Below are 144,179 nucleotides of genomic sequence, written 5' to 3'. Positions count from 1 at the left end.
TATCTTACTTTCTAAAGTTGAAGGCACTCGATTGAAACTGAGACATGGATCATAGACATGGTTAAACACCTCTTGTGTAGAATAAGTACATCAGTAGAGTGCTTTTTCTCTGTGCACACATTTCCACCACATGGGCAGATGGCACGTAAGAGCCCAAAGTGGGGAGGGTAATCCATAAGGGAAACAATTGCCAGTAGGATTCACTTGCCTCTCTGAGTTTTTCGCTCAGGTTTATGGAGCAGTAATGAACATAAATCGTGGAAATCCTTTTCAAAAGGAAGTGGTATTGGATTCATGGCCAGACTTCAAAGCTGTCATCACCCGGCGTCAGAGAGAGGTACAGTTTGAAAGGCAAAATAATAATACTAATAATGAAGAGTTGACATCAGCTGGTGAAATAAGGGTAGCTCTATTATGCTGCCTATGTCACATTTCTACCTGGAATACCTTTGGAGCCCCGGACAGAAGGAAAACTCGAGAGCTGAAACAGTTTCAACCAAGTGTGTTTCACAAAGTGCTAGAGGCATGAAGTAGCGCGCATGTCTGACTTTCAAGGACGATTTCATTTGGTACCCTGGTCATGCGGGGAAGAAGAATAGAGCCAGCATCCACCTTGTTCTGCTGCTGAGAGCAAAGAGAGGCTCCAGGGAGCAGAGCTGTGTTCTCTTGGCTACAAAAGGGTAGCTCTAAGGATTTCTCCTAAGGGATTCCAAATAACTGGGTTCATTGAGTCCAAATATTTTTTAAATTTTCTAAATGTACGAATTCTAGACAGAGTAGTCAACACCAGCAAATGACAGAAAAAAGCTCACCAGTCCTCCCTAGTGTAAGTCAGCACTGAGACTCTGCCAGTCATGGCGGGTGAGAAAGGTGAGGCTCTCTGTCCCAGGAGGATTGGCAGCCTTGAATGCCCACATGGCCAGCTGCACTCTGCCCTCTAGTGCCACTGTGATTTGGAATCAACCCAGTGGCAGTAAGTTTGGTTTTGATGTTCTTCCCAGAAGGATGAATACGTCCAAAGTCCCGATTATTTTCTTCCTCATTGCAGTACGCTAGTCACATACTCACTTAGGGGACTATCTGGATAGGTGAGGGCCACCCCGGAGGCATACTCCAAGTTCTCTATTATGTCCTCTGTCCTAGGCTGAGGCAGATGACTTGGACCATTATACGAATGCCTATGCTGTGTTCTACAAGGACGCCCAGGCTTACAGACAGCTATTGGAAGAACGTGATGTTATCAACTGGGACCAGATTTTTCAAATACAAGGTAAGGTCAATTGCAAGTTACTGATTCTCTGTGGAGTTGTTTTTTCCTCCTTTCTCTCCTCTATATCTGACAAATAAATAGATTATACACACACACACATGCACAAACACCTAAAACTGCTTCAAAATATTCATAGACAAAATGAATGAAAGACTAATGCATAATTTCCACCAGTTTTTGAAACTGCCTTGAATATGCAGGAAACACTACAAGACTTTTCAGAGGGGTAAGGCAACAGACTGAGGACTCCTGAGTGTTGCCCGAAAAGCAATAAGGATGATATTCTACTGGGCCAGGAGAATCTGTAGCTTGAAGGGTGAAATGCTTATCATTTATGTCACCTAGCATTGGTTCAGGAATAGTAAGTCCACCAGAATAAACAGAAATACATGAGGCACGAGTCAGAACAAACTCAGCATGAGTCAAAGGAGCTTCAATCCCATGGATTCGTGGGAAGGAGGAAAGGAAAATTGTTTAAAAAAAGGCTCTGGCTCGGAGGGCCCAATGTACAGAGAGGACCATATAGCCAGCCCTACAGCGAGATGCGACATCCTGCACTGACCCATATCCCTACACGGACAGCACTGGAGACACAGTGGGGTATATGTGACTGAGGTGACCCCACCACACTGAGGCAAAACACTGGGGGCGTGCAATGGAGCGGCGGGGGAAGCAGAGCAAGGAGATACGAGGGAATATAAAGGATGGACTTTGGGGCCAGGACGTGGCACCCCATCAGATTCGTCTGGAAAACACTCCTAAATGTCAACAAACAGACTTTGAACTACTAACAGGCTTTTTTTTTTTTTTGCTGTCTTTTTGGCTTTTTTGGTTTTTTTCCGTCTTCTTTTAAATTTTGTATGTCAGTGGCTTTTTTGTTTCTAAGTTTGTCAGTGTTGCTGCCATTGATGCCATGTTCTTATGTGCCACTTTGGTGCTGTCAAAGCCATCTGCAATTTTATGCACATATTACTATATCTGCAGGTCCACCTAGATAAGATAGACTGGACAAACAGTGTGAGAAGAAACTAACGGGACCAACGGTCCCAGAGGGACATGAGAGTGTGAGAGGTAGGGGAAAGGAGGAGGTGTTGGCCAACTCAGGGACAAGGGAACAACGAGTGGTTCAAAACCAGTGGAGGGACGGGAAGGGGGGACTGGTAGGGAGTGACCAAGGGCAAGGCAACTGAGAGGAATTACTGAAACCAGAATGAAAGCTGAACATGGTAGTGGGACAGGAGGAAAACGTAAGGAAATAGAGGAAAGGAGTAGGAGACAAAGGGCATACATATAAGCCTAAATACAGACAGGTCCATATGTAAATATATTTATGATTATGGGGGAAATAGACCTATGTGCATATATTTATAGGTTTAATAGTAGGGTAGCAGGTGGAAATTGGGCCTCCTCACGTGCATTCCCTCAATACAAGAGCACCTTGCTCAGCTAAACAGTCATTTCATGATACCCGCCTTCCCGACATGATTGCTGAAGATAGACGCGTGCATAAGAAAATGTGGTGAAGAAGGCTGATGGTGCCCGGCTATCAAGAGATAGAGCATCTGGGGACTTAAAGGCTTGAACGTAAATAAGAAACCATCTAGTACAGAAGAAACAAAGCCCACATGGAAGCAGCACACCAACATGTGTGATCATGAAGGGCCGAGGGGACCAGGTTTCAAGCACCAAAGGCAAGGGGAAAAAATATCATATCATTGTGAATGATGGGAGGCACGTTGTATGAGCTCATTAAAGCGTTTTAAAGCAAGGGTGTCCCTTTGAGGTGTGCCTGACCCAAGCCAAGGTATCTTTCAATCCCCTCATAGCCAGGTGAAAGTTGGACACTGAATAAGGAAGACTCAAGCAAAATCAATGCGTTTGAATGATGGCGCTGGCAGAGAATGTTGGAAGTACCACAGAGTGACAGAAGAACAGACAAATTTGTCTTGGAAGAAGCCCAACCAGAATGCTCTTGGAAGCAAGGGTGTCAACACCTGTCTCACCTACTTTGGGCATGTACCAGGAGACACCGGTCCGTGGGAAAGGCGTATCATTCTAGGTAAAGCAGAAGAGCAAAAGCGAGGAAGACTCTGGGTAAGAGGGATTAGCCCAGTGGCTGAAACATGGACTCAGATGTAGCAACAGTTGTGAAGAGCACAGACACAGGCTCGAACTTTCATTCTTTTGGGCATAGGGTCTCCATGTGTCAGAACCAATGGACTGGCCCTTGACAGCACAGTAACAACGTGTTACATTTTACTATGAAAAGGCTTTGAAGGGAACTGTAAGCTGGCTTTTGGGGGTGGGGAGGTGGGGGGGTGGGAAAGGGCACCACTCTAGTTAAAAGGAAAGAAATTCTGCTTGCCCTGTCTTCCATCCTTTGGGTTGGAGTTGTCGTTTTTCCTCACAGGTGGTGGTTGTTAGATGCCATCAAGTCAGTCTCCCTCATAGTAGCCTGGCGTGCAACAGAGGGAAACACTTGCCAGGCCTGCGCCAGTCTTCCGTTTGAGCCCATTAGATGCAATTCAAGGTCATACTAAGGAATTCTAGCCACACCAATCATTTTAATATAATTAAATTTGTATCAATTGAATCATCAATACTTGTTGAAGCCCTGCTCACCTTTTCTAAGGCTTAATTCCTAGAAGCAGGCGCCAAGGCTCATGGATCAGACCGTGTTCAACATGCTTCCCGTTCATGTATATCTCATTAGACTTAATTTTATTGGAGGAATGGGCTTACCAGAAGGGAAGAAGCAGGACAATGGATGTGAAGGAAGTGGGAAATTCAGGGTCTAAGGACGTCCTTCCTCAGAGCACAAACTAGAAAGGATGGAGCTTGTGACATTTTGGAAGGGCAGAGCAAGGGTGATCACTTACATCACTTTAAATTCTACTTACAACAAAAGCCATGCCATGCTTTTGTTCTCTTGTGAAGCACATGCCCAGCACAGTGCTGTACACAAAATAGGTAATGTATAAAAATGAGTAATATGTTACCGAATGCAAAATTCCCACTGCTGCACAGTAACCATGTAGAGCAGATCAGAACGGCCCCAAGGAGTTTCCAAGGCTACCAAGCTCTATGGGAACAGACTGCCACCTTTCCCACAGAGATGCTGGTGGGCCTGAGCCACTGACCTTTTGGTGAGCAGCTGGCATGTTAACCAACCAGAATGCTTTAATAGATTATAGCTATAATATAGAACATAGCTAAAATAATATAATATAAAAGTGAGTTTAAATTCAAAAGCAATCTCACCAACATAGATGTTCATTCTTTTATTTTCTCTGAAGCAAGTGAGGTTGCCACAGGTTAATATTTGGATGGGATAGACTTTATTTATCTAATGGCTATTTGACAATTGGATGAAAGAGTCTTTAAACTTGGAGTGCCGCCCTGTCAAACAAATCTTACACCTTTGATACGTCTCGTGGTACAGTGTATCATAGACTTTTAGAGCTAGGAAACACCATCCCATGTTCTAAGGAACTTACAATCAACCTGAGGGTCAAATAAATCAAAATCCCTACAGGAAAGCCCTGATCCCCATGGGATCATTTCACCAGAAATTTCCATAGAAGATCACACTACATAATCCCAATGAGCAGCACAGTAGGAAATTGAAAATCTTACACAAAACTTGAAAACCATGCTCAAAGTAACCGATGGCTATAAATGGTTAAGCACGCAGCTGCTACCCCAAAGTTTGGTTGATTGAGTCCACCTAGCAGCTCCAAAGACGAAAGATCTAATAATCTGCTTCCATAAAAATCCATTGAGGAACCCCGATGGCGCGATTCTACTGCCACACGCAGCTGCCGCGAGTCAGAGTGGACTCAACGGCGCCCAGCAGCATCTGGCAACACATTTGTATGTGTAGGTTGGTGGTTACAATGGTTAGGACGCAACCAGGGGGCCCAGTGGCAAGTGGGTGGTGGTGATGATACTAAGTATAAAAATAGTGCAGCAGTCCCCCCCACCTTCCTAGTTAAAATGTTCACATATTTGTTTGTTTGTTTCTAAATGCAGGGCTACAGAGTGACTTATATGATGTTTCCAAAGCTGTTGCAGACTCGAAGTTTTTGGACATAAAACTAATGTCCTTCCGGGCAGTTCATTTTTCTCCTGTTTCAACTCTGCCAGACATCAGTTCCTTGTAAGTAAATCAATTTTCTGAGTTTGGGGCAGGTGTTATTATGATAGACGTATAGTATCTGAAATTCTTAGTATCACTGAGGAATATGTAAGCACCTTGGGGATAGGCCATCATGGCTAGATTATATGTGTGTGTGTTTATTATCTTTCCACTCCTATGTGGCTGACTACTCATAACTTCTTCCATAGTCACAAATGAAGTTGGGAATCCCATAATTTCATACGCCACTACTAAACAAAGATCAGAAAAAGCTGATAATAGAATTGATGAAAGCTTATTTCATGTAGAAATCAGGTAAAATTTTGATTAGTAAGCCAAAAATGTTCTAGAAAGAACAGGAGGAACTGTATTAAAGGGTCACGGCATTAGAAAGATTGAGAACCACTGCTCTAAAGGATACTTAAAATAAGAGTAATAATAACAATAACTTAAATAACAAATTAGTGTTCACATTTCCCTAATTGTCACAGTGTTTAAAAGATAGTTTGTTTTGAACCAGCATCTAAATAAGGCCCATGCCTGGCAGTTGGTGACAGCCTCTAGGTGTCCATTGGTCCTGTCTCATTCACTCACTCACTCACTCACTCTTGGGTCCATTCCAACCCATAGTGATACTGTAGGACATGTTCTAACTGCCCCTCTGGGTTTCTGAGAGTGTACATTTTTATGGAATCAGTAGTCTCTTCTTTCTCTGAGGAGGAGCTGGTGGTTTTGAACTGCTGAACTTGTGGTTAGAAACCCAAATTGCAACCACTAGCCATTGGGTTTATGTAATACTTTTTTTTTTCCTTAATGAAACTGGAGATTTTTGTTTCCTGGAGTTTCCCACAGTCTGGTTACCCCTCATATCTCTGACCTGTCATTTAAAAATTTCCTCTGTCCCCAGCCAGACCTTTTGAAAATCAGGTTTTGACTTGATGATCTTGTTGGCATAAGAAGATAGGTAATTTGTCTTCAATCAACACTTAGGTCATTACCCAAACTTGTGGACTCTTTCAGTGTCCAACACTTGCCCTTCAACAGAAGGTTAGAACCTGGAATGTACCTGCTCCTGAAACACTTTCGCGGTGCCATTTCTGCCTGAGGCTTATTTGCCTTGGCTTTAAAGTTCAATTTCAAAAGTCAAACCAAGAATCCTCTTAAGCCAATAATTACATTTATTTTCTGACTCTGACTTAGTGGTTAGCTAGCTCGGTGACCTTGCTATGGGCAGAGTGCACAGCATGCCTGAAATGTGAACGAGAACCGCAGAATCACTAATAAAACAAACACAGACTCACGCGCTAAGAGCACAGCAAGACTCAGAATACCAGTCTCTTTAAGTCACAGGGTGTTGGCTAGCATGATTTCTTGGGAGATTTCTCTGGTGGGATCTGTGAAAAGGAAGGAGCTGCTTGCAGTGCACCACTCCTAGCTCATCGTGCTTCCCCTGTGGTCTTCGCTTCTAGGCTGGGGTCTTCTCCACGACTGACCTCCCTGAGCGTTTTTGATGCTGACTTACTCAACCGGACTTGGTCGCGGGGCGGCAACGTTCAATGTCTCCGGTACATCGCTAACCTCATCTCCTGCTTCCCCAGTGTGTGTGTCCGTGATGAGAGGGGGAGCCCCGTCTCCTGGTCGATCACGGACCAGTTTGCCACCATGTGCCATGGCTATACCCTGCCAGAACACCGCAGGAAAGGGTACAGCCGCCTGGTGGCCCTCACGCTGGCCAGGAAGCTGCAAAGCCGGGGATTCCCCTCACAGGGCAATGTCCTCGATGGTAACACCGCTTCCATAGGTCTCCTGGAGAGCCTCCATGCTGATTTCTTGCCTTGTCGCTTCCATAGACTGATCCTCACCCCTGCAGCTTTCTCTGCCCAGGCTCGCCTCTAGCCCAGAGAACCTCCTGGAACCTGTGTACTTTCCCTGAACACATATCCACATCTTAGCTGGCAGTGGGGGGAGAAGTACAAAGTGGCTCTGGCGAATGGAAGGGCGTTGGGAAGGGGCTGGAGGAAACATCAAGATGAGCTCGGAGAAGTCTTCAACACTCGGGTGTGGGTGCTAAGTCACTATAAGGGTCAGGAGTCACTGGCTGAGAATAGAAGGTGGTTCTCACTTTGGGATCCACTCCAGGAAAAAAAAATAGAAGGATTTTAAAGCCAGCTTTTCACAGCACAGTGGCAGGCATGCTGCAGGAGAGCAAATGATTTGAATGGGAGCATTTGGCCACAGCTCTCTTATTGCTGCTTGATCTCATTATAGACCAGCTCCCCACTGCCATGATCCTCCGGCTCCGTAGTACTGTATTTCTCCAATCTCCATTCTTAACTCTGGTGACCCAATTTCTCTACAGAATGCCGTGTCTCCCCTTTACTGCCTCTCTGTTGTGTCTACAGCTCTAGCCTGTACTTCTTTCACAGTAATGAAGGCTTCAGAACCATGATTCTCCTGTTCTAGTGTTCACCGCCGCCCTTGGTGGAGAGGGAGCACCACAGATAGATGGCTGACACCCACTCCCAGAGTTCTCATGCTGCAGGACTAGGACCGAGCCTGAAGATTTGCGTGGTTAGCAAATCCCCAGACATGCTGATACCGGTGTCTGGTAACCACGAGTTGAGGGCAACTGCTCTATTAGCACAGACTAAGAGAAACTGTAGAACGAGAGGATGGCAGCATAGGGCATCCAAGTAGGCCTCACCTCTTACAACTCAGTCCCTCGTGTAAAATCCAGTTTAGGAGAAACAAAGCTATCCATGTAGTTACAAGCACACTTGTGAATATATACATACATACATACAAATGTTCCTTTCCTATTTTTGCCAAGGACATGTATATACTCACAGATATATCAAAACTTTAATCCTCATTAGATATGAACAATTGAGACCCAGGGAAAATAAGTCACTTATTCAAGATCATCTAAATAGTCAGTTTCAGAGGCTGAACCATAACTTTGTGATTTTTGGTTACTTCTCGGTGACTCTTTTCATTAAACATGCTGTTTGGGGGTTCCTTTGTGGTAAAATAAAATTAAATGCTAGAATAATCAAATTAAAATTTCGTTCTATTATTTTGTCATTCTTTGCTTTTGTTTCATTAGGTTCCAATCATCTGTGCATGTCTGTCCATCAAGGATAGTAAAGGAAGAGATGGACATCAGAAGTTATGTTGATCCGTGTCCTGTAAAAGCAGGCCCGGGTACAGTGGCTGGCTTTGTCTAGTCCAGGTCAAGCTGATTTAAGTCATAGAGAAACCACTCATTTCTTAGCTCAAAGATGTGAATACAATTCTGGCCTCAAATATGAGGGTAAAATCCAAGTGACGAGTGTTTATTGTAAGAAAGGGAAACTGCTTGAAAGAGCATACCGTCTTATGAAAACTTAAGAAGCCTTGGGAGGGAATTTATGCTGAGGCCATCCTGTGGTTACCTGGAAACTAATCCGTGGTACTAGAGGGAGCACCCAGTCACCGGAGTCCATAAACCTCTGGGGAGAACGTGGTCTCGTTTCTGTCCCAGGGATGCTCATTATCGTGAGCATTGGTTAAGCATGGTTTATTCCTGCCTGATGCATAGCACATTACTGTTAGGGCCTCATTTCTTCTCAGTAATGATCATACACCTCTTATTTAAAGCTTAATGATAGGATTCACGTATGCCAAATACTGCATGTACATAACTTAATCCTGGTGAAGGCTAAGGTAGAGATTGTCTTAATATGGAAATTAGGGCTCAGGGGTATTATGATACACTGGAAGTTAAACAGGGTTTAAGGGGCTGAGTCATGCTCAGAACTTGATTTGTCTGATTCCAAAGCAGAAACTGTTAGTCATTATGCTAATTAGCCTCTTGGCTCGCTTGGAGTTGCTGTTGGTAGTCCTTTATCTCTGTGCTGCCTGAATTTTCGATACTCATCTCCCAGTTCTATACCCAAAGCCCAATAGGCACTTCATTCTATACTCAAAGTCCCATAGTGCACATATAGATACACATTCCACCAACGTAACCTCTAGCCTGATGTTCTTGTTTTTATCATCCAAGTGATGCTGCTGAATATACCAGCTCAAATATCAACCCGATTTCTGACCCTTTTGAGGAAGATCTGGGAGAAACGCCTTGAGTACGGCAGAAGTGAAGACCAGAAAGAGGTTCAATAAAAGGAGAGAGTGAGATTAGTATAGGGCCTTATACACTAACAGAAGAATTCTTTAAACGTACTTAATAAGCTATTGACATTTCTAAGCAGAATGCTAATTGGCTTAAGAAATCAATGGAGATCAATGATACTCATCTAAGCAAGAGAAGGATGAGGCTTTGGTTCCATAGTGGTTCAACTTTGGGCCATGATCTGCAAAGTTTGCAGTTCAGAACCACCAACCCCTCCACAGGAGAAAGACGGTTATAGTCTTGGAAACTCACAGGGAATGTTATACCCCATCCCATAGGGTTGCTGTGAGCCAGTATCTACTCAATAGCAGGCAGGTGTTTTGTTTTGTTTCCCTGCTCCTGTAAAGTGTCACAGTGTCCGAAACCCACAGGGACAGGTATACCCTGTCCTATAGGATTATTCTCTGTTGACTCAATGACAGTTTATTATGGGTTTTTGTTTGTTGGTTTTTATGGTTTGTGTATGCCGGGGATGATTGTTGTTTGGATTTGAAGGTGAAGATGCTCTGGTGATGTTGCCAGATGTATATACATTGGGATGCTAAGTGTAAGGTCGGTGGTTCAACCAACCCACCAGCTGCTCCAAGGGGAGAGGTGGAGACTGTCAGTTCCCACGAAGATTCTACTGTGTACAGGTTCACTCTGAGTCAGAATCGACTTGGTGACAGTGGGTTTCATTTTTTAATAAGGAAAATGAGTAATAGATCATTCTGAGCTACCTAGAAGTAAGAGCTGTCCGGACATAATAACTTAGTGGCTGCAGGGTATTGTGAATGAGAAATGCCAATCATGATTCTTAGGTATCTCTGTTGAGGGAGGAAATTTGAGATTCACAATTGGGAATTCAATCTGTTTAAACCTTTGATAAGATAAGGTTGTGTAACTTAGGGAAAACACAGATCTGGAAATGGATCTCATCTCATAAGCACACATTCAGATTCACTCAATTTTGCTTTTTTCTTTTAATCTCTAATTTTAGTTTGGTGACTTGAGTTTTGAGAAAATACATGGCACAACTGTGAATGAAACACCTACATTGTCCATGATAATACCTACATTTCTGTATCCATTATCTCCAACTTCGGGAACCCTGGGGTAGATGAGGGAAAAAAACCCAAAACACAGCAGATAGAATAATGTAGGGACATGAGCAGGGACGATTTCTTCCTCCTTGCCTGGGACGGTTGCATTCAAACGATTCCAGTGGGGAAGAAATGAAACCAGTAACATCCATGAAAGGAGGCAGCTGTGTGCGGCAGAAACTTGTCTCAAAATGAAAAAAGCGCAAATATTTTCCACTGAAAGGAGTCCCTGGAAAGTGGTAACACTGCATCCTGTCAAAGGCAGAAAACTAGTGAGATGTGGAAAAACAAAGGGACTACGTGGAGACCCAGCTTTTGCAGGTTTCACTGTAGGAAAGGCAAGACATACATGTGGAGTGTATTATTCTATATCACGGCAATGAGAATTAACAGAGTAGCTCCCAGGATTCTCAATCGCTGGTTGTTACCCTTGCTCTGTGCCCAATTCCAAGAGTCCTGTGCTCCATCTGTTCTTGACCTGTTCAGAACGGCGGGATACAAGAGCCATCCGTCCCAACTGCTCCTCTTCTCCTTACCCCTCTTCCCGGTGCCACACGTGTCTCCTGCACCGTTCCAACTGTGCCCACTTTTTGAGCGATCCTCCCTGTGATTGGTCCGCTCTGGGATTCAAAAACAAGAAGGAAACTAGTTAAGCTCTGGTTATTCCTCTTAGTAACCGATGTGTGGCTTTCTTTTCTGCTACTCAATCGATGGCTTCCCAAGACAAAGTCTGCTTTACATTTACAATACGATCAAAAGACATAGCTCCTAATTTAATAATATGGTAGGATTACCAGATACTCAAGTTTCCTGGGTATCTTGTTTCCAGCTCAACTTTCAAATTGGTGTTTGAAGAGTAGCTGCTACTTAGCAGTGCAAACCTTTCTAAGTCTTTCTACGGGATAAAGTAACCTAGCGATCTTCAACGATGTGCTCTGAAGTGAAATGAAAATAGAAAAAAATTGTTATGACGAAAATAGCACTTAGGGGAGATCAAAGAAATACCATACACACAATTCCCTCGTTAGCCCTTTAACTACTGAAGTGCCTTTCCCAGGGGGCTGTGGACGTGTATAAATGTGCTGACTCAGTTCTGGCGACGTTTGGAAGCGATGTGTCTGCTACTCTCAGTGTCACATCATGTAAACAGGTCCCAATAGTGAAAAGGTGGAAAAGAGTACTCTGGATGTGCTGTTATGAGTCCCACCTAGCGACAACGCTAGTTAACATATAAAGTGGGAAGCCATTGCAATTGTGCATCATGTTTGTCAGCTGTCCAACTTTTTGTGTTTTTTATTACTTTGATATATTTTCCAGTCACAACACAAGAGGTAAGTGAAAACTAGTAGGAGGAAAGCACTGGCAAGTTTTGGGTAAAAAAATAATTTTAGGTTTATAAACACATTAAGTAAAATAAATGTTTAAATAAAAGCAATTACATAGTGTTTTAATTATCCTATCCATATTCCTGAAACCTCACTTCAAAGTGTATATTTAACAAAATTTGTAAATGTGCTGTGACCCACATGAATCTTGCCTGTTACACCGAATGGCCCTGCGTTTTCATTGAGTTCGACAGCCCTGCTCTAAAGTAATGCAACAGGAACCAAATATTCCATTAACGCTGTGCAGTTTACTGTAGTGAACACTAGAGGTCAGTATTTAGTATTGCTTAAATCCCCAAACCACACTGCCATAGAGCCAATTTGGATTTACAGTGACCCTTATAGGCACCAAATTCAACTCAAAACTTTGGGTTTCCAAGGCTAAATCTTTAAAGAAACAGGCAGACTCTTCTTTCTCCTTGGAGCAGTTGGTGGGTTTAATCCTGGTTAGCGTCCAAGAAAAGCAATACTTCCCTAACTCCTAGTTGTTTCACTGGAATTTTTTTTAAGAGTTTTGGACTATTTTAGTAGATTCCCACGAACTTAAATACCACATCAAAATATATCAGCATTTTTAGTATTTAAATCTTTTTTCCAATTGTAAATGATGTGGGGTTTTCATTTCAGATCATCGACTTGGTGTTTCACACTACAAATCACTAGTCGGATCCTCTAGTTCCCGCCACTCTCCACTGCCCAGCCCTCCTTCCCCAGTCTCTCTGGTCAACCACCTTCCATTCCATGCTAGTCCACATTCCAGCACTTTGCCCCTGCCTCCTCCCCTCCCCAACCTCTCCTCTGGTTCCTGCAACCGTCAACGTGTGCTCCCTTTGGCACGAGAGTATTTTTTTCTCCTGATGTCACTGGTCTCATATAATATCTGTCCTTTGGTGACAGGTGAGTTTCACTCAGAATAATATTCTCCAGACCCACCCATGTCATGAGGTGCTTTTTGGTTTCATGATTGTGATTTATGGATGCATAGTCTTCCTTGGTGTGTTTGTCTCAGTGTTTACCCATTCTTCTACTGATGGACATTTAAGTTGTTTCCACCTTCTTGCTGTTGTGAACAGTGCTGCAGTGAACATGTCTGTGCATATGTCTGTTCATGAGATGACCCTTAATCCTTTAGAACATGCATTTCTGATCATAGGCACATTGTCAGATATATTGAAGGAAGCACACGCAGTGGATGGCAAAACAAATGACTGGGACCTACTAAAAATAAGACACTTAAGTGTATCTAAAGACTTCATCAAGTGTAAAAAGAAAAAAATATTGTAAAAAGAGAACCCACAGAGTAGGAAAATATTTTTTTGACAATGACATAATAGGTAAGTGACTATTCTCTAAAATCTATTAAAAACACTGCAATACCTTAATAAGAAAAAATATGAATAACCCAATAAAAAAGTGGGCAAAGGACATGAAGAAATAATTCACCAAGGTTGATAGCCAACAAACATACAAATAAATGGTCAAGATCACTAGCCATTTGGGAGATGCAAATTTAAATGATGTGATACCATCTTACACTAGCATTGACAGCAAAGTTCTCATAAACAGAAACTATAAAATGCTGGAGAGGCTGCAGAGAGATTGGAACCCACAGCTACTACTAGTGGGGTATAAATATGAACAACCTCCAAAGTGATACAGAGCTATCTCAAACACCTGAAAATTGAAATTTCACATGATCTAACATGTGAGCATTTTAAAGCTTTTCATATATAATCTAGACCACGTGTCTCAAATGATTGTGCATTTGCAACTTCATCCCATTTAAACTCATTTTCCTAGAGTTGTAGTTTTGTTATGCATTGTAAGAAATAAAAAACAGAAAACATTTTCCTAATTTAGTTGGAGGAGTGACGTACAGGACTGATCTCTCCTCCAAACAAGTTTGAAGTATGTGAGATGATGTCTTACCACCTTTGCTTCCAAGGAGCACTCTGGCTGTACTTTGTCCATGATAGATTTGTTTGTTCTTCCAGTACTTCATGGCATTTCAATATCCTTTTCCAGAATTATAATTCAAATTCATCAATTCTTCTTCAGTCTTCCTTATTCAATGTCCAACTTCCATATACATATGAGACAACTGAAAATACCATGGCTTGAATCATGCACATCTCAGTCCTCAAAGTGATATTTTTGCTCTTTAATACTGTAAGACAAAGAGAGAGAAGTTTATATCAAGAAAATCACTCATATGATAGTAGAGGCAGATCAACTCCAGATGCCAGGCAGGAGGCTTCTTCTGATTTCTGTAGCTGCAGAGGCTGATGGACCAAAGACCAACAGGCCAGACAGCAGGCTTCCTACTGCAGAGGTAAATGAATCAACGTTACACAGATAAAATGGTAAGTTGCTGCTGCAAGATTAGTGAGCAAAGTGGAAAATTGTTGGCTGAAATCTGAAGAATCATGTCAGATGACAAACCAGATGCAGGATCCAGACCCAGTAAAACAAGAAAGCTCTTTTCCAGCATTTGCTCACATTCAAAGTAGGCCACAGTGGAAGTTGTTCCCTCTGAGGAAATTTCCTTTTAATTGATTGGCTGCTCATAGTACATCTCATCATAGAAGTGATTGCATTTTGTTACATCTCTTTATGGCAGATCACTATTCCTTAATTGCCAAACCACTGAGAATCAGAGTCCAGAGAGTTAGCAGGAAGGCTTAACTGTCCCAATCCACTCCTGGTTAATTTGGTCCCTGTATTGCTGTGGTTGTTAGGTGGTGTCAGGTTGGTTCTGACTCATAGCAACCCAAGGCATAACAGAACCAAACACTGCATGGTCCTGCGCCACCTTTACAATTGTTCCTGTGCCTGATCCCGTGGCTGCAGCCACTGTGTCAGTCCATCTCATTGAGGGACCTTGCCTTTTCCCCTGCCCTTCTACTTTACCGAGCATGATGCCCTTCTCCAGGGGCTGGTCTCTCCTGATAACATGCCCGACACATGTAAGATGAAGTCTTGCCATCCTTGCCTTCCATTTCAATCGAATTATCATTGTGTCTCTAGGTGGGAGTACTCAAGTGGATCACTAGGAATAATAGTGATTGGTGCTACTCTCATTTCGACCTCTTGGTTCTTAGACTTCGTGAATGGTGGCTATTAGAGAAGCAGCACCATGAATTGGGCTTTCTGTGATAGTTTGGAGCATATTCAGCTTTCTGGAGAATTGACTTGATGGCAGTGGGTTCTGAGTTTGGTTGGAGTGTTGATATACTCGAGGTAGGATGACGATGTGCATTTTTGGCCTTGACAGTTAAAGGCAATTAACTTCTGGTGTTTCTTCAAAACCAGAAAATTTTAATGGTAAAAGGTGTGTCTTCCTGGCACTCCATGTTTGGGTCTATGGGTCTAGGCTGATAAATCTACTCTGTGAAAGGATATAAAAGTGTAGGGGTGGAGTATAACCTGCCAATCATACTAATCCAACTCTATGTTTCTTTAACGTATCACATACCCTTAACAAATAGCCATTTCCACACATAATCTCCAAGTTTCTGTTTGTTCATATTATCAAAAGCAAGCTGTTCCTTTGCAGTGTAGTAAGTCACAATTTTTGCTTCACCTTTTAGGATTGCTGGGGTTTCACTCAAGTTATCAGTTTAGAAGCAATAATGGGTGGTAAGGATGGATTCAGGGAACATTCAGCCATGTCTTTTAACATTCAGTATGTCTTGTAAAGCATACACCTCAGGCAATCACTCACACTGTTTCTCAGGCACCGCTCCAGGTGACATCTCAGACAATGACTCATTAGGCACACCTAAATTAATATCATCACATGTGTGTCAAAGAGCTAGCTCTGTTGGCATGGGTGATTCAGTGGAAATTATGGGCTCAATAATTTCCTAATTATTTGACCATATGTCCCTACTCCAAGATTCAGGACCCCATATCTTCCCAGTCAATGTCCTCACTTTAACATCAGACTATCCTAGGTTGGGAATTCAGATGGGTAGTAATTTGGCACTTATAATAAGACTTTGGGTTTAGAGTTTGGCAATGTATTATACTTGAATCATATATTTATTAAAAAATGTCCAGGCCCTAGAGGCAAATGAATTCAAGGTATATAGTTAAGCTGATGAGCTAATGGTGACTCCCAAGACCCGCAGACAATGTAGTAGGTCATTGGCTCAAGTTCAACGAACTAGAAGTTAGATGACGACCCACTTGTAGGATCCAGAAAGAGAAAAAGCATGCAAGCTGTTTCATAAAATCCACTTCTTGTGGAAGCAGCTTCCATCCCTGAGGAAATTTCTTTTCAATGAACTGGCTACCCATGGTTGAGGTCATCATGAGAAAGTGATTATATTGTATCTCATCATGAAAAATTTCTATTCCTTAACTACCAAACCACTGAAAATCTTTTCCCAGCCAACTTGACACAAAGCCTAAACTATCACACTTCTAAAAATTTTACTAACCAAGATTTATAGATAGAAGAAATGAAGTTTTAAAATAAGGAATTATAAAGTATTAGCATATATGTGCATGAATGGATTTATTTTACTTGATCTTGTATATTTATTAAAAGGTGTCCAAACCCTGGAGGCAATAACAGAAAGAAGAATTCGGTGCGATGATAAGGCTGTAGAAGGTTGTAAGAGTTGGACTAGACTTAACAGCACCCAACAACAACAATGTGTGTGGTAATTTCTTAGTTGCGAAACAACAAAAGTAAGGTTGACCAACAGAAGAACATCTGCAATTTTTCTCCAAGAACTAATTTCATTAACATATTTTAAAGGCCCTAAAATTGAGGTAGTAGATGATATTTAAAACCTGATTAAAAAATAAACAGGAGACATGGTTAGCATCACAGAAACACATGATAAAAATAGTTATTAAAAGTGTGAAATGGTACTTAAAAGCATGAACGATAATAATAAAAAAGGATTTAAACTATAGCCAGATATAATTTCTCATCTATGATACTAGCAAAATATATATATATATATATATATATTAGGAACACAGGATAATACTCATATTCTGTTATGGCATGAATTGTGTCCCTCAAATATGTGTTGAAGACCTGACACTTAGCCTCAGTCAGCTGGGTATTGTTTGTGCTTGAGTACTTGAAGATGCTATCAAATGAATTCATTTAAAATCATACGGAAGTAGGATGAATCCTAATCAAATCTGGGAGATGTCTTTCTGAAAAGAAAAATCTACAAAGTGAAATTGATAGAACCACAGCCTTATAAAACTGTCTCTACCAACCAATCAATGCCAGACTTTCCCCCTTGGGAATTGGAGGGAGCAGGGCATGGCTTAAATGCTTATTTGTATGTCTAGCCGTCATCACTGTGAGACAGTATATTTTAGCTCCTCCTAAGCCGCCCAGTTGGTGGTATGCTATACACTCCTAGGAAATTTGTACATATTAGTAATGTTGAAATGTACCTGCATCTGTGACGGTGGCAGGCAGTGATGACCTAAAATCCTCTCACTGTAGCAAACTGTCTAGGGCAAATAACTCTCCTTCTTTCCATATGACTTGCATAAGACTCACACATGCCCATATTTTGCCTTACAAATAAGTAACTGAACTGCTTGTCCACACTGATCAATTAGAAACAAAATGCTTGTTAAGTAAAGGTTAGTTAAGTTTCTATCCTTCTGTGAACTTTAGCCCAATATGAGCCAGAACGAACATACCACACCTTTGACCTTAGAGTAATAAATAAGCTGTCCTTAGGGTGATAAATCATTCTGGTATGTTTTTTTAAATCATTTTATTGGGGGCACGTACAAAACTCTTAGCACAATCCATACATACATCTGTTGTGTCCAGCACATTTGCACATTATTTGCCCTCATCATTCTCAAAACATTTGTTTTCTACTTGAGCCCTTGGTATCAGCTCCTCATTTTCCCCCCTGCCTCCCCTACCCTTTCTCCATCATGAAGCATTGATAATTTATAAATTGTTTTTCATGTCTTCTCCTGACTAATGTTTCCTTCACCCACTTTTTTGTTCTGTCCCCCAGAGAGAGGGTTATATGTAGATCATTGTGATCAGTACCCCTTCCCCTTCCTGTTCCCCCCTCACCTTCCCCTTCCCCTCTTGGTATGGCTACTCTCATTATTGGTCCTGAGGAGTTTATCTGTCCTGGATTCACTGTGTTTCCAGCTCTTATCTGTCCAGTGTACATCCTCTGGTCTAGCCACATTTATAAGGTAGAATTGGGATCATGATAGTGTCTGGGGGGGAGGGGTGGTGGTGGTTCATTAAAGAACTAGGGGAAAGTTGTATTTTTCATCGTTGCTACACTGCACCCTGACTGACTCATCTCCTCCCCGAGACCCTTCTGTAAGGGGATATCCAGTTACCTACAGCTGGGTTTTGGGTCCTCACTCTGCACTTCCCCTCATACACAATGATAGGACTTTGTTCTTTGATGCCTGAGAACTGAGCCCTTCGGCACCTCATGATCACACAGGTTGGTGTGCTTCTTCCATGTAGGCTTTGTTGCTTCTCAGCTAGATAGCAGTTTGTTTACCTTCAAGCCTTTAAGACCCCAGACGCTATGTCTTTTGATAGCCAGGCACCATGAGCTTTCTTCACCACATTCGCGTATGCACCCATTTGTCTTCAGTGATCGTGTAGGGAAGATGAGCATCATGGAATGTCAATTTAATAGAACAAAGTGTTCTTGCATTGAGGGAGTATTGAGTGAAGGCTCAGTGTCCATCTGATACCTTAATACTGAACCTATAAATATACACACATAAATCTATTTCCACATCATCATATATAAATATATTTACATATGTACATGCCTGTATTTAGATCTCTACAAATGCTCTTTGCCTCCTGGTTCTTTCCTCTATGTCATTTTACTTTCATCTTGTTTCACTATGATGTTCAGCTTTCATTTGCATTTCAGTAATTCCTCTCAGTTACCTTGCCCTTGATCAAGCCTTACTAGGCCTCCTACAACCTCCTCACCATCAATTTTAGATGACTTGTTTTTCCCTTGTCCCTGGGTTTGTTAACACCCACTTCTTTTTCCCCACCTCCGCCTCTTCATGTCCACCAGGAACTGTAGTTCCCATTGTTTTATCCTCCAGATTGTTTATCCCACCTATCTTACTTAAATAGACCTGCAGAGATAATAATATGCACCAAAAAAACAAGACAGAAAAACAAAGCAACAAAAGAAAACAAAACACAACAACAAAGACAATTAAAAAAAAAGAAAAGCCTATAAATGGTTCAAGGTCTGTCGACCTTTAAGAGTGCTTTCCAGTTGAGTCTGATGGGGTGCCACACCCTGGCCCCAAAGTCTACTTTTGGTATTCCCTGGGGACTTCATTGCTCTGTTCCCCCTTGTTCTTCTGTTACATGCCCTTAGTGTTTCACCTAAGTGGAACACCACATTCAGTGAAGGACAGAACAACTAAAAAAATTCAATAAATGGTACAGGCAAAACTAGATATCTATCTGTAGAAAAATGAAACAGGGCCATACCTCACACTATACACAAAAACTAATACATAGATCAAAGGCCCAAATCCAATCAAACCTAAAACTACAAAGATCATAGAAGAAAAATAAGGACAGTGTTAGGAGTCCTAATATATAGCATAAACAGAATACCAAACATAACCAAAAACACACAAACAGCAGAGAAACTAGATAAATGGGACCTACTAAAAATTAAGTGCTTAAACTCATCAAAAGACTTCTCCAAACAAGTAAAAAGGAAGCCTGAGAAAAACCTTTTGGTGATGACATATCCAACAAAGGTCTATTCTCTGAAATTTTGAGAAAATGTCAACTCTTCACCAACAAAAAGACAACCCAATTTGAGAATAGGCGGAGCAGGAACTGGCACTCACCAGAGGAGGCATCCAAGAGGTCGGCAAACACACGAAGAAGTGCTCACAATCGTTAGCCATTGTCGTCGTTGTGGGTGCCATCAGGTCCGTTCCAGCTCGTAGTGACCCTGTGTGCACAGGGCATGCTGCCCAGTCCTGAGTCATCCTCGCCATTGTGGTGATGTGACGCCCAGCGTGGCAGCCATTCTGTCAGTGCATCTGGCTACGGCTCCTCCTTTGTTTTGCTTCCTTTCTACTCCACCAGGCGTGATGTCCTTTTCCGGGAACTGGTCTCTCCAGAAACTATGCCCAAAACACATGAGGCAAAGTCTCACCACCCTCACTTCGAAGGAACATTCTGGATGCACTTTTTCCAAGAGAGATTCGTTCGCTCTTCTAGAAGCCCGGGGGACTTTCAATATTCTTTGCAACACCATCATTCACATTCAGCAATTCTTCTATAATCTTCCTTATTCGCTGTCCAGCTTTCACATGGATATGAGATGAATGGAAATAACATGGCTCGGATCCAACACACCCTAAGTCCTCAAAGTGACACCCTCCTTCTTCAGCACTTTAAAATGATAGCAGATTTGCCCAGTGCAAATCTTGTTTGACTTCTTGATTGCTGCTTCCATGAGCATTGACTATGAATCAAGGCAAAATCAAATCCCTGAGAGTTTCCATCTTATTCCGGTTTATCATAAGATGATCCAGTTGTGAAGATTTGTGATTTCTTTTTATTTCGCTGGAATCCGCGCTGAGGGCTGCAGTCTTTGATCTTTATCAATGAGGGCATCAGGCCCCCTCATGTTCAGCAAGCAAGTTTGCATCAGCTGCATATCCCAGGCCGTTAAGGAGCTTCCCCAATCCTGGTGCTGCACACTGGTCTTCATACGGCCCAGCTGCTAGGATTACTTGCTCAACCAGTATGGTGAAAGGATACAACCCTGGGACGCGTCTTTCCTGATTCTAACTCATTCACCATTCCATTGCTCTTTTTGAATGACTGCCTCTTGATTCATGTACAGGCTCCATGTGAGCTCAAGGAAGTGTCCTGGAATTCCCATTCTTCGCAACATAACTTGGGATTTGTTACGGTTCTCACAATCTCTGTACAGTCCATAAGTAAACACCTCTCTGATATTTTCTGCGTTCAGTCAAAATTCATCTGACATCAGCAAAGATACCCTTCATTCTATGTCCTCTTCTGGATCTGGCTTGAGTTTCTAGTAGCTTCAAACTGATGTGCTGCAGCAACCATGAATGATCTCACATGAGATATCGATGATATTGTTCAGTGACTTCCACATTCTGTTGGGCAACTTTTCTTAGCGATGAGTACAAATATGGTTCTCTTGCATATTTGAGTTGGCCAGTTAGCTGTCTTCCAAATTTCCTGGCATAGACTTGTGATTGCTTCCAGTGCTACATGACTTTGTCGAAACATTTCAGCTGATAGTCTGTCAATTCGTCTGTCAATTCCTCCTGAATGGCCATGATCTCAACAGCCAGGTCCGCTGCCAGAGTACCTGCCCTAACACATCATTATGGGTCAGGTAGGCACAATTGTACAGCAATAATAAGTAAAGATTAGAGTAAAGTCATAGAGAGCATAAGAAGTAAAGGAGAGAGAGATTGAAATAATGGAGTCAGACACATTTCATAGTAGCATGCTCACCTCAGCCCGGCTTGGTGGTCCACATGGAGAGAGAGATATTAAATGCTAACCAAGGCTTTTATATTCCCTGGGGACATGCAAGCCCCCTAATCATAGATGAAGACATATGTCACAGGAAGGGGATGTGCTATAGGTAATACAGTAATGGGAGGGGGTGATCTAGGGGTATCCATGCAATAGGAAGAGGAGGGATTGGGGATATACATATGGCAAGATGGGCGGATTCTAGATATAGGATAGTATCCTAACATTGGATGTCACAGAGCCGGTTTGACCTGTTCCTGGCTCTATTGATAGAGATCATTATCAGTAGGGTGTGAACTCCATCTACAGGAACCAAATAGATGACTTGCAGGCCTGTCCATTGTCCCTTAACAGCAGGTGGGGGGGGGGGGGCTACAGTAGTCTGGTGACTGACTGTCTTCAGGGAGGATGTCTGCAAGCGGCTGACCTCCCCCAACAGTCCAGCACAGCTCAAGCCAAGAGGGCAGGGCAGAGATCAGGAGAGAGCAATCATTTTGAGTAATCATGTTATCTAGTGACTTCACCCTACATCCATTCCTCTACTTTGGGATTTATCTTGCTTGTCTACTTTTCATCCTCATAAAAGGAGGCATCTTTGTCCCTAATTCTTGAGATGTTTGTAGGATTGGCATGTTATCCTTATTGTACTCTCCTTCCCCCACAATTACCATATTCATTGCCCTTCTCTTTCTGAAGAAAGCTTCTCCATGTCAAAGTCTGGATTTGTTCTTATTTGCACAATGTTTGCACAGGGTTGTTCATTCAGATATTATTTGTAATAACTAACATTTGGGAACAACCTAAATTCCCATCTAATTCCCAAACAATGGCACATTATGCAATTGGGTTTTTATTTGAAGAAATAAAGAGAAGTCCACAAATAAAATAGTTGCAAAACTAAGTAAGAAAGAATGGGAAATTATCTAAATAGATTGTTTTTACTTGCTATTGAAGGGATTCTGACTCATGGAGACCCAATGTGTGCAGAGTAGAGTTAGTCCATAGTATTTTCAAGTGTCACTAGAATTGATATTACCCGGTGATGCCATTCCTATCCATGGGCTTCCTTCCTTATCAGGCCATACAAAATCCTTAGTAAGATTACTATCAATCGTCTTCAGCCATCATATCTGAGAGGTGAGCACACAATGACCTGATTTTTGTTCTTTGATGCCTGATAACTGATCCCTTCGGCACTTTGTGATCGCACAGGCTGGTGTGCTTCTTCCATGTGGCTGTTGTTGCTTCTGAGCTAGATGGCAGCTTGTTTACCTTCAAGTCTTTAAGACCCTAGATGCTATATCTTTTGATAGCAGGCCTCCATCAACTTTCTTCACCACATTTGCTTATGCACCTGCTTTGTCTTCAGCGATCATGTCAGGAAAGTGAGCATCATGGAATACCAGTTTAATAGAACAAAATATTCTTGCATTGAGGGAGTATTTGGGTGGAGACCCAATGTCCATCTGCTACCTTAATACTAAACCTATAAATATATGCACATAGATCTATATCCCCATCATATATAAATCTATTTACATATGTACATGCCTTTACTTAGACTTCTATAAATGCTTTTTGTCTCTTATCTATTTCCTTTGACTTTCCTCTTGCCCCACTATTATGCTCATCCTTCATTTGGGGTAACAGTAATTCCTCTCAGTTACATTACCCTTGATCCCGCCCTACCAGACCTTCTACACCCTCCTCACCACCGATTTGGATCACTTGTTTCTCCCTTGTCCTTGGGTTTGTTAACGCCACTTCCTTTCCCCTCATCTCCCCCTCTCCCATGTCTCCCCAGAACTGTCAGTCCTGTTGTTTTCTCCTCCAGATTGTTCATCCAGCCTATCTTATTTAGACAGACCTGCGGAGATAATAACATGCACAAAAACAAGACAAAGCAAAATCAAGCAACAAAAGAAAACAAAAAATCCCACAACATCACAAGCACCAAAAAGAAAAGCTTGTAGTTAGTTCAAGGACTCTTTGTTGGCCTTTAGGAGTGTTTTCCGGTGGAGTCTGATGGGGTGCCACACCCTGGCCCCAAAGTCTATTTTGCACACCCTTAGTGTTTTGCCTTGGTGTGGTGGGATCAAATCGGGTGCAATTCCCCCACTGTGTCTCCAGTGTTGTCCCCTGTAGGACTATGTTCAGTGAGGGATGCAATGTCTCACAGTGGGGCTGGCCTTATGGTTCTCTCTGTGGATTGGCTGCTCTGAGCAGGAATCTTATCGTCAAGGGTTGGTGAGCCAGGATGTGCTCCACTCTCTCTTTGTCCCCCTTCATTTGCTTTCCTGTGCTCTGATCAGATGTGTCCCTCTCCCTGGGCTTCAGCTTCAGTGCTGTCCTCTGAAATAAATTCTTCTGGGATGACGGGCAGCTGTCCATGTAGTTGGGATTGGGGCCGGCTGCTCAGACATGGGTGCATAAGCAAATGTGGTGAAGAGGGCTGATAGTGCCTGGCTATGAAAAGATGTAGCATCTAGGATCTTAAAGACTTGAAGGTAAACACATGGCCATTAACTCAGACACAACAAATCCCACATGGAAGAAGTAAACCAGCCTGTGTGACCACGAGGTGTTGAAGGGATGAGGTACCAGGCATCAAAGAACAAAAAAAAATCATACCATTGTGAATGAGGGGGAGGGCAGAGTGGGGATCCAAAGCCCATCTGTAAGCAACTGAACATCCCCTTATGGAAAGGTCACAGGGAGGAGATGAGCCAATCAGGGTACAGTATAGCAACCATGAAACATACAACTTTCCTCTAGTACCTAAATGCTTCCTCCCCACCGAATTTTCTTTTTTAATCATTTTATAAGGAGCTCATACAACTCTTATCACAATCCATACATACATCAATTGTGCAATGCACATCTGCACATTGATTGCCCTCATCATTCTCAAAACATTTGCTCTCCCCTTAAGCCCCTGGCATCGGGTCCTCATTTTTCCCCTCACTCCCCACTCCCCCTTCCCTTAGGAGCCCTTGAGAATTTATAAATTATTTTGTAATATCTTGCCCTGTCGACATCTCCCTTCACCCCTTTTCTGTTGTCCATCCCCCAGGGAGGAGGTCACATGTAGATCCTTGTAATCGGTTCCCTCTTTCCAACCCACTCTCACTCTACCCTCCCAGTATTACCACTCACATCGCTGGTCCTGAAGGTATCATCCGCCCTGGATTTCCTGTGTTTCCAGTTCCTATCTGTACCAGTGTACATCCTCTGATCTAGCCAGACTTGCAAGGTAGAATTCGGATCATGATAGTGGGGAGGGGGACAGGAAGCATTTAGGAACTAGAGGAAAGTTGCATTTTTCATCGGTGCTATATCGCATCAACTGCCTCATCTACTCCCCTAGCCCCCTCTGCAAGGGGGCCTTCAGTGGCTGACAATGGGCTTTGGGTCTCCACTCTGTACTCTCCCCAAATATTTTTTGTTCTGATGATGACTTATACTTGATCCCTTTGACACCTCATAATTGCACAGGCTGGTTTGCTTCTTCCATGTGAGCTTTGTTGCTTTTGAGCTACATGGCTGCTTGTTTATCTTCAAGCCTTTAAAACCCCAGATGCTATACCTTTTGATAGCCGGGCAACATCAGCTTTCTTTGCCACATTTACTTATGCACCCATTTGTCCTCAGCTCTCGTGTCATGGAGGTGTGCACCCAATGATATGATTTTTTGTTCTTTGAAGCACATCGCTGCATGAGAATAACTGGAGAAATCATGCTAAGTGAAGTAAGTCAGGGACAAAAGGACAAGTACAACAGGAGTCCGCTGAGATAAGCGCTTAAAAAATGCAAAAGGGGCATAGGGAAAAAGCTACTGTATGTAAACATTCTTGGGGTGAGGACCGTGTATTATGGCAGGGACCAGATCAAATGCAGGGATGCACATGGTAGACAACTGGGGAGGACGTGGGGAAAGGAAAAAATGATGAAAAAAGGGAAGAAATGGGTAGTGGGAGCGCAGGGCACTAACCCACCCAAGGGGAGATTATTGTTTACACCTCCACATGGAAAGAGGGACCAGACTTCAACCCAGTTCCCTAAGGTGTGAATGCAACATTCCAGCATGGAGTAGGGAACCAGGGGAGAGGTCTCAGGGGCTGGCCCCAGTCCTCAACACTAAGTGGATGCCTGTCCCTTCCCCCAGAAGAATTTATTTCAAAGGACAGCATTGAATCTGCAGATCCAGGAGAGGGACATATCTGATCGGAGCACATGGGAACAGATGAGGGGAGAGTAGGAGAGGGTGGAGCACATCCTGGCCCAGCAGGCCTTAGGGACGGTGACCCCAATTAGCAGCCAGTCCACAGAGAGGATCACATGGCCAGCCCCACTATGAGACATGACGCCCCTGACAGACCCACAGCCCTGCGGGGACAGCACTGGAGACATAGTGTGGGAATTGCACTAGACCTGATCCCACTACACTGAAGCGAAACACTGGGGGAATGAAGCGGCAAGGTCCCCAGGAAATGCTGAAGGTGGACTTTGGGGCCAGGGCGCCCCAACAGACTGGACTGGAAAACACTCCTAAAGGCCAACAAATGATTCTTGAACTATAAAAAAGAAGAAGAAGAAGAATGTACAAGATTTGTTCAGGACCCTTCGACCAAGATAATCAGGATGCGACCAAGATAGTCAGGATGTGACTCATGATCATGAGAGCCTCATATACCAAAAGTTCTGTCAAGGACACACCAGATGATTTCCTAAGGGATAGACCACCCCTCACAGGGCTGGCTAGGGGAATGCTAGCATTCCACTTTATAGGGCACTCTGCCTGAGGGCAAGGCTGTTCACACTGCCTGTTAATGGTGAGAAAGATTTTAATAGACACTTAATCCATGTGGATACTCAAAAATAGATTTTGGACTTTAACTGTTATCCATAGCCTTCTTCACACTTAGTGCACAGATTTTAAACTCTAATAATCCATTGTGACAATCTTAGTCAGTAGAAGCCTTTACATTTTTTCTCATTCTTTCTTTAATTACTATTTAATTTTCAAAAAGTTATTGATATAGATTTACAAATGCTAATTACCACATTATAACCAGAACACCAGGAAATAGAACAAAATCAGCAGCTATACAAAAAATAACAATAATCAATGAAACAATTGCATACTTACAGCATATGCAGGGAAACCATGTGATTTGAAGCATCACTGTATTCAGGTTATTGACAAATCTTACCAGAGCTCAATAAAAGGTTCAAAAAGTGGGTTAGCATAGACTTTTAGACTGGTAGAAACACTGATAGATGTAAGTTGGGTGTACACAAAAAATGTCATTCTTATAACTAAATATTTGCTGAAACTGTATAAAAATTTTATAGACAGTAATGTTGATGCCTACCCCTCTGACAGTGCCACCTGGTATGGTTCACGCCAACCCAAAGCTCCCTAGTGATGTCACTATTTATGGAAACAAATTGAGAGGTCTGCCTTCTGAGATGCCTCTGGATGCGTTTAAAACAGCCATCTTTCTGCGAATAGTTAAATGCTTAACCATGTTACCCAGGACCTCTCTCTCTGTCTCTCTCTCAACACACTACACACTACACACACACACACACACACACACACACACACACACACACACAAACACCAACAAAGGCCTTTCCCTATTTTTTCCCCAAAAGGCACACAGAAAAAAAAATCAGAACAGATCTCTGGTGGTGTAGTGGTTTACAGGTTGGACTAAAAACTACAAGGTCAGCCGTTCAAAGCCAACAGCCACTCCTCAGGAGAAAGATGAAGATTTCTGCTCCTGTATATACTTTCAGTCCCAGAAACCGACAGGGCTTATTCTATTCTGTCACATAGGACAGCTAGGAGTCAGAATGAATTCAGTGGCAGTGAGAAATCGATGCTGATGCTAGACCTGTGGCAGGGAAATAACATGGGCAACTTGTATCATTTGGGGCAAGAAAATGAAGAAATATCTAAAAATTTAATATAGTCATGACAAAAGGAAACAGAACTAGTGTAAAGGAAATCTTCCTTGCCAAATTTGGCCCATCTTGATGCACAACCTCATGAAGAGATCACTGAAGATATGGGTGCTATACCAAAGTGTATTGAAGACACTAGATGGTGCCCAACTATAGGAAAGAATTGTGTCTGGGGTCTTGAATGCTTGTTTTGAAACAAAAGTCCATCTAAGTGAGGATCAGCTAAGTTCAAATGGGAGAAGTACACCAGCCTGTGTGGGTCAAGGATTGTAAATAATGTAATCCAAATAAAAAGGAAGAAATGGCATCAGGGCTTAAAATGTGAATCTGGTTTGCAGGAGGCCATGGATGACAGCGCAGAGTCTACACAGGGATCACACCTCTAATGAATCCCATTTGATCATAATTGAGGGATATGAATAGTCCTATTATCAGATAGAGACCATCGTAAAGTTGATCATGGCAGACAGAGTTAGGTCAAAATGTATTATCGTTTGATCCACTTTAAAGCTGTTTCAGTTGTTGTTTTTTTTAAAGTGAAGGGAAAATACACATGGATTAAGCCCCTGGTGAATTCCCTCTAACCATGGAACTAGGATGTAAATAGCCTTGTTAGCATGCAGAATACACCGGAAAATGGATTTTTGCAGTTGCTGTTAAATAAAATTTAGCACCCTATCGTTTGATCTCTGTGATCCATTTACATTTGCCCTAATTTTTGATATTTTTTACTTTCCTTCAGATTGAGGCTTTATCTGTTAATTCTTGTTAGTTGATTTTTAAGTGTGTTTCTGGATATGGAATTCATAGGAGGTAAACCCATAGGGACAATAACTGAATCAATGGTTTCTTGAGGGTATGGGAGCACAGACTGGGGGAAAGGGGGAGCTAATATTGACAAGAACAAGAATGAAGAAAATGTTCTAGAACTGATTGTGGTGGTGATTGTATAATACTTCTTGATGGTGTTGAACTATGATATGTGAATTATATGCCAATAAAACTGTTGGGGAACAAACAAACAAACACCGGAGGAGGGGATTTGGAATAATTTGAACACCAAATCCACAATTCAGTGTTAGGTGTCTTTGCGTCAGCTCTGACTTAGGGCGGCTGTATGTCCAGCAGCACTAAACACGTGTAGGTCTTCCTCCGTTCTTTCCATTGTTTTTGCTCGCGCCCATTGTTGCAGACATTGTGTCACTCAAACTCCTTGGGGTTTTTCTTCTCAGCTGATGTTCTACTTTGCCATGCATGGTGTCCTCTTCCAGGGACCAGTCTTTCCTGATAACATGCCCAAATTATGTGAGATAAAGTCTCACCACTCGAACTTCCAAGGAGCACTCTGGTTGTGCGTCTCCCAAGGCAGATTTGTTTGTTCTTGTGGCACTCTGTAGTACTTTCAAATTTCTTCCCCAACATCACAATTCAAATCAAATAAATTTTTCTATGGCCTTCCTTATACATTGTCCAACTTTTAAATTCCTGAGGTGACTATAACCACTGAGGTTTGGGACAGGCCCACTTTAATCCTCAAAGCAGGATCCTTGTTCTTCAGCATTTTAGAGAAGCCTGTGCAGCAGATTTACCCAATGCAATACACCAATGAATGGCAACCACCATATCAATGAATTATAATACATGGATACTGAATTAAATAAAATTTCTCAAGTCTACAGTAATATGAATAAAGAGGAATAGGGTTGTGTTTGTTAAAAAATAGCACTTATTTACAGAAAAATACCAACTATGGGCTGTAATAAAATTAGATATTCATTTTGCCATTCCCAATTCAATCACTGCGTTTAGCAAGGATGAAGTGCTCCACAGGAAACCCTACCTTAGACCCACAACAGGCTTTAAGCTAGTAAATGCGTTCATACAATCCCTGTGTTTAAAGTAAACTGACTCCCATGCCTGTTAGCCCTAGTATTCTAGTTGTGACCATGCTTCCAAGGGCACTCCCATCTCCCAGCTTTGCCCCAGCCTTACCAAAACTGTCCACCTGTTTTGTTTCTTCCAGAAGTCGTCAGTCACCAATGACCCTAAGCCAGGATTACCACACCAGGATCACCAGCTCCTAGATCAGCCCAACCTCATCCACCATGGGTCCCTAAGTGGACAACCCCTCCCTACAGAGTAGGAAGGGTGTGGACCCAAAGCCCCACATTGTGTCCCTTTTGTCAGCAAGAAGCAGCCAGAGATGTCATCTCCCAGTACTTCCAAAGATTTGGGTGCACAGAATTAGGGACAAGGGGTTGTCCCTCCCATGCCTGCAAAGGAGGTTGGAAAGAAATCAGGCAACCATTAGACACCTATGGAGACCCCAAACAGAGCATGCTGGTACTCAAGACCCTGATCCAGGTGGGAGGCACACCTGGGTGGGCCAAAATAGGCCCAGGATCATGACATTACCCGGCTCGGCCTAACTCAGCCAATGGGATCAACCAATACCATCATCCACACCTTCCCCCAGGGCTAGAATAAAGGCAGGGAGCACACACTCTGGGACGCTCTCTTAACCTGCTCCTGGTCAGAGTCAGGCAGAGTCTGTGTAGATGCACATGCACCTGCTCTGGACCTATTCGGGATCCACAGCCTTTTGACCCACATGATCTCAGTCTCTAGGGTTCTAGGGCCTCTGGCCTCTCGGGATCGCCCCAAGATCCGCACGCATGGGTGCTCTTTTCCACGTGGTTTTTTGGGCCTAGTTCTGAACCCCGCTTCGAGACTGTAAAACTTGAAACTTGTCCTGTCCTTCATAAAAACCCACAGGGATTACAAAGGAAAAAAAGCCAATGAAGGAATGAATGGTGGGAAATAGGTCATGTATTAACAAGCCCCAATTTTCATCCAACAGATCACTTATTAATTGTAGAGAGCAAAACAACATTTCTAATAGTAATTTCTGATGCTCATCATCTTAATAGCTAAGTGATTGAATTTAGCATGAACAGCAGTATAACAATCTTACACTGTGTGTGCTTTCTGACAAAATGCAATATGATATTACCTAGGCAGAATTCTTGTTAGTAATATTTGGCCTCGCATGAATCATAAGGAAGCAATCAGAAAAATTAAGATTGTGCAATATTTGATCATGCAATTGACCTGACTCTTCAAAACACTTTTAAAAATTCAATGTGATAGAGGGAAAGAACCCAAAAGATCGGGAGCTCGCTACATCCTAAATTAAGGGACTTAAGAAAACTAACCAGCTGCAATGCACAAACTATGACTGAATCCTAGACTGAGGGAAAAAATATCAAATGCACATTGTGGTAACTAACGGAAAAAACTAAATATGAATTCTGCATTAAAGATCATTGACATAACATTAAAGTCAACGAACATTAATTTTCCTCTTTGTGTAGGATGGACTGACATTTCTTTCTTTTTTTTTTTAATGTGTCCTAGGCATGAAACAGCTCTGGCCATGATCTAGGCATCAAGCTGGCATGGCTGCCAGTCTGCTCTGCCCCTGACTGATATAAGAACACCACCACCAATCAGGTGTCTCTTTGCCCATAACCAGGGGTTGGACTGACATTTCCTAATTTGGCCTTTCTGCTGCTGTTGCTGTAACGCCCACTAGTTGATTGGGTGTGCCTAGGCAAACAGGACTGCATAACACTAACGGAGGGACTGCTCCATTTCTGTTGCCAGGCACTTGGCTGTAAGGTTGAGCCAACTTTGAGGCAGGAGCCGAGAAAGGAAATCTGAGACCATTGGAAGAAGAGCCCCAGGGCAGCCTCTCTGTCTGAAGTCACAGAAGCTGAGACCAGAGGGACTAGTGATCCCTGGGGCCAGGGTAAGAAGACGATAAAACAGAACAGAAGCACAGCACCAAGACTCAGGCTATAAGGCAGAACACCTAGCTGATTTCCTGGCCCACGGAGGCAGCAGCCAAGGGACCACTGTGGCTAAGAGCCTGAGGTTTAGAGAGACTACTGGCAGAGTAGAGGTGCTGATGTGGACCAATAACGGTGCCAGTAATGGTTTGTGATCAGGGCTTGTGAAAACTTGTTAACTCTCCTAGCAGGACCCCTTAATTGTGAATCTGACCTGTGAGTTCTGTGTGGCCATTGCCACACATTATTGAATGGAGAATAGAAGTCCCGTAGCGTGGGAGGAACAGGTGGTGTCTGAATAGGGTACAGAAAGGTAGAGAGTGAAGGCATGTCTGACCACTGCCTTTTGGCCACTGGGAAGCCAGAAGAGCCCAGACATGGCCACCCCCAACAACGTGTACTGCATTGTGGTAATAATAATGTAGTTACACAAAAATATATTCTTTTATGGTACATACAGAAGTATATAGTGGCAAGGTGTGATAAAACTCTCAAAGGCCAAACTTCAACTCACTGCCGTGGAATTGATGCTGACTCATAGCAACCCCGTAGGACAGAGTAGACCTACCCGTTTAGTTTTCTGCGGCTATGCATCTCTATAGGAGCAGAAAGTTTCATCCTCCACCTGTGGAGTACCTGTGGGTTCAAATGGCTCACTTTGCCATTAGCAGCTCAATTCATAACCCCACTATGCTACAAGACTCCTGTGAAAGCATAATAAGTGCAACATTATTTCAAATGGCTTCTGTTTCAGAGGCATGGTAGTGTCAAACCTCCTCCTGGTTCACAAAGGGGCAGAGAATTAAGATCAACCCAAGGCTGATTCCTGTCATACAAGGAGACATATAGCTTTGTCTCTCCAGCCTTCTAACCAGTTCTGATGCAATCATCCTTCCCATGAACTCTCCACTTCTCTGCTGGGCGGCCACACAGACTCACAGACAATAGTCATGATTATGGCATTGATAAGAGAAGTACTAAGGGCCACAGCAAGATCAGGCAGGACTCAGCACACATTTCTGTGGTCAAGAAGGTTTCTCCTTTGTGCCCACAGGCAGGCCTCCCTCATGGTCCCTTAGCTTTGGGCCCTTTGTCCCCCAGAGCCAGCGTCACCACTGCCCAATTTGAATAAGTGCCACAAACTCTTAAACTCTGTCAATAAGCTCCCAGAGGCACCCTAGTCAACCAGTAACTTTTGGCCCCAAATTGCTCAGCATTCTAGTTTCATGAGACAGTTAATTTAGCTCTGTTAGGTGCCCAGAGACACTTCACTCGACTTGCAAGCTTCCTGCCAATGGTGCTCAACATTTTGTTGTTGTTCCATGGGGCTGTGAAGCAAACTGTACCATTCCCTGGTTCTGCTGTCTCTGCTTTTACTGCCACTCATTGTCACAGCTTTTCACCATCTCTTGTTGTCTCAGGGATTATAGCTGTCCGTCTCCTGGGTCTAGAAGGCTTCCAGCTAAAGGATTCTGGGCCCAAAGGACAAGCCTCATTTCTCTCTTGATAGTAGGATACTTCAACAATTGTGAGAAGCACAGTTCTAAGTGGTGTGTGTGTGTCTATCAGTGATGGATACATAGTCCTAAACGCAAACACCCTCACGGTGCTCATATTTTAGTGAAAATAACCTGTTTTGTGTTCCAGGCAATTAACTCAATTCTCACAACAACCTTATGAAATAGGTATTATTCTTATCCCGTTTTTCAAATGCAGAAACTACTCCAGTGCACATGAGGCCATCTCCTGATGCTGGCCCCATGTGTAATGGAGGCAAAGAGAGAGTAAGTATTCTGCCCACCATCACACAACTAGCGTAGGACCAAGCCACACTCACCACCACCAAGTCTATCCCACGCATAGAGACCGTGTGGGGCAGCGCAGATCTGCTCCTTGGGTTTCTGAGGCTGTGACTGCTTCTGGGAGTAGAAAGCCCCTTTTTCTCCTTAGGAGCAGCTGGGAGTTTCAAACTGTCTCCCTTTTGAAACTCAGCCCAAATCAGAGCCACTACACCGCCAGTGTTCCTTAGTGTATGGCAGGCAGGAATTAAACCCAGGAATATTTGTCTCACCATTCCCACTCAAGTTCTATACAATAGTACAGCAGACAGTAAAGATGATAATGAAACAGAAAGATGAGGAGAAAGATAGGAGACCTTACAGGGAAAGTATATATATATATATATATATATATATATATATATATATATATATACACACACACACACACACACACACACACACACACACACAGAGCTTGGCCAGAAGAACGAATAATTATCAGGAGTATTAAACTGAGGGAGAGCTAAATTTCATACCTCTGTAAATAAAATTGATTTTAAAAAATAAAGAAAATTGCTTCAGATTGTCCTTAACATAAGGGTTGGAAAGTGAGGTGGAATGAGGTGGAGACAAAACAGTGAGACCACTAATGTCCAACAATGGGCTCAAGCATAGGAACAATTGTGAGGATGGTGCAAGACCAGGCGGTGTTTCATTCCATTGTGCAAAGGATTGCTCTGGGCAGATCTGATTTGATAGCATCTAAGAACAACAGCAAAGGCCAACTCAGTCTGATGTATCATTTCGCTTTCGGATTGCCCTTGGAGGGTAAATGATGAAGTATGAATAACAAATAAAAAAGGATTATTGCTAAAAGTCTCTGAGTTACTGGGTATTCTGGGTCAGCTTGTTTGAAGACTTGCTAAACGACAGATTCTGGATTGATGGTTTGTTGTTATATTTAACATTGATAAGTCTTTGCATGAGTCTGGATATTTTGGAAATGAAGATTCTGGATATAAAAATTTATTTATGATTCCTACAGCTCTTATAACCCTAACCCAATCACATATATATTGACTAATATAATAATTTAATGGACAGAGAAGTAGCCTTACTCCCCACCGCTAATTTTGTATTATAAAGTAACCAAGTTGAGTATTAAGATTTTTATTGCATTAGTCCTAGGGGAAATGCATGGCTTAGCTGTTAACCAAAAGGTCGGTGGTTGGAATCCCTGCAGAGACTTATTAGGAGAAAGGCCTGTAATCTGTCATAAAAACCCTATGGGGCAGTTCTGTTCCATCATAAGAGCTCACTCTAATCCAAGTCAACTCTAGGGTTCTTAACAGAGAAATAGTGGTTGTTCTATTTAAAATATTGAATACATTTTATTGCTAGTTTATTATTAGTTTGCTCTCCAAATACCATGGAACAAAAACAGTGCCAGGTCCTAAGCCACTCCCATAATTTGTTGCAGATGGGATCATTGAAATCCCTAAGTTAGAAGGTGATTTTCAAAGTAAGTTGTTAGACTCTTCTTCCTAATCCTTCTAAGTGCAAGCTCGACTGACAAATGGATAGTGGCTGTACATGAAGTGAACTGACTGGAATCGAACCAATCACCTGCGTGGAAGGCAGGGATTCTACCACTGAAACACTGAAATGCCTTTGCTTCTATTTCTATATTCGTTGCCTATATTATGCCAAAGATTAAATTCTTTGGAATAATACACGAGAGTGTTCAAGTACATTTTTGTTTATGACCAAGATGGTTATAGGATAAAGGACACTCATTCTTACTTTTTCACCATTGAATTGCTGACTCTATTATTCATGCTGCCATTTCCTGATTCTTACTCACACTCCATGAGCGAGCACTGTATTAAGTCTTGATCTCTGACTGGATGATGACGAATATGCTTTCAACCCTTGGATCATGCAGACAGCTGGCAATGAATTACAATTTTAAAACCATATTTAAGCAGTTTCTACCCTGGGTGCTACATGAGTCATCTCTTGCAGAAATAGTTACTGGAAAACCTAGTATTCTGTTTTTAAACCCAAATCTAAAATTGCCTCATGGCCATCATTTAGGGGCTGTTTTTTAAATGGAATGAAAGGCAAAATGCTTAATTGTTTTGCTTTTAATTGCTTATATACATACATAGTACTAAGGCCACATGCTAGCTTCTTTCATCCTTTCCCCAGATATCATATTGGCCATTCAAAATTTAAACCCCAAATCCCTTTTTGAAAAATTTGCCTTGGTTTTTATTTTATCACAAATCACTGGGCTAAGCTTATTGTCATTTATAAATGAAAATAGTGGCAGATTCCTACTCTTTCCTCCGCTCCTGGCTGAACTGATGGATACCAGCATTTTCCCTACCTCAAGCTTCTCATTTTCTACCTGGCTTTGTTCCTCCATTTTCTATCTGAAGTCCTAATTACACATGTAAACAAAAACAAAACATAAAAACATGATTTAAATTACGGAAGCACACTGCCACATCCTTCTTCTACTTGGGTTCGGTTAGGAGCCAAGCTCTGAACCATGGCCACAAAGGTGCCCTTTGGATTATCCTCCAATTGTGCAGTCTTGTTGGGCCAGTCTAGCTGTTTGCCCTTCCACAGGTCTGGAAGGCTTCTTCTCCTATAGCTTTCCTTTCTTTGTTCTGTAGGGTCGATTCATGTCAAACCTCGTTTGTTCTGGACATTGGTCATCTTCCTGAACGGATGAAAAGGTGGACTAGTAGTGCATTTGGAGTTCATTCCAGCAGGTCAGACTATTAATCACACTTTCTATTTAGCGGTTCTGAAAAGACAGTGTAACAGTGTGTGACTACAGAGGCCTGATTTGTGGCACACGGGGACTTGTTTTGCCACCAGACAATGAACCTGCTCACACAGCCATGGCAGTTTGTTTCCAGGCCACTGCAATACATTGATTGCCACAATCAAGTGAGTTGCACAGGTTCTTTCGTTACCCAATTTATATAAAACTTTATGTTTACATGTGCAAGCTTGATTACATTATTTAAAAGTTTGAAATTTTTAACAATGAAAAAAAAAGTTTGAAATATTGTGAGAATTACCAAGATGTGGGCCCAAAGGGAGCACATGCAATTGGGAAGATAGTGCCCATAGACTCGCTGAAAAGTGGGGTTGCCACAAACCTCTAAATTTTTTTAAAGCAAAAATTGAAACTTCTGTAAGGCAAATAAATTGAAGTGAAATTAAAGAAGTAGTAGTTGCATGCTCGACTGCGATCCTTATGGTAAGTAGTTTGAAACCACCGGCAGCATCTTGGGAGAAAGCCTGGACTTTCTACTCCCATAAACAGTTACAATCTCAGAAACTCAGAGTCCACATTGAATTGAGGGCAGCGAGATGCTTGCATAACAAAACAAAATGCTGCCTGGTCTTGTACCATCCGAATTAGCCCTTCTATACTTGAACCAAATGTTGCAGCCACCGTGTCCATCCATCTCACTGCAGGTCTTTTTTTCTGACCTTCTGTTTACCAAGTATGACGTCCTCCGGGGACTAGTCTCTCCTGACAACACCTCAAAACACTTGCTACAAAGTCTTGCCATCTTTGTTTCTAAGTAGTATCCTGGTTGTCCCTCCTCCAAGACGGGTTTGTTCAGCATAGCAGCCCAAGATGCCATCACTATTCTTCACCCACACCATCACTTTAAGACAAAAAGCCATCTTGTTTTTCTTTATTCATTGTTCATCTTTCTCACGTGAATAATACAACTGAAAATGCATGACTTGGGCCAGGTGTACCTAAGTTCTCAAAATGACGTCTTTGCTTTCTCACACCTTAAAGAGGTCTTTTAAAGCAGATTTGTCCACTGCAATATTCACTTGATCTCTTGCTGCACAAGCGTGGAATGTGGACCCAAGAAAAATGAGATCCTTTACCAATTCAAGGTTTTCTCCATTTATCCTGATGTTGCATATTAGTTCATTTGTGATATTTTGTTTGCTTTATGCTGCTGTGTTATTCATATGAAAACCTTGCAGTCTAGTCTGTAAATACTTCAAGTCCTCTTTGCCTTCAGCGAGCACAGTTACTCATCTGCATATTGCAGGTTGTCAGTGAATCTTCCTCTGATCCTGATGCTGTTCTTCTTTATAAAATCCAGTTTTTAACTTACTGGTTCAGGATACAGATTGAATAGGTATAGTGAAAGGATGCAACTCCGACACATCATGTTTTCTGATTTTAAATCAAGCAGTATCCCCATGTTCTGTTTGGGTAACTGCCTCTTGCTCTATGTCCAGGTTCTGCATGAGCACAATGAGGTGTTCTGAAATTACTATTCTTTGCAATGTTACCTATAATTTGTTGTGATCCATATAGCTGAACACCTTTACAGAGTCAACAAAACAAGGAAAACATCTTTCTGGCGCTCTCTGTGACAGCTTCAACAGTCTCCTTCATTCTATAATCTCTGCTGAATTCGACTTGAAGTTCTAACATTTCACTGCTGCCATTTTAAAACTGTCGAGCAAAATTGGCACAAAATACAAATGACAGCACTGACCACTCTCCAGGATGCAAGTTGCCTTTTCTCTGGGACATTTTCTTCTACAGAAAGACTGAAAGGTGGATTTACTTCGACATTTTCTCTTAATCTTCTTTCATGCAATAATACATCATTTCTGGGTATTTGGAAATTCAAATATTATGTCATGGGTGCGCCTGTCTTAGTACTCAGCAAATAGTTCTTCCCTTCCCCAACTAACACTTCTTTTTCCTTGCCAATGATTTTTTTTCTAAATTTTTCTAAACATAGTTTTGGTCTGTATGTGAACCCAGCAAATGGATTCTGCACTTTCACTGTCATCCATCACCTTCTGAAACCCAGGCATTCACAAGTTACGCTCTGATACCATTCCCTCTTTCCGATTTGGATTATATTATTTAAATCCTTGGATCACACATGTTGGTGTGCTTCTTCCATTCGGGCTTAGTATGACATCTCACTTAGATGACTGCTTGTTTGAAGGCATGCCTTTCTGGTAGCCAGGCACCATCTAGTTTCTTCATCACATTTATATTTAATTAAAACATCCAGGTGGTGATCTAAATCCATATGAAATTCAATTTTGCTGGAGTTGACTCTATGGAACCTGGTAGTAGGTGGACAGATTTGGTAAACAATTTATTGAGTATACAGACAACATAAGAGGCCAGAGTGGCTAGTTCACTTACATGTATCCGTCACCTACAATAGTGGTTGACATTTACCATGCACTCAATAATTACTGGTTAAGTAGATGAACAGAAAAAAAATACCATGAAGTCATAGACTAAATATAGGATGATTTGGTGTTCATTAACTAATTAGGTAGTTTAGTATTCATTTAGGAGCAAGTCATTAAACTCGAGTTCAAATCCTGGCTCCATTGCTACTAGGGTTTGGCCTTGGACAAGTATTTAATTGCTCTATTATTGAGGAAAGATACTCAAGGAGTATCTACACTCAAGGAGACTCTAGCAATAGTATTACTTCTTTGGTTTGTTGTAAAAGTGGACTTAAACATATCATGTGTTTAGAACAATTCTTAGCTAAAATATTAAAAAACATGGCAGTGGGTGGGTATAGTATAAACATTCTGACTTTCTTTCTTGGGTTTGGGGCCTCCAGACCGCAGTCTCCAAGGACATTAAGGCCAATTGTCATAACATAGTACACACACACACACACACACCAATATGTTCTAACTGGTTTATGAATTTTAGTGTTTTAAAAGCCTGCTAGCAGCTATCTGAAGCCCAAATATTGGTCTTTCCTCATCCAGGACATGCAGAGAAATAGCCCAAAGAACTAAAGAGCCATGTGATGCCCAGCCTCCTCAACTCTGACACTCACAGAACGGGACAAGTCTCAGCAAACACTATTAACAGTTCTGAACAATGTCACTGTAGAAGGTCTTGTTTAGGGTGGGAGAAAAATGTGGAACAAAGCTTAAAATCATAAAAAGACTGAGGCTGATGGCTCAGTCCACGGCTTAGTGTATAAAATGATCATTAAGATAAAATCCGTAGGCCTAAGAGCGGAGGATGCCAGATTATAAATACACTCCACAAACGGGCAACCTTGAAGAAGGACTGGGTTTGACTGGAATTGACTTCTCCTCCCCTGGGCTAAAACAAAAACAAGCAAACAACAACAATAAAAACCCTTACAGATGCTATAAAAATTTTTGTTAGGTAGAACTTATAGCTAACTAAATGCACTTTCTGTGTTCCTCTCATAGATCAAAATAGCCCTGTCCTTGGAAATAGAATGTATAAATGTGACCATTAGCTTTTATAAAATATATTTGAACCCTACACTCTAAGCTCTCTGCAGGACTCCATGGTTAGCAGATATCGACTCTGCCCCATTCCTTGTTGGTGTCACCTTTTGAGACACTCGCTTTTCCATTGTACCTTGGAATGGGCTTATGGGTGGAGCCTCCAGGGCACCAGCCTGGACACAGTGAGGAACTTGGAGCCTCAGAATGGGGAAGTGGGCAGTACTGCACATAAAACCCACCTAGGTCTTATGTTGTGATTTTCTTTGAAGTTCTAAATTGTCAAAAGTTTTTGGTAAGCTGGATTTAGTCTAGTTAAGTGGGCAATTTTGCTGGGGGTCCAAAGAAGTTAAGATAGATGCAGTTGTTATGCAAGACCACCTCACTATAATACTCAGTGATGTGAGAACTGGCCTTTGAGAGGGTCTTTAAATTACAATAAAAATAATATCTTAAAAATGAATTGTGTTGTATCTGGGATGGAATCTACTCATTTAGAAAAACAGTTCTCCATATGTTTTATAAACTTGGATTTTAAGATGCATACCTGCAACTTTATTTATATATACACTTTGTTCTTAAAACTTGCTGTATCTAGGTTTCTGTTTTTGCATCAAGTTGAAGGGCATGGTTGATGTTTTCATAGAGCAATCAAAATTTTCCAATTATTTTTCTTTAAAGAAGCAAGTTTCTTCTTCTTGGCTTGTCATTACTTATTCTGATTTAGTTGAAAGACAGGTCATAGTCTGGTTTCGCTTCAGATCTTTATAAAGCTTTCTGTGACTTTGACGGTCTTGGTAATGTACAGAATTAGAGAAGTTAAGTCATTTTAACAGGGATGTTTCTGTTTGTAACAACTTTCACAGTAAAATCTTTCCAGATCAGTTAGATGTTACAGAATTAGTTTGACTTAAAGAAAATGATATCAAAAGTAAAACTAGCAGCCACAGAATGAAAAGAAGAATGGATAGTAAGCTTGTGGAAAATTGAAACTTCATTAAAAGTTACGCAGTTTTTTTATTTCTGTTCATGAATAGATGCTAAAAGGCTTTATTCAATGAAACAAATATCTGATTGTCATTTAGAGTGGAAATTTATATTGATGTTATCCCTTATGTTTTTGCCTAATACTGAACAGCAGCTGCATGACAATGTGTCCTAGTTTAATTCATTCTAATTTTTGTTTGTTTAATTTTGTCACAACTTTATTTCTTTCCAATCTAACAGTTTAACTAGGATAGTTCTTGTCCTTATCCATAAAGTTTAAGTTAGGTGTTTCAAAACATGATCATATGTAGAATATATATATATATATATATATATATATATATATATATATATATATATATATAGAGAGAGAGAGAGAGAGAGAGAATGTTAATAAAGATTATTATGTGGTATATCTAAAGGTTTGTGGGAAAGGGGTAAATCATTTATATTTAGAGCTATGGGGGTTTAAAGTTTTTGAACTGACTTTATTTGACTTTACATTTCTTTTATAATTAAATCTGATTATATTCCTCACCTTTAAAAGGTGTTATTATTATGAGTTAATTATGGTCCTATTAAGTTTTGTCATCTTCAGTCTAAAAGAGACAGGTGACAGTCATGTGTAAGGCCTTGGCTGACATTCTGTATAGCTGCTTCCATGAAGAGGGTAAATAGCTAGGAGGGGCACTCTGTGGGGTAGTACCTGCTGCCAAAACCAGTGTGTGTGTGTGTGTGTGTGTGTGTGTGTGTGAGAGAGAGAGAGAGAGAGAGAGACCAAGAGAGAGAGAGAGCGCTTAACTCCCACCTCTGGCAGTATGCAATTTGCAGCTAGAAGCAGTGGACTTGAATGGATGTGAGAGGGCTAAAAAGAATGGGTATGAGCCTAAGAAAAAGGGGTGGAAGGGGCCTGAGAGAGAGGGAAAGAAAGAAAAGAATAAAGAAACAGGTATAGTGGGCAACTGTCTAATGTCCTTGGGGATATCCTGAGAGCTCACTAGTTGCTGTGAAGACAATAGGTAAGAAGGAACCAACCTCGGTTCTTACAATTTTGGTAGAAGCTGAAGACAGAGCACCACCACCACCCTTTGGGCCCAACTGAACTCCCTTTCAACCACGAGGACAAGCTCTTGTTTCAGGTGCACACTGAGAGTCTCCAGAAACTAGGAGTGACAAAGTCACCTTAAAGTTCAGAGCTTTGCTGGGGGACTAGAGTTCCTGTATAAGGCTCCTGTCTCACTCACTACCCAGTATTGAGTCAATTTTCACTCACGGTGACCCTGTAGGGTAGGGTAGAACTGCCCCTGTGGGTTTCTGAGACAGCAACTTTATAAGAAAGAAGAAAGCTGCATGTTTCAGTTACACAAATTCCAACTCTGGTTGATATGGAAACAGAATATTCCCTTATCCTTGGAAATACTGAGTAGTTTCAAGGCCATTCCCCTTGCAGAATACATGCCACCAGTAGATTCTCTATGGGAAAGCTTAAAAGTAATACAAGCAATCACATATATAATCTTGGTAATAGAGGCCTGGGCACATATTGTGTGTCCTAGACTTGGCTTTTTTTTTTTTTAAGCATTCCTGTGTAACTCTATCTACTCAGGACCAGCCAGTTGGTCTTCCCCTTCAATTCTTAGTACATCATTCGGCTAGTCCATGGCTACAGTAGAAGAGCACATAAAAGGTAGAAACTCATCCCAAGATCATGGAACAAGATTACATGAGTCGAGACAAAACCATTGGACTTTGTAGATAGCTGTTTATTATGTGTATCAGCACATGTTATTAGTAGATGACTTTAATTTCTGTGGATTTAAGACCATCCCTGGGTAGATTAGAGTTATTGCTTTGTGCTTTATGCGTGGGCATTGCTGTGTCTGACTGGGTTAACAATGATAGGCTAATGGTTTTTGAGCCATGTCTTATCTAGCCTCTTTCCGAGAATCTGAGTCATTAATTTAGTACATTCTATTGCGAAGGTTTGATGCAATCTCTAAGCTTGCCTATTCCTTCTTTATAGACTCTCTTTCGTGGGGAAGTTCTGCTGAAATCTGTTCACTTTGGGTGAGCTTGCTAGTATGTGAAATACCAGGGACATAACTTCCACCGTCACAGCAACACACACATAGTCACCATAGTAGTCCTGAATAAGGAAGCCTGAAGAAGAACAGTGCATTTCAGTTAGAGTGCTGGCAAAGAACGTTGAAAGTACCAAGAGCAAACAAACTTATCTGGAAAGTCTGAGCTTCAAAGGCCCCCTGGTTACATAACAACTACGTAGTTCCTCTAATGCAGACTAACCTTTTTTACTGACAGCATCACTGAGTAATGTGGGCCATGGTAAAGCCTGGTGAAGATATGAGATCGTGCCAGCTGTCAAAGAGCATAGCATCCGAGCTCTTCAAGGCTTGTCCTAGAACAAGCAGCCATCTGAAAGGAGCGGTCCATCAGTCTACGCAGAAGTATGCCAACCTCGGGGTGGTCAAAATATTTTAAATAAAATCCATAATCAAGAGGGAAACTCTCTGGGAGTTTAAATTCAGAGCTCTAAGGTGAACAGTAACCCTCTGGAGGTGCCAAGGGGACAAAGTTCAGAACGTACAACGGGCTAGGGAAAAACCAACCCACTGCCACAGAGTGGACAGGACTCAGATGAAAGGCGTTGGGAAATACGCAGAGGACGTGATATATGTGCCGCTACGCTGCGGGGATTGCAATGAATGGCGAGAGACAACATGTATGTGCACTAAAAAACAGAATTGCTTTGTAAACTAGGATAAAAACTTCCGTAAATTATGCCCCTGGCATTCTAAAGAGTCCAGCAAGCAATGAGAAATTTCCTCCAGGCTTTCACTTTGTCTGTCAATTGGTCCCTTAATGCTGGAAGTACGGTGGGGGAGAGGCATTCAGGTGAAACGTTTTACAGAAGAATTAGCTTCTCCCCACTTCCCCCCCCCCACTCCACCCCACTTCTTTGTTCCTCCCCATTTAGGAACAAAGATGGAAAAAGGAAATGCTGTGTCTTGGGAATTTTAGGCCTTACTAACTAACCTCTAGTTACTGGAGATGTATACACACACACACACACACACACCCTGTCACAAATAACACAAGGGCGTCTTTTGCCCCAATGGAGAATGGTGCCAACCTAGAGGAAAATTGGCGGAAGCGTATAAAGGATCAGACCACAAAAAGGCACTAGGACAGTGGTGGGGGTGGGAGTGGGCGACGAGGAGAAAAAAGAAAAGCAGCGCTTGGGGCAGAAGTTAAACTTGGGGGGAGCGGTCTTTAACTCACCGAGGGGAAAGGGGAGGAGGAGGAAGCGGAGGTGGGCTCCCCTGCCAGGTCCAGGCCGGGGTTCCAGTGGGCGGGGAGTCCCGGGCGGGGAGGCCACTCCCCGAACCTGCGCACTTTCGAAATCTCCACGGGCGCCGCTGCTGGACCTGCGGAGAGCGGTCGCCGATGAATGATCCTCCCGGCGGCATGGGGGCCCTCGGGGCGCGAGGAGCTGGGCATCCCCGAATCGTACAGCGCCGCCTGGAGCGCGCCGGGTCGTTCCCCGTGGAGCAGCGGCCCCGGGCCCCCCTGGCCCCGGGCGCCCCGGGTGCCGCCTCCCGGGCGCGGACCGGCGGCCGCAGAGGCAGCGCCCTGGAGGAGCGGGCGGCGGCGGGGGTCCCGGGACCGCGGGCTAGAGAGGACCCGGACTGTGAGCCCTGGGTCAGAGAGAAAGTCCTCTTTCTCCTGCATCCCCAAAGGTGGCTGGCGACTCCCGGGGACCCTGCACGGGAAGAGGTGGCCGTCGGGCAGGACCTACCCCGGGCAGGAGGAGACTGCCAGGAACCCGTCTGGCCGCCTGGCTTTCCTGGAGAAGAGGTTCGAACTTCTGGCAGGCCCGGGGATGCTGCGTCCGGAGCCCACGGGGTCTCCGCGGCGCGCCCCAAAGCCCTGCTCGTGCGGGTCGTGGACTATCACGGGACCCAAGAAGTGCAGCAGACCGAGTGGACGAAGGGCTGCATGACCACCAAGACGGAGGAGCACTCCGTGACAGCGGTCACTTTCCGCGCCAACCGAGTGTAAGCCATTTGGGGGACGCCAGGACCGCTGGGGGAGCCCCCGCCCGTTTCCCCAGGCGCCCAGAGGGCGACCTCAGCCTCCTCGGCACGGACCGGAGCGTTTGGCGCACTGACTGGCAGAGACGATTCCGTAGGAAACTGCGCCGCTTTGGTGGATCGGTGATAACCCTTAAAGGAAAAGCAACAGCCACAGAACGCTCTGGCAGGAACTGCAGCCCAAACTTAACCAACTGTGGGAGGAAAACTTTTAAGAACCCGGCGCAGCACTGAAGGGTGACAGGGGACAGCACCCCCCAGTCAGTTGGTCGACTTGTAAGAAAAGTATCACTCTGTGACTTCAACCCAGCGTGATGCACGAAGAATTTAAGAAGCCCGCGAGAAAAGTTTGTTTTTCAAATTGGCGCAATGTGGGAGTGTGGAAATCCACCAGCCAGCGGTGAATTCGGTCACATTTTGCAGTAGCTTTTTACTTGACCTTGAACTCTTTTCTTTTTAGGGCCTCTAAGCAAAAGTGAAGGTTTTGACCGGCTTCCTGCCAAAGGTGGGAGTGAGTGGGAAGAGACATTTGTAAAACTGAGGAAGAGGGCCTGCAGCGATTGGGGGCAGGGATCTCCATAACAAAGCAGCCAGCAAACAGCGTTCCCCAGCACTCTCTGCGGCCTGCACTTTCTCCCTTAAGGCCTCGCCACACCCACCCGACGTGCTGTGAAGAATAGTGCCCAGCTGGGAAAAGAAGGGGGGAAATGAAAGGCAGAAACGCTACCTTAGAAGGAGCTCAGCACAGCGTATCTAATGTGATCTTAATGTAAATATATATATATATATATATTTTGCATGTAACCAAATATTGCAGGCAAATCGTGATGTCTATTTGCCTTGAAGTGTATGTCTCATCCTGCTCCATCCATAGTTAATTTAGCTCTAAGATTTGTAGCCAAGACTGGATTGGTAAAAATACGTCTCTCCTGGTGCTGTTGAAAACAAAGTCTCTCCTTGGGTAGTGGAAACATTTCTCTTTTTTTCTTGTTTTATTTTGCTTTTGTTCATCAACACTGTTGCTAGCATGGACTCTTGCTGTGCCTGTTCTGAGGATGTGGGAGGACAAAGCACCCCCTCCAGAGAGAAATCATTTGACTTTATCCACAATGGAAGCTCTAGTGGATGGACTGTGAGAATTCAGCCAGTGGGACCCTGGCTTTTGGAGAGAAAGTGATTGAGCAGTGTCTTCACTTCCTCCTCCTCCTCTGCCTGCTTTCTGGTTATTTCATGAAATGCCAGTAAAAGACCATCAGACAATGTACTTCGATGTCTCTATCTGTCAAATGGGAATAATAAATAGTATCTACCTCATAGGGTCCCCCCTCCCCCAGGATTAAGTCAAAACGACTTAAAACAGGACCTAGCAAACAATAAATGCTTGATATTATCTCTTGGGTTTTTTTGGTCATTATTGCTGTGGGTATTGTTTAGCTCATCATCAAGGTATGTCTGCCCTTATTTACAGGTAAGCCATCCTGGACTGGGGAGATCACGTTGCTGCGTGAGTCATACGGCTAGTAAGTCATAGGGCGAGTGATTGCATGATTACTCTATAAACACAGGACATGCTTATCTCCCTTCCCATCCTAGACAAAAGGCAAGGAAGAGCCCAGAAGTCAACAGAAGAGTGAAAAGACAAAGACTGCTGAGGACATTCCTGGCTTCTCTGAGGACTAGAATCTGTGAGTGCAGCAGGGCAAGTTCACTGGAAAAACTCAGCACTAGTGCTCTTAGGCCCTGGATCCTCTCACGTGACAGAAGGCCCTGCGCTTGAGTCCATCTCTGTTTAGAACAGCTTAGCATATAGGAAGCCTCATATCCGTTTTTCTTTTTCAACCCAAGGCTGCATCAGGGTAGGTCCATATGATTTTTCCTCAGGGATGTTTTGCAGGAAGTGAGCCTTGCCAGCTGAAGCAGGGAACTAGCTAAGGCAGCTGCACCCTGGTCCGACCATCGGAGAGCTAGAGACCTGAGAAAACAGAAAGGCAAGGCTCATCAAGCCCTTTATCTCTCAGCCCTTCAATTAATCCCACATGTGTTTATGGGTCAGGTTGGCACAATGAGCCTTAACTATCTCAAGGACCTAATCTAGAACATCATACCATTTCAAAGTTTAATCATATCAATCAGTATTGTACATTTGCTACCCAAATCCATTTCAAATTCATATTCTTTTTTCCTTAGCATCCCTGGCAGATGAAATTTAAACTTCATGAATTTCAGGCTTGGGTTTAAAATTGGGTTGTGAGGCATTTGCCCTACCACCCACTACTCCATGGTTGAAAGGTGAATACAGATAACAAGAAAGTCCTTTTCAACATTGAGCCAAACCACTACCACTCTTCAGTCTATTGTGGCAGAACTGAGTCAGCCTCCTGGATTCAAACCCAGCTTCGCCTCTCATCATCTGTGTGATCTTGGGCAGGGTGTCTAGTCTCCATGTTTTTCCATGGCCCTATCTGTCAAATGGGGATAATAAGTAGTATCTACCTTATAGATTTTTTTGTTCTCTCAAGGAGTAAGAACTGCTTAAAACATCACCTAGCAAACAAAAAAATGCTTAGCATGAACTATTGCTTTTGTTGTTGTCATTATTGCTATTAGTAGCTCTCTCCCTTTATTTAATTTAAAAAAACTAGACAACATTCAACACAAGAAATCCAGAGAATTTGTTGATACTGTGATGTCTTAAACTCCTAAAAGAAAGGATTTATCTCTTGCCCCCCCCCCATGTTTAATAAATTAGCACATGCCCCAAGCTTCTGAAATGACTCATCTGAAGCCCCAAAGGCTTCAGTGGCAGGGTCTTTGGAAGCTCTCATGTCATTGTTGTTGAGAGGCACCTTGGAGTCAATTCCCAACGTGTAGCACCCCTATGCACAGTACAATGAAACAACACCCGTCTGCAACGTCCTCAGAATCATTCCCACGCCTGAACCCATTGTTGCAACCGCTGTGTCAATCATCTCTTTGGAAAGATCTTTATACACTGCCAAATTCTCCTCAGAGGTGCCAGTCAACTAACTCACTACCATCTAGTGGAGTCTGGTACATAGCTGCCCTATGGGACAGCATAGAACTGCTTTGTAAGGGCTTCTGGGACTAAATATTTATGGGAGGAGATTGCCTCATTTTCAAGCAGGTGATGAATTTGAACCATTGGCCTTTTGCTAGCAGCAACAGGCTGTCCATTGGTGTCGCATCAAGTTTTCTCCTTGGAGAAGGAAGCTTTGAGTATTTTCTTTAGGCTCTGGTGGGGTAGAGGGTCTTCTCTGCGGGGTTTTAAATCTGAGACACTATCCTCTAAAAAAACAGAATAGGCCCAATTTATTTTGTTTGTTCTAGTCAGTTGAACTTTTGAAATCCACATAGGTGTGAATTGATTTTATTCCTTTTGTTGTTGGTTCTATCTCATGGTGACGTAAGTACCAAAGCAAAAAGCCAAACTTTACTGCTCGCGAGTTCATCCCAACTCATAGCGGCTCTATAACACACCGTAGAACTGCCCCCTTTGCATGTCTGAGGTAGGAAATCTTTATGGGAGCAGAGAGCCCCATCATTCTCTTATGAAGTAGCTGGTGGGTTTGAACTGCAGACCTTGTGGTTAGCAGCCCGGGACTCCTTGACCCTGTGTACAACAGAACAAAACATAGCGCAGCTCTGCACTTATCTTCACATTGCTGTTAAGCCTGGGTTTATTGTTGTGGTCGATCTATTAAACCATCTTACTGATGGTCTTCCTTTTTTGTTGTTTGTTTGTTTGTTTCTGTTTTGAAATTTTTCTTTAGGTTAAAAGAAGAAAGAGGAGGAGAAGGAGAAGGAGAAGGAGAAGAAGAAAATGAAAAAGAAAAGTTCTTGGGTAATACAAACAGTTTATACTGAATTATAACTTAAAGACTAGTGGTTGGCACCTGCGCAGTGGTGCTGAGGAAGACAGGCCTGACATATCTGCCCTTGTAAACATGACAGTAAACCAACAACAGCAAACTCTGTGGAGCAGTCCAATGCTCCCCAGGCTCGAGTTGGAAGTACTATACAGCAACAAGTTTGGTGTGTGTTTTTTAATTATTAAAATAATAAATAAATGCTGTGCCATCCTGTAAATGTATCAACAGTCCTTTCCCATTTACGATGCCCTGGGTATGTTTGCAAGTGGGTATCCTCAGTACCAATAAATCTCTGAGTGGCTGGGTTTGGGATCTTTTGTTTTACCACCACGTCACCCCAAAATCAAATCACCACAAATCATTGTAATGGGTGGATGAAGCACAACAGGGACTACCAAAAGTCACCTCACCACTCCAGTTACTCTAGAAAAATATCTCAGGAGCCAACATGGATCAAACAAGTGTTGATCTCCTTTCTATCCCTTTGTACACAGCCTCTGCCTCTTTGAGACTCATTACATTTGACTTTCTATTCTCACTCTCCAAGGCGGTCACTGGCACTTGATGCACAGTGCTGGTGATGTTTGAAAGAAAAAAATATAATGAATAAAAGAAAACAAAACCTCACCCATGAACCCTGATCTATACTAATATTTTGTATGCATTCAATCTGGTTATATTTGTTCATTTTTATGTATTTCTTGAATTTCACCCAACCAAGCTCACAGCCACCCAGTCTTTACTGACTCAGAGTGACCCTAGAGAGCAGGGTCGAACTGCCTCTGTGCGTTCCTGAGACTGTAACTCTTTACAGGAGCCAGAAGCCCTGTCTTCCTCTTGTAGAGTAGCTGGTGGTTTTGAACTGTTGATCTTGTGGTTAGCAGCCCAATGAGTAACCACTATGCTGCCAGTACTCCTGTAATAAGTAGACATTAAAAAAAAATCAACCCCTCCTGACTTGTGTCCATCGTGACCTACTGCAACTCTACAGCACAGATGACAGGGGTCCTGACGAGTGGCCAAGGCTATCAGTCTGCTGAAGGCGACTACCACATCTTTCTCCCGCAGAATGCTGGTGGGTTCAAACCACCGACTGTTTAGTTAGCAGCTGAACACTTTAATCATTGCAGCCCCTAAGGCTCCCTTTTATGAATATGAATTATATAAAATAGTGTAACATATATAAATATGTAAACATATATAAATTTTTTTCTGAATTTGATCTTTAACCTACACAAGCGCTACTCAAATTGAGCTCTGGGGATCAGTTGCAGTGGCACATCCCATAATGGCGTTCTTCCCACACACCCAAAGCAAACTCTCTCCCTTCCAGTCGAGTGGATTCTGCCTCATAAGACCCTGCAGGATGAGAACTGGCTCCTGTGGGTTACCACAAAGATAGGGAAGTATAAATCTCTTTCTCTCTGGAAGAAACTGGTAGTTTTGAGCTGCTGACCTTTCGGTTAGTTCTCAAAACCACAATGCCACTACTGGGATTGCAGAATCTATACACCCCCAACTCCAGATCTACTGAGTAAAAATGTGCATTTTCAAACAATCCTCTACAGTCCTTAGAAATAACCTAATATTGTGATAAGGATTTGCTGACTTTCCCCCTAAAGTTTGAAAGCATAAATTATATAGTGTTTGAAATCATTAAAATAATTTCAGTGATGAGCTTTGAATACTCCGCCCCCCCTCCCCGCCCACTCCTCCCCTTTTCCCTCAGGACCTAGTCAGATTAGTTTGTTTTCTCTCTCGGATATTAAAGCTGATTTTTTTTGTCACCTCCGACAAGCAGACAGGTTACAATTAGTTTTTACATTGGACTTTAAGACACGTTCAACACACACCCTCTATGGCTTCTGTGCCTTCCTTTTTGCTTATAAAATGAAAAAAAAAGTTCTTAATTATTAGCAATACCATAAAAATAGTCATTTGTAGAATTACGCAAAGGGTTAGAGATTAAAGGAGAGTGATATATATATATTTATAAATGAGTAAGGAAATCTGTAAGGAGCTTTACTACGCCTTTTTAAAGAATTGTTCTCAGATTTTTCCCAATGAAATCAGGGTCCTGGAAGTCAAAGTAATTCCCGTGGTTTCACAAAATGTGTGCCCGGAACGCTGGTGGTGTGCTGGCTTGCTCAGCACAAGGTCAGCAGTTTGAACCCACTAGCCCCTTAATGGGAGAAAGGTGAGCGCTTCTGCTCCAGTAAAGCCTGACAGCTTTGGAGACCACAGGGACAGTTCTCTCCCACTAACAGGGGTCGCTATGAGTCGTAATTGACTTGAAGGCAGTCAGTTTGGATTATCTAAAACTGTGAAACACAACATTGCATTCCACAGAACGCCTAAGGGAAGAGGGCAGAAGCAACACTGTGGGCTGAGTCAGAGCTTCCCAACCACTTCAGGTGAATGCTGAAGGAGCTGGAGGACAGGTGGAGCCTAAATTAGAATAACCTGGTGCAGAGAAGAAAACAAGGGACTGCGACTCTTGAACACCTTGCCATTTTGTAGCCACAGTTCTTACGGGGCTCTTGAAGTAGAACAAGCAAAACTGTACTTATTAACTTCCCCAGTTAAAGATAGGAACAGTCCAGTTGATTCTGGGGAGAATAAGGAGTTCAGATCATTTACTAGGCACCATGCAGTCTACTGTCACTAATACAAGTTAAAACTTTGCTAGCTCCAAAGCAAGGAATTAACTTTTGAATATAAGCTCAGATTTCGAAGTTTAAGATAGCATGAACAGTTTAAAGAGACGAGAGCTTTAACAAAAATACATAATTTTAGACCAAAAATAATTATCACCAAGATGAGAATAAGCAGGTATGTTCATTTAGTGTTCAATTAAGCCAAGGAGGTAGTCACCATCATTTGCTCTCCTCAGAGAGGCAAATACACGCAGGGCCAAGGGGAAGCTATTATAGGAGAAGAAAAAAAACAAGGACAAGCTTTGGCTATGTTCCAATTGTTACAAAGGGGAGCTGGAGACAGGCTACCCCCAAACATGGATTGCTATGCAATTGCTTTAGGGCTTTCTTTGAATTGGAAGGGATATTGGATGAAAAAAAAAAAACCATGGAAGTTAGCTGTCGGCCAAGTTTTAAGTGGTCTGGTCTTACTGCTGTAGAGTCATTGGCTTGGTTTCCTACACTTGTGCCTGCAGAGGTTGAAGGTCAGAACTCTGTGGTCATAGGTAGTTCTGTCAATGTGTTTAGGCAATCACTCATTGGTTTCAGGACAGTGATGAATGGTGACGTAGAATCAATCAGAGGGTTTTAAAAATGTGTGTCGGTGTAGAATTAACATTACACTTGTTTCACAGAGACACCCTGAATGCAACATTCAAGTAGCTTATGAGAGTGACTTATGCTTTGTCATAATTATGCCCTTTTTGTTGGCATACAGATATCACATACTGGGTCAGTGCTGCCCATTGAAAGTAAAGGATGAGCTGGGAAAATCCCATGAAGGCATGGGGTAGTATCTGCCCCATCAACAACCACCCATCGGCAGTCGAGACTTAACAATTTAATATAGGAGGTATGGTTTGCTTAACCTTCACTAGAAGGAAAAGACCCACTGCTATAAAGTGGGTTCTGTGAGCCTTTTCATGGTTACAATTTTGTGGATAAGAAAAATCTTAAATCAGATTAAGATGTCTGTTTTTAATTTTCTTTTTCAACAAGTGGAAGAACGAGTATTATTGTGCAGTGGTGTGCGAAGGATTTGCTCGGGGAAAGCAATGAGGTATGTTGTCTTTAAAGATTATAAAAATGATATTACCTAATTGAAAGTGTGTCTTCTTTTTGTTATAACCATGTGCTTAATGATAAAATACTCCTCTGAGATGGGGGGAATTATAGTGTTCATTGAAATTCTTAAAATTTTCTGAGATTATTGTTTGGGTTTTAATGATACAGATGTAAACATTCAAGTTAGCCCATTCTTACTCCTTTCCTTTTAATGTTTTTTTCTACATGGAAGTTAATATGAAGCACTTCCAGTATTGTCCTCAGTTACATGTATTCCTTTGGAGAGCACATTCCTAAGGATTAGAATCATTCACACTGACTTCCAGTGCAGTTTGTGTCTCCAACCCCTATATTTTCCTGAGTCTGAGAATAGATTCAGGATCTACATAAAGGACATAGCATTCAGAGATGAAGAAAATAATTTCAGTCTTTCAATCTTGATATTGTATGTGAACACAGAGTATTTTTAGCTTTTTAATTCAGGTAAAATTCATGTAACATATAATTAACTATTATAAAATGTATAATTCAGTGCCTTCTAGTACACTCAAAATGTTGTACAACCATCACCACTGTGTAGTTACAGAAAATTTTCATCGCTCCAAAGAGAAACATAGTACCAATTGAGCAGTCATTCCTCAGTTTCCCCTTCCCCAAATCTTTGGCAAACCCTAATCTACTTTTTATTACTATGGGTTTACCTCTACTGGCATTTCATATACAAAGAATAATATGATATGTAATTTATGTGTCTTCTTTTTTAACTTAGCATAATACTTTCAAGATCCATTCACATGGCAGTTTATGCCATCTGTACTATTTTGGGGAGACCGAATGATTTTCCATCTTACAGATATGTCATATTTTTTTATTCATTCATCAGTTTGTAGACATTTGATAGGTTCCACTTTCTGATGATTAGGAATTATGCTGCTATGAGCTTCCATGCACTGGCTTTTCTTTGAAAACCCATTTTCAACTCACTTGGGCACTTACATAGGAGCAGAATTGCTGCATCATCTGGTAATTCTATGGCTAGCTCTTCTAGGTACTGTCAAATTGTATTCCACACAGGGGTTCCGTTATACATTCTCACTGGCAGTGTTTGAAGCTCCTAATGTTCTTATATCCTTGAAAATACTTGCTATCTTCTCTTTGAATTTTTAGCTAACCATTCTTATGTTTGTGAATTGGCAGTTACTAAAGCATAACATTTTTAAAAGGGAAACAGTGAGATGTAATATTTTAATTTGCTAAGTATATAATTTGAGAATTTAGTCTATTTGAAGGATTAGTGGAAGGCTCATTAACAAAGGCTCAGAGCAGCGACACAATCGTCCTGAAAATTAGGAAGACTTAGGCACTTTCTGATGAAGATCAAAGACTTCAACCTTCAGTTCAGATTGAAGTTCAATTAAAGACAAAAAAAGATGCTTCACAACTGGGTCAAAAAACATCATGATTGTGGTTGTTACATAATCTGTTGTAAATCTGAGACTTAGGAGTGAAGGGGTGGAGTTTACCCTGTCAATCAGGTCACAGCTTGACGACCTCATTTGGAAGTGCTAAGGAGAGAAATAGCTGGCTGGAGGCAGGATGCAGACTCACTCCCTGAGAGACTCTACTGACAAGCCACATGGAGCTATCTGATGGCAACCAGAGGCCTATAACTAGAGTAAGCATGTGGAGCCGGTGCTGAGATGCCCACACCGCCACTGGATCCACAAGGCTTTCCACCCACTGATCTGTGATCTTCCTGCACTGGATGTCATTGCATGTGTTTTGTGAGTCTGAAGAGGACTTTATAGATTGGCATTGGTCCTGTGGGCTAATATTGGATTGATGGACTTGATTTGGACTGGGCTGGAATGTTTTCTCAATATCCAATTGCTCTTGTATATAAAGCTTTTTCTTATACACATATGAGTGTCTATGAATTTGTTTCTCTACTCTACTGAGAATAACTCAATGATAACTGGAGGAAAAGATGGAAATTATCGAGGATTTCACAATCATAGAAATAGCATTATAGAAACAGCATTCAAAAAATCGAAAGTTACATGCATCGGGCAAATCTGCTGCATAAGATCTCTTTAAACTTCCAAAGAGCAAGATGTCACTTTGAAGACTACGGTGTGTTTGATTCGAACCATGGTACTTTCAAAAGGTGACAATAAATGAGAAAGACAAGTGAAGAATTGATGCATTTGAATCATGATGTTGGGGAAGAATATTGAAAGTGTCATGGACCGTCCGTAGAATAACCAAATCTGTCTTGGAAGAAACACAACCAGAATGCTTCTTACAAATGAGGATGGTAACCTTACATCTCATGTACTGTGGACATGTTATCAGGATGACCAGTCCCTGGAAAAGAAGCTTGGTAAAGCAGAGGATCAGCTCAAAAGAGAAAGATGCCTAAGAAGATGGAATGACACCGTGGCTACCACAATGTGTTCAAACAACAATTTTGAGGATGACTCAGACCTGGGCAGTGTTTCATTGTTTTAATATAAGGCCACCCTGAGTCACACTGATTCAGTAACACCTAAGAAGAATAGTGTATGTTTAGTCCATACAGTAAATATTTTACTGGATTTAAATAATATCTGTCATTGGAATTATTATTTTGTATGATTAATTGATTTTTAACCAAAGAATGGAGGGGGGGGCAGAATAAAACATCAAAGCTGTAGTATGATTTAGTAGTTTCTTGTGCAATAGCTTTGTTTTATTAAAGTTCATTTATTATTTACTAACAAATCACTTCAATACTATATGAGACTGTACTTAAAGAATCAGCGTTATGGTTTCATTTGATTATTATTGCTCAACACAATGCTTTTGATACTGGTGTCAAAAATTCTCTGCACTCCAGGCACCAAATATATTAGGTAAAGGACACTGACAATATGTAGTCATAAAGTCATAAAAATGGAGGACTGGAGGGATTTAAATTAAAATTCAAATTTCCTGATGTCTGATCAAAGCTATTCTTATTGTTCCTTGTATAAACAGGGAATAATCCACTAAGTTGGATTTTGGATTTAGAATTAACTGATATATTATTGAGTTTTAGGTTTGTGTTAAGTGCAACTCAGAAATGCTTTTCTTGAAACAATCAATTAAGGTCAATAATTCCCATTTCTTTTATCAATTATATTTTCATTTGGTTAAACCAAGAAGTCTTTTGGATAAATACTTAGGTTTATTCTCCATTTTAGAATAAGTCAATATGTAATATGCTCACTTGCATAAATGTAAATATTTATTCTCAATTTGGCTTATTCTAAAAATCTCCACATAAATAATTGATGGAAGAGCATATGTTGAACAGAAACATGATATTAACAATTGGGAGGTATATTTGATTTCATAAAGGGCAAAGATGATGGCATTTCAAGGGACCTGGTAATAGATTCTCTATCCTGATGATGCAGTCCATTGCACAAGCCTTCCCTAGACCTTCGGAGCAGTGAACACAGAGATGTGGGGTCAGTGGGTTTCAGGTTTCCATTATGTGAGACGCAGGCACCTTCACTTTTGGCCCCAGCAGACTGCCTGTTCACACACCCACTAATCTGTTATCGCTCCTTTTTGTTATTGTACACAGAAGGAGACCAATGTTTACAAAGTATGATTCTCACTTCCCAGTAGAATTTTCTTCTGTGATAACTACTGGTTGGTTCTTGAACTTTGCATGTCCCTTGGAGAGTTTCCTATTCAAAAGACAATGATTTGAAAGCCTAACTGCAGCTCTGGGGGCCAAATGCCCTGTTTGCGCTACAGTGGCGATCACAGGGACTCAAGTCACTGTAACACAAGCACATGCTCTTGGAGGGTCAGGCTGATGCATGCTTAAGGAATGCAGAAGTGGTTGGCACAATGTCTGGCTAGCAAAATGTAGGGGAAAGAAGTCTCTACTAACGACCGTAAGCGAACAAGGAGAACTGGAGCTACAGAACCCATGCAGAGCTTAAGTGTGGGGCAGCGCACATATCTTGTGAGGCATTGGTCGGTTTGTGAAACCAACGTCAGGGGTTAGGTCCAGGTCCAGATGGGAGACTCCAGGGGGTGGTTGGAAGGTGAACTTCTGCAGGAGACTGGTAAAGAAGAGAAAAAGTTCCATCTTGGCTAGTGACTCGCCAGCACACATCCGCCGACCTGGAGAGATGGGCATGGTGGGTTTTAGAACGCATCGCCACAAGACAGAAACAATCTAGACAACAGTGAGAATTGTAGGCTTCTGCTACTTTGGTGTGTGCGCGCCAGTCACCTTACCTCTGTTGAGACTCCTGGACTCAGTCAGCCAGTTTGAGAAGATCCCCTACATGTATGTGTGACACATGTACAGCTGAACACAGTACTCCACTCCCGGATTCTGCACTGTTCTTATAATTGGTTGTCTAGGGCAACATTGTGAGCCTTATGATTTCATTGGCTGAATTTTCACAAATAGATCACGAGGTCTTTCTTTCTAATCGGTCTAAGTTTGAAAGTAATGCTGAAACCTATTCAGCATGCTAGTGGCACGCAGAGCTAATGAACAAATGTGTGTGGATATAAGTTGTGTGAGCGAGAAGAGAGCTGGGTCTCCTTTATGGAATGTGGGACTTTTATCCCTGAACCACCAGTTTCTCAGTATCCACTCCCCTCATTTTAAACTTCGATACCAATAGAAATTTACCGCATGTATACCTTCTCCCCCAAATCCTAGGGAAACCAGCGGTATTTACAAATTCTAAAAAACAGTTTTTCTATTTGGGTGAAGTGGCTGCCCACAATCTCCTTACTTAACTTTCCTTTCAAACTCCCAAGGCTTTACTTTAGCCTTAGCCCCCGGAGGTCTCCAAAGATGCCTTCAGAGAGTGGTATTCCAGTGATTCCCGCCTATCCCCCAATCAAAGCTCACTGTCATCCAATTGCTTCCGCCTCGTAGTGACCTGAGAGGACACAGTAGAACATCCCCCATTGGGTTTCCAAGACCAGAAAACTTTCCCGAAGCAGACTGGAGGGTGGTTTCGAACTGTTGGCTTTTTAGTTAGCAGTCCAGTGTGATACCAGAACTTCTGTCACCAAGCTAAAGACAGGGAATAACCCCTTTCACACTCATATTTTCAAAGTTCAGTGCCACATGCAAGAGGGCAAAGCGACAGTGATGAGGCAAGGCCACACCTCTCCCCGTTTGTCAAGCCTCCCATGTCTTGGGTAAGCGACCTTACCAATGGAGAAGGGGATAAAAGCGTCTTTCTTGACAAATTTCCCACTAGAATTGAGGAAATGCTCAGGGTGGAAGGCATCTGGTTTCTCCCACTGTGTGTGATCCCGAAGTACTGAAGTCAGTAAGGTGATGACCTCAGTGCCCTAGGAATAAAACTGCTGTTAGTGACAGAGATGGTTCAATGCCTGCCTGGGCCTGGGGCTCTTTAAAGACATATTGTGGTCTCGGTTGACAGCTCTTCAGTAGTATGCTCTGTTAAGAAATAGAAAGAGTGAAGGTGGAGAGGAGGCACAGCTTGGGATTCAGCGTTTACTTACTCGAACAACGTTTTATTCCGTATCAAATGAAAAAAAAAAAAAAAGGAGCATCCCTGGGTGGCACAAAGGGTTAACACACTCAGCTATGAAGCCAAAGGCTGAAGGTTTGAGTCCATCCAAGGTGCCTCAAAATACATACATACATACATACATACATACATACATACATACATAAACAAAAGACCTGGCAATCTACTTCTAAAAGATAAACCAACGAGACACTTTCACTCTGACACACCTGGGATTGCCATGATTTGGAGTTAACCTGGTGGCAACTGGTTTCACCAGTATTTTAAGGTTCAAAGCTGATTTCAGGGCAATAGTCTCAAGGATTCATCCACAAACCAAAAACAGCTGCAGAAGTCTTCTCCAAACCAAACGATAGTTCAGATGAATCAGTGAAGAGTGTATGCCTGGACCATTGTGCTCTTTTAAGACCTGCGTGGGGTCAAATTGGCAGCAGCAACACCAAAGCTCTGATGAGGAACTTAACGGGGCACTAAGTTTTTTGTAATGACAGAGGAACAATTCAGAAAGAGGGTGAGGATTTCCTCACAACTCGAGGAGGATGCACCACATCACTGAATTCTAGATGCAGACCCTGTTAGATTTGTGTATGTTCTGCTGTGTGTTCGCCACAACAATAGATTGATTACTTAAAGAACCAAACAAAAGCATGAGCACTGGGCTCAGAGCTTGGCAGATACCCTTATGTAGGCCCGTGGTTTCTATTTGACAATAGCGTGCTGTTTGATTTTTGGTGAAATTCTCTAGATCTGTATGGTGGGAGTAAAATAGTGATCATTTGGTAACTCTGAGACGGGATCAAGGATACCTGTGAAAGACCCTGTGTAGTTCTTGGCAGGTTCTGGTGCTCAGTGAATGTTTGCTCTTCTGTATTTATGAACTATCATAGTGGACAAGTTAAGATAAATAAAACCCATTGTCCTTGAGTCGATTCTGACTCTTAGAGACCCAGACTAGCCTGTCCAAGGGTGTCTAAGGCAATCATTCTTGCAGAAGAAGACACTCATCACCTCTTTCTCCCTTGGAATGTCTAGTGGGCTCAAGTTACTGAGTTTTGGTTAGCTGTTGAGCACAGTCACACCACCAGGACACCTTTAGGTAACCCCAACCAACACAAGTTCTCAAAATCAAGTTACTCTACTTCTAAAGCTTATCACATGCCCCGAAACAAATTAAGTTCATGAAAGGAAAGTCATTTTAATTGGAAGCATGCCTGACAGGAGCCCTGATAGTGTAGTGGGCTATCCAATGGGTGCTACCTGCAAGGTTGGCAGTTCAAAGCCACTGGCTGCTCCAAGGGAGATTGATAAGGTTTGCGGTTCCCGTCAAATATTGCAGCCTCAGAAACCCACCGGGCAGCTTTCCTCTGACCTGTAGGGTCACCATCAGTCAGCCTTGACTGGATGGCAGTGAGTTTATAAGGAAAGGTGTTCTGAGCAGCAGAATGAAAACAAACCCAAACAAAGTAATTTTACTGCTTCACCTTGCGTAGTCAATCCCAGCTGCCTCTTTTAAAAGGCTTTTTAATACTGACTTTGGGATTAACTGTTGTATGCATCTGAACAACTTTTTGAGGTCAAAAAAAAGCCAGTGATTGTTTTAAAGTGTACTGCTTTTACATTTTGGGGGACAATTATGTGTACTAGAGAGACATTGTACACTGACTTTCTCATCAGCATCCAGCTGTGTTGGCTTATTTTTGTTTCACAAGAGAGAAGACTTTCTGGTTCAACGAGACTGAGTGACCTTTGTCCAGGGAGGTAGTTGCATGTCTTTGAATGCAGACTCTAGCACAATGCTTTGCTGAGCTCACTGCCCGAATGAAAATCATACACAATACCATGTCCTTGTACTTCTCAGGTGATGTTGCTATTGACTTTTGTTTTTGATATTAATTTTTTGCTTGCTTTTCATCTCAGCTGCCAATCTAATGAGCATAATCCAAGAGTGCTTAACATGTGCTCAGAGTGTGTGCTTCAAAAAGAATTCAGCCATCCTGTTTGTTCACAGGGAATCCTCCACTAGAACCCGGGGGATGATGCCGAGGGAACCCTGAACTAGTTACTCTAGGTACTGGGGAAAGAATCAGTGTTACAACAGAATGAAATGCTGCCAGGCCCTGCACCAACCTCACCATTGTTGTTAAGTTTCAGCTCATTGTTGCAGCCACAGTGCTAATCCTTCTTGTTGAGGCTCTTCCTCCCTATTGCTTCCCCTCTACTTTATCAAGCATGACGTCTTTTTCCAGGGGCTTGTCTCTTCTGACAACGGGTCCACCATTCTTGCCTCTAAGGGACATTCTGGCCATACTCCTACCAACACAGACTGGCTTGTTCTGTTAGAAGTCCACGGTACATTCCAGATGACTTGTCAGTACCGTAATTCAAATGCATCGATTCTTTGAACTTCGCTAGTCAATGTTCAACTTTCACATGCAAATAAGGCAATTGAAAATATCATGACTGAAACCAGGTGCATCCTCGTCTTTAAAGTGTTATCCTTGTTTTTCAACACTCCACAGAGGTCTCGTGTGGCAGATTTACCCATTGACCTAGTTGTGAGGAGTTGGTTGTCATATTGAGTTGTAATCCACACGGATGGCTATGATCCTTGATCTTCAGCCACAAAGACTTCAAGTCCTCACTTTCTGCAATCAAGATTATGTCCTCTGTCTATTGCAAATTGTTAATATGCTATGGGCATAGTTGACCTTATGTCAATTCCTACCTTCAGTTTGGTTTAGGAAATATATATGCATACTTCCTCATTTTACCAGGGGAATTCAGAGGGCTGTATCCAAATGCCTTTAATATCCAGAACTCAGGAGGGAGCTCTGTATGAGGACGAAAGTGACGCAGGCAGTGCAGCCCACAGAGGCTGTGGTGAAAGTACAGGACTGAAGCCTGGAACACCTGACTGGGATCCCCACTCCCTTACCTGCTGAATTTGCAGTCCTGCCAAATGACTTGAACTCTTTGAAGCTATTTCCTCAATTATAATATAAAAGAACAAGAAAACCTGGTAAAGTTCCACAGCATAATTGCCGTCACACAAATAACCTCACTGTTTATTGGAAAACTGGGAGGGTGAGAGGGAAGAAAGGGGGAAGGAAAGAGGCGTGGGTTGGGGTTGCTGTGGGCCATTCATTTTAGTGCGTCTTCGATTTTGAGAGTTGATATTCTCTCCCTCTCCCTAACCCCTCCTACCCCAGTCTTACAGTCTTACCTTTGGAATAAAGTAATTTCTAAAGGTGATATTGGTGGTGGTTGCATGGGGTAAACTCGTGGGCAGGATGTTAGCAAATCTCTGCACTTCATGAATGACAGCATCCGTGTACGGCATTTGAGTTCGATGTGCAATTTGAGGCTGGGCGGATCCAACAACTTTGGCGATCTCATCATGGACCTTTTCTGGATAAAATTGAATGTGTTTATGGTTTGGGATAAGGAACTTTGTTGAACAGTCTTCCCCATTTTCAAAAAATGTGAAAGTAAAACCCAATGATATCTAACTCCCTGGCTTCCCCTTTCTCTGCACTGCCTCCACCCCCAACACCTCCCTTCCTACATCTCCTTCAGACCACCTCAGGATTGCTTAGAGAACAACATTGACTTTCTTATAGCTTAAGAAAGCTAAAGATACAAACTATCCTCAAGAGTACTAATTGCAGATACCTTGTGCTCTGCAGGAGAAAGATTAGATTTATCTGTTTCCAGAAAGATGTATAGCCTCAGGAACCCTATTGGGCTGCTATGAATCGGGATCTATTTGATGGCAGTGGGCTTGGGGTTTTCTGGTTTGTAAGTTAAGTAAGGGCCCCCGGTGATGATGTTCCATAGATATTGGATTACCAATGTCAAGATCAGTGGTTCAAACTGACGAGCCACCACTGGAAAGAAAAAATGAGGCTTTCTGCTCCCATAAAAATTTATAGCCTCATAAATTACGGGGACAGTTCTATGCGGTCTTATCAGGCCTCTACAAATGAGAATTGATTCAGTGATGATGAGAGTGAGTGATGAGTCAGGATCAACTCAATGGCAATGGTTTGGGTTTGGGTTTAGTGAAGTTAATGTGGAAGATGAGCCTGCATTCCTGGAATGACTTGGTCTCAGAAATCCCATGGATTCTCCTCTGTCCCACAGATTCACTATGAGCCAGAAAGCTACTCGATAGCAGTGGGTTTGGCTTTTTGAGTGTAGTCATAGGACATACCTGGTGGCCCAAAGAGTCTACACCTGACTTCTAGCCTAAAGCTTGGTGGCTTCAACTCACCCAAGTGCACCTTGGAAGAAAGGTTGGACAAGTTGACAGTCCAGCACACCTCATGGAGCAGATCTACTCTCTAACCCCCCGGGTAGACTTTGTTGGAATGTACTCTATTGTTATGGGCTTGGCTTGAGTTTCAGTGTGGTTATAAAACTGTGCTTTTCTTCCTCCCCTCAACTACCATGATCCGAATTCTACCTTGCAGGGCTGGATAGGGCAGAGGTTGTACACTGGTACATATGAGGGCTGGAGGCACAGGGAATCCAGGGTGGATGATACCTTCAGGACCAAAGGTGTGAGGGGCGTTGCTGGGAGAGTGTAGGGTGAGTGGGTTGGAAAGGGGGAACTGATTACAGGGATCCACATGTGACCTCCTCCCTGGGAGAGGGACGGCAGGGAAGGGGGGAAAAGGGAGACTCCGGATAGGGCAAGATATGACAAAATAACGATGTATAAATTACCAAGGGCACATGAGGGAGGGGGGAGCGGGGAGGGAGGGGGAAAAAAAGAGGACCTAATGCAAAGGGCTTAAGTGGAGAGCAAATGCTTTGAGAATGATTGGGGTGGAGAATGTATGGATGTGCTTTATACAATTGATGTATATATATGTATGGATTGTGATAAGAGTTGTATGAGTCCCTAATAAAATGTAAAAAAAAAAAAGGAAAAAAAAAGAAAGAAAAGAAAATGATTAGGGCAAAGAATGTACAGATGTGCTTTATACAATTGATGTATGTGTATGTATGGACTGTGATAAGAGTTGTATGAGCCCCTAATAAACGTTTAAAACAAAACAAAAACTGTGCTTTTCTCAGTCCAAGAGTTTTGTAATTTCTCTCCCACTGAGACAATTCTGTGGATCTTAGGAGACTTACTCTGAACCTCGGGGTAACGCATCATAAGTAGAATTCCCCAGCGCAGTGTGGTGGACGTGGTCTCTGTACCTGCTACAAACAAATTGCTGACGAGTGCCACCAGATTGTCATCACTGAAATGCTCAGTGGATTTATCTTTCTCCTGAAAGAGTAAAGTGAATCATCATTGATGGAATAAATTTACGTCAAAGAACACTAGAAATAACTTGAATTTTAAAAATTAAAATATTCCATTGTGCATAGAATCCATGTTTTATTGTATGCTGAGCATGACTATTTGCCACTTGAAAATGTTAGATAGTAATTTTTAAGTGAGTGATTTGATTATCTCAATTCTGATACTTAAATGACTTTTAAAAATCTTTCCTAGGTTTGCCAACTGCAACATGTTTTAGGATGATCTAAAAGGACTCTAATACATATCTTCAAATTTCATATATCATGTTTTTCCAGAGGATGATAATAAGAGTGATGGAATAAAAATGATGTAAAACATAGAAATAATTCCACATTTTCAAAGTATACCAATTAAATCTCATTAATTGAATCCAGTTATCTTTCTTCTTTGAAAGTATCGTTTTGTTCTGTTATTTCCCTTGCAGATATTATTAAGTAAACTAAGTTTATAAAGTAAACTAAGTAATAAGCACTAGTTTAAGGAAACTCCTAAAGAAAACAACCTTACCTCCTGCTGTTTGAGCAAAAAGACATCAATGAGACTTCTTGGATCATTTTTGTCAAGTTTATGTCGGTGATCTAGGAAAGTCATCCTTATAAAAGAAAACAATTCATCTCTGTTCCAGAGTACTGTCTTATAACTTTGTAGAAGGAGCCCCAAAACTGGAAACATATTGAAAAGCTAAAAAAACAAAGTAAATTAAATATGCATACATACTGTGTATGATTAGGATGACACCATTATCTCTGAAACAAAACAAAACAAAATAAAACAAAACTCACTGCCATCAAGTCAATTCCAACTCATAATGACCCTAGCGGAGAGGACAGAACTGCTACTGTGGGTTTCCAAGACTCTATCAGAATAGAAAGCCTTGGAGTTCTGCTGAGAGATCGGTTTTGAACTGTTGACTTTGAGGTTAGCAGTTCAATGTGTAGTCACTTTGCAACCAGAGCTCCAGTTACTTCTGAAAGCATTATGGAAATTTCACATGGACTTGAATTACTTCAACTAACAATGATTGAGTGAATTATGCAATGGAGCTCTGTCTTTTATCAAAACGAAGTAACTTGAAGTAAATAATTTTATGGCTTACAATAAGTTCGATGTACTCAGAGCACCTTTGTATATTTAGCCTGTGACAATAGAGTTACTTAGAGACAAGGTGGGCATAACAATTCTAGTACTGTTTCCTATAAAGTCAAGTGTTTTGGAAAACCCCAGGTGATTCCTGGTAAGCAATCAGACTATTTAATTTTTTAAAAAATAAAAGTAAGATTATCATTACAGGTTTCACGTAGGATCAAAGTTTTAAACTCTTAACTGGACTCACTATCTATCAGCCTCATAGGGCAGTATCACTTATTCTAATATCCACCGACTCCTCAAAGTTCAAGAAAAGCCTTACTGTTTGTTAAATTGTATGCATTTATTTGTATATTCATTTTTAATAGAATCTGTATGTTTTTGCAGATCCTCAAAGGAATCTGACCTCTAAAATGTTCATGACCTTCAAAATGACTTACTAAATGCCAAAGTTAAGTGGTTGCTCCTAAATTAGTCCCCATGTTTGAATCTTCCAGTATTCGCAAGCACCTGTAGTTATCATTGACCTGCATTTATATTAATCCAGGTAGAATAACAGCCTAAATCACTCCAAATTGATGTAGTTCCTTGCTAGTGGTACTGATCAAAATCAGAACTACTTGGCAAGATTCTTATTTCCTATACCTTAGAAGATAATGCCTTCATCACTCATAATTATAATTAAAATATTTGAACAAAAACACTAATGTAATGTGCATGGGTGAAAATCAATATTGAGATTTTATGTTTTTTGATATTTTGTATTCTTCTTTAAAATTTACTCTAAGTGATTTTTTTTACTGAATGTCACTTATTCATTTAATTGCTTATTGCAATTTTCATGCCTTCCTCGTGGTGTAGATAAAATATGGGTGGTCATGAGAATTTCTAGTTGTATAACAAATTCTATATCAGTGTGCCTCATAATACCAAAATATTTAAAATATATTTCATGCAGTATTTTGGGTGGAGAATTTTTCAGATGTGGTAAATAAGCACATTAACATCTCTCTTTCCATTTGTACACTGTTTCAGAGATTGTATAGTTTTGAAATGACTATTTAAAAAAATAAATAATTACTCTTGGTCGCTTGAACTATTTTCCTTGACCCTCAGATTAGCTAAAACTAGATAGGAAAGACACAGTTACCGTAATTCCAGGACCGCCAATGAGTTTCACATTTTCACCAATCAAGGTCAAGAGTCTCAAGAATTGGGTGTCTTGGTAGTCAAAACGTTTCCCAAGCAACACAGACACGATGACATTAGCGACAGACGCATTCATTACTGTTTGGATCTCAAAAGGCTTTCCTAGAACATAGTTTTTTAATCAAGTTAGAAAGATTTACATAGAATCAAGTCTGTGCTATACTGATGGCCAGACAGTAACAAAAAAGGTTTCATAGAAGAAAGTGATTATTGATAACTGTGAATTTCAAGGATAGTACAGTAGTTAGATGCTTTTATATCAACCTGATGATATACAAAAGTGTAAGGGTGGAATCCATCCTGTCAATCAGGTCACAGCCTGATGATGCCTCTTCAGGGGTGTGGCTTTTGGATAACTGGAGCAACCTGGGAAAACCTCCCTCTCTCTCCCCCATTTGAGTTCCTGCTTCCTGGGACTCTGCGACTGACCCACTGACACCCCAGGAGACCTGCTGGTGTCCTGCCATGTTTCCACCAAACTTGGATCCACAGAACTCTGCCTGTGAACACAAGCTACCTACTGTAGCTATGTGAGTCTGAAGAGGGACTTATGGGCTACTATTGGACATATAGACTTGAGTTGCAAGGGGCTGTGATGCTTCCTTGATACATATTTTCTACTTCATACAAAACTCTTTCTTAAAAATATATGAGTGGATTTATTTCTTAGCCTAGCACAGATAGCAATATGTAAATAAGCCTTGAATAATAAATATCCAGGGGAAAAGAGCATGCAGCAACAACAAGAACAACAGTCCAGTTAAAACTAGCCATAACCTTATGTGTTACATACTAGAACTGCTTCATAGGGTTTGAGTTTTTGTTTTGGCTGTGATCTTTACAAAAATAGATAGCCAGTCATTTCTTCCTTTGTACTCTTGGGTCTTTTTGCAATCAGTTTTTGGTAAGGAATTGAGCACAAACCATCTGTACTACCCAGCAACCTGGCTAAAATATTGCCATAAAGACAAGAAAAGGTAGTATTGCAAAGAAAACCAGTGCTTGACTGAGTTAAAGACATTTTAAAAACGTGTGAGGTGGAGGGGATGTTTTATAGGGTGTGTTTGCATAATATATGGGCAATAGCTTCTCAAATGGATAAGTTGTGTCCAAGTTTAAAAGAGGGCATCTAGATGATTAAGGTGGTTCTGTTTTAATAAGCATCATCTAGTTTCTTCTTTATTTCAGGTTCTTCTGCTACTAGATCCAATATGTCTCAGCATTGTTAAACTCTGATTGGTGGATATGCAGTTGTTAAACTCTGTTTTTATATCATTACCTATCTTAAAGGGGAGGCTGGGAACCAAATGGAATAGAAGCCTAAGTTCTATGTTACTGTTATTCATGTATCTCCAGTTTGTCTAGCACAGATTATTTATCTTCATATTAATTGCTCTCTTGGGCAAAACGATGTCCAAAGGAGCTCATCTTTCAAAAGGAATGAGCTTAGCTTTATAAGGAAGCAAGTGGGGACTTCCGGGAAGATGGCGACGAGTGACACATACCAGAGGGACTCCGTAGAATTCAGCCCATGAGAGTTGCTTAGAGGGAGGTTTAACACAGCTGGAATGCAGGAGGAGCATCATAAAGATAAGTAGGCACAGGCCCATGTGGTTTTGAGGGGCTGGGGGCTTTTGGCTTATCTCAGTGGAAGTCAGCTTGGGCTTGACCTTGGCCCTGCCACTGTCTTTGCCAGAGCTGGGACCATTTGGAGCTGGTATGGGAGACTTAGTCTCAACACAGCCACAGTTTGCCCCTGTCTGCCTCAGGGAAGGGACTGGACCCTTGCAGCTCCACGGGCAGGGATCAGGGTTCAGCCACATTGTTGCTTTTTTTTACATCTCTGCTTTCTGTCCCCCAAGGGTCTTTGAAGGCTGCACAGGGGATTTTTCTTGGCTCAGCTGCAGCTTGAGGCTGCTGCCTCAGGGTAGAGACTAAACTCTTGCAGCTTTTGAGGGGATTGGGACTCAGCTTCATAGTTGCTTTCATTTCCCTCTTTCTCTATATTTCTGCACAGTCTAAACAGTCTTACTTTTAATTTTTTCCCCTATTTTTCCCTCCTCTTTGTCTCTTTCCTGTTCTCTCACACTCCACTGCTGACCTCCAGACCACTTCCCTTAGCCTAGGGTATTTATGCATGCACCACACCCAGCTAGGTAAGCTCCACCCTGTGTAGCTAGCCCGAAGCTGGGGAAAGCCCTAATTTCCCTTCTCACTGGATAATTCCTGCATGTGTACCTGGGGGCATAAGGCAGCTCAGCCAACACTCATCAACATTCCAACCTGTTGCAGGAACCTCTGCCCAACCTCCACAACACCAAATCAGGCAACCCAACAGCCTTTTGGGCACTCACCTGATAGGGAAGCCACAGGAAGATAAAGTGGTAGGTTAATCCCATAGTAAAATTAGCTGTAGGCAGTTCAAAGAAGCATTCCTACAAGTCTCCCAGAGAGAGCCAGTGCTCTTCAACTCCCTGGAAAATGGCACATGGCTCCTCTAAAACAACGCAACACAAATAGCCATCAGCCCCAACAACCTCAATGAAAAAATGGGAGAAACAAAAGACAATGGCAGAAGATGTCCCAAACATGAAACATACATAGAAGAAGCAGACACTGAGCTGCCACAGAAATAAATTTTCAGAATGCTGCTTGGAGTCATACAGGCTATGAGGAAAGCAATACAGAAAAAGGGATGGAATGAGAGAGGCGATAAAGGCCACACACCAAAGGGAAATGCAGGAGCTTAGGGAGGAGATAACAAAAACCAATAGCAGAAACACAGACCTCAAGATGCGACTGGAGGAAGCACAGAACCACATCAGTGACTTGGAGGACAGCCAAACAGACTTTAACAAATGTGAGCAAAAATCTAATAAGATCATCAGAGAAGTTAAAGAAAACCTAAGAACTATGTCTGATGCTGTGAAGTGGAACAACATTAAAATTATTGGCTTACTGGAGGAAGACACAACAAAGAAGTCATCTGCAACAATAATGAGATAATTCTTGGAGGAAAACTTCCCCAGGTTAATGAATGAAAACCAGGAAACCATTCAGGGGCTGAAAAAGCACCAACTAGACTGAATCCCAAGAAGTCACCAAGGCACATAATAGTTAAACTATCCAACTTTGAGGAATAGGAGAAAAAATCATGAGAGAAGCTAGGGAACAACAAGCAATCACATATAAAGGTTCCAAAATAAGAATATTCTCAGACCTAATCAGCAGAAACTATGAAGAAGAGGAAAGAGTGGAGTAACATATTCCAAAAATTGAAGGAAAACAACGCAAACCCAAGAATACTCTACCCAGCCAAATTATCAATCAACTTAGATGGAGAAGTAAGAGTCTTCCCAGACAAGGAAAAACTCAAAGAATACGTTAGAAGAAACCCAACCCTACAAAAGATCCCTGCCAACCCAGTATGGGCAGAAGAACAACACTCACCAAGCATAAATAAGAGACCGCCACATAGAACCACCTCACCCAGAGGGCAAAAAAGAGAAAACAGACCCCCAAATAGCATTGGTGTAGGAATGGAAAGAAGTCAAGAATGATACACACACACACACACACACACACACACACACACACATGCACAACCCATAATGAGAAAAAAAAGTAGGAAAACTCCCAACACAAAAGGTATAAGATGACATCACACAGTCTGCAGATGGAGCTAATAACACTGAATATCAATGCCCTGAACTCAGGCATTAAAAGACTGAGACTAGCAGACTGGCTTAGACAACAACCCATCAATCTGCTGCCTATGGGAGACACATTTCAAGGCTACAGACATAAATAGGCTGAGAATCAAAGGCTGTAGAAAGTCATACCAAGAAAACAGTAATTCAAAAAAGCAGGGGTTGCAGACCTAATATGGGATAAAATTGACTTCAAAGTGCAAACCATAAAAAGAGATAAGGAGGGATACTATACAATGCTCAATGGAATGGTAGGCAAAGAACCACTATGCATTGTAAACATATATTCCCCGAATGAGAGACATTCTGAATACGTCAACCAAACCCTCCAAAAGATTAAAAACAAAATCACAGCCTCAACAATTATAGTGGGTGACTTCAACACACCACTCTCTGAGAAAGATAGATCACAGGGGAAGATACTCAACAAGGAGGCTAGAGCTCTAAACACCACAATTAGACAATTTGACCTGATAGGTATTTATAGAGCTTTTCATCCAAATAAAACATTTCACATTCTTTTAAGTCCACATGGTACATATTCAGATAGACCACATGCTGGAACATAAGGAAAATCTACATAAATTTAAGCACATTGAAATCATACAGACATCTCCCTCACCACTGTGACATAAGGCTGGGAATCAACAAAAGGAAGCCAAAGAAAACAAGAGCAAACAATTGGAGGATGAACAACTCTCTACTGCAAAAGGAGTGAGTACTGGCACAGATCAGAGGTAAAATTAGGAAATTTCTAGAAACCAATGAGAATGAGTACATGACTTCCAAAACTAATGGGACACAACAAAGGCAGTCAGCAGAGGAAGTTTTATAGCAATGCATGCACACCTGAGAAAGGAAGAGAGACTCATGATTGATGTGCTGGCACAAAATTTACAACAACTAGAGCAGAGTCAACAGGACAAAACTACTAATAGCAAAAGAAAAGAAATGATAAAAATCAGGGCTGAGATTCGGGAGAGGGACAATTTAAAACTATGGAAAAATTAATACTGCTAAAAGTTGGTTCTTTAAAAGCATAAACAGAATCAATGGGCCACTGGCAAACCTAACCAAAGAAAGGAGGGAACAAAATTCAATAGCAAGAATAAGGGATGAAAGAGGGGACATTACAACAGACCCTAATGAAATCTAAAGGATAGTTACACAGTACTACCAAGGACTGTACTCCAATGAATTCAGCAATTTGGAAGACATGGACAAATTCTTGGAAAAACAATCCCTCCCTAGACTATTCTTGGTAGATGTTAAAAATCTCAACAGACACATAACAATAGAAGAAATGACAAGATTAGCAAGGGATTACCAACAAAAAATAAATTCCCTGGACCAGATGACTTCACTGGAGAATTCTATCAAGCATTTATGGAGCAACTAACACTAATCCTACACAAACTCTTCCAGAATATAGAAAAAGACAGCAAACTCTCGAACTCCTTCTAGGAAGCTAGTATAACTCTGATACCCAAACCGGGCAAGGATCCCACAAGAATTGAGACCTATAGACCAATAATCCTAATGAACATCGATGCAAATATCCTTAACAAAATACTAGCCAACAGAATACAAAAGTATATAAAACAAATAATTCTCCATGACCAAGTGGGATTCATACCAGGGATGCAGGGATGCTTCAACATATGAAAGACCATTATAATTATTTGTCACATTGACCTGAAAAACTATAAGAACCACATGATAATATCGATAGATGCAGAAAAAGCATTCAACAACATCCAACACCAATTCCTGTTTAAGACACTTGAGAAGATAGGAATGGAAGGAAAGTTCCTCAAGACAATACAGGCTATATATGAAAAACCAACAGCCAACATGGTAGTCAATGGAGTAAAGACTAACATAATCCCACTGAAAAAGGGGACCAGACAAGGAAGCCCCTTGTCCTCACTCTTATTTGATATCATGCTGGAGGTTTTAGCTAACAGCATAAGGCAAAGAAGAGACATCAAAGGTATTAAAGGAAGAGGTGAAACTCTTGTTATTTGAAGATGATATGATTTTATATATGGAAAATCCTAAAAGTCCCACAAGGGGAGTACTGGAAGCAATAGAGGTGTTTGGCAGAGTGGCAGGATACAAGATCAACAAACAGAAGTTCATCAGACTATTATTCACATCGGATAAGAACACAGAAGAGGAAATCAAAAAGGTGGTGTTCTTCACAACAACCAAATACAAATAGAAATATCTTGGGATACACCTGACTGAACGAACAAAAGATCTATATGAAGAAAACTGCAGACACTATTACAGGAAACCAAGAGCGACCTCAACAAATGGAACAATATCCCATGCTCATGAGTTGGAAGACTCAATATAGTCAAGATGTCAGTTCTGCCAAAGGCACTATATAAGTTTAATGCAATTCCGATACTATTACCTTTATCTTTCTTCAAATAAATGGAAAAACTGATTACCAACTTCATATGGTGAGGGAAGAAGCCGAGAATTAACAGAGAACTCCTCAAGAAGAAGGACACAATGGGAGGGCTTGCTTTACCTGACTTTAGCACATACGATACAGCCACAGTTGTCAAAACCACATGGTATTGGTACAATGACAGATACTCAGACCAATGGAAAAGAACTGAAAACCCAGAAATAAAATCATCAGCATACAGAAAACAGATCTTTGATAAGGGCCCCAAAAAATATCCAATGGGAAGCAGATGCCCTCTTTAACAAGTGGTGCTGGAAAAAAAAAAGGATATTTACCTCTCGAGAAGAAACATGGAATGACACTAGTGTAGTGAGCCAGAGGAGCCACATAGTGACCCCTGCCAGCACTGAGATGCTTACAACACCACTGGATCCACAAGACTTCCACCCACTGTCCTGTGATCTTCCTGCATTCACTGTCATTGCATGTGTTGCGTGAGTCTGAAGAGGACTTTATAGGTAACAGACATATGGGCTAATATCAGACTGAAGGACTTGATTGGGACTGAGCTGGGACAGTTTCTTAATATTCAATTGTTCATATATATATTTTATATACAAATGAGTAATAAACACATATGAGTCTCCCTGGATTTGTTTCTCTAGTCTACCCAGACTGACACACATACAGTCAGTTTATGCCTCAATGGACATAAAGCAACACATACTTGTACATATTTTCAAGAAATTAAAAATGCTATTAGCAAGGAGTTATCAATTAAAGGAGACAAAGTGGCATGACAACTGTGTGCAACAACCTTATGCCATAAGGATGGATATATACATACCCCTTATATACACATATCTACCATAATTATAATTGTGTGTGTATATACACACACTGAGAGAGGTAGAGAGGATATAACATTAAAAAAATAAAAAATCAAGCAAGTATTAAATGTTGATATTCCAAAATAAAGAATTAAAAACATACTTTTATTTCGCTTCTTTTTTTAATATTAGTTCCACTTACCTTTCTGTGACATGAAGTTCTGTATGACATGCTGACATTCCTCTATAATTTTTTCTTCTATGACCCTCTTACCCATTCCAAAGTTCCTTAAAGTGGTCAAGCTGAATCTCCTCATATTTTTCCAGTTTTCACCATGAGAGAAAGTAATTCCTTATAATATAAAAAAAGTTTTATCTAATAATCATTTTTGAGTAAACTGTGCTAAAACAAAACCCTCAGCCATTGCATCAGTTGCAACAAATATTGATATATATGATGTTTGAGACTATAAAATGTTATGGGTGCAGCGAGTTTCATTTTTCTGTCAGCTGATAGACTTGAACAGCTGACCTTGCTGGTAGCAGACCATTATCTATTCCAATGGGCCGCCCATATAGTTACAGGATTTCTGAACAAGTTTTCTCTTTTCTAAGGGAAAAGTCAACTTTCCTGCTCACAAGACCCAAGTAAAAAATAAAGGAGACATGAGAAAGAAATTGTTACAAACGGATCTACTTCAGGTGTCCACCTTAGTGCTGTAAGAATTAATTTCCAGAAAAGTATTGGTTTTTGCACAAAGTAAGTGCTCCATAAATATGAGGGTAAGTAAAAGTATTGTTACAAAATCATAAAAACCTTGGTTAAACAAGAATATCAAAATGCTCAGCTATTGTTTCTCAGCATTTTCTTCATCCTTGTCTAGATACTTCTTTAAGTGGTATTCCCATATCTACACCGCTTCCCAAAAGTGTTCTGTTGTATGAGTTTGGGGAGTAAAAGCCATCTGAAAGGGTACAATGTGGTCTGTAAGGTGCATGGGATAAGATTTCCCAATAAAATTCTTATAGGACAATACCTGTTTCTGAAGAGTGAGCAAATGCAATGTGGTGAAGGTTTAAAAGACAATTCCTTGGCACAACTTTCAGGTCTTTTTCTCACCAAGGAAGTTTTTCCTTTCAAAAAATTATTTCTAATAACCCCCATTATAATTTTATGTTTCTTTAAGAAAATCTATCAAGCATTTCCTTTTAAGAGTCTTAAAAAACAGTTGGCATCATCTTCTGAACTGACCTCTCTATCTTGAATTTAACTGACCCAGCAGATGCCCTTGAAAACCTCCATTTTGAAAGCACCTGTTCTTTAAAACCTTGTGAGTAGACTAACATAGGATCCTGGTGGCAGTCATTGGACTGCTAACTGTAAGGTCAGAGGTTTCAAACCACCACCACTCCTTGGAAGAGGGACGGGGTGGTCTATTCCCATGAAGAGTCACTAAGACACATGTATTACAGAGAGAAGTCATCTTCAGGGGTCCATTCACACAGAGCTAAGTTTTAAAAGCCCCTTGGTTTTGAATAAACTGGTGCTTGTATGAGTTGATCCCCTGGTAGCAATAATTTTTGACTGATGTTCATATGTAGTCAATGATTGAATATGCAAATTGTAAATGGCTGAAAAACCAAAAACCTTAGGGTGGGATATATTGATCAGTCAAGGGGAATTTCCTTAGAAAAATAAGTGAAGCCAAAGTTGCCAAGGTCATCCACATCTATGGATTTGGGATGAGAATGAAGTTATTCTTTGTGTTTCTGTCCCTCCAATCACATTTCTCTTTCCCTCCACCGAGGCACAAGGCACAGGGCAAGAATATCTGAGTCTGATTTATAACCAGAAACAGGGTATTAGAAATGGGGTAGTAGCTGGCTTGTTAGTCTCTCCGTAAAATCCACAAGGAAGGGATTGATCTTTCCAGAGTTGCTGCTATTACCTCATACCTGGTTTCTGGTGAGATAATTTCTGGTTTCATCAAATTTGTGGTTCTTCAAATTATGTCATCTCTATCTTTTAAAATTGTGTATTTTATCATTCCAGTATTAGTTTACAAGGACCTGTAGATGTTACCAAAATTTTTAAAGAGCCGTGAGTCCCCCCTGGAATTTTGAAAACCATTGGTTCAACATCATGAAGAGCTGGGCTTAGTTTACTATCACTAAGATGACATAACTAACACTACTATGGATAACAAAAACCTTGATTTTTTTTATTTTACAGAATTTGTCTAGAGTACGGAATGAAGAGGTTATGGAATGCTTAAAGTGCTCCGTGACGAACTGACACATCAGCTTCTCTGTAGAAGGAGGCCATGCCACTCTCTTCCGTAAAGGTTTACAACACAGGAAACCTCATGGGTCATTCTGCTCTGTTCTCTAGGGTGCTATGCATCAGAATCAACTTGACAGCAGTGAATTCTGTTTTTGGTTTGAAAATGTTCAACTTATCTTTTAAATGTACATGATTTCTCAGACGAATAATTGGTGTACAGTTTTATAAAACCTGGTGAAATAAATATTAAAACAATCTGTGCAGAAGCATAAAATTAGTCAGTAATATCTGATCTAGCATGGAAACTAGCAGATATGCCAGAGCCAGGAGCTAAGAATGTGTCCCATTGCTAGAAGGTGGGATGGGAGTTGGAGCGATGAATGCGGAAAACTACACAACAGGGATCTGGAGCCAGCTGTTGTTACTCACCGCTGACATCAGGAGTTGTTATGGGATTGCCAAGAGAAAAAAATATCCCAAGGACAAATAAGTGGAGAAAAATTGACTGAGAAAAAGTATACAGGCTGTTGGTTTTTCCTCAGAGGCTTTAACCTACGAATGCGCACTATGAGTCTAAGGAAATAAAACATCAAACGAATGACCATTAAGTTGATTTAAACTTACTTCAACCTATAGGAAGAGAACTGCCCTTGGGATTTCCAAGGCTATAAATCTTTATGGGAACGGAATGCCTCATCTTTCTCCAAGGAGCACCTGTTGGGTTTGAACTGATGACCTCAAGGTTAGCAGCCCAATGTGTAAGCCATTACGCCACCCGTGCTCCTCTCCATCTAAAGAAAGGCCTGCTTATAACATAAAGTATCTCTCGAGTTCACTTTACTGCCACTGCTTTTTTTCTCATAGAATATATGTCGAATTGATCTTTTCAGAGGATGATAGGGTGGGGAAAGCTTTTTCAGGAAGGTTGTCAAAACAACATAAAAATGTAGTGAGGTTAATTAAGTCAATATTAGTTTACTAAAAAATAATTAATGACTGTGAAATAGTTCCCATTTCTAAAAAGTTATCAGATTAGTGAAATGCCATTGAATTAGAGTATCTGGATTTCATCAAGGCCTTTAGCAAAGACTCATCTGAACAGATGCATCCATTTTGTCCAGTGACAATATGGCTCAGTGTCTATGTAACCCACAGTGTATTGTTTCATGAATCAATGTCTGCCGTTAGTCTGGAATCTCTGTAAGCTGATGCCCTCACTTTTCTTTGTTTTTGTATTTTCTGCTATCTAACATCATACTTTCACCTAGTAAAATGCTTATCGCATTTTGAGATAAAAAAGTACTTTTCATGTCTGATGGGAATAAAATCTGCAAAGGACACATTTTCTCCTATGTAACTCCTTGTTTCATTTAGTTAATTCATCGTATTGAAAAGTATTGGTGCACTACACATAGTGACGACAAATAAAGCGCAAAAGTGATTACATGAGAGAATACAGGGTAACTGAATAAACAGTTTTAATCAAGATGATACATTTTAATTTTAGAGTTTCTTACCTCTTCCTTCAAAGAGTCTTTCAAATATAGGCACTTGAGATCGTTCCCCAAATTGATCACCATGATTAACCAGGGCATCTTTCACTGTCTCATAGCCAGAGAGCACCACTACCTTCCTGGGACCCATTTGAATGCTGTAAACGGAGCCATATTTCTGGGAGAGCTTAAATACATTATAAGGAGAGAAGCAAGCAATATATTATAGTAAAAAGGCAATCAGATCTTGATATTTGGCAATTTAATTTAGCCCAACAAACACAACAGTTGTATGACCTGTGGAATAAGAATATTAGATAGATTCACTAATATTCCTGTGGCTTTTCTCCCTGGTGGACCCATGCTTATGATCATCAAGACTCATGCTGATGCTTCATTTTATTTGAGGTTTTATTGAAGGTGTGCGCTGACATTATGGAATCAATATATAACTTGTCCTTGCTACACTTTTGTTTGGTCTCAGAAAGTGCTCAGTCAGCCGCTTGGTGTAAGAATGCATTTCTTATGACTGTGAACATCAGACCACATTAGCCCCCACACTCACACCATATTCCTTCTGGGGAAATGGTGCAGAGTAGACCCAGATTACTCTTCGGTTAATCTGTGATATTTCTTAATAATAATTTGGGGATTTTTAAGGTATAAAATATAACAAAGCCAACATCCATGATCTATTTTGTGTATTCTACATATCCATCAATGCACATAATAAATAACATGCTGGCTTTACAAAGTAAGAAGTGATACTTAGCAAGGGGTTCACATTCAGATGGGTTGCCTGCACCACCTGTGGTATGAACCTGCCTGAAAGCCAAAGATACAGTGAGAGGGTCACTTTTGATGCGTGTTTCTTGCAGAAATTTGACCTTAGAAAACACCAGTAGAATTAAGGAAGGAATTACGAAAGGCCTTCATGATTTAGGGCCAAAATGCAACTAAGATTAAATTTATAAGTCAGTGAAAATTAGGATGTGAATTTGAACTTGTGCACACCCAGAATCTCAGGTGACATTCACTGCATGGGTGGTAAAAATGGTAATGATAATAATAAATGTCAAGCAAAGAAAAAAAATTAAAAAATAATGGAGAGGTAAATGTCAAGATAAAATGGTCAAGAGAGTTTGGGGAAATGAGGAAAGATTTTGCAGGTGGAATTAGAACAAAACAATGACATGGAGGTGAGAGGAGAATGAATGAAGGAGTAAAGAGGATAGTCTGGTGAGACTGGGAACAAGCAGAGTGCTATAGAAACAAAGAAATGTTGGGTCCATGGAATTAGATGAAGGACCTTAGGAAGGAGAGAGAGAGAGAGAGAGAGAGAGAGAGAGAGAGAGAGAGAGAGAGAGAGAGAGAGAGAGAGAGAGAGAACCTCATTATGGCCCACCAAGCCCCCAGGGATGCCATCCCTGTTCAGAGCAGCCATTGCTCAGAGGACCAAAGGGCATTCCCCACCATGAGACATGACATTCCCTCACTGACCCAAAGTGCTCCAGGGGACAGCACTGGAGACACTGTACAGAAAGGGTGCCCGGTCTGTCCCACGCACAGTGGTGTGAAACGCAAAGGGAGTGCAACAGGGCAGCAAGGGGAGCAAAGTAACCAAGTCCCCGAGGAATCCTGAAAATAGACTTCTAACTCCAGGCACAGGGTTTGGCACCTCATCAGGCTAGATCAGAAAACATACAGAGGGTCAGTAGACAGAAAGAAAAAATGGGGAACAAAAGAAAAGCTCATTTGTTCTTCTGAGAAATTAACTCATCCTATGCTTTTAGATGTAAGAGAAAAACAGCTATGCTTTTCTGATTCAAACCGTAACAGAGCATTCAAGTACTGACTCTCTAGCTACAAATAGGTCACTTAATTACTTAGATATAAAATGGTGACACAAGTATTATCCATATTTACCAGGGTTACTGTGAGTCATAATACTCAATGCCAGTGGGTTTTGTTTAGTCAGGGTTGTGAAAGGAAGTGTGGCACAGTGCGTTAAGTGTTGGGCTGCTAGCCCAAAGGAACTAGCTAGCCTTTCGGGGTGGAAGATGTGGCAGTAAGAGAACCAGTCTACTCTGACTTATATAGGACAGCTAGGAGTCTGGATCTACAACGGTGGAGGTGGTGGAGGTGGTGGAGGTGCTGGTGGTGGTGGAGGTGGCATATGTGTGTGTGATTGTGATAGCAGATAAAAGATGCTATTCAACCTCTTTTAAGTCTTGGAATTTTTCTTTTTAAAATAAGGAAAGTAACACACAGCTCCTTTTAAAATAAGAATTTCAATAAAAAATGTGATATTCTATTGTTACTTGCTTTCCGCTGAGGTAAACATTTTTCTTTGTACTGGGGATTTTTAAAGAGATGTTATGAGACAGAGCAGATTTCAACTTCCACAATTTACCCCATAGAATTAAACACAGAAATTTATACCCAAACCTCATCAATGTCCTCCTCTGGAAATCTATATCATCTATCTATCTATCTATCTATCTATCTATCTATCTATCTATCATCTAACTATCTTACCTTGCCATCAATAACTAGAATCTTAGAAGTGGACAATTTATTCAGAGGAAATTGGTCTAGGACTTGATCACTCCCGCAATTTTGCAGGTAAGGAACAAAAACAGAGGCTACCTCCTTATATAACTGCATGTATTTAATTAGTGGGAAGTTAATGTTCTATGTTAGTTTCTGGAGTCTTACTTTTTGATTGTGTCTTTTGTATATGCTGCTTTGGGGTGTTAACTGGAAGTCTTTATCATAAGACAATCATCACAAGTCAGTTCCTTACTAATAGACCATTCTACGACAAAATGTAGGTCCAAAATAGTTGATATAAACATTACTAGTCATAAATATTTCACAGGAAAATACCTTAACTAATAAAACAATGGTTACTAATACCTTTACATCTATAAATGAAAAACAACTAACATTTCAATGTAAAGAAGCTCTATTTAATCTAGAATTCTGTTTAGTTATCTTATTACACATGCTCGAATCACTTATGAACACTACCATACCTATGAGGGTTAGAATGACTTAAAAACATATAAAATGTATGAAATAGCTCCTCTTTCCCCTCTTACCTCCACCATAGTTTGATATGGACTCTTCAGATCGAGGATGTGCAGATTTCCAATAACTGGCAATGCTCTAGGTCCTGGAGGAAAATCCCGCTTGGATACTTTAACCATGAAGATTTTAATATTTAAAATGGAAACAAGAATCAGGATTAGAATTGAAAATATGGAAGAAAAGTCAAACCAATCCATTGTCTTTAGGTAGAAAGGATTGTTAAAACAACAGAGGTCTTTGTTATTGGAACCAATGGAATCAGTAGATTCCCCCTCAAATTGAAGACACAAAGGAGTTACAAATATTCCCTCCACCTTCTAGTCTACCCTCTACTTGAGAACTACAGTGAATTATGCCCTCAATTATAAGTTTTCTGGATTGACCTCCCTTTTACTTCTTAGTCCCAATTGTTTTGTCCAACAAAGCCTGAAGGGATTTTTTTAAAATGTAAAACAGATTAGTCTTAATATTTCAGAGAAACAATGCAGCATTTATAGCTTCACTATGAAATTGACACTTTGGCAATACAATTCACAGTGTTGTTTGCACAGACACACCAAGATCTGTGGGCACTGAGTCAAAAACTAGGGTCACATCAAGGGTCTTGTAAAGTGAGGAGCTCCTACCCTGCCATTTCCTGAAAGTCTTATAGTGGCCTCAATGCCAGGGTAAAAGCGCTGATTTTAGAAGTTATTTAGTGGCATAGTGGCAAGGTCAGCAGTTCAAAACTGCCATCTGCTCCAGTGTGGGGACGATGACGCGTTCTCTTCAACTAAAGGGTGACAGGGTTTGGAAATCCCATACAGGGTTGTTGTGAGTTGGAATCAATTCAATGGCAATGGGTTTGGGGTGAAGATCCTAGGACAGAGGTTCTCACCCTGTGGGTTATGACCCTTTTGGGGGTCAAATGACCCTTTCACAGGGGTCATGCAATTCATAACAGAAGCAAAATTACAGTGATGAAGTAGCAATGAACATGATTTTATGGTTGGGGGTATGTGTCCCCACCACATGAGGAACTGTATGAAAAGGTTGCAGCATTAGGAAGGTTGATAACCTCAGTCCTAGGAAAGACCATCCACAAGTCATTCAATCTATTTTGAGCCTATATATGTATTATTTTTATATTTTAGGAAAAGTCAAAAAATTGTTACAGACTTAAGAAAACTAGAGAGGACATTCATTTTTTTCCTCCCAAATAACACAAAGAATGATTTTTAGGTGTGTGTGTGTGTGTGTGTGTGTGTGTGTGTGTGTGTGTGTGTGTGTGTATCTGTCTGCCTGGGTATGCTTGCTTGGATGGGTGGTGTGGGAGGTGGGAAATGAGTTATTAATTCTGGTATGCTGCCATGCTTGCCAATTAGTGGGGCATGGATGGGTCATTCCTCCAGACAAATAATTTATATTATCAGTGTCTTTGTATTATCTTTGTTATCATTACCATAATAAGAACAATAATATTACTGAGAGTTGAATATGTACTTACCACCCTCTTATAAGTACTTTACAAGTATTTACAGAATCAATAAGATCGGCCTATGAGAATAGGTATTGTTACCATCATCTTTGTTTTATAGATGAGAAAACAGATGTAAAGAAGCTAAACAAAATAGCGAAGGCCACACAACAAGTAAGAGACAGAATTAGAATTCAACCTAAACAGCTTGGGCTCCAGAGTTCTTACTTAGGTCACAGTAATACTTAAGTTCAAAATCATTAAACCCCGCATCCCAGGGTGCACACTGTCTTAGATTTAAGTGATACTCTCAGCTGTGTTTCCTAAAAAGGAGTGTTGGGATGGAGAGTAAGGCCCAGGAGCTTCAAAATTGGCGAGATCGGCCCAAATGACTCATTACAGGATCCAAACTGGGTTCTTAGCCCAAGTCTCATCACCTGGTTATTCTTCTTCAATTAAGCAGTAAAGGGCTAGCAAACTGAGAAGGAACTGTTTGAATATAGAGTGAACCTGACAAAATGCAAGGTAGGAAGGAGGCCTAGAGAGCCCAGAGAATGGAGCCTGGAGGAAGTTTCTGAGCAGAGAGGGAGATTGCAGAGAATTAAGGCAGAGAGTGAGTGAGGCCAAGGACATGTCTGAACAAAAACTTATAAACTGGAATTTTCTGGACTGAAGTGGCTTTATTGTTCTAGGTAGGTCTTTTCATACCTATCCTTTCTTCATCATAAAGCTTTGAGAAAAAGGTCTCAAAACTCTATTTGCACTTGCTTTTTATATTTCAAATGATGCTAGAATGCTGATCATGAATTACCTGTGCCATTCTGCAGATTGCGGTTATGATTCTACATAAGCAGAGTCAATATCTGATCACAGACTTATCTTAAACACAGTCATGTTTCACAAACCTTAATGTGACAAACAAAACCTGTTGTTGGAATTCTGGAAAATCTGAGCAAAATTTCTTCTTCGTTAACCCTCAAATATTGCACCAGAGTAATGACTGGACCTAAGCCATGCCCGATGCAGTGTACACATCAAGCTGTTCTGAACTTACTTTTTTGGTCTCTTAAATTATCTAGCATTCAATTGGTAATATCATTCAGCTGGGGGAATCCTTCATAGGCGCCCGGGTGGTGTAATGATTACATGTTGGGCTGCTAACCGGGTAAGGTCAGCAGTTTGAAACCCAGTGGCCTCCCGGAGGAAGACAAATGCTTTCTCCTACAAAGAGTCACAGACTCAGAAACTCATGGGGGCAGTGCTATCCTGTCTTATAGGGTCACTACGAGCTGCCATCAACTTGCTGGTAGTGAGGATTTTTGCTGGTTTGTTTTGAGAGGATTTATCAAAACTGAAATATTTCAAGACAGTCTGATTCAATAACCAGTTCTTTATCTTTATTTGTGATTGGGTTTATTTTCTATAATGGTAGAGCACTCAAAACCCAATAAAACTCACTGATATTGAGTAGATTCTGACTCACAGTGACCCTACAGGACAGGAGGGTACTGGCCCTTTGGGTTTCTAAGATTTTCAGTCTTAATGGGAGTAGACAGTCTCATCTTTCTCTCACAGAGCAGCTGGTGGTTTTGAATCACTTCCCTTGTGATGAGCAGTTCAATGCATAAACCACTATTCCCCCGGAACTCTCTTTGTAGTATGTTAGACGACCAAAATTGTGGTGTGATATCCAAAAATACCATTCACTTTTGTGGGCTGTTTTGTGTATAAAATAATAGTAAGTCACTACACTCATCACAATAAGGAATAATAGTCTTGTTTGTTTGGCTTAAGAAATGATTTCTGGAGAATATTTACACGCCACCAGTGTATGTAACACACCCCAAGATTTTTTGTGGGTGCGAAGCAAGTTGGAATTTAAGTAACCCAGTGACCTGTAGATTAGAAGATCTACCTAGTCATTTGCAAAGGTTTTCAGGTGGATATTTAGTTGGAGCTTTTCTACATATTAATTTAGCCCTGATAAAAATCCCTAAATGAATGGAGTTCAGTTTCACTTCCTCTCTAGAGCTAAGTTGTGCAATAAATAGCTAGGAGGTTATTGGTAGAAATAAAGGCTGATAAAGCCTGAAAACATTTCAGTTTTCATCAAACTGTCTGTAATTACATTCAGAAATAAATGAATCTCTCAGATTTACATGTGAGCCAAATATAACACAAACTTCCGTCTAAACATATTTTGAGATTTAAATGAAATTATTTAATAGATCTAGATTGTATTATTTATCACCTTAAATAACTTTGAGACCAAACTCAAACCAAGTCCCCTGATATTCAGTCCATATTGACTCATAAAGAGACTCATTACCATCAGTTAATTTCAACTTATAAACAACTTTATTGGACAGGGCACAACTTTCCAGGCTGTAAACTTTTATGAGAACAGAAAGCCTTATCTGTGTTCCTGTGAGTGACTAGTGGTTTCAAACTGCTGACTTTGAGTTTAGTAGTCCAACACATAATCCATTAGCCACCAGAGTTCTTTTACTGACTCATAGTGACCTTTCATAGGGTTTCTGGGGCTGTAAATCTTGATGAGAGCAAATAATCCCATTGTTCCTGTGGGTCACAGGATGGCTCACATGTCAATCACGCTATTAACAGGCCATCCCTTACCTGGCATGGCAGTGCCACAGGGCTCCCTTGGAACAAATAAGGTAGAAACAAACAGACCACATTGTTTCAGTGTCTCAGTTGGGTTGGTCCTGAGGTTGAGCCCTCAGGAAGAGAAGATTGGTGTCCTTGTATTGACTAAGTCTGAGACAACTAAATTTGCACTAAATTACAATGATTTCCTAATATATCAATTATACCGGAACAAATTCAAATTCTCAAAATGAAATTTATAGCAGAAACCATTGTACAGAGGAATGTGTAGATGCATGTAGGAATAATTAGAGCTATAAGATATAGATACAGTGTAGATACTTTCACACACACATATACACGCACACACTGAGGACGTTGGCTTATTGTGCCAATCTGGCCAATAAACATATCTGGGATTAATTGAAGGGTGGAGAGATAAATGGCTCCGTGAGCCTCACCTTTCTAGTTCTTAGGTCTCTTGATTCCTGATGGTCGGACCAGGGTGCAGCTGCCTTAGCCAGTTCCCTGCTTCAACTGGCAAGGCTCACTTCCTGCAAGACATCCTCGAGGAGAAGCCACATGGACCTACTCCAATGCAGCCCTGGGGGCTGGAGAAGCCATGTGGAGATCCCTGCCAGCACTGAGATGCTTACACATTCATTGATTTGGCTTTCCTCCACCAGTCGGTGTCGTCATAGTGTGTGTTTTGAGAGCTGGAGGAAGACTTCGTGGATTGGTGGTGCACATATGGATTAATGTTGGACTTGTGGGCTTGGGCAGCAGTGGGTTGGGATTTTTTCTTGATGTGCACTTAACCTTTATATAAAACTCTCTCATGCATGAGTTTTTGTGGATTTGTTTCTCTAATGTACCGAGACTAACACACACATTTCTTGTTTCTGAATGTTTTGACAACTGAGAAGTCCTGGAAAATGTAACAGCACTGAGCAAACCTTGCTTGTAAAACTCAGATTCTAAGCACTATTAGAAGAAACTAGAACTTGGGGAAATGCTGATTCCATAGTTGGAACAAGGAAAGCATACAATAAACACATATCTAAAAGACTCAGGAGCTTGAAAGAGCTCCTACTGGCCTGAGAATATGTGATCATTGCAATAAATAATGATGATACTATATCAGTTATACTATACCAGTATCAGATATACTATACTAGTTGAATAAGGTAGAAAGTGTGCCTTGTGTTTTATTGTTATCAACTAGTACATGAATAAATTGAAAAACAGAGGATGTATTGGACATTTACAGTTTCATGGTGTTTTCTCGCAGAGATCAGAACAAAATACTAACGTGGAGAAGCTTGTCACACGCTACCTTCATCAAGTGACCAAAGGGAGAAATCATCAGCACTGGAAAGAATTAAAACACACATTCTGCCTCACAAGACACAAAGAGAAACATGCCTATTTGCTGTTTCAGTATTATTGTTAACAATGCATAGCCAGATTCTAATCATTAAAAAACATCAGATAAATGCAAATTGAAGGACTTGTACAAAATAACTTTCAAAGGGATCAAGATAATGAAAGCCAATGGTAACATAAGAATCTAGTCCAGAATGGAGGGGACTCTGTGACTACAAGTGAAAACTGATTCCTAATGAGGTCGTTTCCCTATAAAAGACATCACTGACATGTGATGAAATTTGAATGGGATCTCGGCACTTAATGGCCCTAATGTATCAATGTTAATTTCCTGACTGTGATCACTGTACTGTGGCTTAAAAATGTATTTTCTGTAAGAAGTATACACTGAAATATTCAGGGGTGGAATAGTCAGAAACTCAAATGATTCAAGAGAAAATAGTTCTTTGTACTTTACCTTCAACTTTTCTGTACGTTTGAGACTATTTCAGAGTAAAATATATATTTTTTTAATTTGAGGAAAGTCTGATTATTTCAAATAAATATTAAGCAAAATATTCAAGTATATCTGAGGCTATTTAGACCACTTTTAATAGGTTGTGCTTCAGAAGAATAACAATGAAATACATAAAATGAGGTTGAGATGTTATAGCTATGTTGATAAAAATGTGCAAAAATATTGCTAGTCACTTTAGAATAAATCACAGTGTTGAACCTATTGATCTGCATATCCAAATGAACTCCTTGGAGTAGACAGGAGCTTCAGTTACCAAAATGTATGAGCAAGCTGGGAATGAAAGCTTTTCCCTTCAGCATTGACTGTATGTGGGCCAGACCGAGTGCCAAGTGAGTTTCCTATGAAACTCTGTCCATAGCTCCCCAATTTAGTTCATAGAGGTAAAATCGATCCAGGGAAGTGTCAATTGTTTAAGCTTTATTTGCTGTTACAGGGAGATGTCCTACTCACGGATAATATACTTTGTACAGAAAAGGGAATTTTTCTTGTTCAAAAACAAGTACTGATGTTCTTTTGTGACCAGAAAAAATAAAGCATACTTAATGCGTTATTTTTATCTAATTAGTGTATGGAAATTATGGAATGGACAAAGTTTGAAGGACTATAAATTCTGATGTTTTAAAATTACATTACATTTATTTATTTTATTAATAATGTTGGGAGCTCTTACAGATATAACATTCCATAGTTCAGTTACATCAAACTGTATTGTACAACTGCTACCACAATCTGTTTGAAAACATTTTCTTTCTTCTTGAACTCCTTGATATCATTTCTCATTTCTCCCCTCTTTTCTCCCCTTACCCCAAGAAGCCTTTTTCCCCCATGATAGATTTTTTGTGTGCCACATCTTATCATCCAATACATATATGCACATACAATTCTGCTGTTCAAGCCTATAGAGTGGGCTATAGTCATCAATGTTATCCACTCCTCCTCCCCACCCCACTCTTTCTTCCCATACCTTAAGGAACCATTACTTCTGTTACTGTTTCTGAAGGGATATCTATCTTGGCTTTCATGGACCAAATTATCTTAAATATACAAATGAACATATGCAAATCTAAGATGATTAATGAGGTAAAAGAAATAAAAATCATAATAGTTAGGGGAGGAATATTAAAGAACTAGAGGATAGTTATGTGGTTCATCAGTACTATACCGCATTCTGGATTTATTGTTCCTTTCTTGTGGCCCTTCTGAGAGGGATTGTCCAATATTCTTACAAGGAGGGTTTGAGTCTCCACTATATCAATGCTCCTTCACATCAATTTGGTTGCTTTTTTTGAACTTGTGATACCTCTTCCTGTTGACACCTCGTGATCACACACTGATGTGCTTTTTTTCATGTGGGCTTTGTTGCTTCCCTGCTAGGTGGTCGCTTGTTTAACTTAAAGCCTTTAAGACACCAGACACTATATCTTTCAATAGCCAGACACTATCAGCTTTCTTCATCACATTTGCTTATGCACCCATTTTACCTCCAGCAATCAAGTTAGAGAGGTGGGTTCTTATGTTTTCTAATGATAAAAATGGATTTTAACTCTTAGGAGAAATGTGTGTGTATTTAAAAATTCAATTTTATACTTTGGAGGTTAAAACATTTCCCCCAACACTCATGACTAGACAGTAGTGGAAGCACATCAAGACCCAAACCTTTCTTATTGGATATGTACCTTTCTTACAAGGCTGGGGTGGGCTGCTGGTTAATACTGCTGAGATCTTGCTCCTGCAATCCTTCCACAGATATTTTAAATTATACCAGTGGATATTTATTTCTCTGTGCTTTATTAACCAGATTTTGAAAAAGCAGCCAGGGTTAATTGAAAAGTCATGGATTCATAGCAACTCTATGCACAATAGAATGAAACATCGCCTGAGCCAGGCCATCTTCACAATAGCTATGCCTGGCCCCATTGTTGCAGGCACATGCCAGTTCATTTGTTGAAAATCTTTCTCTTTTTCACTGACTTTTTCCTTTAGCATTCATGGGGTCCTTTACTAAGGATTACTCTCTCCTGATACTATGTCCAAAGTAAGTGAGATGAAGTCTCTCTATCCTTGTTTCCACAAGGAACAGTCTGGTTATACTTCGCAGATAGATTTTTTTACTACTTTGGTAGTCTATGGCACTTTAAATAATTGTCACCAGCCAGCACCATAATTCAAATGCATCAATTCTTCATCCATCTTTCTTATTCAGTGTCTCATTTTCACATGTGTATGAGAAATTGCAAATACCTTGGCTTGAGTTAGGTACACCAGTCCTTAGAGTGACATTCTTGCTCTTCTATACTTTAGAGCGGTGGTTCTCAACCTTTCTATTGCCGTGACCCTTTAATACAGTTCCTCGTCTTGTGGTGAACCCCCAACCATAAAATTATTTCCGTTGCTACTTCATCACTGTCATTTTGCTACTCTTATGAATTGGGTGACCCCTGTGAAAGGGTTGTTCGACCCCAAAGGGGTCACAAACCACAGGTTGAGAACTGCTGCTTTAGAGGTCTCGTGCAGCAGCTTTGCCCAACACATCCCTTGGCCGCTTCTTCCATAAGCATTGATTGGGGATCCAAGAAAGACGTAATTCGTGACAACTCCAATCTGTTCTCCATTTAGCATGATGTTATCTACTGGCTCTTTTGTGAGTATTTGGCTCTTTCCACTGAGTTGAAATCCACAGTGGAAGTTGCCATCATTGGTCTTCATCAGCAAGTGCTTCGGGTCTTTCACATTGTGGGCAAACAAGGTTGTGTTATCTGCACATTGAAGGCTGTTAATGAGCCTTCCTCCCATCCTGATGTCGACGCTGTCGTCCTGTAGTCCAACTTCTTAAAGTATTTGTTCAGTATTTGGAATGAATAAGTATGGTGAAAAAGTACAATCTTGACATGAAACTTTCTTCCTGATTTTAAACCACTCAGGGTTTGCTTGTTCTGTTCAAACAACTGCTTCTTGGTTTATGTACATGTTCCACATGAACACAATTAAGTGTTCTAGAATTCTCATTCTTCTCAATATTACCCATAGTATGTATAATTCACACAATTGAATGCCTTTGCATAGTCCATAAAACACAGATAAATTTCTTTCTGATATTCTTTTAAAAATTATTACTATCAATTTTAATCATTTTATTGGGAGCTGTTACAGATATTATACCAATCCATAGTTCAATTAGACCAAGCAATTGTATAATTACTGCCACCATTAGTTTAAAAACATTTTCTTTATTTTTGAACTCTTTTTTTTGGGGGGGGGGGTTTCTTTGGTGATTTTGTTTTAACAGAGAAACCAGGCTGCACTAAGCCTACATGATTAGAGCAGATGGTGGCTATCTTTCCAGAGGGGGAAGCCTGAGCCCTCCTGGCAGTACCCACCCAAGGTAGAAGCAAAAGCCCCAAGTGCGCCCTCTCCTGGTCCTGCCCTACACTGCCTGGCTCACGGGGTGAGATGAGCGCCTGCGCAACCACACTCAACCAAGGTAGGAAGTCCCAGAGGGCAGAGGAGGTAATCAAACAATGACTCATGCTGCTGAGATGAAAGTGCAGGAGAGGGAGTTCTCTTTTCTCCAGGGAAGGGTATGGCATGTGCATTCTTGAGATAAGCATATCCTGACAGGGGTGGGGGGGAGGCTGTTGATGGGACTGGGAGCTAGGCTAGTGAGAGGTCTTTGTGTCTGAGGAAAAGAACAGCAATGATAAGGGCTCAGAGGTTAGTGTTAAAATGTCTCTAAGTATGAAAAAGGAGAGTCTTCTTTCTTCCTTCTTTCTCTTAAATAAGCTGGGAAAGGGTGTCTTTTGCTTTCCTTGCTGCAGTGGCAGTGGGCTCAGTGGGTTTCCTCAGACATGATTTCTGTACTATGGGCTCTTGTCCCGAGGGACACAGGAGTTAGTGTCAGAAGCAGGCTTCTCTGTACAAGGTCTAGTAAGTGCGAGTTCTTCGGCTGGATGAACGGAGGAACCCTCAGCACGCAGGTGCTTCGGTTAAAACTTCTGAAATATTGCAGTTGTGAGATGGACAGATTTTTGGCTTTTTCTCATACACATAAACTCATTGGGAGAGACCCCCAGACAACAGGATGGGGACCAGTTTGGTTTGAGAGCCACAAAGCTCCAGTCTGCAATCCAGGTGCCTCTGCCCTAATTCACTGCATGTTCTTTCCCAAGAAACATGTTCAATGGCTGCTTGTGAAGCACTGTGGTTCAGAGAAGTCACCTGCCTGCCACCATCCACCTGCTCTCAGGCTCCCCATGAACCCCACAATAGCAGGGGCTGAATAGGCAAGGTATCTCTGCTCCCTCTTACCGGGGAAATTACTTGGTGACCTCATGAATGGCTTGGGCAAGGTAGCCCACGTTGCCAGAGGTGACTCCAGCCACAGAGATGCGGCCGTCCTTTGTCATGTAGATGGAGAACTCCTTGGTCAGCTGCTCTACCTGTTCAGGCTTGGGCCCCGTAAAACAAAACATGACAATTTGGTCCGTGATGGGCTGCCAGTGGTGGGAGGAGCCCTCCTCCTTGAGCTTGGAGACCAGCTGGGTCCGCATGCCTATCATGCGGTCTGCCATGCCTTTGACTTCCTGCGAACATTATTTCCGCAGCTCTGGCGTGGGCAGCATGGTCGAGGCAATCCGGGCCCCATGGAGAGGGGCGTTGGAATACATGGGACGGATCAAAATCTTCAACTGCGACTCCACCCTCTTGGAGGTTTCAGCATCCGCGCAGACCACGCTGAAGGCCCCCACGCGCTCACCTTACAAGTCCACGTTCTTCGCAAAGGACTGGCAGAGGCACGCGTCAATGCCTTGGTCGATGAAGGGGCGCACGGCCTAGGCGTCCTTGTTACCGTCCCCACTGGCGAAGCCTTGGTAGGTTATGTCAAAGAATGCAAACAGATTCCTTTTCTTCACCATGTTGGCTGTCTCCTCCCACTGCTCAGGACGGGGGTCCACTCCGGTGGGGTTGTGAGCACAGGCATGCAGGAGGAGCACGCTCTGTTCGGGTGTTTTTGAAATGTCATCGATAGCACCTGCGAAGTCCAAACCGCAAGTCTTGGGGTCATAGTACCGATACCCCTGAAGCTGCATGCCAGGGTCCCTGAAGATGGGCGTGTGGTTTCCCCAGGAGGGCTTGGGCAGAAAGACGTCTCGACTGAACTTAAAGAATCTTTGCAGGGAACTGGCTCCGATCCTGAGTGCGCTGATCCAGAAATGGTCTGTGCTGTGCTACATCGGCCACTTGTCAACACCTCGCTGTTCCCACCCAGGGTCAGTTCTGCAGATGCCAGTCCCCAGATAGGCAGCTATTCCTTGTCAAGATTTTTTGCAGCAATCTGGGCTTCAGCCTTCTGGACACAAGGGAGCGCCGAGGGCTTCCCATTGTCATCCTGGTAGGCCCCAACTCCCAGGTTCATCTTTTTGCTGTTAGTATCTCTCTTAAAAGCTTCAGTGAATCCCAGGATGGGATCCTGGGCCCCATCTCCACATGGGCCCACCAGAACCTGGCTCTGGTAGAAGCTGCAGTGGTGAGGCCTGGTGACAGAGACTCCGGAGAGGATGCGACCAGATTTGTTTCTTGCTTCTTCTGGGTATATGCCCAGTAGGGGGATTGCTGGATCATATAGTAACTCAATTTCCACCTGTTTTAGATATTGCCAAATCAATCTCCATTGTGGCTGTATGTACCTACAGGTCCACCAGCAGTGGATGAGAGTTCCTATCTCGCCACAGCCCCTCCAACACTTGTCGTTTTCTGATTTTTCGAATTGGACTATCTTTGAAGGTATTAGGTGGTATCTCATTGTTGTTTTCATTTGCATTTCTCTTATGGCTAAAGCTTGGGAACATTTTCTCATATGTTTGTTGGCCATTTGGATTTCTGCCCTTGTGAAACTTCTGTTCAGATCCTTTGCCCACCTGCTCAGTGGACAATTAGTGTTTTTTTTTCTTTTTGGAAGCTAGCAAAGTATTATAGATTATAGTAATAAGTCTTTGTTTGATGTATCATTGCTAAAGATGTTTTCCCAGTCAGTGGGCTCTCTTATTACTCTAGTGGTGAATTCTTTTGAGGTACACAGGTGTTTTATCTTCAGCATATCCCACTTGTCAATTTGTGACTCATCTTCCCTATTTGTGTCCTTCTCTATTTCTGATAGCTATATATTTCCTGTGCCAAAGTTCTCAGGTTGGTCCCAATTCCCTCATTGATAGCCCTGATAATTTCGGGTTTTATCTTGAAGTCTGTGCTCCACCATGAGTTTATTCTTGTGCATAGAGTGAGATCAGGGTTTTGTTTCCTTTTTCTGCAGGTAGATATCCATTTTTCCCAAAATCACTTGTTAAAGAGGGCATCCGCTTCCCATGTGATATTTTTCGGGGCCATATAAAAGATCAGTTGTCTGTATGCTGATGATTTTATTTCTGGGTTTTCAGTTCTTTTCCATTGGTTTGAGTATCTGTCGTTATACCAATACCATGTGGTTTTGACCATGGTGGCTGTATATATGTGCTAAAGTCAAGTAAAACTAGCCCCCCCCCCTGTGTCTTTCTTCTTGAGGGGTTCTCTTGCTAATTCTTGACTTCGTCTCTCTCCATGTTAAGTTGGTAATCAGTTTTTCCATTTCTTTGAAGAAGATGAGGATAATTGTATTGGGATTGCATTAGACTTATATAGTGCTTTCGGCAGAAATGATATCTTTACTATATTGAGGCCTCCAATTCATGAGCAGGGGATATTCTTCCATTTGTTGAGGTCACTCTTGGTTTCTTGTAATAGTGTCTGTCATTTTCCTCATATAAATATTTTGTTCTTTTTGTCGGGTATATCTCTAGGTATTTCAATTTTTGCTTGGCAATTGTGAAAGGTACCACCTTTGTGATCTCCTCTTTTGTCATCTTATCCGATGTGCATAGCAGTCCAATAGACTTCTGATTCTTAATCTTGTCTTCTGACACTCTGCCATATTCCTCAATTGCTTCCAGTACTCCCCTTGTGGAACTTTTGGGATTTTCCATATATAAAATCATCTCATCTGCAAATAACTATAGTTTCACCGTTTCTTTCCCCAGGGGACTACCTTTGATGTCTTTTCTTTGCCTTATGCTGTTAGCTAAAATCTCCAGTACGATGTTAAATAAGAGTGGGGACAAGGGGCATCCTTATCGGGTCCCCTTTTTCAGTGGGATTGTGTTAGTCTTTTCTCCATTGACTACCTTGTTGGCTATAGGTTTTTCATATATAGCTTGGATCATATTGAATTTTCCTTCCATTCCTATGTTCTTTAGTGTCTTAAACAGGAATTGGTGTTGGGTATTGTCTAATGCTTTTTCCATATCAATCGATATTATCATGTGGTTCTAATAAATTTTAATGTCAATGTGGCAAATGATACTAAAGATCTTTCGTATGTTGAATCATCCATGCATCCTTGTTATTTATCCCACTTGGTCATGGTGAATTATTTATTTTATATACTTTTGTATTCTGTTGGCCAGTAGTTTGTTAAGGATTTTGCCCCAATTTTCATTAAGGATATTGTGCTGTAGTTCTCGATTCTTTTGGAATCCCTGCCCAGTTTCGGGATCAGAGTTATACTAGCATTATAGAAAGAGTCCGGGAGTTTGCCATCTTTTTCTTATGTTCTGGAAGAGAATGTGTAGGATTGGTGTCAGTTCTTCCCTGAATGTTTGGTAAAATTCTCCTGTGAAGACATCTGGTCCAAGGGATTTTTTTGTTGGTAATCCCTTGATAACCTTGTCTATTTGTCTATTGCTATGGGTCTGTTGAGATTCTTGACGTCCATCAGGGATAGTCTAGGGAGGGATTGCTTTTCCAAGAATTTGTCCATGTCTTCCAAGTTGTTGAATTCATTGGAGTACAATCCTTTGTAGTATTGTGTAATTATCATTACGATATCATTAAGGTCTGTTGTTATGTCCCCTCTTTCACCCCTCATCCTTGCTATTGAATTTTGTTCCCTTCTTTCTTTTGTTAGGTTTGCCAGTGGTCTGTTCATCCTGTTTATCCTTTCAAAGAACAACCTTAATTTTCCCCCCATACTTTTTTTATTTTCCCTCTCCTGAATCTCAGCCTGATTTATATTATTTCTTTTCTTTTGCTATTCGTAGGGTTGACTCTATCTAGTTCTGTGCATGTATTGCTATCAAACTTTCTCTAATAACTGCCTTTGCTGTGTCCGATTTGTTTTGGTACATCATGCTCTCATTCTCATTGGTTTCTAGAAATTTACTATTTTCATCTCTGATCTGGGCCAGTACGCACTCCGTTTGCAATAGAGAGTTATTCATCCTCCAATTATTTGCTCTTCTTTTCTTCCTCTTCCTTTTGTTGTTTTCCAGCCTTATGGCACAGTGGTCAGAGGAGAGGTCTGTATGATACTAATGTGCTTAAATTTATGTAGATTCGCTTTATGCCTCAGCATGTGTTCTATCTTCGAATATCTGCCATTTGGACTTGAAAGAATGTGATTTTTTGTTGGTATTTGGATGAAAAGCTCTATAAATATCTATCTGATCAAACTGCCTGATTGCAGTGTTTAGATCTCTATCCTCCTCATTGAGTTTCTTTCCCTGTGATCTATCTTTCTCAGATAGTGGTGTATTGAAGACACCCACTATGATTGTTGAGGATATGATTTCTTTTTCTATTTTTTGGAGGGTTTGGTTGACATTTTCAGTGGGTCTCTCATTTGGGAAATATATGTTTAAAATGCTTAGTGGGTTTTTGTCTACCATTCTCTTGACCATATATATTGTCCCTCATCTTTTAATGGTTTTCACTTTGAAATAAATTTTTTCCAAGATTTGGATTACAACTCCTATTTTGAATTGCTGTTTGCTTGCTATGCCTTTCTCCAGCCTTTGATTCTCAGCCAATTTTTTTTTTTTATCTAGTCTTGAGATGTGTCTCCTGTAGGCAGCAGATTGTTGCATTGTGTTTTCTAAGTGAGTCTGCTAGCCTCAGTGTTCTAATGCCTGAGTTCAGGCCACTGATATCCTGGGTTATTATATCCATCTGTGGACTCTGTTATATCATCTCGTACCTTTTGTGTTGGGTGTTTTCCTACCTCCCTTTCTAATCAGTGTGTTGTGCGTATGCATGCGTGCGTGTGTTTGTGTGTGTGTGTGTGTGTGTGTTATTCTTGACTTCTTTCCACCCTTAAGTCAATGCTATGTTAATGGCTGTTTTCTCTTTGTTGCCCTCTGGGTAGGGTTGTTCTATGTGGTGGTCTCTTATTTATGCATGATGAGTGCTGTTCTCCTGCCCACACTAGGTCTGCAAGGATCATTTGTAGGGCTAGGTTTCTTCTAACCTATTTTTGGTGTTTTTCCTTGTCTGGGAAGACTCTTACATCTCCATCTATCTTGCTCAATAATTTGGCTGGGTAGAGTATTCCTGGGTTTACATTATTTTCCTTCAATTTTTGAAATGTTTTACTCCACTCTCTTCTTTATAGCATCTGCTGATAAGTCTGAGCATATTCTTATTTGGGAAACTTTATATGTGATTGCTTGTTTTTCCCTAGCATGCCCTCATAATTTTCTCCTTTTCCTCAAAGTTGGATAGTTTATCTATTATGTGCCTTGGTAACTTCTTGGGAGTTAGTCTAGCTGGTATTCTTTCAGCCTCCTGAATGGTTTCCTGATTTTCATTAATTAAGCTTGGGAACTTTTCCTCCAAGAATTCTCTCACTATTGTTGGAGATGACTTCTTTGTTGTGTCTTCCTCTGATAATGCAATTATTCTAATGTTTTTCCTCTTCCTAGCACCATACATAGCTCTTAGATTTTCTTCAGTTTCTCTGATGATCTTTTCAGATTTTTGTTCGCATTTGTTAAAGTCTGCGTGGCTGTCCTCTAGGTCACTGGTGCGGTTCTTGGCCTCCTGTCATCGATTGGCGAAGTCCGTGAGTCTGATACTGGTTTTTGTTATCTCATGCCTGAGCTCTTGTATTTCCCTTTGGTGTATGGACTTTATCTCCTTTATCATTTCATCCTTTCTCTGTATTGTTTCCCTCATATCCTGAGTGACTCCAAACAGCATTCTGAAAATTTCTTTCTCTGGCAGATCAGTGTCTGCTTCTTCTATGCAGGTTGTTAGATTCAGGACATCTTCTGCTATTGCCTTTTGTTTTTCCTGCTTTTTTCATTGAGGTCGTTGGGGCTGATGGCTGTTTGCATTGCATTGTTTTAGAGGAGCAAGGTGCCTTTTTCCAGGGAGTCTAAGACCACTGGTTCTTTCTGGGATACTCATAGGAGTGCATCTTCAAACTGCCTGCAACTAGTTTTGCCATGGAATTTATCTACCACTTTATTCTCCTGTGGCTTCACTCTTTCCCTAGTCAACCAGTATTCTGTTATTTGGAGGACAAGTTGGATGGTCCTCTTAGGGGATACTGGTTAGATTGTTTTGGACAACCACACAGATGGTGCTCTACTGAGTGATCTCACAAGAAGCCATGATAGTTTGGCCCATGGCAGCTTGGGGCACTGCAGAGGGAATGTGGGGGAGGCCACTGAAAAGGGAGTGCCACAGAAGGCTGGTGGGTTGCCTGCTTTGGTGCAGAGCACCACAAATGTTGGGCAGAATTTCCTTGGTTGGGTAGATTGCTGCAGAGACTGCTAAGAGGTTCCCACAGAACTGTGGAAGGTTGGCAAGTGTTGGCCAAGCCACTATAGGCCGTGTGAGGCACTATGGCAGGTGGGATGAAGGTCCCCCAGTTACATGGGACCACAGACAACAGACAAGAGCTCCCCCTGCCATGCAGGCAAAATTTACCTAGGAAGAAATTGAGCAGGATATCCATTGGTGGAGGCTGGATGGGATTTCCCCAGTTTCAGGTTATGCTGCAGAGGGTGAAGCGCTCCCAGGTGGGTGGAGGGCAGGTGTAAATGCACTTGGCTAAGGGCAGTAGTCTGGAAGTCAGCAGTAAGTCGAGTCCTCTTTTTAATACAGCTTGAATTCCTGTCAACTCCCTGTCAATGTAGTACCGCAAACATCGCTAAATGATCTTCAGCTAAACTTTATTTGCATGCATTATTAAGGATATTGTTCAATAAATTCCACATTCCTTTGGCTGACTTTTCTTTATAATCATACAAATGTTGATCTCTTCTAGTCAGTTGGCTAGATAGTCGACTTTTAGATTTTTTTGGCATAGGCAAGCAAGTCAGTACTTCCAGTACTTCATCAAAATGTTGAAACATTTGGTTGGAATTCTGTTCATTTCTGGAGCCTTATATTTCCCTAATACGCTCAGTGCAACTTGGACTTCTTCCTTCGGTATCAGTGTTTCTTTCTCATATGCTACTTCTTGAAATGGTTGAAAGTATATGAATTATTTTTGGCACAGTAACTCTGTACCATCTATCCATCTTCTTTTGATGCTTACTACACTCTTTCAACATTGCAATTTCAGGCTTAACTTTTTTTCTTTACTTTTTTCAGCTGAAGATATGTTAAGCATGTTATCCCTTTTCAGTATTATATCTCCAGGGTTTGCACATTTCATTCTAATGCTTTTCTCTATCTTCTCACAAAACCTTTTGAAAAGAAAATTTCCATTCAGCTCTTTTACTTCATCATTACTTCCATTAGCTTAACTGCTCCATAATTAAGAGCAAGTCTCACAGTCTCTTCTGATATTTACTTTGAGCTTTTCTTTTTTTCCTGTATTCTTGAAGTCCTTCTGATTTCTTGCTACCATCCCACAGCTCATCAGATCATCTGTCATTAGTGTTCAGTGAGTGAAATCTGTCCTGAATATGTTCTCAAAATTTAGGTGGGATATACTCAAGCTTGTGTTTAAGCTCTTGTGGACTTTTACTTTTCTTCAACATGATGGACAGCTCCTGACATCATTTTGGCTAATATTGGTCTTCTCTACTGTCTCTTTTCACAGATATAGTCAATTTTATTCCTTTTTTGTTCCATCTGGTGAAATGGACATGTACAGTCATCATTTATATTCCACAATGTATTTACATTGAAGAGGTCATTAGTTATGTGAAATTCTTCTATGCTATCTCCAGTTTTGTGGGTTTTTTTTATCACCAAGGCTGTATTTTCTATTTACTTTTCCTTCCTATTTATTTTAAACTTTCCCATTCCAATCATCAATAACTATGAAGGCATCTTGAAGGCATGTTTGATCAACTTAAAGCTATAAAAATTGATAGAATTCTTCAATGTATTCATTACTAGGGTTAGTGGTGGTGTGTCAATTTTAATCACAGTTGTGCTGGCTTGATTTACTTGTCTGCTTGTCGATACCATCTTTAATACAAGCAGCACTGTACTTCACACTAGATCGTAGAGTGCTTGGATGATGGATGCAATGCCATTCTTCCCGAATTTTTCATTTCCAGCACAGTAAAGCATACGCCTGTTAGATTCAAATGATCCAATATCAGCCAATTTCAGCCCACTAATGCTTACTATATCAATCTTGATGCTTTCTACTTAATTTTTGATGAATTAAAATTTTCCTAGATTCATACTTCATACATTCCATGTTCTGATTGTTTATAGATGTTTACAATGGTTTCATCTCATTTTGCATTATGGCCCATCAACAAATGGATGTGCCCAAATCTATGCCCCACCCATGTCATTATGGTCCACTAAACTTTGAGAAAGCACTCTTCCTCAAGTGCATTTTGAGTGCCTTCTGACCTGTGGTTAGCAACCCAATATGTAATCACTGCACCAGATCTCGACGTTTTGTGAGCTATAGGACAACGTGATAGTTGTATTTTGTCATCTCTAGACCCTGGTGTTCTGACCATTGAGAGGATTTTGAAGAAGATTTCTGGGCCTCCTTTCATTCTCAAAATGGTTTCCATCCAAGGTAACAAGGCTGCGAAAGCGTAACCACTAGTTAATGGATAAAAATAAACTGACAGACTACTAAGGGGGGCTAGGGTGAGAATAAACAAAAGAACCCATAAAATAAGTGACTTCTAACAAAACATGGATCAGAAGAGACCTCTTAGCTTATTCAGCAAAAAGCTTAAGGACTTTTGGGGAAACAAAGACTAAATAATCCAGAAAATATCTTATTTCACCAAGCTCTCTGGAATTTCAGTTATTATTTATAGCTAATCTTCAGATTTGGATGAGAACAAAGAATAACAAAAATTTCCTGAAAGAGATTATCTAAGTCGAAGTTCAACGTTTTAATCAAATGAGCCAGTTAACATAAGTAGGATTGTTTGCCATCTTAATTGCATTTTGGAACAGATAAGGTATAAATAAACAAACAACCTTATTTAAGTGTTAAGTAAGTTGGACAAGGCCTTGAACATGAACTTGAATAATAACCACACACACAGCTGCCCCTCCCTCTAAACTCAACCACCCCAGCAAAAACCAAAGCCATGAAGGTGTTTGAGTATACTCCTTCTGCCTTATGAGTTATTATAAAAAGTAAAATTGTAATATTAAATCATGTTTTCCTACATGTATATATATATATATATATCTTCTTTAAATTGACTGTGTTTATAATCAGTGAAACGTTTTAATCTGAAGTTATGAATTTTCTGCTCAAACTTGCTTCTGTAATTTACTCATTTTCTCTACCCCGCCTCTATTATTTCTCCTAGACTTTCTGTGCTTTGAATGGAAAGTCTCTTGGAACTGTTCTCAAAATCTATTCTTCCCCATTATTGTTTCATTTGGTTTTAACACAGATTATTCACTCCATTACCTCATCTATTAGTTTTATTTTCATTTCAAACCATGACCCTATTTCCCTATTTTTATAACATATTGCAAATAGTTGTTGTTGTTGTTGTGTGTATGTATTACTGAAAGGCACTTCAACCTCCCAAAACAAGGAAATATGAAGACCAATGATTTATTTTACTGTAACATATAATGAATTCAAATTTTATACAAAACATAATTTGGTCAGACAGAATTTTTACTCTTGTTGCAAATAGTTAATGCACAAAAGGAATTAAGCTAGAATATCTGCATAGATATACTATTGGGACTATTTTACAAATAAAAGCAAAACTACCAAAAATTGCATTACTGCTTTTCTTATAGAAATAGTTTATTCATTTTTCTTACATAGATTTCTTATCATTGATTGTGATTTCATGGACCTCTGTTTTATAATTTTTGTGATTGTACACCTAGGGTCTACATTAAGAAACTGGAATAACACTGGATGTAAAATCAGCACCATAGTCTCAAGAGACACAAGGCCAATTGGCATGACACAGTCCACAGGTAATATATAACATTCTACTTTAGTGAGTTGCAACTCGGGTCTTAAAAACTTATAAGCAGCCATGGAAGGTGCAACTAATGATCTCTCCCTCTCTGGAACAAAGAAAAACAAAGGAAGTCAAAGATACAGGAAACAATTAGTCCAGAGAACCAATAGACCATGTGAGCCCAGCCTTCACAACCCTGAGACTAAAACTAGAGGTACCTGACTACCATTGCAGATCATTTAGAAAGGAATCATAATAGGAAGCCCTATGGAAAAAATGTGGAATAAAACTCAAAAAAGTAAAAAGTACCAAGCTTACTGGTCAGACAGAGATTGGTGGAATCTCTGAGACAACAGCCATTAGACACCCTTCGGGTCTGGAACGGGAGTCACTCGTGGCTCAATTTTCAGCCCAATAATAGATAAGTCTACAAGGTGAGCAAGAACACACCCAGAACAATTAACCACACATGGTCAAAAGAGTAGCATTTCTCCCTAGGATGAAGCTTCTGAAGGAAGGAACAAACAGAAAAGGTCAAATGGAAATAAGAAACACAGGAGGAAGTGATACAGTGCAGTTGCATTTTTAAGATTACAAAGCAGCCCTGCTGGTGTAGTGGTTACTCACTGAGCTGACATCCACACTGTGAAGATTACAATCATTGCCAAAAACAAAATGTGTATACATTGTTGAGTGGAAAACCAATATACTCTGTAAATTTTTTACCCAAATCACATTAAAAAAGTTATTGACATATTTAGGTCTTTTATGTCAACCTAGCTCTATTGAGAAGAATGCAAAAATGTACGAAAAAAGATCCACCCTATATTACCCCTACCCACTGACAAGAGCACTCTATGAGGCTTGGATATAAGGTATCCAAGCATCTGTTACTTGGGTCACAAACTTCAACTATATAATCACTTAGTATTAAGAGGCATTATCAGAAGTAAAGTCATTTTCACATTAGCCCTTGGGACCCAGGGCCTATCCATGTTGGTCCATATTCTCTTTGGGTATCTCCTGGATTGTAGGTGATAGAAAGGAGAACTGGCACGCAGGATTGTTATTTAGACTTCAGGCTTCAGCTGGCTGAGGTGCTTGTCATCATGGAAGTAATGGTCATGTTCTCTCCACCTAGGGACCTTGAAAGAAAATAAGATTGGGATACTGTATATAGGTTCTTTCATTGGGGCTTAAAAAAGTTAGAACTTAAGCAAAAGTACTTTTTACAATTTTTAATTTTCATTATCACTCAACCTTAAGAACCAGAAATAAAAACTGTTCAAGGTGGGGAAAATGAGAGACCAAAATATTTATCCCTCCTACCTTGATTAAGTCCCCCAAACCTGTTCTCTCTGAAACTCCTACTCAATATACCCAAGCTTTTGTTACTATTAAATTTCTCAAAAAAAAAAAAAAAGATTGGGAGAAAATGTCAATGAAGTAGAGGGAAAAACTGGAAATCAGAAGTAGGCTGATATTTTGCTATACAAGCATCTTTCTGCCCATGTGGGTACTCACTGAGATTCGCCAATATTTTCATATGGTATAAAATCTCTCACAACTGACCAGAATTCCCATTATTTCAATGAGTAGCTTTTCTAAAGCTCTCTGAGAAGTGGGAGGGCATGTTCCACCTAAATTCCATCTTTCCCTCAACTGATTTCTGCATCAGAAAATTCCATAACCCCTCGTTTTATCAAGGTGGGCATAGGGAGTTTAATTTTTTCTTTTGTTTGTTGAGATGAACTTATTTGTCACTAAAGATTCCAAATTCATTTCAATTTTACTTCCCTTCCTCTTAATTAATTAATTAATTTTAAGAACCTTGGGCATCATGATTGAGGTTTGAGGGATAAGAAATCTGGAGGGATTTTATCTTCTGGATATTGAAGCTTGACGTGAACAAATGGAAACATCATCATTAACATCCTTGTCTAGAACGCTGTACCCCTGGCTGAAATCCCTTTCTGTCTAGTCGGTTCCAACTTCTGTCAACCTCCTGTGTGTCAGGGTAGAACTGTGCTTCACAGGGTTTCTAAAGGCTGACTTTTCAGAAATAGATCTCCAGGCCTTTCTTCCAAGGTGGATTTGAATTGTCAACCTTTTGGTTAGTACATGAGTATTTAACCATTTGTGTTGCTCTTGGCAGACAGATCTGTATAGTACCTCCCAATAAACAGAGTCATCAAAGCAGTCCTGGTCCGAGGGCTGTCCCCAGATAGGTATCTTTAGAATTAAACCTGAGAAGGTGGAGAAGGGTAAAAAAGACATGTAATGATGCAAACAAGGATGCATATTTGCTTAATAAGTCGAATACTATTATAAACCTCTCGAGTCCACATGGTTATTTTACTGTCAGAAATACAGAACATTTGAATATTTCTCAATTGACATGTTCATGAATTTTGAACTATATGAGAGCACAGGGCACAGAGAAATATTTACTTCTAATGCTTACCTGTAATCAGTCCTCCAACAATGGCTGATAGGATGGAAGAACCAAGTGCACATGCCTGCATGATCGCTTTACTCCTAGGAAACCAAACAAAAAGAAGTATGTTTTTCCTGGAGACCGGCAACATTATTTCACTTCCTAGGGAGTTTGGTGGCATGGTTAGGTAAGTGTTGGACTGCTAATCATAAGGTCAGTGGTTCAAACACACTAGCTGCTCTAAGGGGAAAAAATAAGGGAATTTACTCCCTTATAGATTCATAGCCTTGAAAATCTTATAGGTTCCCTATGAGTCTCTGGCAACTTGATGGCAGTAGGTGAGAGCAGGGATGCCTGCCATCTTCTGGCCGGGGTACAGCAGTGCACACCTACAAATGTAACCATTGAATGCAATTTTTAAATTTTTCTTTGAGCCTTTTGAGTTGGGTTAAAATTTCTTAGAACCATTTAATCAAGAACCAACGTTTGATTTATCTTTAGGAATGATTAACTCTTGCTTAGAACAAGTTTACTGCTGTAAAAATGTGTTCTGATCCCCTTTATGATTCATTCAACCAATATTTGTTGAACTCTGTGAGTCTGAAGTGACTTGATTGCACTGAATGTGGATTCTGAGTTTGTGCTGGCTTCCCTCCTGGGCACTGAGGCTAGACTACTCTGCTCGAGGAACTTGGGTTATCCTCTTTATTCACCTCATTTCGATGCCGATAAATACGATGATGATCAATATGGTCAGAAAGGCTAATCCCTTTCTACAGCAATGCAAAGGCTTTCTAAATGTAATCCATTCCAGAATATACCTGACAGATTACACTGAGTGAAGATGCGAAAGCAACTCCTTTTTTGCCATCTTAGAAATGGGTCCATGAAAATTAAATTCATACAAATTAGCTCATAAAGTTGGAAATAAAATAATATGACTAAAAGGAAAAAAATGGGAATATATGAGAGCTACAAATCAACTCAGAGTGTGGGAATCTCTTTGATGCCGCCACAGAATCTCACTCACAGAAGGCAATTAATAAACGCTTGATGAAGGACTGAAGGACAACAGCCAGGAAATCAAATACTTAGAAAAAGAGTTTGCTGGTGTTTCAGGCTCAAGTGAGAGAATAAACCAAAATTAGATTTCTTCTTTTAAAATGTGGAGTATAGGTTTTCTTTCATTATATTAAAAAGTTATACCAGTAACATATGATCATGGTAGAGATACTTTAAAAAAATAAATGAAGAGGAAGAGAAGCTTAATATTCTAAAAAATGTGATATTTAAACATGCAGTTTTATAAATATGCTTTTAGCATTATATAATGTCTTGCATGGTTTATGCCAATTTAATATAAATTTGTTTTATAATTTTAATTGCTGCACAGCATATTATACTGTCTAAAATACTAGAATTATAGTCCTATTGGTTGAGTAAGGTTATTTCCATATTGTATATCCTAAAACTCCTGTGAGAGCATATTCTCTAAGGAACATGCATGTGAACTTGTCCAATCCTTTTACTAAATAAATTCTATCTAGAAATGAGATTCTGAGGTAAAAGGCACTGAAAACATTGAAAATACTTCTCCAAATAGCAAATTATGAAAATTCATATTCCCATTTCTCTGCTTTAGCTACTACTCAGTATCATTAATCATTTAACATTTATTCATTTGAAAAGTGAGAGACTGATAATGTGCTGCTCTAATCTGCATTTCTTTGACGGGTGAGGCTGAATATTTAATTTTATTAATTCCTTTTATTTTCATTTTATGTAAACTGCTTATTTTTGTTCTTAACCCAGTACTTTTTGGAAGAAAGAAGACGCTTCCTAATCCAGTAAAGAAATACAGTAATGGAAACTCACTGGGACATTTTCACCCTGTCCTGCGGGGTTGCTATGAGTGGAAATCGACTTGACGGCAGTGAGTTTGGTGGGTTTTGTTTTGGTTTGAATGACAAGTCATTAACGGACAGAGTCTTCCATGATCAATAGCAAAAATTTAAATGTTGATCTCTCTAGAGTGTCACAAACAAAAAAAGCCATGCAATCACTGATACTGTAGCTTGTGAAGAGTCAAAGTAAGCCATTAAAGTAAAGCCATTAAAAACTGGTTCACAAAATGAAAGGAGATATTGAGGGGATATGAACCTGAAGACATTGTAAACACTACTGAGAATGCTCTTTTTCACAGGGCAATGCTTGGTAAACAAACCGACTGCCACCAAGTGGATTCTAACTCTCATTGTTGTTAGGTGCTGTGACTTAGACCAACCCATGTACCACAGAACAAAACACTCCCCAGTCCTGGACCATCCTCACAAGTGTTATTATGTTTGAACCCATTGTTGCATCTTCTATGTCCATTGGTCTCATGGAGGGGCTTCCTCATTTTCATTGCCTTTCTCCTTTACCAAAGGACCCCTGGTAGCCTATTAGTTATGGGCTGGGTGGCTAACCACAAGGTTAGCAGTTTGAAACCACCAGCTGCTCTGAGGAGGAAGATGGGGCTTTTACTCCCACAAGGAGTCACAGGCTCAGAAGCTCACAGGCATGGCTTTAGCCTGTCCTCCAGGGTTTCTATGAGTTGGCATTAACTCGATGTCAGTGAATTTTTTTGTTTCCAAGATCCTACTTTACCAAGCATGCTGCCCCTTTCAAGCACTGGTGTTGTAAGATCTCTCTCTCCAGGCTAGAGTTACACCTCGGTCCTTGGCTCTGCACGAGAAAGAATTCATGCTGAAGCCTGGCTCGTGATCCAAGTGAATTTAACGAGAGTTAAAAGAATCTTCAGATTTTACGCAGCACCCATAGGATTCCTTTCGACCATGCAGCCTGGCAGAGACTGCTCGGGGTCACGCAAAGATCTCTCTCCTAAGTTTTCCTCCGACCGAGACGACCCCTCTCCCTCTCGGTTCCTGCCTTTTCAAGGATTCCCGGGGGAGGCGTGGTGAATGACCTCAGGTTAGTCCCATTGGCTGAATTGCAATCACCTGGCCCAGGTGGGCTGATCCAGGTTGAACGCCCATCCATGCCGACCGCGGGAAAACCTAGGCTTTTGTTCTATGCTTGGCTCTCCTGGGCATGTGTCAACGGACATCCAAGTCCCTAATGCTAGCTACCTAACAGTACCACTTCATGTACCATCTCTCTGGGGCTAGAGTTACACCTCGGTCCTTGGCTCTGCACGAGAAAGAATTCATGCGGAAGCCTGGCTCGTGATCCAAGTGAGTTTAATGCGAGTTAGAAGAAGTTTCAGGGTTTACGCAGCACCCATAGGTTTCCTTTCGACCATGCAGCCTGGCAGAGACTGCTCAGGTCACGCAAAGATCTCTCTCCCAAGTTTTCCTCCAAAAGCCCCCTCTCCCTCTCGGTTCCTGCCTTTTCAAGGATTCCAGGGGAGACGTGGTGAACGACCGCAGGTCGATCCCATTGGCTGAATTGCAAACACCTGGCCCAGGTGGGCTGATCCAGGTTGAACGCCCATCCATGCCGGCAGGAAAACCTAGGCTTTTGTTCTATGCTTGGCTCTCCTGGGCATGCGTCAATGGACTTCCCATCCCTGCCTATCTGCCTAACAGTGTCTCCTGATAACAGGTCCAAAGCACATGAGACGAAGTCTCACTGTTCTTGTTTCTTAGGAGTATTCTGGCTGTACTTCTTCCAAGACAGATTTATTTGTTCTTCTACCAGTCCAGGGTACTTTCAATATAATTTGATGACACCATAATTCAAATGTTTCCATTCTCCTTCGGTCGTTTTTACTTATTGGCCAATTTTCAGATTTTTATAAGGCAATGGAAAATACCACCGCTTGTGTCAGGCACGCCTTGTCTTCAAAGTGGTATCTCTAGTCTTCAAAACTTAAAAAAAATCTGTGTAGCAGATTTGTCCAATACAGCATGCCTCTTGGGATCCTATATAGCAGTGGTTCTCAACTTTCCTAATGCTGTGACCCTATACTACAGTTTCTCATGCACAGTGAGCCCCCAACCACAAAATTATTTTCATTGCTATTTCATCACTGTAATTTTGCTACTGTTTAAATAGTCACATAAATATCTGATATGCAGCATGTACTTTCATTGTTGTAAATTGAACATCATTAAAGCACAGTGATTAATCACAAAACAATATGTAATTCCAAATTGTGAAATATGTATTTCTAATGACAAATAAATGAAATTTTGTGTTGAAGCATGGTGTAGCATGGGTAACGGTCTTCATGCTGGGCACTCATATGTGGGCATATCTGCATGCGGGCAGACCTGCCTGGGGATGGATAGAGGAGCGGAGGCTCGGTTCCTAAGACCATCGGGAATACGTCATTGATATCAACAAAGAAATTGTCACAAAAACTGATGACATAATCTGGATGAAATAGTGGACTTATAATTTTAAAATGATCAATAAGATGAAGACCTCTCATTAGAAGAGTTGGATCCATTAATTAAATCACAAATTTCCACTATAAAAAGGCTTTGAAAGAATTTGGAGAAGTTAAAGAGAATCAGAAGTCTTTTTATAAGGCAAAGACAAATTTGCTTCAATAATTTCAGTAAGAAAGCAAAACAAACAGGTGATGCTAGACACTTTTATTTTTTAATAATGAACTTTACTCATGAATAGTATGTGCACACATCTACGTATAACTTGAATAAATGGGGAAATGATTCTAGGAGCAAATAGGTTTGTGAAACACTGGCGAAAATAAAGTTGTAGGAGCACTGTTAAAGTTTGGCTCTCATAATTGATGAAAAACCCTCTAAATATATCAACTTCCTCTTCTATGCTTACTAAGAAAACTGATGCGCATTTTTACGAGTTTTACATACCCATGTGAATAAATATCTAGAGTGAGACGTGTGAGGTTTACCCACCTGAATTAGCTTCCAACATTGGGTTTGCTCCCTTGAATAAATTGAGAATGTGTTGCTAAAATTGTGCACTCGAGAATTGAACCTCAGTCATGGAATTATCCAAAGTTTGCTTACCCAGGGAGGCCCAGTCAATGAGAGCCAGAGAAGTGTTTCATTTCAACCAGAAGAAACTGGTTCAGGCACGATGTTCAAGATTCCTCATTGTAATCACCACTTTGAATGTTTTCATCGTGCATGCACATAATAATGCTTAGGAATGGCACTCATTGACACATGCTTGGTTTGCATTAAAATGATTTAGTTTTTGATCTCAACAACCTGTTAGACCTCAGAGAGAACCAACAGAAAGTGCGAAAATTTCATAGTAGGATTTATCTCCAAATTTACAAAAGTTTTCTTTTCTTTTTAAAGAGAAAATTCAAGAAGAAATAAGATCAAATATATACATACACATAAATATATTCTATTCAATAGAAAATATGATTAAGCGAGTTTTACTTACATTCTTCACTTCTGATCTCCATGGGGTTAAACTTTCATTTTCTCAAACTGAAAGGAAGCCTGTTTTCTTTTCAAATTATGAAATTTTAATCAAGTGGACACCCTAATACCCTTTTAAACACACATTCATATATTCTTAGTGCTTTCAATTTGCTTAAAAATTGGAGTGGATTTCTGCATAACTTGGGCTGCATGGTCTTTCTGGCTGTTTGTATCAATGACCTTATTGTCAAATTGTTCACACCTGGTCGTGTCCAGGGAACACTAACGGTTGATCACTTCTATTACCCTGAGTTTGACTAATAGCTTTTCCCCTTTGGTCATTTTACTGAACCATTTTTGCCCTCATTGGTAAGAATTTGGATTTGTTAGAATTAGAAGGAATCTTATAGACCTTAAAGAAGGAATAGTCCAATTGATTCACTTTGTCAAAGTGAAATCTGTGAACCAGAGAGGTTGAATAACTTGCCAAAAGCTATGCAGTAATAGCAGAGCTGGGACCATGGGCTAGCCTTCTCATTTCCCTAGACCCAACTGCTTTCCACATTACACTACCCCATCCTTTTTTGCTATGGGTTGGATAGAAATGACTATCTCTTTTGCATAAGCCCACTCTTCTCCTTTTCTCATTCGCATATGCTTCCTCTTGAGTATAGCAAAGATTCTGAGGATGGTGCAGGGCTGGGCAGTGTTTTTCCTGCTGTTCAGAAGGCCCTGTAAATGTGACCCACCTTGTTGGTATCTCACAACAGAAACACCATGAGGAGATAGTTCTGTACATGAAGGACATTGAAATGGTCGCTGTAAAAATTTTAAAAGCAGATGAATAATGTCAATTAAAACACCTCTTTCAATTCAAATCTATTCTCAGTTATGTCTGTCTCACTACAGTGAGTGCATACTTATGAATAGTGGTTTGGACCGCTAAAAAGAAAGCTCTCCTATCACTAGAGAGCTGAAAGAGTGAGAGAAAACATCACTGGGATTGGAGCTCAGAGAAAAGGAAATGGTTCTTTCACTCACGAGTCATGTGCTAGGACCACAATGCCAGCGATGCCGCCTATCAATCCAGGTAAGCCATGCAGGTTATGGACGCCACACGTGTCGTGAATCCTCAGTTTCCTGGTAATTAGTGGCTAAAATTATGAAAAGGGGGAGTTTATTGTTTTGAAAAGATATAGAGAGCTCGATAACTCAAAGTGAAATGAAAACGCAGAACTAATTTTATATACAGTCCAGCTCCCATATCTGGACTCTGCAAAAGTCAAAGAACCTGAATATATTGATGGCAAAAACTATCCGTTGCCATAGATAGATCGGAAGTTCTGCTTTGTCTCACCTACTGATGACATCCAAAATTTCCTTAAAAGAATACGCAGTCCTTCATTATTCACAACAAACTTCAATAAAACTGTCCTTCAGGAGAGTTACACGAGTACTTAATATTCTCTTCCACTTATGCATTAATATTGACCATTGAAATGTGAATAATATTTCAGAGTGGGAGGCAGATGTCTCCCAGGTAGTAAATGATGCTTATCAATGAACGTTCCAGCACGTGACTCTCTTGATGAGAGCTGAGAGGATGGTGGTGGAGAGATTCAAAGTTCGATTTGGAAACTCCTCCATACTTACAGTCAAGAACTTAAACCCAAGCACAGAGATGATTCCTGAAATGCTGCCAATGATCATGGCACCATATGGGTTAATCTCCATGTCTGCGCATGTGCCCACCGCCACTCCTCCAGCAAGTGTTGCGTTCTGAATGTGAACCTGTGTGGAAGACAGAAACAAGGCTGGGTTGAGGTGTGTGCGTATGGGGAGGGGAGGGGGACAGAAGACAGAAGATGTAGATTGGAGGGATCTAGAGTTCAATTGCATGTTACCAGTTGAAAGAGCTATGTCTTTATTTTTAATTTTTTAAAGAAGAATCTTTGCCACTCTCCTGTTCTAGTCTTGAAGTCTGGTGTTTAAAACTGGCTTGTATGGCACACAACTACCAAAGTTCATTTCAATTTTACTTTACTCCCACTTACAGCCCCTCAAACCAATGTGTAGATCTGCTGGGGTTTTAAATTTTCAAAAGTAACTCTTCTCCCCCTTGTTTTTCACTTAAACATTTTAAATTTTATTTATTAAATAGACATATAGTTTCCTTTTGTTTGTGGACTAGAATACTTACAAAGAAGAACATATTCTCACAGCATGTGACAGTCTCCCCATAAAGATCCATATATGTGGTTCGTCCCCCCCCCTTGCCCCCTTTTCCTCCTTTCTTCCCTCCTTACTTTCTTACCCTTTCCCTCTCCTCCTTTTGACTTTCCCTGACCCTAGCCTCCTTGTATTCTTTAAAGTTTTATCTTTGGTGTGAAAATAATTTTTCTTGTTTATAATAATAGTGTCATAAAATATTTATCTTTATGAAATCAACTAATTTTGCTGACTATAAGTCTTCTAACTGTGGCCACATCTTAAGCTGTTTGATAGACTTGTCATTGTTTTTTAAGGATGTATATTATTCCATTGTATGTATGTATCAGAGTTTGTTTATCCATTCCTTTACAATCAGAGGTCTCTTCTTCTCGCTATTATGGACACTGTTACCATAAACATAGGTGTGCATATATTTGTTCAGATTTTTTTCTATATTTTTTAGGGAGTATATCAATTAGGGAGATTCCAGTATCATAAGGCATTTGTATTTTCATTTATTTAAGAAAGTGCCAAATTGATATTCATTGTAGTTATGCCATTTTATAATTCAATGAGCAATGTATGAACATTTCAGTATCTCCATATCTTATCCAGCATTTAGCATTTCTGTTTTTTTTATTGCTAAGAGTGTTGGTGTGAGATGGTATCTCACTGATGTTTTAAGTTGTTATTTCTTTTATGACTAATGAACATCAACATTTCTGCATATTATTGTTAGCTCCCTAGACTTCATCTTTAGTAAATTGTCTATTCATGACTTGTGCCCATTTTAATCTGGTTATTTGTATTTTTCTTATTGTAGTTTACTGTAGATTTTTGAGATTAGCCCTTAATCTGACATATTATTGCTAAATATTTCCCCCTATTTTATTCTCTTGCTGAAGTCTTTTGATATGCATAAATGTTATATTATTAGAAGGTGCTAGTATTTTATTTTGTTTTTTATAATGTGAGTGTTTTACATTATGTTTGGTAATGTATTTATGCTTTTTATTAGGATACTGTAGTTTGTAAATACTTTTTCAGTGATGGTTTTTATGGTTCTAGGGTTTATATTTGGGTCTTTAAACATCTTGAGTTTGTTTTTTTACATGGTGTGAGATATGGGTCCCATTTCATTCCTTTGAAGTGGAGATCCAATTTTTTTCAATACCATTTATTGAAAAGGCTATCTCTTCTCCATTTAATATATTTTAGTTCTTTATCAAAAATCAGCTGTGTATAGGCACTTGGTTGTATTTCTGGCTTCTCAGTTCTAATCTACTGGTCTTCATTCATGTCTATTATTGTACCAATCCCAAGATGTTTTAAGTACAATGTCTATAGAGCAGGCTTTACATCAGAGAGTGAAAGTGTTGTTCAATTTCAATGTCATTGACTTTTTGGGATTGATTGTCCTCTGATTGATTTATAATTTGAAGCATTATGATCTAAAAAAATGGCTTGTAGTATCTTGATATTTTGTAATTTATTGATGCTTGTTTTAGGGCCTGAAATGTGCTCTATTCTAGGGTAAATCTTGTGAGCACCAGAAAAGAAAGCATATGGTATTTTTGTTAGATACATTTTCCTGTATATGTCTCATAGATCAATTTATGTAATTGTGTAGTTTAATTCCTCTGTATCCTTTTTTATTTTCTTTCTAATTGATTGATCTTTGTTTGCGAATGATGCATGGAAATCTTCTAGTATTATCAGTGCAAGGTCCATTTGTCTCTTTTTTCACTGAGAACTTGTTTACTATATTTTGAAAGTCTTTCACTTGATGCATAGATATTAATTATGATTATAGTTTCTTTTTCAATCTATGATTTCATGATTAGATAATGACCTTTGTTTCTTATCATGGCATTTACTTTGACATCTACTTTTTTTCTTTCAAATTCTTATTTCTTAAGCGATTCTAAGAATTTGAAGGCAGTTAGCTCTATCATTAAAGAAATATCCCCCAAATCTTTGTTTTTTTTTTACATGACTGTATTCCCTCCTGGAATATTAATTGCCTGAGAATCGCTTGAAATTTGGAGCACAAACTTAATGAATAAATATATCAGTAAAATTTGTTCAAAAAATGTCTCCAATAGGTGGCATCCTGAGAGCTTTCCTAGTACCTCAGTAATAATATAGGCACGCCTGACTTTTCTGAGCAGCTGCCAGTATCACACAGGGTAATTCCCCAACAATTGCTACAGCTCTTACCATATCGAGTTTGCCCCGGTGCTCAGCAAGGCTGGAGAGTGCGTAGCTTGCGAGCACACAGGCAGCAAGAGAGAAGTAGGTGTTTACGATGGCCCTGTACTGCTTTTCCCCAGGGTCAGCGATGGCCGAATTAAAGCTGGGCCAAAACATCCATAGGAAAAGAGTCCCTGCAGTAAACCATAAACGGAAATTAGTTCTGAATATGAAAGGCATTCCAAGGGATACAATTTGCCTCCCGCACTAAGGATGTCTCTACTTTCAGGCTTCATTATCTAATAGTTAGGAAGTGTAAGTGGTGGGTCACATGTGGAATTCTTGCCTTCCATACCAGAGAGACAGGTTCAATGTTTACTAAAAACACTCAAGCTGAGCCACCAACTCCCTGCGTGTGGAGTCTTGCTTGTTGCTGTGATGCTGAAGAGCTATCAGCAAGGATAGACAAGCGAGGCCTGGTGATTTGCCTCTGTAACATCCATTAGTGGGAGCCCTAGGGATCACAAGAGTCAGATCCCATTGTGCATGGGGCTGCCATGGGTTGGAGGCTGGCAATCCTGTGTGAGGGGCAAGGAGGAACAGAGAGCCAGCCAAGGCAAAAGTCGTGCTCAGATATGTTCCCCTGGAATGTCTTCCCATTTTGTTGGAGCTAGCCTTCCCTTATGGCTAACCAAATAGACAAGGAAGAAGTGAGATCAATTCTACTCACCAATCATTGCAAACAAATCTGAGTGATACACAGATTCTTCATTGTCATGCTCCTCCCTCAGGCCAGAGCGATATAAAACACCTGCTACAGCCAAGCCAAAGTAGGCCCCAAAGGCATGGATGGTCATCGATGCCCCAACATCAGACGCCTAGGAGAAAAAAAACATGTAAACAGAGATGAAGCAGGTGTCACTCCGGGTTGACACCTAGATCTGCCTCACTGGTTGCAAACTTGAGAGAGAGAGAGAGAGAGAGAGAGAGAGAGAGAGAGAGAGAGAGAGAGAGAGAGAGAGAGAAACAAGAGAAGAAAAGAGAAGAGAAGAGGAGAAGAGAAAATGCAGAGGCAGTAAAATAAAAGTAAAAGCTTTGGCGAATACATAACTGGCTTTCAAGCCTAGCTGTAGTGCTTCCTTGTGATGTGAATTTGGACGAGTTACTAAATATCTCTCACTCTCAGATTCTGAAAAAATGAGGAAATATCACCTATTTAACATAATTGTGGTCAGATTTAGAGGAGATCATGTTTGTAGAGGGGTTAAGTCCTTGGTTGGCAATAAATACTCATTAAGTTACTGCTGCAAATTAGGGAAATCCTCAATAAAATATTATATACTGCAATCGTTACTTAATAAAGATGATTTGCATTCACTTGATATAGTATAATTAAAGTTCAATTCATTTTAACTCAAACACATGTCAGGAAGTCAATTTGTTTGTATTTTTTTTACCATTCCCCTCCCCAGTTTCCAGAATAATGCTATGAAACCTAGCTGATGCTGATAATTCAGTTGAAGATAAAAATATTTGATCATTTTTTAAAATATGGGATGGATTTGACTCAATAGTTTTTATGTTGCCTCTCAAGGACTGTTGCATGCTCTGTGCACATTAGAAAAGGAACATGGTGCACATTTATTTAGCTAAGGGTTTCAAATGGATTCAAATTGAATTAATTTGAATACTGTTGTTTTTAATGACTGAAAGCAGCCATCCATGGTACCCTTGAAGATCTACGCTGTGTTGGAATGATTCCTAGTGATATTTCAGCTAATATGGCTTCTAGAAGCTTTAGCCATCCAGCAAATGTTAACCCCTTCTCGATTAGAGACCTTCATTTTGTTTCACTATGAGAAGTGGTTTCAAGTATTTGGGAGCTAGGCATTCATTAACCTTGGACTTTAAAATAGCGTATGGATATACTTTTCCTCTTTAATGCTCCAGCCTGAAAGCAGCGCACAAAGGACTGCGTATCTGTTTCTTTCTCCAGCACCACACAACGAGCCTGTATGTAGCCACCCACATTTATTTAGCCTAATCAAACCAAATGTACTGCCATCAAGTTGACTATGACTCAGCATCCCTGCCCCACAGAATGAAACCGACCCACAGGGCTCCCAAAAGGTACTGATTCTGCATTCAGACTGTCATGTCTCTCTCTCTCGGAACAGCTGGTGTGTTCAAACTGCCTTCTGTTTGGTTAGCAGCTGACTGGTTACCCACAGAGTCTTCCTATAGATAATTTGCAGGGTCTGTATCTGGTCTTTTTCCTTGGCAGCTCATCTCGTACCAGTCAACTCCTCTCTCCTTATTCAAGTCCTGCAGGCTTTCCTTTAGTTCCCCTTAACAATCTAAATATAAACTTGCTGTTGCCTTGACTTAAAATGTGCTTCTCCCCCTTTTGATTTGGCAAGCTTCCACATACCCTTTTCAGATCCAGCTTGAGAGGTTATCCTTGAATCTAAATAGGAATTCCCATTTTCTCTATGATAAATTTCCCTACTTATGTTTCATAGGATGATTGGAAATTGTAATAATAATAACATTTGTTTATATATGATTATTTAATGTCTCTTTTAATTGTTTTTAGTTATTAGCTTATAGTAGATTGAAGCTCTGTAAAGAGAGATACCCAAACCATTGTTTGTCACTGAATCACTTAGAATGTTATAAAAAATATTTTCTATTGAATGAAATGTTCAATAGAGGTATAAGAAAAATCTTGGAGAATGAACAGAAATAACTACTATTACTCTTAGAAGAGTCCATGAGATTTTCAGAGGGGAGAAGGCATTTGACCTGTGCCTTAACACAAGCCTTATTAAGGGATATACATACATTAAGTACTTAAATTACACTAAGAAAATAATAACTGATAGGCACCATGGCACAGTGGATTACACATCAGATCGCTAATCACAAGATCATCATTTTGAAGGCACCAGCTCTTCTGTGGGGGAAAGATGAGGCTCTCTGCTCCTGTAAACAGTTACAGGTTTGGAAAACCAAAGGGGGCAGTTCTACCCTTTTCTATAGGGTCACTAGGAGTCAGGATTGACTCAATGGCAGTGAGTTTGGGGTTTTTTTTGTATAGAGTAATAAAAGTGACGTGGAGTTGGAAAAAGATCTGAGCTTGAATCAGATTCAGCAAAGGCTGTGCTTGTCTATACGAAAGGTAATACCAATAAAACCATGTTAGTGTTGCTGTGAGGTGAAATAAGATCGTGTTTCTGAGCCCACCATTATACAACAGGGCGCTTGAGACATAGTAGATTACGCACTGTCGAGCTTCTCGTCACAAGGTCTGCAGTTTGAGTCCCTCAGTCACTCGGGAGAGAAAGAAGCTTTCTGTTCCTCTAAACTTTAGAGTCTAAAGTTTTAGAGCCTTGTAAACCCACAGGGCAATACTACTCTTGCCTATAGACTTGCTCTGGAAATCCGGAATCCACTCGATGGTGGTGAGCTTAATTTTTATACGACAGCTACTCTCCAAAGTAAGGCTAATTCTTACTCTTTGTGGCGGGATCACTTTAACCAAACTGCACATTCTGGCGTCAGACAGGGGTTTCTCCCTGAGTAGAGTCAGCATTTACTATGTGTTGTGCCCTAAACAGCCCCTCCCCCCGCCCAACCCCCAAAGTATAAATCCTTTAGCCTTACCCTGAATTGATCAACAACAACATACTCATTGCCGGCAAAGACAGCAATTTCTAAAATCGCCATGATCAGCATTTGAAGTGGACTTGTTTTCCCCAGGACAGCTCCAAAAGAAATCAAAACAGCGGCTGTGCTGAAGTCTGCATTGATTATGCTGAGGGGGACAAAGACGGCATTGAATGAAGAACAACGTGCATGCCAAATAAAACAGCACTGAAAACGCCAGGGCTGACAGATAAGGGATGCTCACTTTTTGATGCCAATGGGAATTGCCTGACCATGGCCGTGAATGAGGCCCTGTGCAATTGTACCCCACTGGAGGCCCAGAGCAGCAATACAGAAGTTGATGCCCACACTGCTGAAGCCATATTTCTTCAAGAAGGTCATGAGGAAACCAAACCCAACGAATATCATAACATGCACATCTTGGAACACTGGAAGAGAGCAGAAGAGAAACAAGTTTGCATTAGGGAACAAGGTGCTTTGTCGTGGTCCCTGCTGTCAATTCAGCCTTAGACTTGGGAATGAAATGCTCCCTGGCCCTGTACCATTCCCACGATTGGCCACAAGTCAGAACATTTCGATCCACGGGTATTCTTCGACTGACTTTTGAAGAACATCGCTGGGCTTCTCTTCCTAGTTCATCTTCCTCTGGAAGCCGAACGATTTCAACATCATGGCAACATGCAACTCTCCACTGATAGTGGGTGGTGGCTGTACATGAGGGGGCACTGGCTGGGATTCAAACACTGATCTCCTACCCAGAAGATGAGTAATCTACCACTGGACAACCATTGCTCTAGAAGGTGATACATCACATTCTATACCCTTTATTAAATGCTACTATCTTTGTAAGTAGGAAAGCAAAGCATTAATTAGTAGGCAAAAAGCTGGGTTTTCATGCCAGCTTGGATACTTACCAGCCACGAGACTTTGAGAAAATTATTTGGTAGTTGAGTCTTTTTCATATACCCCATACAGTATTCAGGAGCTCTGGTGTCATAGCGGGAATAGTGGATTATTTATTGGGCCTCAGATTCAACAGTTCAAAACCATCGACATCTCCGCAGAAGAAAGATGAGGCTTTCTACTGCAGTAAAGAGTTACCGTCTCAGAAACCAACAAGAGCAGTTCTACCCTGACAGGAATGGTCATAACTGGCTCGATGGCAGTGAGTTTGGTTTTGTGATTTGCGGACTGTGCGTGCCAGTGTGCCGTCGGCTGTCTAGGAAGGGATGTTCAGGACTTGCCGCAGAACAGCCTCTTTGTAAAGAGCAGTTTCTGACTTGGCTCTCTATTGCACTTTCCTAACACTCTTAGTGAAAATTAATATTCTCATTTTTTACATAAACATTCTGTATATGTGACTGTTAGCATCTGGCATATCCTATTAGCATTCAATTACTGTGCAGCATATTGGAACAGTTAATTACTTGATGAAGTGCCCATCTCTTGTACTAGATTGTGAATTTTCTAACTGAACGGGGTTAGGTCATAATCACCCGAGAATTTGCGATCGTATAAAATTATTGACCATTGGCAATGTATAATTCATCCTAATAGTTAGATAAACAAAATTGAGGCTAACTTTGGAATAAATGCAAAATCAGAAAAAGAAAACAAAATCTGGTTCAGTATCTCTGAGACGAAATTGTCTCCCTTTTAAGGAAGATTTATGTTAGAAGCTGTGTGAAATCTCCTTTAGTTCTTCAGTTTACTTTTTTTTAAATTTCATTTTGTTTTATATTAGGACCCAAAGAATTATAGTAAAAAGCTTAGGATAAAAATAGGAACCCAGCTTTATTTGACTCCAACTTTTTCCTTTACATCGTACAATGTCATTTTCCCAAACCCTATTTATCTCTTTTTCTAAAAGCATTGTTGCTTCTCCAGATTTTTTTCAGTGAATTTCCAACTGTGCTGTAATGGATTAATTTAAAAACTAAAGCAAACAGCACTAAACATGGAATTAATTTTTTAGATTCTCACCTCCTCCCTCTTTCAGGGAAAACAAAACAAAACAGGCACTTTATATAACAGGAAGAATTTCATGTACCAAGTTCTAATGTTTTGGGGGTTTGTTTGGTTTGCTGTTTTCCACTCTAGTCTAATTTTTAATTCTTGCTTTTCACCACAAGGGGGCTTAAAACCTCCTTTGTTCAAGTTGCTACTGTAGGGAAAGTTTATGAAGTTGAATAAAAAGATATGGATAAGACAGCTTATAAACAATTAGAATTCTATATTATATTTCATTATTTTCTAAATTTGTAGAACATGCATTTGGTTTTGTCGTATAAGGCTCTGCTTTTAAAATGTTAAAATAACTTATTTGTAGAGAAAAAAGTATATTTCTCTAGTGGTTTGAACTTTGAGGAATTCATTTAATACGTTTTAAGCGTCAGTGCTTTTCAAAGAGCTGAACACGTGGTGATGGGTAGAGACCTCGGTTGTCATGGATGTTGTTGCTAGGAGACCAAGGATGCTGCCAAACAACCAAAATGCACAGGGCAGCCCCCTGAACTGAGATGTTAATAGTTCACAATGTCCATGCCGCCCGTCAGAGGGAATTAGAAAACGCTAGCCTGATAAATGATTGTGCAGATCTTTCTGTTAAATGGAGCACATTTTTCACTCTATTTTGAGTCAACGAGTGAAGGTGAAGGGAAACAAGTGGCCAGATTTTCCTGTGTCCTTCTACTTCTTTCTGTATTTTGATTTCAAACATTTCCTGAACAATTGCAAACAGAAATGGAATGGAGATACTGAAACATGAAAGTTTTCATAAAGTGTTTTAACAATTCTGGCTTCCTGGCTGACATAAATCCTTCACATTTTCCAAGCAGACAAAACTCACTCATAGGGAACCTATAGGACAGGGTATACTGTCCTTGGGCCTTTCTGAGACTGTAACTCTTAACTGAAAGATCAGCACCACCAGGAACTCTGCGGAATAAAGGCTGGGCTTTCTACTCCTGAAAAGAGTTCCCATCTCTGAAACTCACAGAGGCAGTTCTACCTTGTCTTTATAGGGTCACCCTGAGACCGCATCAAGTCCACAGCACTAAGAACTCTTTACCGGAGTTGAAAGCCTCATCTCTCTCAAGGAGCAGCTGTGGTTTGGGGTCCAATCCACTATGCCACCAGCGCTGCTGTTTCACATTTTGGGGAGCATTACCCTGACCAAGAAACTATTGCCCTAAAATAATCTTTAAATCACTGCTTCCAAAATTGGGACACACAGGACCTGAGGGGGTGGTGGAACGATTCCGGGGAGCTGCCAAAGTAGGGTCTGGAGTATGGATGGTAGGACAAACGTTTTTAAGTGTGGTGGGGTGGGGGAAGGGGCTTGGTTTTCTGTTTTACTTATTTATTTATTTTTCTGAAAACAGAAAGGTAGTCCGAGTAAGTTTGGGAACTTATGCTTAAACCTTAATTCTAAAATATCCCCTGAAGTCTTCTTAAAACCAAATCATAATTTAGTTTAACTACTAAGGTACGTATTCCTTGAGCATTTTGCTCTCTCAGTAACTATCTAATGTGGGATTGGACTGACAGTAGCAACCCTAAAGATTATACAGGAAGATTAGGGGGCAGGGAGCTTATATTAATGGTAAGGGGAGCAATTCAGAAAAGGACGGTGTATTAGTCTGGGTATTTTAGACAAACTAATCAACAGAAACGCATGTATAAGAGAGAGTTTTACATAAATGTTAAGTGTTAAGGTAGTAGTTTATTGGGCCAGCCTGGCCAATAAACACATGTGGGATTAGGAGCCGAGAGATAAATGGCTGGCAAACCTCGCCTTTCTTGTCTCTCACTCTTTGATCATCGGACCAGTGTGCGGCTGTCTTGCTTGTTCTGTGCCTCAATTTGCAAGCTACACTACCTGTGGGACACCTAACCTGTGGACTGTGTCACTGTACTTTGAGAATCCTTCAAGACCTGCTTCGCCACACCATTGGAATTTACATCTCTTGAGCTGGGGACTGACTGTTGGTGACCCGACTGACTGTTGGTGACCTGCCTTGCTGTTTGCTGCCTGTATCCAGATAGCCTGAATTTCTCTACAGAGGACTACCTGGCAGCCCTCAAGACTTGAAGGACTGCCAGTGTCTTACAACTGTCCCACGGGAATGAGTTGCACCGGGCCATCTGTATTGCTTTATAATTTAACTCTTATTTCTTGTGCCGTATATCTATCTGTGTGTGTGTATGTGTGTATATATATATAATTATTAGCAATCTGGTTTTGTCTCTCTAGAGGACCCCATCTAACACAAGTGCACATCAAGAAAACATCCCAACCCAGTGCTGCCGAAGCCCACAAGTCCAACATGAACCCATATGTCCGAGAGCAATCCACAAAGTCCTCTTCCATCTCACAAAACACATGCAAATGACGCCTACTGGAGGTAAAAAGCTGACTCAGTGAACATGTAATCATCAGTGCTGGCAGGGGTCTCCACACAGCTGTTCCAGCATCCAGGGCTGCATCGAGGTAGGTCCATGCGGCTTTTCCTCAGAGATGTCTTACAGGAAGTGAGCCTTGCCAACTGGCTAAGGCAGCTGCACTCTGGTCCAACCATCACCAAGCAAGAGACTCAAGAACTAGAAAGGTGAGGCTCACCAAGCCATTTATCTCTCCACCATTCAATTAACCCCACATGTGTTTATTAGCCAGGTTGACACAATAAACTAACTACTTCAGAGGGTGTGGTAATTATCTAATCAGTTGTCAATTTGAAAAGATTAAGCGTGAAGGACAGGAGTCTAGCCTGTCAATCAAGTCATAGCCAATGAAGCCTCTGTGTGGGCATGGCTTTCCCTGAAGGATTCTGGGAACTGTGGTATTCCTCTTTGGAGGCTGGATACACACTCTCTCCAGGCTCAGTCACTGCATGGCATTCTTGTTGGCAAGCTACCTGGAGACAGGCTGATTGGCAGCCAGAGCCTCAGAGCTGAAGAGCCACATGGAGACCTTGCCCGCACTGAGGTGCTTTCATTGACACTGGATCCACAAGAATTTCCACCCATGGGACTGTGAGTATCCTGCATTTGGCATCATTGCATGTGTTATGTGAGTCTGAAGAGGAAGTTATAAATTGGTATCAGACATATGGGCTAATATTGGACTTATGAACTTGATCTTGACTGGGCTGCAATGATTTCTCAATATTCAGTTGCTCTTGTATGTAAACCTCTTTCTTATACACATGTGAGTGTCCGTGGATTTGTTTCTCTAGTCCACCAGGACTAATACAGAGGGTGAGGGGGTTGCACAATTGGAAGGATGAAATCAGTGCCACTGAAGAGAATATGTGGACATTTGAATTGGTGTATGCTTTTGTCTAGCATATTCTCAACAACAGAGCAAACCTACTTAAAAAAACACTTTCAGCTCTTATGAAAATCATCAATTTATATTCTGATGGTTGTATGCTTTTGGATAATAGACCAATGTCTATTTACTAGTTGTATGCTCTATATCAGACCAATAATCCTAAGCATAAATTTCCTTATCTGTAAAATAGGAATGATACATCCTATAAAGTCCTATTTAGAGCCCATGGGGCATACTGAGTTAAGCATTGAACTACTAACCAAGGCCAGTGGTTCAAACCTACCAGCTGCTCTGTAGAAGAAACATGAGGATCCCACAATACTTTGCAAGTTTGGGAACCCTATCGAGCAGTTCTCCTGCATCCTGTAAGGACTCTGATTCAGAATGGACTTGACCCCAGTGGGTTTGGTTTGGAGCTGTAAGGAAAAGTCCTCCTTGAAGAGGACTATCCTTTATTTACCTCCTAATCCCCCAGTAGAGGGAGCCCTGGTGGCACAGTGGTTACCCTGTGAGCTGCTAAGGGCAAGGCCAGCAGTTTGTTTGAACCATCAACTGCTCTGCACACGGGAGCAAGACCAAGCATTCTACACCCATACAGAGTGACATTTTTGGAAACTCACAGCATCAGTTCTAGCCTGTCCTACAGGGATGCTATGAGTCAGAATTAACTTGATGACAGTGAGTTTGGTTTGGAGTTTTTAATGTGCTCAGTGCCTGGAGTATAATAAACAAACCAAAGCTTTTGCCATTGAGTCTGTTCGAATTCTTATCAATTCCACAGGACACAGTAGGCTTGCCTGACAGTGTCTTCCAGGCTGTGAATAATTACTGAAGCTGCTTACCCCCATCTATTTCCTCATCAGGACACAGTACATACTAAATAAAGAATAAGCATGTAACATTCTGGTGCATGTATAACACTCAATCATCTTTGTTTTAGCATTGGTATGTATTAAGAACGTTATCAGATTAAGGAAACCAAAAATCCCCACGACCTAAGAATAGTAGGTAACATGATGCTAAATGGGGAAGAGACTGAAGTTCTCAAGGATTTTGTCGTGCTTGCACCCACAATCAACGTTCATCGAAGCAGCAGTTTCTAGAAATTAAACAACACATTGTATCGGGTCAATCTGCTGCTCAAGAGCTCTTTAAAGTGTTCAAAACACGGATGCTACTTTGGGGACTAAGATTTCCTTAAAGCAAGTCATGGTATTTTCAATTGTCTCACATGCATCTGAGCGTTGATACTGAACAAAGAACACCAACTAAGAATTGAGGCATTTGAAATATGGTGCTGGTGAGGAGCATTGAACGTATCGCAAACTACTAAAAACAAACACATATATAAGTCTATTGTAGAAGTAGTGCAGCCAGGCTGCTCTTCAAAGGCAAGGATATCGAGACTTGGGTCTCACATATTTTGGACATGTCATCAGGAGAGACCATCCCTGGGAAAAAAGATATCATGCGTGCGACAGTAGAAAGACAGTGAAAAAGAGGAAAACCCTGCAGAAGATGGACTGCCACTGTGCCTGTAACAGTGCCCGCAAGTAGAACAGTTGTGAGGATGGTGGAAGACCAGGCAGCGTTTGCTTCAGTTGTAAATAGGATCGCCACGAGCTCAACAAACTCCCTGGAAACGAAGAACAACAGCACCCTTTTAGGCTCCCTCTGAACGAATGTCATAATGCTTAGTCATTTTTTCAATAGCCAAACCCGCCTTTTTCCCTCTTAGTTGATGATGATCATGGAAAACTGTTTTCATCAGCATTGCTGGGAAAGGCATGGTTCCTATATTTGATCCTTCACTTTAAGTCCTCCGCGCCTTATCTTGGATACCTTCAGCATTTGCTTTGAACTCTACAATTCATTCAGAATACAAGGAACTATCACTCATTTTATTTTCATGGAATTAACTCATTATCCCACAAACAATATACAAGGGGTCTTCAAAAATTCATGGAAAAATGGAACTAATATTGAATCTTGCCAAAAACTTTTTGAAGCCCCTGTGCTTGGGCTTGTTTGAAGTTATCAAGAGTCAACATTTTTTTTTAACTTATTAGCCTGTGTATATAGGTACAGACTAACTGTTGCCAATGTAATGTAAAATAATGTAATGTAATGTTATGTAATGATTAAAGCCCATGTCTTGGAGGCAGATAAACTGAGAACCCCACTGAGCTCTTTCATTGGTCAATTGTTTGACGTGGGCAAATTACTTCAACTCACTAAACCTTCATTTTCATCACAGGTGCTTCTTATTGAGTATTCAACATTACTGAGTATTAAGGGTTAGTCTAAGGATTAGAAAATGGATGCAAATTGAGTTAGCACACTATCTAGAATGAAAGTACTCAGTGCCACCGAGTCAATGCTGGCTTATGGAGACCCTGTAGGATAGGGTAGAACTGCCACTGAGGGTTTAAGAGGCTGTATCTCCTCACTGGAGCAGAAAATCTTAATGGTAGCATTTATTGTGATTTAACATGTGTACAAACTTGCTTATAAGAAAGGATTTGGCGTCAAGACCAGGAACCTGATACAGTGATTATCAGAATCATTTTTCCTTTTATTAATACACCAAACCAACAAACAAAAGCCCCCAGAATGCAGTAACTACACCCACTGTGTCCATTTCAATGCTTAGTAGCTACCCTGTATAGGGTATCCAAAGATGTGAATCCCCCACCACCATCCCCGCCCCAAAGATGCAAATTCTTATTGGAGCAGGTAGCTGTCTTTTTTCTCAGCAGAGTGGTCAATGCACTTGAACCAAGGACCTTGCAACTACTAGTACAATGATTAGTCAGAAAAACCAAGTCTGAGTACTAACTGCAAAGTTTATGGTTCCAACCCATCTACCACACTGCTGCAGAGAGATGAGATCGCCTTCTCTGACATAGATTTATAAGCCTTAGAAACCCTGTCGGAACATTTTGAGTTAGAATTGACTCCACGGAAGTGGATTGTATAGTAGAGCATATTCAATTTTAAGTCTTAATGTAGTAAGGTTGATTTTATTTAATTTATATTCCATTTTACTTTCACATCTCTCATCCAATAAGAATGCAAACTCCAATGACAACATGTTTAAAATTCAACTGTTTGTCGGACTCCTACTCTAACACCCCAAACAAGGTGAAAGACAGCCTCCCCCGTTCTCTGTTTCCTGTGTTTCTGAAGCCTAGAATGCCCTCCACCTCACCCCAAATGATCTGCCTCGCCAACTTACAGACATCCTTCAAGAGCCAGGTCCCCTGTGTCGTGCCATGGAATGTAGCTGTGACATTGTGCCTATTCCTTTTCCTGTGTGCATTTCACTTGGTTTATGCGTATGTTACTTACGCTGGGTGCTTACTTATCATTTATTCAAAGAGACCAAGTTAGTTCATCAAGCAAATGCAATTCTCTTTATTCAAAGAGACCAAGTTAGTTCATCAAGCAAATGCAAGTAGGAAAGAATTGGAGAATATTATGCTGAGTGAAGTTAGCCAAGCAGAGAAGGTCAAGTACAACATGAATCCACTTAGGTAAGTTCAAACAGCAGAATGGGCATAAAGGAAAAGACACACAAAACACAGTAATTGGACTGAAAACCAGATATTCTGACACAAGCCAGACCAAACCCAATGATTCTTAGGTCATCAAAACAAAACAAACAAACGTAAAAGATGCAGAGAACACCTGTGCTGAAAGGAATCTCTCCCTCTCATATGCCTTAAGGCCCACAGAGGAGTGGTGGGGGGGAGGGTGGTGAGAAACAGCGTCAATGTGGAGCTCAGGGCACTAACCCACCCAAGGAGAGGTTTATCTATACAAGATAGGCAGGATAAACAATCTGAAAAAGAAAGTGACAAACTGATGGCTGGTGGGGGGGAGGGCGGAGGGGAGTGGTAAGCCAATAATGATGGGGACAGGGGAATAGGAAGGGCTGCAATATTGATGGAGAGGAGGGTATAGTTTTTCTGCTCCTGTTTGATCAATCAAGTTGTAGCTGAGAGGAATTATTGAGAGGTGAATGATGAGGAAACAATAGTGCATGATAGTGGGGCTGGAGTAAAGAAAAATTAAAAATAACAAAGAAAAAATATATAGATATGTGAATATATATTAAAATAGGTGTATTTGCTTATATATGTATACATATGTAAATACAACAAGGAAACAGATGGATTTTGGGCCTCTACTTAAATCTTACCTAAGTATAAAAACTGAAGACAAAATAGCTGCATAAGCAAATGTGGTGAAGAAAGCTGATCATGCCTGGCTATTAAAAAAAAGATACAGCATCTGAGGTCTTAGAGGTTTGAAGGTTAAACAAGTGGCCATCTAGCCGGGAAGCAACAAAGTCCACATGGAAGAAGCATACCAGCCTGTGTGAACATGATGTGTCAACGGGAATAGGTATCAGAACTTCAAAAGCAAGCAACCAAATTGATGTGAAGGGGTGTGGACATTGTGGAGACTCAAAGCCAACCTGTAAGATAATGAGTCAGTCCTTCCCAGAAGGTCTACATGGAAGGGATGATAAATCCAGGGTGTGGTATAGCACTGATGAACCACATAACTATCTTCTAGTTCTTTAATATTTTCTCCCCTTGCTTTTATGTTTCTTTTTAACTCTATTAATCTCATTATGTTCTTGTGTGTGTTCATTTGTGTATTTAAGATCATTTGGTACATGAAAGCCAAAATAGATGACCCTTCAGAAACAGTGGCAGGAGTAATGGCTCCCTGAGGGTACAGGAAGGGGTTGCAGGGGGAAAGTGGGGCTGATAGCAATAATAACTTGATCATAGTATAACCACACTTGAGGGGAGCGAATATCTGAATTGTAGGAGAATGAATATATTGGATGGTGTAAGATATGGCAAAAAACAACTAAATAATAATGAAGGTTCCTGGGGGGTAGGGTGGGAGAGGAAAGGGGATAGCAAGGAAGCTGATATCTAGAAGTTCAAGAAGAAAGAAATGTTTTGAAACTGATTGTGGTAGCAATGGTACAATAATCCTTGATGTAATTGAACTGTGGAAAGCTATGATATCTGTGTGTTCTCAATAAAATATTAAGTACAAAAATGACATGGAATGAAGGAAATTCAATATCTTAAGAACTAATTGAGATAGACTGGCACTGGTCATTTTGAATCAGACAAACATGGTTTTCTATGCTAAGAATTAAAATTTGATAAAGAATGATGTCACATTCATCATAAAAGAGAAACAAAGCATTTCAAAATCTATCTTGAAGCACAGTGCTGTCTATAATAGCATAATATCCATATACCAATGTATTAGATTGGGTATTTTAGAGAAACAAATCCACAGAAACTCATGTATAAGAGAGTGTTTTATATAAAGGGTAAGTGCACATCAAAAAAACATCCCAACCTGTGCTGCCCAAGCCCACAAGTCCAACATTAACCCATATGTCCAACACCAATCCACAAAGCTCTCCTTCATCTCACAAAACACACACAGTGATGCAACTGCAGGAGGAAAGCTGAATCAGTGACCATGTAAACATCTCAGTGCTGGCAGGGGTCTCCACATAGCTGCTACAGCACCCCGGGCCGCATTAAAGTAGGTCCATGTGGCTTCTCCTTGGGGATGTCTTGCAGGAAGTGAGTCTGACCAGCTGAAGCAGGGAACTGGCTAAGGCAGCTGTACGCTGGTCCGACCATCAGAGAGCAAGATACCCAAGAACTAGAAAGGCCAGGCTCACAGAACCATTTATCCCTCTGCCCTTCAATTAACCCCACATGTGTTTATCGGCCAGGTTGGCACAATAAACTTTAACTAACTCACCAACAAGGAAAATTTATTCATACTATGATTCAAATTTATGCACCAACCACAAAACTCAATGTGTTAGGAAGTTGTAGAGCTCTACCAACTTTTGTAGGCTGAAATAGACCAAAAATACAATCAAGATGCATTGACTATTACTGGTCATTAGAGTGAGAAAGTTAAATATCAGGAGGAAAGATCAGTAGTTGGAAAATATGCCTTGGTGATAGAAACAAACTGGAAATTGCATGATAGAATTTTTAACATCAACAACTTATTAATTTTAACAAATATTTTTCATCACCATAAATAATGAATATATATGTGGACCTTGCCAGATAGAATACACAGGGGGGCGGGGTGGGGAATCTAACAGAACCTGCCTTATGCATAGGACACAGTCTTACCTGCTGAAAGTGAAGAATACTTGAGTCACTTGCTAATGACGACCAAAGATGTCAGCATGCACTACAAGTCAATGTAAACAAAACCTAAATCCCCACCAATGTTCCAATAACAATATCATGATACAAGGAGAAAAGATGAAAATTATTCAATATTTCATTTTACTGTTATACTTATCAATACCAATAGAAGCAAGAAATCAAAGGATGGACAAGTCTTGTGGTAGTCACCTAATCTGGTGTCAATTTATGGATTAAGAGTGTAGGGGTGGAGTCTAGGCTGTCAATCTGGAGATAGCCAATGAGACTTTTGTGTGGGCATGGCCTTCTCCTGAGAATTCTGGGAAATCTGGTGTTTACTCCTTGGAGGAGGAAGGCACTTCTCTCTCTCTGTTAGTCCCTGGGAGACATTGCAGAAGACAAGCCACATGGACGCAACCAGACCTTGGAAGCTGGAGATGCCACAGAGAGACCCCTGACAGCACTAAGATGCTTACAATGCCACTGGACCCAAAGACTTCCTACCCACTGGCTATGATCGTCCTGCATTTGGCTTCATTGCATGTGTTTCATGAGTCTGAAGAGGACTTTATAGATTGGTATTGGACATATGGGTTAATATCAGTCTTATGGCCTCGGATTGGACTGGGTTGGGATGTTTTCTCAATGTTCAATTCTTCTTGTATGTAAATCTCTTTCTTATACACATACGTGTGTCCATGGATTTGCTTCTCTAGTGTACCCAGACTAACACAATCCTTCACAAACCCTCTTTAGATGTCACTTTGAGAACCTATGTGTGTCTGATCCAAACTATCATATTTTTAATCACCCCATGCGGTTGTGAAAGCTGAACAATGAGTAAGGAATAAGGAAAGAATACTGCTTCATTGAATTATGCTGTTGGAGAGGAATATGGACTGCAGACAACAACCAAATCTGTCTCAAAAGAAATACAGTCACAGTGCTCCTTACAAGCAAGGATTATAAGACTTCATCTCACAAACTCTGAACACATTTTCATGAGAAGCAAATCTCTGGCAAAGGACATCAAGTCTGGTAAAGTAGAGGGCCAGTGAGAAAGAGGAAGACCTTCAGTGAGACGGGCTGACCAGAGGCTGCAACAATGAGCTTAAACATGACAACAATTGTAAGGATGGGGCAGAGGCAGGCAGTGGTCTGTCCTGTTTTACATAATAGGGTCACTATGGTTCAGAACCACCTCCAAGAGTCCTTGAAAACACAGAAAATAAATGATAAAATTAGTGAATGTCCATGTAACTTGCAAGTTGAACTATAAGGGTGATGTGATTTTTAGGCTATTGACACATATAACCATATTTAGTAACTTTCCTCTCATTTTTGGTACCCTCGAATTCTGAGTTGAAGATTTGCTATGAAGGATCTTGGTGACTGGGACTGAAAGAGGTCATCTTCAGTGACGCACCTGGATGCTTACATTCTGAGGATATTTTTATTTCAAGAACACAAATCTTGGGACTATATATTTTACCCTTCCTTTCTTATTCCATATTGTAGTTATAGTGTACCATGTGTGTCAGGGAGACCTAATAACAAAGGGATCCTATTTAGAGAAATATGCTTAATGTAGTGCATGCTTTGTACTTAACTGAAACAATGATTAGATCAGTAAATGGATGAATAAGTGCAACATGTGCAATCATGCGGAGTTGAAGCTCAGTAGAATTAGAACTAACTAACTTTCAAATGATGAAATATGCTTAATCGAGGAACTCTTTGGGTTTCCCTGTAGTATATGCTGGAGAAGGTTATCATGCTTGGAAAAGTAGAGGGGTAGCAAAGGAGTGTAATGCCCTCATGGAGTTGGATTGACACAGAGGTTGCAACAATGGGCACAAGCATAGGAAAAATTCTGAGGAAGGTGCAGGATTAGGCAATTTTTCCTTCTGCTGTGTCTAAGGTCACTATGGGTAGGAACCAATCTAACAACAATAACAACAACACGTGACACACAGAGATCTAGCGTTGAAGTGTGAGTCTCTGTTAACTGTTCAGCTAACGTGAAGTTGTGTATGTTGACTAAGACACTTTGTAGACTAGATTATAATTTTAGATACCATATAAATCCAACTCATTTCATTGAGTGAATTCCAGCTAGTAGGAATCCTATAGGACAGGGTAGAGCTGTGCCTAGGGGGTCTCTGATTCGGTAAATTTTTAAAGAAATAGTAAATCTTATCTTTCTTCCAGATACTAATTGTATTTAAGTTTTCAAACCTGTAGGAATGATAAAACATATATTCAATTTAAACCTTGCACATTTGCTATAAAACTAAAGGAAATATTGCTACTATTTTAAATATTAAATATTTTAAATTATATAAGCCTCATTGATAATCAAATAAACAGAAAGCACCCATTTAGTGAGAATTCACAAGGACTTCCCTCCCTACTTAGCAAAGGAATGAATGTGCCTGGCTCATGATAGATATGTATTGAATGATAGTTAATACCATTGCATAACATATTTTTTACTCTATCCTTCCAAGCTTGAAAAGAGACTCCTTTTCCTTAGTCACCATTCCAACAGAAGGATTCTTCTTGTAATATGTCTGTATGGTAACACTTTGATCCCGCTCATCTCAAAGGGAAACATTTTTTAAAATAATATTCTAAAACATCAAGATGATCTTTTTCAACTAAAAGTTCATTGAAATCTTATATCACTCCCAACACCCTTTCTTCGGTCCTAAGATTCCCTTATAAAATCCAGGCTCTTTTCTCATTACTCTTTCATTTCCATTCTACCTTCCAAATTTCCCTTTTCCTTTTCTGGGTCCGTGTGTGTGTGAGTGTGAGTGTGTGTGCATGTGTGCCTTTGTATGACATGTTTATACCTGATAGAATGAAGGACTGATTCAAAAGATGATTTAGCAGCAAGTAGACAACAAAGAATTGACCACTTATTTTAATTTTCAGTTTCTTTGTTCTGATCTCTCAATAGAAAGAGATTTTGTCCAAACACATAGGAATAGCAAAGAAGACCAGATGTCACAGCAGAAACATACAAGCACCACCAAATTCTACATGGAGGTTCTACTTAGAGCTCAAATGGTCATAGTACTTAGCGACTTCTCTAAGTACCCTTTAAACCCAGTACACATAAAGCAAGAAGTAAATAGTCTACTTACAAGGATATAACTCAATGAATTTGTCCACGTTTGCTCCCTTGGAGGCATTGAAATGCTGACTGCTCTGATCCTCTTCATAGTGAACAAAAAATCCAAATAAAACAATCATGGTGATCTCCAGGCCCAGGGCCACGAGAGGGAATTTGAACCTCATGTTGTGTCAGAGGCAGAGGCGGAAGCGCACTGAGGGATCCTCAGGCTGTGCAAGGCTGATAAGAACAGAGGAGGGACTGCTCTGTTTGAGAATTAGGCTCACGTTGAAGGCACGACAATGTCACCGCAAGGGGAAAAGTGGGGGAGTCACTACTTTTAAAATGTTCCATACACCATGCACTCCACGATTTGGTTGTTCCAAATGTCGATTTGATAAATATACGGGGTAGAGAGAAAAAAGGCAGGTGATAAAATTGACCTATTGCACAAAAACATCTAGACTCTTAAGATGATTTGGTAAATATTTCTGAAGTGCTTATGTGTACGAGGCACTATACTAGGATCTATATTATGGCAGGACACACAAAGATAAATAAAATAAAGGATGGATTTTTTTAAGGAATTTTAATCAAGCTGTGAATACCAAACTATTAGCAAATGGTTGAATTAAAAAGCAGTATAAGAGGTGGTGGGGTGAAGGGGTGATGACATAAAGGTGTCCATATTGAAAAAGAATGTCTGGAAACTGATTGTGGTAGCAAATGTGCAATTCTAGATGTGATTGAACAGTGGAATGATTTGATATGTGTATTAATCTCTATTAGGAAAAACCAGTACAAGAATTGTTATATAAATGTTAAGGAACTGAAATAGGCAGCAGTAAATTTCTGCCTTATGATAAGAACACTAGGAAAGATAGTAATAGTAGATACAGACACATGAAGGTAAATGTCATGAGGTATTTCACAGTTTCATCATATTCTTTAGTAAAGCATTGGGTGTATGACTAAAATTCATTTATCCACTTTTTCACTCGTGGGCATTTTAATTGTTTCCTTCCTCTTGCTCTTGTGAATCACACTGAGAGTAATGGCTACCAGGGTGTGAGCAAGAGGAAGGAAAGAGGAAGAAAGAGGGTAGAGGATAGGCAAGGGTCAACTTAATGAAAGGGAAGTTAATATCTAACAAAAAGGAATTGGGAAAAAGAAAGAAAGATGCAAAACAAGCTAAAGGAGGTTTGATAAATTCTTAATGTTGTAGAATACAAAAATGATGATCTGGGGGAAAAACAAACAAACAAAAAACCCAATAAAACAAAAAAGAATCCTCACCAGTTCAACAGAGAGGCAGTAACAGACTTGGAAGAGTAGGGCATGTTTGAGAAATAAGGATTTGTTAGGGATCGCTAGAACCCAAAGGAGCTGGGAGGGAAGGAAAACAGGGAAAGGAGGTAAAATTGGTTGGGCATGGTTTTACATGGTCTTTCATTGAATATTGAGCACCTCTATAACTCCCCCACAAAAGTTGCTGTTGAAGAGATTCCAATTCATGAAAACCCATATATGTCGAAGTAGAACTGATCCTCAGGGGTTTTAAAGACTGTGTTTTGTTTGTTGGTTTGTTTTTGCAGAAGTAGATTCCTTGGCCTTTTTTTGGAGACACCTCTGGATAGGCCTAAACCTCCCCACTTTCCGTTTGCAGGCAAGTTAGTGAGCTGTTTGAAGCACATAGAGACTCTAGAACCCTGTCCAAAATGTACTGTTACTATCTTATCTTTTGTTAGTCCAGTCAGTGTTGGCTTGTCACTCGGTCCTATGAACAAAATGGTGAATTGTGCTCCAATCATGAAGTTTGGGAAATGCGTACCTCTGACAATGTGGCTTTGAAAATTCTTTTTTTTTTTAATGATAAAATGTCCGAAAGAGTCCTTATTCTTTTTTTAAAAATGATAAAATGTCAGAAAGAGGCCTCTTAAAAACCTCCATTTCCACAGTTGTCAAATCACAAAGAGAATGAGGGGGGGAAGGGAATCCCCACTGACATGTCCTACAGTGCAAGCTGTTTACTTGCTGCATTCATTTTCTGCCTCTAAAACCACAGAAGAACTTTCTTCTGATGTTTTCACATGCTTTCAGAAGATGAGGTTATGTTTATTAAGGGTTCATGAGGGAGGGGGGATCAGGGAGGGAAGGGGAGGGAAAAAAGGAAAATGAGGAGCTGATTCCAGGAACCCAAGTGGAAGATGAATTTTGAGATTGATTAGGGCAATGCATGTATAAGTGTGCTTTACACAATTGATGTATATATCGATTATTATAAGAGTTGTATGAGCCCCAATAAAATGATTTAAATTTTAAAAAAAAGAAGACTGGTGACTGGGAAGGCCTTATATCAACCGAGAGTGATCATTAACTTGCTGTAAGACTTTGGGAAAGTGATAGGGAATTTCTTTGTCTTCATTTTTTAATGATATGTGAATTGGGGCTAATAGTCATTAGAAACCTAGGTTTGAGTCCTTATTTTTATTAGCAGTGAACACCATTTCTTTTAAATGGTCCATCTGTGTGACTGTACAGTCAGCCTGGCAGGAAAATGAAAGCATGTAAATGTTTTTAGCATTTTCTATACTGTGGACATCTTATTAGGTTCCTACTCAACCCATCTGGTTAGTCCTGCCACAGTTTGATATATTGTAAAACATAAGTTGCTCCATTCATTTAACATACTTACATCATCATTTAAGCACCCAACTGCCATGATGTTGTTCTGTGCCGATGAGTAGACTCTGGCATATGTGGATCCTATATGACAGAGTGGAACTGCTCCATAAAGCTTTGACAGTTGTAATTGTTATGAGAGATGTTGCCGTTTCTTCTCTCCTGTGGGTTAGAACCACTGACATTATATTGTGGCAGTGGGCTTTTCTCAAATCCTAAAATTGGTGTGCTATCCAGTGAGGCTCTTCTAGAATGAAGTCTATGGACTCTTTGGTGCTTCTCTAACACATTATTTCCCCAAAGCCACTTGGGGCTATTTAATTTAAGAGATGTGTCACTCCTGCTTCTTTTTCCACATGGGGTGAAAACTAGAGTGTACATATGGTACCTGGTACAGAAAGGGTCTTCTCTTGCCTGCAAAGATCCTGTTCGCCTTCTTAGGGCCCTAGATGCATGGCCCTGCACCCCCACCCAGGGCTTGCTGAGCCATCTTCAACATTTTTCTTTAAAACTCTAAGATCAGAGAACATAGTCTCTACAGGATCAGCATATCCAAACCAGCGATTCTTGACGTTTGGGCCTTAAATGTTAAGCATCTTTGTGCGCAATTCATTGCCACCTCTGGATCCCTTCTCAAAATATTTTCTAGGGGGTGGGGGATAGTTTCTACATGAACAGCTAAACAAAGTACTTAGAATTATTAAGAAAATCAGAATCTTGAAAGGCTTTGATTGATATTTGATATAATGCAGACCGGGGGGGGGGGCAGAGAATACATCCTTTTTACTAGTAAATCAAAGAACTATATTCTCTTGCAGATCTATCTGCTTAAATATATACATACAAACATACACAACTGCATAATTGTTGTCTTTACTCTGGGACGCGTGAGGACCAATAACATGAATTTACGCCACATGCATATAAAATGGTCAAGTCTCTTAAACAATGACCTCCACAAATGATCTAAATCTGATCAACTCTGTGCATAAGAATTCCGGCCTGCATCCAGCTCAGAAGCAACAAAGCCCACATGGAAGAAGCACACCAGCCTGTGCGATCACGAGGTGTCAAAGGGATCAGGGATAAGGCATCATCAGAAAAAAGAAAAAAAATCTTACCATAGTGAATGAAGGGAGGAGTGCAGAGTGGAGCCCCAAAGCCCATTTGTCGGCCACTGGAGATCCCCTCCCAGAGGGGTCTAGGGGAGGAGATGAGTCAGTCAGAGTGCGATGTAGCACCGATGAAGAATACAGCTTTCCCCCAGATCCTAAATGCTTCTTCCCCACCAACTACCATGATCCGAATTCTACCTTGCAAGTCTGGATAGAGCAGAGGATGTACACTGGTGCATATAGGAGCTGGAGGCACAAGGAATCCAGGGTGGATGATACCTTCAGGACCAGGGGTGTGAGGGGCGATACTGGGAGAGTGGAGGGTGAGTGGGTTGGAAAGAGGGAACCGATTACAAGTATCTACATGTGACCTCCTCCCTGGGGGACAGAAAACAGAAAAGGGGGTGAAGGGAGACACTGGACAGGGCAAGATATGACAAAATAATAATTTATAAATTATCAAGGGCTCGTGAGGGAGAGGGAGCGGGGAGGGAGGGGAAAAAGGAGGACTTGATGCAAAGGGCTTAAGTGGAGAGCAAATGCTTTGAAAATGATGAGGGCAAAGAATGTACAGATGTGCTTTATTCAATGTATGGATTGTGATAAGAGTTGTATGAGTCCCTAATAAAATGTTAAAAAAAAAAAGAACTAGTCAAATTAAATTTAAAAAAATAATTTGGCCTGACCCAGAGTGGAAGGTAATTTTTAAGTGTTGTTGAATTGCTCTGAGCCAGGTACTTAAAAGGTTTCTGTCAAGGCGACTCTCTTAAATTTAGGTTAAATCTCTTAAGCTTTTTATTCCTAATAACGATTGGTGACTTAACTTTTGCTATCTCAAGTAGCTTTGATAAGGACTAGGTGCAAATGTATCCTTTATAAATCAGAAAGAGACTAGAAAGCTAAGCTACCTTGGTGGCGGAGGGGTTAGTGTTGGGGTACTAACCACAAGGTCAGCAGACTCGCTTATTTGGTTTTTGAAAGGAGTCAACACACAGGCACTCCCTCTCCTTTTATTGAATGGAAAACTTTGGAAACTCTACGTAAATTCAATAAATAAAAAGATAAAGGCATCCTGTTATTGATTTGTTTGTTTAGTTATTGGGCTGCGATCAGAAAGGTCAGTTGTTTGAAACCACCAGCTGCTTGGTGGGAGAAATGAGGAACTCCGTGCATCTGTATCAAGTTCCCGTCTCCGAAGCTCACAGGGACTTTTCTGCCCTGTCCTACAGGGTTGCTGTGAGTCAGCGTCGACTCCATGGCAGTGAGCTTGGTTTTGGGATTTCTGGAGTGAAGATTTACAGAACAGATCAGTTTTATATTTAAGAATTCATTCACGTTTTATTTGCTGCTATCGATTGAAATCCTCATAAGGGAGCATCATTTGTCCCATTTCTTCAGTTTCTTATTTCCAACATTCCTTTTTTCCTAACGTTTCTGCAATTTTCACTTGTGTAAACGCTACCCTTTTGATCTCAGATGGTTGATTATTTTAGGGTGCATTTACTTGCCCGCTGTACCCTTTGTGTTACTATTGCTTAGCCATAGGTGAGTTCATTTCCATAGGGGAAGGGTGAATAAGGGTCATCGGCTTTGATTCCACCAGTCTCTCTGTCTAACCAGCACATTTCTTCTTTTCTATGATTGTGAATGTCTTTCCATGTCTTCTCTCACAATAGTCAGCATCTTCTCATTGGAATTCCTATCAAAGCAGTTGGAGGAGGTGGGAACCCTCTAGCTCTTCTGCTCACAGGGCCGGGGAGACCGATGGAGACTGATGTTGACATGGCCCATCAGATCCTTGGACCGACTGTTTTCATGCATCGTCAATTTCTTCCCTCGTCTTTCCTCTGGGTAAGGAGAGACCAAGATGACTCCTCCTCATCTCTGATGATCCTGGTCACAGCTCACGCAAGTAGGATGTAGAACCTTCTCTTTGTAGACTACGTTATGCCGATTAGCCTGGATGCCTCCTGAGACACTGGTCCCGAGGCTCTAGGCCCAGCATCTCCATCAAATTGTTTGCCCCTGTATACTTCATCATGCTCATGGATATATTTACAGCAAAGACTCACACACAAATATCCTTTGTCAGATGCTTCCACCATCCTTCATGTCTGTCCATGCATCTGCTTGTGGATCATTGTCCTTGCAGGATTGTGTATACCCTGGTGTTTACCTCTCTTGCCTTTAACTGTTGCACTACTCCCTGCATGCGTACTTTGTTTGTTTGGCTGGCCTCCATTTGTATTTTGCCTTCCTTCTCATCCATGTTCATTTATGCTTACTCTCTAGCCAGTAATTTACTCTTTCCCACCACTGGTATCCATCCAAGGTTTTTTCTTTTTTGTGAAAAAACTTTTTAAAAAATAATTTTAGATTCCAGGAACCCAAGTGGAAGGTGAATTATGAGAATGACGAGTGCAACGAATGTGAAAGGGTGCTTTGCTCAATTGATGTATGTACAGATTGTGATAAGAGCCTTATGAGCCCCAATAAAAAGATTAAAAAAATAATTTTACTGGGGTCTCTTACAGCTCATAATATTCCATACATCAATTGTATCAAGCATATTTGTACATATGTTGCCATCATTATTTCCCAGATATCTTCTACTTGAGTCCTTGGTATAAGATCCTCTTTTTTTCTCCTCCCTCCCCACCTTCTTACCCTCATGAATCATTTTTAAATTATATATTGTTATTTTTATTTCATATCTTACACTGTTTACAATTTTTTCTCGGCATTTTACAATACTGTTCTCATACAATAGCCATCTTTTGTGATTGACTTACTTCGTACAATATAATATCCTCCAGATTCATCCAAATTATCATTGTAAATGACAATATCACAAGGTACGAGATGTTTCCGAATTTCATCGCCATTCAGTGTTTTATAGTGTTTCATTGTGTATATGTACCATGGTTTGTGTATCCATTCTTCCACTGATGGACATTAAGGCTGTTTCCATTTTTTGCTATAGTTAATAGCGCTATGGAAAACATGATTTTGCATAATCTATTATTTTTGTGGCTCTTATTTTTCTAGGACATAAAACAAGTAGAGCCATGTGATGCTTCTACTTCCAATTTTTTTTAAAGACTCATTCTAATTCCAACTTCTTCAGGATGGACCACATCATTTTCCACAATGAGCACACCATTTTACAGTCCCAGCAGCAGTGTATGAGGGTTCAAGTCTTTCTACACACTTGTCAACATTTATTGTCTTCTGTTTCTTTTATTTCACTATTCTAGCTGGGGAGAGAAGAAAGCTCGTTGTTTGGATCTGCGTCTCTCTAATACCTGATGATCAGGTGCATTTCTTCATATATCTGTTGGTCACCTGGATGTCTTTTTTAGTGAATTATGTGCTCATGCCTTCTTCTCATTTTAATTTTTTATCTCTTTTCTTGTTGAGATTCTAGTTTTTACTATAAATTTTAGAAATTAGTTCCTTACCCAATATATCATTGTCAAAATTTTTCTCAGTCTGTGAGTGTCCTTTTACTCCTAGGTTTTACATGCAGGTCTTTGATCCATCTTGGATTTTTTTTTTTTGCATATGATGTGATATATGAGACCTGTTTAATTTTTCTACAAATGGATACTCCATTTTGCCACTATCATGTGTAAAATAAAATAGCACTTCTTCATTTGATGTGTTTCAACCCGTTGTCAGAGATCAGTCATCCATCTATAGGTGGATTTCTCCTGGGTTCTCCCTTCTGTTGCGCTGGTCTATGAGTCTATCATTTTACCAGTCCCAGGCTGTTATAACGATTGTGTCTGTGTCATACCTTTTCACACGAGGATGTTTGAGATCTCTCACTATCTTTAAAAGTGTTCTACGGCAGTAATGTCATTGGAAGAATACTAGTCTATCAATTTACATATCAGAAAATATTCTGATTCTTAATTTTGAAGTAATTTCAGATTTACCAAAAATTTGCGAAGATAACCAGTTCTTCATTACCCTTCATTCAGTTTATTCTAATGGGGACATCTGTTGTAAGTATAGTGGACTCACCAGCCTATATGTTCTTTTGTCCTGTTTCAGGACCAGTGCAGGATCCCACACTGCATTTGGTCCTTATGCTTTCATGGTTTACGACAATATTTTCTTGGACGAGGCTCCCAGTCTTCAGCGGCTTTTGATGTTTTATAGTTTTGGCCACACATTTTGTAGCATGTCCTTCAATTCGTGTTCATCGGTGTTTTCTCATGACTGTATCACGGCTCTGGTTTTGGGTGAAATGCTCCAAAGATTAAGTACCGGTGGCATTGCAGCCTACCAGTGGGTACATGATATGAACATGTTTCATTCCTGGTAATGGTAAACTTGATCCCATGGTTAAGGTGGAGACCAGTTTTACTATTTTAAAATATTCACTCTCCAAATCCTTACAAGAAAGGTGTTTCAAGAATGTCTTCTTCAATGAACATGTAATAAAATGACTTCCGGAGCTGCTCTCCCCATAGCCAAGGTTAAAATAAGGGACAGAAGAGAAAGAAAAGCTAAGGAAGGAGAAGATGAAGGAGGAGGAGGGGCAAGGGACAGAAAAACTGCATTCAGGCTCTGGGGTTCCCGCCTGATGAGGGGTCTAGCCGTTGGGCTCCTGGGTGTGTACGCAGCTTAAGTGAATGGTAAGCCACTTGAACCAGGCGGTGTCTTGAACAAGCTGCTCTTTAAAGATAAGATTGGTCCTGAAGGGCCTTCTGGAGAGTGTGACAGTCATTTTTTTTTTTTTCCCCGCTTCCAGAACTTGGGTTTATTTATCAAGTTGCTTCAGCAGGCAGAGCCTCAGGCACTAACAAGTCTCCAGAGTGCTTGATGGCATTTGGGACATTTTCTGGCCTCTCACCGGCTGGGCTCTTTCCATGCTAACTCTAAGTGACACAGCACTCTAGCAAGGGAGGTGGGTTTCTCATTGTCCATTTATAAATGAGAAAGACAGAAAACTGCCCTCCAATGTTGAATACCATTTAGAAAAAAATTACAGGATTCAAATTAAAATCTAAGTGACTCTAACTCTACAACTCTGTCCTGCAGCCCTTTGTTGTCTCTGCCTAATTAGTGGTGGGGCTATTCCACCAAGTCTTCTTGTTTGTATTTTCCTTCGGATGGAAGGTTACAGGGCACATCGGTTTCCCTCTCAACAACGCAGGCTCATTTTATTTTCTGACTTTGATCACCATCCCTTCAATGTTGCCACACCCTTCCCAATTTCTCCCTGTCCAGCAAGTTGTTCAGATATTAATCACAACTCAAGTGCAATGTTTCCCTTTATGGAAACCTGAAGACTTATACACCTACACAGGGGTATGTAGGTATGCATGCAGTTTTCAATTATAAAAGCCATATGAACATGTATTCTTTTAAGTGATTCCACTCTATGGGAGCATATAATGAGTGAATGGATGAGTGTTCACTCATCTACTTTCACTTTTGGTTCAATACTTTGGTGTTTATCTTTCAGATCTCCTTCAGTGTACTTCTATCTAACTTCACTTTCACTTTCAATCTACCATCTTTGGGTGGTGCGAATGATGGGCATCTCTGGCTGACCACCAAATGGTGAGGAGTCCAAGTTCACTCCGTGATGCCTTGGAAGAAAGGTCTGCTAATCTACTTGTGAAAGATCAGCCACTGGAAACCATATGGAAAACTGGACATTTCACTGTGACCCAGATGGAGCGACCATGAGGGCCAAACCAACTTTGCTCTTCAGTGTTCTTGCATACATTCATCTACCTTTTGTAAGCATCAAAAGCATCTATAGTATACAGTTTTTTTAAAAAAGGTAAACATTTGGCTTGGAATATTAGTTTTCTTTATCTTTAAATATGGTAAATAGTTACATGCTCATTATATTCTTACAGAAGATCACTAGGTATTTTTATTAGAGGATTACAACTCAAGTGATAAAATTGTAATTCTGAAGTATTAGGTATCCTAACAAGCAAAGAGGAGGCGTCTAAAGGTATGATGCAGCATGCGATAGAGATAACTGTTCAGAGCCTCAGACCTTGGATCTAGACCGTTTTCTTATTCAAGATGCAATGTTTACTTCGGGGTGAATTGGCCAAACCCAAAATAATTCCATGATTGATTCAATTCTCAAAACTCTGGAGAGACTAGCAGTACCAATTCTGGACAGACAGATATCATGACACACCTAAGATTAATGAAGCTCACTGACTTAGAACCAAACCGGGGACACAGTAACAGGACAATAAATGTAGCTATCGTTCTTCCTGCCAAGACTGATTACCCACATTCAAAAATGTCTGTATTTTGAGAGGATAAAGACATGGATTCTCACGATAGAAACTTAAATCGGCTATATATTTGGTAGTTCCTTGCAAGGCTTTGTATATATTGAGAGTAAAACTAGACACCTAGTATTGTTTCACTTTGACAAATGCAAAGGTACATCCAGGACAAATACATTCATGCTACAATAGATTGGCAAAACTTTGATGGATTTTAGGATCTGTCCCTGGATGAGGATGTTTTCTCAGGTGAGAATCCTGATATTGTTTATATGAGTGTGTGTATATATATTCCCTCCAGAGCCAGTTTGCTTATCGCCAGGTATTGTCTGGGCAAAATTACTGACAGTTTCTGTATATGGAAACTCTTTGTCAAACGGGCATTGGGCTATCCTGATGAGCAAAACAGTTTGCTTATTTATAACGTTTCCTGGCTGATGAAATGCCATCAGCCTAACCTCTGACCCAAGTCGAACGCAACTATTCCTGGCCTTAAAGGAAACCTCCATCTACATCAGCTCACAGGACTTTCTTTTTTTGTTTGGTTTTTTAAACTTCAGATCTTGACTTTAAAGCTTACATCACTTGAAATCTGGTATCTCCAGAATGAAATGATATATTTCTTAGAACTTATGAAGGCCTTAACCTCTGGACCACTCATGAATTTTTGACTCTGGATTCTGCTCGATTTTTTAAAACTTTCTTACTGTCCAGTGAATTCATAAATTTGTTCCGGTAGTGACACATTGACCAACAGGCAGAAAGTCAGTGCACTGCCCGTTGGCAGTAGGGGCATGTTTAAAAGAAACAACATTTAGACTTCAAAAAGCTACTTTGGGTAACTTAAAATAGTCAGACATAATCTAGGGATAGGAAGCTCTTCTTGGACGGAGGCTCATAGAAAAAGAGGTGCTAGTTTGGGTTACTCTAACTGGTGGCTGATCCTCCTGTGATCCACCTCGAGGAATCCAACCAAAGATGTAGCACTTGGGCTGTGGTTTGCTGGCCTCTCTCTTGGGCAGTCCCAGGCTACCTTAGTGATCCTGACTGATTCCTGTACCTCTCAGTCTCTTCAGATGGAATAAAAGGTAAGTACCCCCTTCACTTATCATAGTCGTATGAATTAAATGACTGAATGGACATAGAGCACTTCGGTCAGTTCTTGGCTCCCAACAGACATTTGTAAGTGACAGCTGTGCTGCCGCTGCCACAGAATGCACTCGCCAAGCCCAAATGCCCTAGCGTCTACCCTCTGAACCCGCCACACCGGCTTCCCCTGCCATGCAGAAGTGTGTGCTGCCCTCTTCTGGCAGGCACAGCAATCAGCACCTGTATTAGTTCAAACCACATCCAGCTCATAGGCCTGAGTCCGTGCTGACTCACAGCGACCCTATAGGACAGGCTGGGACAAGTCCTATGTCTTTCTGAGACTGTGCCTCTTCATGGGGGAACAGGAGACCCAGCTTTCTCTAGAGGAAGAGCTGCTGGTTTCAAGCCTTCTGCATTCAGGGCCTGGGCTGCCTAAACTTTGCCTGGCGTTCCCGAAAGGCCAGGTCTGCCCAGGATTTCTAAGCCACCTTCCATGATCGCTGTGGTAAAGAAAGCTGATGGTGCCCGGCTATCAAAAGATATAGTGTCTGGGGTCTTAAAGGCTTGAAGATAAACAAGCGGCTATCTAGTTCAGAAGCAACAAAGCCCACATGGAAGAACACACCAGCCTGTGTGATCACGTGGTCCCGAAGGGATCAGTTATCAGGCATCAAAGAACAAATAATCATATCATTGGCTGCACACCTCCATGATACGATCGCTGAAGACAAACGGGTGCATAAGCAAATGTGGCGAAGAAAGCTGATGGTGCCCGGCTATCAAAAGAGATAGTGTCTGGGGTCTTAAAAGCTTGAAGATGAACAAGCGGCCATCTAGCTCAGAAGCAACAAAGCCCACATGGAAGAAGCACACCAGCCTGTGCGATTACGAGGTGCCAAAGGGACCAGGTATAAGGCATCATGCAAAATAAATATATATATTTATAAATACATATATATATAATATACCATAGTGAATGAAGGGGGGAGTGCAGAGAGTGGAGACCCCAAACCCATTTATTGACCACTGGAGATCCCCTCACAGAGGGGTTTAGGAGAGGAGATGGGTCAGTCAGGGTGCGATGTAGTACCAATGAAGAACACAGCTTTCCCCCAGATCCTGGATGCTTCCTCCCCCCAACTACCATGATCCGAATTCTACCTTGCAGGACTGGATAGGGCAGAGGTTGTAACTGGTGCATATGGGAGCTGGAGGCACAGAGAATCCAGGGTGGATGATACCTTCAGGACCAGGGGTGTGAGGGGCGATACTGGGAGAGTGGAGGGTGAGTGGGTTGGAAAGGGGGAACCGATTACAAGGATCCACATGTGATCTCCTCCCTGGGAGATGGACGGCAGAGAAGGGGGGGAAGGGAGACTCCAGATAGGGCAAGATATGACAAAATAACAATCTATAAATTATCAAGGGCTCATGAGGGAGGGGGAGCAGGGAGGGAGGGGAGAAAAAAGAGGACCTGGTGCAAAGGGTTTAAGTGGAGAGCAAATGCTTTGAAAATGATTAGGGCAAAGATTGTACGGATGTGCTTTATACAATTGATGTATGTATATGTGTGGATTGTGCTAAGAGTTGTATGAGCCCCTAATAAAATGTAAAAAAAGGGGAAATTGAAGCTGAATGTAAGGCTAGACAGAGACTTAACCATATTTAAAGCAAGCCTTATGCGCTCTACCCACTGCGTGTACTGCACTGTTCCTCACAGCTACTTGTTGACATGAATAATTGCAAGAAGCGAGGTTGTAAAGACCACTTATGAGGTGAATCATGTTTAGTCAAAATTTATATCACCATGAGTTGGGCGCTAGCTTGATGGCAGGTGGTAACAAGAATTAGAAAGGGCAGATATTAATATTTTCATATGAAAATATTGATTTTATACATAAAAAGGTTGAGATCATTCAAATATTTATGTATGCTTGGTGCAGGGCATTGCAATCTCACAGCGATTGCCTTATATGAAGTTCCTTACACATTGTGGAAAACTAGAATTGAAACTGAAAGACCAGGAATTTTTTCTGTATCTGTAAACTTTTTGAAAAAATAAATACATACATAAATGTGTATATGTGATACAAGGTTGAAGGGGAAAGATGTGCTGGCATTTTATTTAATTATTTTTTATTGAAGAAAAGAGGTTTTAAAATGACATATTATGAAAAAAAAATTGAACTCCATTATCGCACCATAATTTTATGAGGATCCATTGAGTTACATTCAAACTACCACTGGATGCAGCCACAAATTCAATCATCAAAATTATCCTTGCTTCATTCTTACATTATTCTTAATTATCAACAAACATCTTCCTACCACAATTGTTATTGCCAAGGTTGCTTGCAGATGTACCAGGTTCTTAGATCTTCACCATGCCATTACTACCATTGTAGATGGAGGTAGGTTTTCATAGTATTTTAGATAAGGTCTCTGGAGTTTGACAATCTTGGCTTGGAAAATTACTGACCTCAGTGTTCTCATCTTAACCGGTAAATAGCAATATTATAGAGTAGTTGTGAGGAGTAAATTAATAATTTGTAATGAACATTTTTCATTGTTTTTCCACAAAAATGCTTAATAAGTGTTACAAACCACTGTTACTATTATTGTTTTGTTTTGTTGCCTAATTTCTAGCCCCAGATATCGGATTTAATTGTTCTGGATTGGGGCATTATCAGTAGTGCCTTAAAAGTCCCAGGTGATTTTTATGAGTAGCTGAGGTGAGCAATAGTGATAGAAATAAACTCTTGATTAAAACCAGCAACTATCCAATTAGTCTGAATAAATAACCCCTATCATTATCCGAGGTTATGAGCTTACAAGATTGACATACAAGCATTTCTCAGGTTATGAATGAGATCCATTCCTAACACTGTCTCCCAAAATTTGTAGGACAGTCAGAATAGATGCAACAGGTCTTCAAACAACAACAACAAACTCACTGTC

General features: G+C 40.7%; 4 protein-coding genes and 2 pseudogenes across 4 annotated transcripts in view; 2 read left to right on the top strand and 4 right to left on the bottom strand.

Annotated features, from left to right (window-relative positions):
- GLYATL3 (glycine-N-acyltransferase like 3) overlaps positions 1–7,304 on the top strand; it is a 12,811-nt gene extending 5,507 nt beyond the window's left edge. The window contains exons 2-5 of the mRNA XM_075553779.1: positions 230–337; positions 1,144–1,270; positions 5,303–5,429; positions 6,878–7,304. Of these exons, the coding sequence (XP_075409894.1) occupies positions 230–337; positions 1,144–1,270; positions 5,303–5,429; positions 6,878–7,304 (789 nt within the window). The remainder of the gene's footprint in view (positions 1–229; positions 338–1,143; positions 1,271–5,302; positions 5,430–6,877) is intronic.
- A 23,675-nt stretch (positions 7,305–30,979) lies between these two features.
- Positions 30,980–31,115, bottom strand: LOC142454122 (small nucleolar RNA SNORA48; annotated as a pseudogene).
- Positions 31,116–43,919: 12,804 nt separating this feature from the next.
- Positions 43,920–45,563, top strand: C7H6orf141 (chromosome 7 C6orf141 homolog). The gene has a single exon (XM_075554990.1). The coding sequence runs from the start codon at positions 43,978–43,980 to the stop codon at positions 44,590–44,592; it is 615 nt and encodes a 204-aa protein (XP_075411105.1). The 5' UTR covers positions 43,920–43,977; the 3' UTR covers positions 44,593–45,563.
- Positions 45,564–56,251: 10,688 nt separating this feature from the next.
- LOC142452486 (cytochrome P450 2K6-like) lies at positions 56,252–79,408 on the bottom strand. The gene is made up of 9 exons (XM_075553778.1): positions 79,301–79,408; positions 76,221–76,383; positions 72,622–72,771; positions 65,399–65,559; positions 63,670–63,843; positions 62,985–63,126; positions 61,066–61,250; positions 57,498–57,639; positions 56,252–56,439 (listed from the first exon to the last, which is right to left on the bottom strand). The coding sequence occupies exons 1-9, from the start codon at positions 79,406–79,408 to the stop codon at positions 56,252–56,254; spliced, it is 1,413 nt and encodes a 470-aa protein (XP_075409893.1).
- Positions 79,409–89,568: 10,160 nt separating this feature from the next.
- On the bottom strand, positions 89,569–100,188 carry LOC142452485 (aspartate aminotransferase, mitochondrial pseudogene; annotated as a pseudogene).
- A 383-nt stretch (positions 100,189–100,571) lies between these two features.
- RHAG (Rh associated glycoprotein) lies at positions 100,572–130,245 on the bottom strand. The gene is made up of 11 exons (XM_075553776.1): positions 130,092–130,245; positions 115,628–115,811; positions 115,381–115,531; positions 112,445–112,592; positions 111,742–111,908; positions 108,964–109,101; positions 108,352–108,464; positions 107,146–107,154; positions 101,966–102,039; positions 101,674–101,747; positions 100,572–100,646 (listed from the first exon to the last, which is right to left on the bottom strand). The coding sequence occupies exons 1-11, from the start codon at positions 130,243–130,245 to the stop codon at positions 100,572–100,574; spliced, it is 1,287 nt and encodes a 428-aa protein (XP_075409891.1).
- Between the last annotated feature and the right edge of the window lie 13,934 nt (positions 130,246–144,179).

Source organism: Tenrec ecaudatus, chromosome 7 (assembly GCF_050624435.1).
Source record: "Tenrec ecaudatus isolate mTenEca1 chromosome 7, mTenEca1.hap1, whole genome shotgun sequence".
In the NCBI taxonomy this organism is placed as follows: Eukaryota; Metazoa; Chordata; class Mammalia; order Afrosoricida; family Tenrecidae; genus Tenrec; species Tenrec ecaudatus.
This window is presented reverse-complemented; position numbering and strand designations above follow the sequence as displayed.

Excerpts from the sequence above, each read along its gene's own strand:
- C7H6orf141 (XM_075554990.1), top strand. The coding sequence starts at position 43,978 with ATGAATGATCCTCCCGGCGGCATGGGGGCCCTCGGGGCGCGAGGAGCT.
- LOC142452486 (XM_075553778.1), bottom strand. The coding sequence starts at position 79,408 with ATGGTTAAAGTATCCAAGCGGGATTTTCCTCCAGGACCTAGAGCATTG. Across the intron at positions 63,844-65,398 it reads TTGGCGGTCCTGGAATTACG|CTTTTCAATATGTTTCCAGT; the intron begins GTAACTGTGTCT and ends TTGTTTTTTTAG. Across the intron at positions 56,440-57,497 it reads TTTTATCCCCTTCTCCATTG|GTCGGCGGATGTGTGCTGGC; the intron begins GTAAGGTCGCTT and ends CCATCTCTCCAG.
- RHAG (XM_075553776.1), bottom strand. The coding sequence starts at position 130,245 with ATGAGGTTCAAATTCCCTCTCGTGGCCCTGGGCCTGGAGATCACCATG. Across the intron at positions 112,593-115,380 it reads TTGTTGTTGATCAATTCAGG|GCGTCTGATGTTGGGGCATC; the intron begins GTAAGGCTAAAG and ends TTTTTCTCCTAG. Across the intron at positions 101,748-101,965 it reads TGTTGGAGGACTGATTACAG|GTTTAATTCTAAAGATACCT; the intron begins GTAAGCATTAGA and ends CCACCTTCTCAG.